At 36.3% G+C, this 115307-nt stretch overlaps 1 protein-coding gene across 2 annotated transcripts; it reads left to right on the plus strand.

Annotated features, from left to right (window-relative positions):
- The first annotated feature begins 565 nt into the window (after positions 1–565).
- LOC144439675 (coatomer subunit alpha-like) lies at positions 566–83976 on the plus strand. 2 transcript variants are annotated; one of them, XM_078128908.1, is made up of 27 exons: positions 566–706; positions 2486–2599; positions 10315–10469; positions 16097–16173; positions 19136–19361; positions 22041–22140; positions 23701–23836; positions 28338–28420; positions 31278–31495; positions 37318–37393; positions 39009–39091; positions 40795–41020; positions 46030–46168; positions 46851–47160; positions 48549–48738; positions 50973–51068; positions 53903–53991; positions 58029–58236; positions 64106–64215; positions 65630–65710; positions 68122–68190; positions 69402–69538; positions 72964–73150; positions 73714–73824; positions 74113–74274; positions 76461–76573; positions 82957–83976. In XM_078128908.1, exons 1-27 carry the CDS (start codon positions 667–669, stop codon positions 83096–83098), a joined length of 3678 nt encoding a protein of 1225 aa, XP_077985034.1. In that variant the 5' UTR covers positions 566–666; the 3' UTR covers positions 83099–83976. The 2 variants fall into 2 exon arrangements, with proteins under 2 accessions (XP_077985034.1, XP_077985035.1); XM_078128909.1 differs by lacking the exons at positions 566–706; positions 2486–2599; positions 10315–10469; ... (1 more) ...; positions 19136–19361; positions 22041–22140 and adding an exon at positions 23575–23591.
- The last annotated feature ends 31331 nt before the right edge of the window (positions 83977–115307 follow it).

The following is a 115307-nucleotide window of genomic DNA, read 5'->3' on the forward strand; positions in this document are numbered from 1 at the left end:
TACCTTGTAAATCTTGGTAATTATTGTCTAAAAGTGTCTGTGAATAGCCAAAAATGGCTTTAAGAGTAAAAATCCTCCAGAGAAAGGCTTACGGCAGACAGAAATTCAAAGTTGGCAAAGGTAAGAAAGAAAAGTTCCAGTTACAAATAAAACCAATCTTGATTGGGGGTGTGGGTTATTCTTCGGGAGGAAAATACCACATGTGAAAGGGGGAAAAAAATCACATTAGCAGAGCATGGTTTCGATCCATGGACCTCTGGGTTATGGGCCCAGCACGCTTCCACTGCGCCACTCTGCTCCTGAAGCTTAGCTGCAAATATGCTATATATATCTATAGTAATTTAATTGTGTGTTTTTTTCAACTTCTATCTCTCAATCACATTTCTTTTTTTATTGTTTTCAGTTCATTATGAAACATACAAATTCTACAATTTGCTTACTATTACCCAAACCCTTCCATTTCGTTATATAGTTTGTCAGGAAGTGGCTCAGACGAGTCAGAGGTGGAAGCCGGCCAACACATGCAACATGTTATAGGGCATTATGGGTAGACGTGTCCGCTCATGACGTGGCAGCCATATTGGTTTCGTACAAGCCGGTTTCACTAAGAAGTTGGTGCTGAATATACACGGAACTGGTTGCTTTGCCACTTTGAGGAAATTCACGATGTTAACCAAGTTCGAGACCAAGTCAGCTAGGGTAAAAGGTACGTAATCGCCCCATCCCCCTTCCACAGCAAATAATGCTTATACATTATATCAATGATCGTACACATGATTCGTTACAATACTCTGGCAGTGGTACACTGGTACATACAGGTGTACTATACCCTCCAGTAGCTCCCTGTACAGGCTGAACTATTTTTGTAAATTGTCCGTACTATACAATTTTGTATTATCTTTGAATTGTAATACCATACCACACTCTCTGATATTGTGAGTTGAGTAATAAAAGAATTGAATTGTACAACGTCATGTACTTGTAACCACAGGCACTCGAATCAATCTGTATGATTTAAAAAACGATGTATAAATTAATGCACAGCAAATATTTACTACACATTTAAAAAAAATCATACAGATTGATTCGAGTGCCTGTGCGTGTACCGAAGCTTAGCTCGGGAGTTGTGCAGATTTAGTTACACGTTTATTTATGGAGGAGTGATTTAAAATCCTGACGAACATTCTGAAATGTAGGATATGTTGTAGAAGTGGTGATTGATAAAATTAAATCAATCACAAAGTGTGCCAAATTTGCTAAACTAACTGTCCAATGTCAAACTGTGGACAGTCAAAGGTTGTGCTGTACCAATGCCATAGGGGTATGTACATGTAGTATTTCTTGGCTTTTTGTTTTCCTTGTAACAATGTTTTAAGTCTAATTTCCTATCTGTCTGTGTGATAAGAGACTTACAGTATTTGTAGTATTTACATGTAGCAGGGTTTGTAGGAAAACAGTATTCTAAACAATGTGTGCCCCCCCCCCCCTCCCCTTTGGCCCTAGGGTTGTACTGCCAATTACATGCCCCTCTTGGCCCTAGGGTTGTACTGCCAATTGCGTGCCCCTCTTGGCCCTAGGGTTGTACTGCCAATTACGTGCCCCTCTTGGCCCTAAGGTTGTACTGCCAATTACATGCCCCCCTTGGCCCTAGGGTTGTACTGCCAATTACGTGCCCCTCTTGGCCCTAGGGTTGTACTGCCAATTACATGCCCCCCGTGGCCCTAGGGTTGTACTGCCAATTACATGCCCCTCTTGGCCCTAGGGTTGTACTGCCAATTACATGCCCCCCTTGGCCCTAGGTTCATACTGCCAATTACATTACATAGATTTTTTGAGTGAGTGAGGTTTTTTTCTGCAGTTTTTGTGCTTTTAGTCGTTCCAATGTTTAAATGGAAGCAAATGCTACAATTCCTGTAACGTAAACATAGATAGATGGAAGCGACTCAGATCTGAATCACGAAGTTGGATGATTTTTTTTGCTAAATTATGCAATACAAGTACCTGCCAAAAAATCGGTCATTACCTAAATCCAACATTAATTACAGAGCCTTCAAGACCCAAGAAATGTTCACAGGTACCCCAATCCAGTCAAAATTGACAACAGTAGCAACACATGCAGTATTTTGAAATTAGTAGAACGCTGACATATCTCGCTCATGTGGTGTACAGAAATTATAGCATTTGCTTCCAGTTAACCATTTCACTACCACTGGCCTTATGTGATTGTTTGTTCTCCACCAGCCCCCTCACTAACATAATGTGAGAGTGAGTGTTATGTAATCAAACTGATATAAAAATACTTAGTTGCTTATTTTTGAAAAATAAGGTGTCATTTGAATGGAAAATAAATTTTCTACATCATAGTTGCAAATACATACATTGAAATATCACATACACAACCAAATATGGATTAAAGTAACAAAATCTTAATAAAACAAACATAGTGTGCTTGTAAACTAATAGTGAAAATGTCTGTTTTATTTAGGATTATCCTTTCACCCTAAAAGACCCTGGATTCTGGCTAGTTTACATAATGGAATTATACAGTTATGGGATTATCGTATGTGTACACTACTGGACAAGTTTGATGAACATGATGGTAAGTCTTTACTCTACATTGTATACTATTATATGCAATAATCAGGGTGGGGAGGGGGTTGCATAGAGGGGGTTGCATGGAGGATAAAATGAAGGTTGGCTTGTAGGGCTGTAATTTCCTAATTCCCTTCCCATCTATAGTTAGTCCCCGCAGACAAAGTTCGGAACGGGGACTTATGGATTGGGTTCCGTCTGTCCGTCCGTCCGTCCGTCCGTCCGTCCGTCCGTCCGCAGCCGTTTCTTGGAGATGCCTGGACCGATTTTTTTCAAACTTGGTACAGGGGCAACATGCTATGGCATACATATGCACGTCAATTTGTTTTATGATACGATCCAATATGGCCGCCTAGCAACCATTTTGTTTGCGAATTTTCCCTGTCTAAAGCCATAACTCAGACATGCTTTAACAGATCTCATTCAAAGTTGGTATTAGGACAGTGTTCTATGACATACATATGCATATTCATTGTTGTCATGATACGATCCAATATGGCCGCCTAGCAGCCATTTTGTTTGTGAATTTTCATGTCCAAAGCCATAACTCAGACATGCTTGAACAGATCTCATTCAAAGTTGGTATTAGGACAGTGTTCTATGACATACATGTGCATATCCATTTTCATTGTGATACGATCCAATATGGCTGCCTGGTAGCCATTTTGTTTGCGAATTTTCATGTCCAAAGCCATAACTCAGACATGCTTGAACAGATCTCATTCAAAGTTGGTATTAGGACAGTGTTCTATGACATACATGTGCATATCTAAAGAGACTAGAGTATCGCTTTGGTATCATTGGTTCAGCACTAGCGTGGTTTACATCATATCTTAACAATCGCAGTCAGTATGTAAAAGTGAACTCTTTAAAATCATCTACGTCAGTCTTGAAATATGGTGTCCCCCAGGGATCTGTTCTCGGACCCGTCTTATTCACATTATAGACCGCTCCACTAGAAGACATCATTACGAAATATAACCTAAACTACACCATGTATGCAGATGACTCGGGAATTTACGTCATCTGTGATAGGCCAGCTGACATTTTATCGAATGTAGAACTGTGTGTTGATGATATCCGTTCCTGGATGAAAATGAATATGTTAGTCCTAAATGATGACAAGACAGAAGTTATACAGTTTTCGTCAAAGTTAAAAACTGACGTTGAACAACTGACAAGCCTGAAAATCGGTGGATCAGACATAGTTCCATCCCCTTCCGTAAGAAATCTTGGTGTCAATTTACGAAATGACGGCTCTATGTCTGATTATGTTAGTCAAATTTGCAAAAGTGGGTTCTTTTCCCTATATAGGATTGGCAAGATTCGCAAGCTGCTTGATAAAACCTGCACAGAGAGACTGATACACGCATTCGTGACATCACGACTCGACTACTGTAACAGTCTATTGAATGGAATACCTAAGTGTCAGTTAAGTCGCCTACAATCTCTTCAGAATGCCGCCGCTCGTCTTGTATGCTGTAAACGTAAATCGGACCACATCATTCCAGTACTGATTGACTTGCATTGGCTACCGGTTGATGCTAGAATTAAATTTAAAACTCTGCTGATAACTTTTAAGATAATTAATCACATGGCACCACTGTACTTATCAGAAATAATTAGTTCATATGTACCCACAAGAAATCTTCGTTCAGCGGAAAAGCTGCTCTTAGTCAGACCCACTGGTATTTTTAACAAAACTTACGGTCAGAGAGCGTTTTCAATCTGTGCACCCACTCTCTGGAATTCACTTCCACTAGGTATTAGAAATTCAAAGACCATCGACAATTTTAAATCCGCTCTCAAAACTTACCTTTTTAAACAACATTTTTATTGAATTTTGCAGATTTTCTTTTTACATCAACCTTAAATTTCGCCCTTTTTAAGTAAGCATTGTTTTTATTAGCATTATTTTCTTATTCAAACATTTATCTATTTTACTAGCGTATTAGTATATATTACACATATTTTGTATAGTTTCAAGTTACATCTGTATTTTAAAATTCCAGTCTGTGTATTGTTATGGAAAGCGCACTGAGACGCAGTGTAGTGCGCTCTTTTATAAGAAATAAATTATTATTTATTATTATTATATCCATTTTCATCGTGATACGATCCAATATGGCTGCCTGGCAGCCATTTTGTTTGTGAATTTTCCATGTCCGAAGCCATAACTCAGACATGCTTAAACAGATCTCATTCAAAGTTGGTATTAGGACAGTGTTCTATGACATACATGTACATGTGCATATCCATTTTCGTCGTGATACGATCCAATATGGCTGCCTGGCAGCCATTTTGTTTTGTGAATTTTCCTTGTCCAAAGCCATAACTCAGACTCCATTTTCATCGTGATATGATCCCCCATACCCAACCAATCCTTTATTGTTGGAGGCATATTCCATGTCCAACAAGCACACACAACATATCTAAGTCTGTTTGTTTTAGGTTCACAAATGTTGGGTGATCAGAGTACTGATAATTCCTTAAAACCCAAATAAAACCCATTCTCAATGACTTGTTATCAATGTCATCTAACACTTCCCTTCCCATCTATAGTTATCAATGTCATCTAACACTTACCTTCCCATCTATAGTTATCAATGTCATCTAACACTTCCCTTCCCATCTCCCTTCCCATCTATAGTTATCAATGTCATCTAACACTTCCCTTCCCATCCATAGTTATCAATGTCATCTAACACTTCCCTTACCATCCATAGTTATCAATGTCATCTAACACTTCCCTTACCATCCATAGTTATCAATGTCATCTAACACTTCCCTTACCATCCATAGTTATCAATGTCATCTAACACTTCCCTTACCATCCATAGTTATCAATGTCATCTAACACTTCCCTTACCATCCATAGTTATCAATGTCATCTAACACTTCCCTTACCATCCATAGTTATCAATGTCATCTAACACTTCCCTTACCATCCATAGTTATCAATGTCATCTAACACTTCCCTTACCATCCAGTTATCAATGTCATCTAACACTTCCCTTACCATCCATAGTTATCAATGTCATCTAACACTTCCCTTCCCATCTATAGTTATCAATGTCATCTAACACTTCCCTTCCCATCCATAGTTATCAATGTCATCTAACATTTCCCTTCCCATCCATAGTTATCAATGTCATCTAACACTTCCCTTCCCATCCATAGTTATCAATGTCATCTAACACTTCCCTTCCCATCCATAGTTATCAATGTCATCTAACACTTCCCTTCCCATCCATAGTTATCAATGTCATCTAACACTTCCCTTACCATCCATAGTTATCAATGTCATCTAACACCTCCCTTCCCATCCATAGTTATCAATGTCATCTAACACTTCCCTTACCATCCATAGTTATCAATGTCATCTAACACTTACCTTCCCATCTATAGTTATCAATGTAATCTAACACTTCCCTTCCCATCTATAGTTATCAATGTCATCTAACACTTCCCTTCCCATCTATAGTTATCAATGTCATCTAACACCTCCCTTCCCATCTATAGTTATCAATGTCATCTAACACTTACCTTCCCATCTATAGTTATCAATGTCATCTAACACTTCCCTTCCCATCTATAGTTATCAATGTCATCTAACACTTCCCTTCCCATCCATAGTTATCAATGTCATCTAACACTTCCCTTCTCATCTATAGTTATCAATGTCATCTAACACTTCCCTTACCATCTATAGTTATCAATGTCATCTAACACTTCCCTTCCCATCTATAGTTATCAATGTCATCTAACACTTCCCTTACCATCCATAGTTATCAATGTCATCTAACACTTCCCTTACCATCCATAGTTATCAATGTCATCTAACACTTCCCTTACCATCCATAGTTATCAATGTCATCTAACACTTCCCTTACCATCCATAGTTATCAATGTCATCTAACACTTCCCTTACCATCTATAGTTATCAATGTCATCTAACACTTCCCTTCCCATCCATAGTTATCAATGTCATCTAACACTTCCCTTACCATTCATAGTTATCAATGTCATCTAACACTTCCCTTACCATCCATAGTTATCAATGTCATCTAACACTTCCCTTACCATCCATAGTTATCAATGTCATCTAACACTTCCCTTACCATCCATAGTTATCAATTTCATCTAACACTTCCCTTCCCATCCACAGTTATCAATGTCATCTAACACTTCCCTTACCATCTATAGTTATCAATGTCATCTAACACTTCCCTTACCATTCATAGTTATCAATGTCATCTAACACTTCCCTTACCATCCATAGTTATCAATGTCATCTAACACTTCCCTTACCATCCATAGTTATCAATGTCATCTAACACTTCCCTTCCCATCCACAGTTATCAATGTCATCTAACACTTTCCTTACCATCTATAGTTATCAATGTCATCTAACACTTCCCTTACCATCCATAGTTATCAATGTCATCTAACACTTCCCTTCCCATCCATAGTTATCAATGTCATCTAACACTTCCCTTACCATCCATAGTTATCAATGTCATCTAACACTTCCCTTCCCATCCATAGTTATCAATGTCATCTAACACTTCCCTTCCCATCCATAGTTATCAATGTCATCTAACACTTCCCTTCCCATCCATAGTTATCAATGTCATCTAACACTTCCCTTCCCATCCATAGTTATCAATGTCATCTAACACTTACCTTCCCATCCATAGTTATCAATGTCATCTAACACTTCCCTTACCATCCATAGTTATCAATGTCATCTAACACTTCCCTTCCCATCCATAGTTATCAATGTCATCTAACACTTCCCTTCCCATCTATAGTTATCAATGTCATCTAACACTTCCCTTCCCATCTATAGTTATCAATGTCATCTAACACTTCCCTTCCCATCCATAGTTATCAATGTCATCTAACACTTCCCTTACCATCCATAGTTATCAATGTCATCTAACACTTCCCTTCCCATCCATAGTTATCAATGTCATCTAACACTTCCCTTACCATCCATAGTTATCAATGTCATCTAACACTTCCCTTACCATCCATAGTTATCAATGTCATCTAACACTTACCTTCCCATCTATAGTTATCAATGTCATCTAACACTTCCCTTCCCATCCATAGTTATCAATGTCATCTAACACTTCCCTTCCCATCTATAGTTATCAATGTCATCTAACACTTACCTTCCCATCCATAGTTATCAATGTCATCTAACACTTCCCTTCCCATCTATAGTTATCAATGTCATCTAACACTTCCCTTCCCATCCATAGTTATCAATGTCATCTAACACTTCCCTTACCATCCATAGTTATCAATGTCATCTAACACTTCCCTTACCATCCATAGTTATCAATGTCATCTAACACTTCCCTTCCCATCTATAGTTATCAATGTCATCTAACACTTCCCTTCCCATCCATAGTTATCAATGTCATCTAACACTTCCCTTCCCATCCATAGTTATCAATGTCATCTAACACTTCCCTTACCATCCATAGTTATCAATGTCATCTAACACTTCCCTTACCATCCATAGTTATCAATGTCATCTAACACTTCCCTTCCCATCTATAGTTATCAATGTCATCTAACACTTCCCTTCCCATCCATAGTTATCAATGTCATCTAACACTTCCCTTCCCATCTATAGTTATCAATGTCATCTAACACTTCCCTTCCCATCTATAGTTATCAATGTCATCTAACACTTCCCTTCCCATCCATAGTTATCAATGTCATCTAACACTTCCCTTACCATCTATAGTTATCAATGTCATCTAACACTTCCCTTCCCATCTATAGTTATCAATGTCATCTAACACTTCCCTTCCCATCTATAGTTATCAATGTCATCTAACACTTCCCTTCCCATCTATAGTTATCAATGTCATCTAACACTTCCCTTCCCATCTATAGTTATCAATGTCATCTAACACTTCCCTTACCATCTATAGTTATCAATGTCATCTAACACTTCCCTTCCCATCTATAGTTATCAATGTCATCTAACACTTCCCTTCCCATCCATAGTTATCAATGTCATCTAACACTTCCCTTACCATCTATAGTTATCAATGTCATCTAACACTTCCCTTCCCATCTATAGTTATCAATGTCATCTAACACTTCCCTTCCCATCCATAGTTATCAATGTCATCTAACACTTCCCTTCCCATCTATAGTTATCAATGTCATCTAACACTTCCCTTACCATCTATAGTTATCAATGTCATCTAACACTTCCCTTCCCATCTATAGTTATCAATGTCATCTAACACTTCCCTTCCCATCCATAGTTATCAATGTCATCTAACACTTCCCTTACCATCTATAGTTATCAATGTCATCTAACACTTCCCTTCCCATCTATAGTTATCAATGTCATCTAACACTTCCCTTCCCATCCATAGTTATCAATGTCATCTAACACTTCCCTTCCCATCTATAGTTATCAATGTCATCTAACACTTCCCTTACCATCTATAGTTATCAATGTCATCTAACACTTCCCTTCCCATCTATAGTTATCAATGTCATCTAACACTTCCCTTCCCATCCATAGTTATCAATGTCATCTAACACTTCCCTTCCCATCCATAGTTATCAATGTCATCTGACACTTCCCTTCCCATCTATAGTTATCAATGTCATCTAACACTTCCCTTCCCATCTATAGTTATCAATGTCGTCTAACACTTCCCTTCCCATCTATAGTTATCAATGTCATCTAACACTTCCCTTCCCATCTATAGTTATCAATGTCATCTAACATTTCCCTTCCCATCCATAGTTATCAATGTCATCTAACACTTCCCTTACCATCCACAGTTATCAACTTGGTACAGGGGCAACATGCTATGGCATACATATACATGTCAATTTGTTTTATGATACAATCCAATATGGCCGCCTAGCAGCCATTTTGTTTACGAATTTTTACCTGTCCAAAGCCATATCTCAGACGTGCTTGAACAGATCTCATTCAAAGTTGGTATTATGTTCATTGTTGTCATGATATGATCTAATATGGCTGCCTGGCAGCCATTTTGTTTGCGAATTTTCCATGTACAAAGCCATAACTCAGACATGCTTGAACAGATTTCATTCAAAGCTGGTCATAGGATAGTGTTCTATGACATACATATGCATATTCATTGTTGTTGTGATACGATTCAATATGGCTGCCTGGTAGCCATTTTGTTTGCGAATTTTCCATGTCCAAAGCCATAACTCAGACATGCTTGAATAGATCTCATTCAAAGTTCGTATTAGCACAGTGTTCGATGACATACATGTGCACATTCATTTTCATCGTGATACAAATCCGATATGACTGCCTGGCAGCCATTTTGTTGGTGCAGTTTTCATGTCCAAAGCCATAAACTCAGACATGCTTGAACAGAGTAGTGATATCAAAAACAACCATATAAGGCCAAACAACATAAACCAGGTTTGAAAATGACAACATAAACTGCCAGTTCCTTAAAACCCAATCATAGCGGGACTATGTCATTTTCAATGACTTGTTATATATCAGTTTGATTATGTAACACTCACTCATACTTTTATCATGTGTGTGCTAATGAGGGGCCTAGTGGATAGCATACATGTACATGTACTGTACAGTCTAGTGGATAGCATACAGTGCCATGTGGAGATTAGTGGTGAAAGAGTTAATGTCATAGAATATTATATATATAAGTTTTTTTTATTTGATTACAGGTCCAGTACGTGGTATATGTTTTCATAATCAGCAGCCATTGTTTGTGTCTGGTGGTGATGATTATAAAATCAAAGTTTGGAATTACAAACTAAAACGTTGTCTTTTTACTCTACTTGGCCATTTGGATTACATCAGAACTACAGTATTTCACCATGTAAGTCAAATAAAAACTCTCACTCTCAAAGTGTCACCATGTAAGTCAAATAAAAACTCACTGTCAAAGTTTTTGGACAAGTTCATGTTATTCAATGATTACTATTGTATAAATATGACAAAAATGCAACAGTCATTGTTGTTTAGACAACAGTCCTTATTGTTGTTTAGACAACAGTCCTTATTTTTGTTTAGACAACAGTCCTTATTGTTGTTTAGACAAGTTCTTATTGTTGTTTAGACAACAGTCCTTATTGTTGTTTAGACAACAGTCCTTATTGTTATTTAGACAACAGTCCTTATTGTTGTTTAGACAACAGTCCTTATTGTTATTTAGACAACAGTCCTTATTGTTGTTTAGACAACAGTCCTTATTGTTATTTAGACAACATTTGTTATTGTTGTTTAGACAACATTTGTTATTGTTGTTTAGACAACACTCCTTATTGTTGTTTAGACAACAGTCCTTATTGTTGTTTAGACAACAGTCATTATTGTTGTTTAGACAACAGTCCTTATTGTTGTTTAGAAAACAGTCCTTATTGTTGTTTAGACAACACTCCTTATTGTTGTTTAGACAACACTCCTTATTGTTGTTTAGACAACAGTCCTTATTGTTGTTTAGACAACAGTCATTATTGTTGTTTAGACAACAGTCCTTATTGTTGTTTAGAAAACAGTCCTTATTGTTGTTTAGACAACACTCCTTATTGTTGTTTAGACAACACTCCTTATTGTTGTTTAGACAACACTCCTTATTGTTGTTTAGACAACAGTCCTTATTGTTGTTTAGACAACATTTGTTATTGTTGTTTAGACAACATTTGTTATTGTTGTTTAGACAATGTTTGTTATTGTTGTTTAGACAACATTTGTTATTGTTGTTTAGACAATGTTTGTTATTGTTGTTTAGACAATGTTTGTTATTGTTGTTTAGACAACACTCCATATTGTTGTGTAGACAACAGTCCTTATTGTTGTTTAGACAACAGTCCTTATTGTTGTTTAGACAATGTTATTGTTGTTTCGATAAGTCGTTATTGTTGTTTAGACAACAGTTGTTATTGTTTCCACAAGTTGTAATTGTTGTCTACACAACAGTAGTTATTGTTGTTTAGACATTTTCTTATGGTCTTTTTGAAAAAGATCGAATGTCAGATGTAGTTTTGTGTATGATGTACATGTAGTCCCGTAGTTTGTATCCCTACATCGATGTCATACATGTAGTCTTGTAGTTTGTATCCCTACATCGATGACATACATGTAGTCTTGTAGTTTGTATCCCTACATCGATGTCATACATGTAGTCCCGTAGTTTGTATCCCTACATCGATGTCATACATGTAGTCTTGTAGTTTGTATCCCTACATCGATGTCATACATGTAGTCTTGTAGTTTGTATCCCTACATCGATGACATACATGTAGTCTTGTAGTTTGTATCCCTACATCGATGACATACATGTAGTCTTGTAGTTTGTATCCCTACATCGATGACATACATGTAGTCTTGTAGTTTGTATCCCTACATCGATGTCATACATGTAGTCCCGTAGTTTGTATCCCTACATCGATGACATACATGTAGTCCCGTAGTTTGTATCCCTACATCGATGTCATACATGTAGTCCCGTAGTTTGTATCCCTACATCGATGACATACATGTAGTCCAGTAGTTTGTATCCCTACATCGATGACATACATGTAGTCCCGTAGTTTGTATCCCTACATCGATGTCATACATGTAGTCCCGTAGTTTGTATCCCTACATCGATGACATACATGTAGTCTTGTAGTTTGTATCCCTACATCGATGTCATACATGTAGTCTTGTAGTTTGTATCCCTACATCGATGACATACATGTAGTCCCGTAGTTTGTATCCCTACATCGATGTCATACATGTAGTCCAGTAGTTTGTATCCCTACATCGATGACATACATGTAGTCCCGTAGTTTGTATCCCTACATCGATGTCATACATGTAGTCCAGTAGTTTGTATCCCTACATCGATGACATACATGTAGTCCCGTAGTTTGTATCCCTACATCGATGTCATACATGTAGTCCAGTAGTTTGTATCCCTACATCGATGTCATACATGTAGTCTTGTAGTTTGTATCCCTACATCGATGTCATACATGTAGTCTTGTAGTTTGTATCCCTACATCGATGTCATACATGTAGTCTTGTAGTTTGTATCCCTACATCGATGACATACATGTAGTCTTGTAGTTTGTATCCCTACATCGATGTCATACATGTAGTCTTGTAGTTTGTATCCCTACATCGATGTCATACATGTAGTCTTGTAGTTTGTATCCCTACATCGATGACATACATGTAGTCTTGTAGTTTGTATCCCTACATCGATGTCATACATGTAGTCTTGTAGTTTGTATCCCTACATCGATGTCATACATGTAGTCTTGTAGTTTGTATCCCTACATCGATGTCATACATGTAGTCTTGTAGTTTGTATCCCTACATCGATGACATACATGTAGTCTTGTAGTTTGTATCCCTACATCGATGTCATACATGTAGTCTTGTAGTTTGTATCCCTACATCGATGTCATACATGTAGTCTTGTAGTTTGTATCCCTACATCGATGTCATACATGTAGTCTTGTACATTTTGTAGTTTGTATCCCTACATCGATGTCATACATGTAGTCTTGTAGTTTGTATCCCTACATCGATGACATACATGTAGTCTTGTAGTTTGTATCCCTACATCGGTCATACATGTAGTCCCGTAGTTTGTATCCCTACATCGATGTCATACATGTAGTCTTGTAGTTTGTATCCCTACATCGATGTCATACATGTAGTCTTGTAGTTTGTATCCCTACATCGATGTCATACATGTAGTCCCGTAGTTTGTATCCCTACATCGATGTCATACATGTAGTCTTGTAGTTTGTATCCCTACATCGATGTCATACATGTAGTCTTGTAGTTTGTATCCCTACATCGATGACATACATGTAGTCTTGTAGTTTGTATCCCTACATCGATGTCATACATGTAGTCCCGTAGTTTGTATCCCTACATCGATGTCATACATGTAGTCTTGTAGTTTGTATCCCTACATCGATGTCATACATGTAGTCTTGTAGTTTGTATCCCTACATCGATGACATACATGTAGTCTTGTAGTTTGTATCCCTACATCGATGTCATACATGTAGTCTTGTAGTTTGTATCCCTACATCGATGACATACATGTAGTCCCGTAGTTTGTATCCCTACATCGATGTCATACATGTAGTCCCGTAGTTTGTATCCCTACATCGATGTCATACATGTAGTCTTGTAGTTTGTATCCCTACATCGATGACATACATGTAGTCTTGTAGTTTGTATCCCTACATCGATGACATACATGTAGTCTTGTAGTTTGTATCCCTACATCGATGACATACATGTAGTCTTGTAGTTTGTATCCCTACATCGATGTCATACATGTAGTCCAGTAGTTTGTATCCCTACATCGATGTCATACATGTAGTCCCGTAGTTTGTATCCCTACATCGATGTCATACATGTAGTCTTGTAGTTTGTATCCCTACATCGATGTCATACATGTAGTCTTGTAGTTTGTATCCCTACATCGATGTCATACATGTAGTCCAGTAGTTTGTATCCCTACATCGATGACATACATGTAGTCCCGTAGTTTGTATCCCTACATCGATGACATACATGTAGTCTTGTAGTTTGTATCCCTACATCGATGTCATACATGTAGTCTTGTAGTTTGTATCCCTACATCGATGTCATACATGTAGTCTTGTAGTTTGTATCCCTACATCGATGACATACATGTAGTCTTGTAGTTTGTATCCCTACATCGATGTCATACATGTAGTCTTGTAGTTTGTATCCCTACATCGATGACATACATGTAGTCTTGTAGTTTGTATCCCTACATCGATGTCATACATGTAGTCTTGTAGTTTGTATCCCTACATCGATGACATACATGTAGTCTTGTAGTTTGTATCCCTACATCGATGTTGTACATGTAGTCCCGTAGTTTGTATCCCTACATCGATGTCATACATGTAGTCTTGTAGTTTGTATCCCTACATCGATGTCATACATGTAGTCCCGTAGTTTGTATCCCTACATCGATGTCATACATGTAGTCTTGTAGTTTGTATCCCTACATCGATGTCATACATGTAGTCCTGTAGTTTGTATCCCTACATCGATGTCATACATGTAGTCTTGTAGTTTGTATCCCTACATCGATGTCATACATGTAGTCTTGTAGTTTGTATCCCTACATCGATGTTGTACATGTAGTCTTGTAGTTTGTATCCCTACATCGATGTTGTACATGTAGTCCTGTAATTTATATCCCAAGGAATTTGTTGAAAGACTAAGGTATTCAGCAGTGTCATAGCATTGTTTCTTAAAAATAGCATTTTACCTTCCTATGCTGGTAGGTGGCACACTTCTCATCACATAAGTAGGCTAAATGTACATCAGTACCTTTCTTCATGCTGTGTCAATAACAGCATTAAACACTGTTGTCCAGCATACTTCAGTATGTCAGACACTAAAAAGTTGAAGTCAAAGTCCAGCAAGTCTAAGTCTTCTGCAACTGTAACTCAGTCAGGAAACCAGTGCAAGACTTCTAACAGTTTTGGTTGTTGTTGTTTCGTGTGACATGGACGAACCTTTAAATGATGTCAACATTGGCCATACATCAGATATTTCCAAAACAAGTAATACAGCCAACTAGCAGCACAACTGGCAAGTCAATTGGCTCAGGTATTCTTGCAAACACAATTGGTCCAGCAGGAATGAGGTGTGCCGGCTGCTGGTACATTGTACTTTGTTCAACCCATGCCACCTGCATGGGTGCAGTCATCTTTGTCATCATGGTAGGACATGCCGCCAACTCAGCAAGCACATGGTATGAGGAGAGGTATTTCAATGGTTAGTTCTCCTGTTCTCAGTAAGTGTTCTTGCTTTTGAGAACTTGGAACTGACGAGGGAAACCTAAATTATTTTGATTCTGACTTGTAAGCTTATTCTGAGAGTTTGACTTCAATTTCACTAACATTGTCATTTATGAACAAGTTGGTTTACAACAAGTGTGACACCCAATATAGCAACCTACCTAACAATACCAAAAGTTCAGCGGGATGGAAAATGAAGGGTTTTTAGCACAACTTAATTTGATTTCATTCAGATTTGCACAATAACTTTTATGTAGTGTTCTATCTAGAAAAACCATTCAGATTTGCACAATAACTTTTATGTAGTGTGGCTTATAATATGACTTTAACGGGTATTTATGTTATGAGAAGTGTGCCACCTATCAGCATAGTGAGAATGGCTCTACCTATAAGCATAGGAATTGAAATGCTATTGTTACAAACAATGGCAAATTTTAAAATTCTATGCCGTATGAGTTATTTCATCACCATGGCAATATTTGGAAAGAAAATAAAACATATCTAAAGTATTAAGTGAGTAGAAATTTTGAATAGAAGTATAAACTCATGAGTTCATGCACATCCACTCTTGCATTTCTAAAATAGTGGACTGTGACAGTGTACTAAAATTAAGTTTGATATTATTAACTGTATGCTGTTATTTCTTGTGTAGGAGTATCCATGGATACTGAGTGCTTCTGATGATCAAACAATTCGCATTTGGAATTGGCAGAGTAGGAATTGTGTCTGGTAAGATTATATTTCTATGTTTAGATATAATGTTGGCTGTAATCATAGTGTAAATCTTAGTGTTTATTAACATGTGTCTATTCTACACCAAGACTGTAATCATAGTGTAAATCTTAGTGTTTATTAACATGTGTCTATTCTACACCAAGACTATAATCATAGTGTAAATCTTAGTGTTTATTAACATGTGTCTATTCTACACCAAGACTATAATCATAGTGTAAATCTTAGTGTTCATTAACATGTGTCTATTCTACACCAAGACTGTAATCATAGTGTAAATCTTAGTGTTTATTAACATGTGTCTATTCTACACCAAGACTGTAATCATAGTGTAAATCTTAGTGTTCATTAACATGTGTCTATTCTACACCAAGACTGTAATCATAGTGTAAATCTTAGTGTTTATTAACATGTGTCTATTCTACACCAAGACTATAATCATAGTGTAAATCTTAGTGTTTATTAACATGTGTCTATTCTACACCAAGACTATAATCATAGTGTAAATCTTAGTGTTCATTAACATGTGTCTATTCTACACCAAGACTATAATCATAGTGTAAATCTTAGTGTTCATTAACATGTGTCTATTCTACACCAAGACTGTAATCATAGTGTAAATCTTAGTGTTTATTAACATATGTCTATTCTACACCAAGACTGTAATCATAGTGTAAATCTTAGTGTTTATTAACATGTGTCTATTCTACACCAAGACTGTAATCATAGTGTAAATCTTAGTGTTTATTAACATGTGTCTATTCTACACCAAGACTATAATCATAGTGTAAATCTTAGTGTTGAATATCATAACTAGGCAAAGCCCATAAGCTCACGCAGGGTAGATTCATTTGTGACCGGCTGCCTGGGCCAGGGTTGATACACTTGATTTGGGTCATTTTCCAGGGGTATTGACCATCAAAATTTATTTTATTAAATGACATCTAAATCTCTGACATGGACGAGAAGTAAAGAAAGTCAACACTCTATGCAGTTCTTGGTTTCAAATACCATCATAGCCATTAGATTAAAATATTGTTCATTTATAATCAGCCAACTTATATTATATTATGTTTTGACTTTTGTTGACATGTTGCCAAATATCACAATTTCTCAATTCAACTCAATGATTTAGGAATGTTACTGTACCAACAAACATACGAAAGTAGTTATTCTTTTTTGAACATGTAAAAAAATCAATATTAATTAATTATATAAATAGAACCCGCTATGTCATCATATCAGTGGTCCGTATCGCGTACCGCCTTGCATCAAACTTCCAAATAGTCTAACAATTTCTCCTTGAGGTACAGTGATGCCTCGATACTCGTTACAATGTTACGATAATCGTGCCAACAGGCCTACTGTTACAATATTGCAATGCATGATGTCGCCTATTCTATATGACGATACGGTTGCGCGTGGAGAATACACGTAGTACATGTACATGTATATGGAAGGCGCATGCGTAGTCACTGTGTGCCGCAATGCATTCTTGGGAGAACCACCAATTTTTTTCCGCATAGTATATACGACGTGCATGCGTACTAGTCATTGAGCTGCTACGCGAGCTATTAACATGTGTCTATTCTACACCAAGACTGTAATCATGGTGTAAATCTTGGTGTATTCACTGATATCGTACTGTTTATGTTACAGGATATCTGCCTTGTCATGTATTCACTGATATCATACATGTTCAAACTTTGAACGGTTTGAAACACTCAACAATCTCAACTACATGTAGTTGCCCATTGATAAACACCTGCTCCAGTTAATCAGGGTTATCTGCTATCACTAGCAACTTGGTTTTACTGACATTCATTTCTAGCATGTTTGGTTGACACCAGTTCTGAAAAATAATGATATTTTCGAAGTAAATCTGCTCACAGCGAGCTTGCCCTTTTGGATGCCAAGGTCTCATGATACATTTGCCAGCATCTTGGAAAATGCATGCATTCCCTGTAGTTCAGAAACTTTGTGATGTATGATGTCCAACTAGTAATTAAAAGTATTTTTTAGAGTAAACGTGAACATGAAACTAATGATCAGATTTAACATTGCCACTTTGTCCAACGGTACATTAAAGGCACTGTCATCTTGGTGGGTCCAATGGTACATTAAAGGCACTGTCATCTTGGTGGGTCCAACGGTACATTAAAGGCACTGTCATCTTGGTGGGTCCAATGGTACATTAAAGGCACTGTCATCTTGGTGGGTCCAACGGTACATTAAAGGCACTGTCATCTTGGTGGGTCCAATGGTACATTAAAGGCACTGTCATCTTGGTGGGTCCAACGGTACATTAAAGGCACTGTCATCTTGGTGGGTCCAACGGTACATTAAAGGCACTGTCATCTTGGTGGGTCCAACGGTACATTAAAGGCACTGTCATCTTGGTGGGTCCAACGGTACATTAAAGGCACTGTCATCTTGGTGGGTCCAACGGTACATTAAAGGCAATGTCATCTTGGTGGGTCCAACGGTACATTAAAGGCACTGTCATCTTGGTGGGTCCAACGGTACATTAAAGGCACTGTCATCTTGGTGGGTCCAACGGTACATTAAAGGCACTGTCATCTTGGTGGGTCCAACGGTACATTAAAGGCAATGTCATCTTGGTGGGTCCAATGGTACATTAAAGGCACTGTCATCTTGGTGGGTCCAACGGTACATTAAAGGCAATGTCATCTTGGTGGGTCCAACGGTACATTAAAGGCACTGTCATCTTGGTGGGTCCAACGGTACATTAAAGGCACTGTCATCTTGGTGGGTCCAACGGTACATTAAAGGCAATGTCATCTTGGTGGGTCCAACGGTACATTAAAGGCACTGTCATCTTGGTGGGTCCCAGGGTGAAATTTGAAATGGGTCCCATCAAAATGTATTGCATCCCTGATATGAAATAACACATTAACATGAACCCTGTTATGTATAAATGTTTTCATTTTATCATCAGTGTGTTAACTGGTCATAACCACTATGTGATGTGTGCTAATTTTCATCCATCTGAAGACCTAGTAGTGTCTGCATCTCTTGATCAAACAGTCCGTGTGTGGGACATCTCTGGACTAAGAAAAAAAAATGTAGCACCAGGTCCTGGTGGTCTTGAGGAACACCTTAAGGCTCCCGGACAGATGGACTTATTTGGTACATCAGATGCAGTGGTGAAACATGTCTTAGAGGTTAGTACATCAAATGAACTTCTTAGGTTCAGTAGTGCTATAGGCATGGAAAAGTGTCTGTCTGTCTGTCTGTGTCTGATTGATTGTGTGTGTGTGTGTGTGTGTGTGTGTGTGTGTGTGTGTGTGTGTGTGTGTGTGTGTGTGTGTGTGTGTGTGTGCGTGCGTGCGTGCGTGCGTGCGTGCGTGCGTGCGTGCGTGTGAGTGAACAACTTAAAGTCAAAAACCGCTGGACCGATTGCCATGATATTTGGTGAGTACATTACCTTGGGTGTCTAGTTGGGAAATTCTTCAAATCAAAATGATCTTACCAGCGTTGTGATTTGGTTAAAAAAATGTCATTTTTGGTCAAAAACTTTAAATTCAAAAACTTTTTTTCTGAAATGTGGTGGGAACATTCCTCCGAGTGGTTAGATTTAGAATTGTTCATAACACGATAATCTCATCAGTGATATGCAAATTAGGTCTGAAAATGTGTGTTTTTGGTGAAAATTCTATTATTCCAAATTACAGATTGAGCAGAAATTAATGGGGATGCTTCTGGGGATGTGTAGATGAAGGTGTATTCACAACATGATGATTTCCATTGACAATATGCAAATTAAATCTGAAAATCTCAGTATTGGTCAAAAAAGTTATATCTTGATGAAAACTGCATGGGGGGGGGGGGGGACTTGTTTGGGATGCAGGGATTACACTAGACTTTGAAACCAGTGAGTCCCAGGGACCCATCACTAGACTTTGAAACCAGTGAGTCCCGAGTCCCAGGGACCCATCACTAGACTTTGAAAGCAGTGAGTCCCAGGGACCCATCACTAGACTTTGAAACCAGTGAGTCCCAGGGACCCATCACTAGACTTTGAAACCAGTGAGTCCCAGGGACCCATCACTAGACTTTGAAACCAGTGAGTCCCAGGGACCCATCACTGCTGAAAATATGGGGTCCCTTTAAAAGAAAAGGGTCCTATTTTACTATCATTTATTATCACTCATATCCACACAAATGTCTTCATAAACATTCATTCTTAATAAATCCACACATACACATCGCCAAGTACACTATGTTAATAAATACCTTTTATTTTGAATGCATGTGTTGTTATATGTGTTCATCAGTACAATGATGCACACTAAAATTAAATACTTTCCAGTACACTTTCCAGTACATAATATGTTACATATTTAGTTATCAACTTGAGGTAAGTACTTCACACATGGAAGTTCCAATCGACATTTCACTATGTGGTCATGGAGGTGGCCATATTTGTTTACATTCTCACTACTGTTAAAAACCTTGTGTCAGCACATTGGGAACTTTACATCTGTCTTACAAAACATATAAATATTCATAAAAATGCACTTACTAAAGTTGATTTGTGTTGATCATGCGTGTAAAAGAAAAATTACTGATCGCATGGGTGATCGATGTTCTTAGTAGAGATGTTTCAGAGAAACTCATGCGAGGTATTTGAGTAAAGAAACCCTTCATGGTTGCAATCGATATGATGCAGATTGAAGTTCTGTCTGCCTCTGATAGCTACAAATTCCATTGTCAAACGAATCAAAGTCTTTTGTGGATGAACAGAAGTGGAGATCGTCGCATGAAAATGCTCCACAAGTGTCAAAATGTATGCAAATTGCGACATTTTTCCCACACTTGCTACAATGTTTGATGACATCACCGACAATGGAAAACCCCAGCATGCATTATTACTACGTACATGTGTCGGTGTGAAAGATACCGACATCATAGTCGATGTCGCATCAGGCGTCAACGTCATGTACGATCAGTTCACACATTCTTTACTCATAAATTACACTTTCATACATCTGGTGTGAGATCGGTCTTTTTCTTTTCCTTGTTTGACCAGACTTTTTATTGTCTTTATAAAGACTTTCTCATTTGAACGAAATACATTGTCACTGCATTGAACATAGATAGTGATGGCAACTGCTGGTGAAAATTGAAGTCAAATGCATTTCGTCCCGGTTGGGGTGTAACCCGTTAACGTGTACCCTGGGGATGGTTTTGTGTGTGTGTGTGTGTTTTTTTTTCCATTTTTTTTCCATTTTTTTTTTTTTGGGGGGGGGGGGTTGGTTATTCTGCAATTATTGTTCAAACGTATTGAGAAAACAGGCCCTAGCAACCATGACCATGCCCTTAGCAACAGTAAAATGTTGATGCATATTACAAAGATAACAAGGATGGGTAGGTAAGTGAATAAAGACTTTAAATGTATGCAAATATGCCCAGCAACAAGACCATGCCCATAGCAACAGCCAAATGATGGTTTATATTGGAAAGATGAAAACTGGGAAGGGTAGGCAAATGAATAAAAATTCAAAAAAATATGCAAATATGCATAGCAACAAGACTACACCCATAGCAACAGTCAAACAGTGATGTTTATTACAAAGATAACAATAGAGATGGTTAGGCAAGTGCATAAACATCAAAAAAGTGAAATGCAAATATGGCTAACATCAAGACTTTGCCATGGCAGCAGTCAAATGATAGCATATATAGTAAAGATAACAACAGGGCTGGATAGACAACCAGATAAACATAAACTAAAAATGTACAGTTGCGCTACATTGCCATTGGCACTTTTTATGTACTAGCAACCTCTACCCCATCCCCCGAGGAATACTGTAATTATTGTGTGTTTTTATTGTGTACAGGGTCATGATAGGGGAGTCAACTGGGTGTCATTTCATCCAACTATGCCATTGATAGTGTCAGGTGCTGATGATAGATACATCAAACTATGGAGAATGAATGGTAAGTGTCAGGTGCTGATGATAGATACATCAAACTATGGAGAATGAATGGTAAGTGTCAGGTGCTGATGATAGATACATCAAACTATGGAGAATGAATGGTAAGTGTCAGGTGCTGATGATAGATACATCAAACTATGGAGAATGAATGGTAAGTGTCAGGTGCTGATGATAGATACATCAAACTATGGAGAATGAATGGTAAGTGTCAGGTGCTGATGATAGATACATCAAACTATGGAGAATGAATGGTAAGTGTCTGGTGCTGATGATAGATACATCAAACTGTGGAGAATGAATGAATGGTAAGTGTCAGGTGCTGATGATAGATACATCAAACTATGGAGAATGAATGGTAAGTGTCAGGTGCTGATGATAGATATATCACACTATGGAGAATGAATGGTAAGTGTCTGGTGCTGATGATAGATACATCAAACTATGGAGAATGATAGGTAAGTGTCAGGTGCTGATGATAGATACATCAAACTATGGAGAATGAATGGTAAGTGTCTGGTGCTGATGATAGATACATCAAACTATGGAGAATGAATGGTAAGTGTCTGGTGCTGATGATAGATACATCAAACTATGGAGAATGAATGGTAAGTGTCTGGTGCTGATGATAGATACATCAAACTATGGAGAATGAATGGTAAGTGTCAGGTGCTGATGATAGATACATCAAACTATGGAGAATGAATGGTAAGTGTCTGGTGCTGATGATAGATACATCAAACTATGGAGAATGAATGGTAAGTGTCTGGTGCTGATGATAGATACATCAAACTATGGAGAATGAATGGTAAGTGTCTGGTGCTGTTGATAGATACATCAAACTATGGAGAATGAATGGTAAGTGTCAGGTGCTGATGATAGATACATCAAACTATGGAGAATGAATGGTATGTGTCTGGTGCTGATGATAGATACATGAAACTATGGAGAATGAATGGTAAGTGTCTGGTGCTGATGATAGATACATCAAACTATGGAGAATGAATGGTAAGTGTCAGGTGCTGATGATAGATACATCAAACTATGGAGAATGAATGGTAAGTGTCAGGTGCTGATAGATACATCAAACTATGGAGAATGAATGGTAAGTGTCTGGTGCTGATGATAGATACATCAAACTATGGAGAATGAATGGTAAGTGTCTGGTGCTGATGATAGATACATCAAACTATGGAGAATGAATGGTAAGTGTCTGGTGCTGATGATAGATACATCAAACTATGGAGAATGAATGGTAAGTGTCTGGTGCTGATGATAGATACATCAAACTATGGAGAATGAATGGTAAGTGTCTGGTGCTGATGATAGATACATCAAACTATGGAGAATGAATGGTAAGTGTCTGGTGCTGATGATAGATACATCAAACTATGGAGAATGAATGGTAAGTGTCTGGTGCTGATGATAGATACATCAAACTATGGAGAATGAATGGTAAGTACCTCTATGAATGATACGTCTCTTTCAGACTTTACCCCTCCCTTGCAATGAATGGTAATGAATGATAAATCCCTTTCTGACCAACATGTACGTTTGTTTGTAGATGCCAAGGCATGGGAAGTGGATACATGTCGTGGACATTACAACAATGTATCCTGTGTAATATTTCATCCAAGACAAGAATTAATTGTTAGTAACTCAGAAGATAAAAGTATCAGAGTTTGGGATATGTCCAAAAGGTGAGTTAACAGTTAACTGTGTTTTTAGTCCCCGCTGGACGAAGTCCGGGACGGGGACTTATGGATTGGGTTCTGTCTGTCCGCAGCCATTTCTTGGAGATGCCTGGACCGATTTTTTTCAAACTTGGTACAGGGGCAACATACAATAGCATACATATGCACGTCAATTTGTTTCATGATACGATCCAATATGGCCGCCTAGCAGCCATTTTGTTTGCAAATTTTCCCTGTCTAAAGCCATAACTCAGACATGCTTGAACAGATCTCATTCAAAGTTGGTATTAGGACATGTGCATATCCATTTTCGTCGTGATACAATCCCCCATACCCGACCTATCATTTATTGTTGTAGGCATGTTCCATGTCCAACAAGCAGACACAACATATCTAAGTCTGTTTGATTTAGGTTCACAAGTGTTGTTGCGTGATCAGAGTAGTGATAATTCCTTAAAACCCAATCATAGCGGGGACTATGTCATTCTCAATGGCTTGTTAACTCATAAACTACCATGGCAAATATACACTGTACATGCTAAGTCAGTAGTTAACTCATCTCTACAGTGTTACGAACCGAAAATTTAGAGAAGCCAAATAGCGCACAATTAAATACTTTCCCCACAACTTCCAGTCGAAACAACATACGGTCAAACACAGGACACTACACAGCATTACACTTAACAACTATCTTATTTAATTCCGTTGTAATGAAACAAAATATACTATAATAATAAGGCTTGAAAGTGTACATGTATTACAGGGTTTACAAACTTATAAACTAAAAGGGTTCCAAATGTTCTATATATATCAAAATGTCCGGTTATCAAACTTAACTGGTGACTTGACTCGCGACTTTTAGTCTTACTGGTGGTGCACACAAACTGTTACCGAGTACCGAGCCGAGGACGGCGAGTTGAGTGTTGAAGGCGGCTACGTGGGGCAAACTTCTACTCACGGTTCCTCCGTTGTACAGGTCCTCGAAGTATTTCTCCAGACTTTGACGTCAATGTCCGCACCATTTATACCATACGTCAGGGTCCGCTTACTCTAAGCAATGTCCAACTTTACAGGAGAACGACACTTCTCCGGACAGCTACAGTGAAGACGGGCCTCCCTTGATGAAACCACTGAGAAAACTTCAGGAACGAGCCGTGGACTGCCTCAACTCCCACCAATTGTAGAACAGCCGACGTGGCACTGTATTCCTCGCTATTTAAAGACTATGTTAATTAACAGTAGGTGAATACACCTGGTCATTAAAATAATGCATAACAAATAAGACAGGTGGTTTAGGAACCAACCAATAAATACTCTTTATCGTCACACCTCCACCCCCCTAGAAAAAAAAGAAATTTTACGAAAAGTAAAGTTTTCTTTTTTACACAAATTACAAATACCAGGGGGTCTTTGTGAAATCATACATTCCTCCTAGGGTTAACTGTAAAGATGTGTACAATACATACAATACATGTTTAAGTTATTCTTAACTACACCCTAGACAGAGCATCGGCAATTACATTTTCTAACAAACATGTACACAATAACAACTTTTCCAGTCAATTTGCAAATAGTACCCAAGAATGAAGCACATCAAAGATCAACCTGATGTAAATCTTGTGTAGTGAATATGTCGTGATTTCCTTATTTACCACTATATACCTCATCCACTGTCATTCATTTTTTGATTTTGTTATTCTGAGAATGTCTTCTTCTAACATCTGACACAATAGCATAGCATAGTATAGCATAGCATAGCATAGCGTAGCATAGCGTAGCATAGCGTAGCATAGCATAGCATTTCTATCTTTCTCTTAACTCCATTTCTCTATCTCTTTGCTCTCTTTCGATATCTCTTTCTCTTGCTAGAAACCTCAACTTTTCCTTTTCCAACTCTATTTTCGCTAACGCCAATGTTTGACCGTACACACAATACAATTATACAATCCAGGATACTGAATGGCTATGTTTAGTTCGTTCCCGGACAAGCCCCCATTTTGTTACGAACCGAAAATTTAGAGAAGCCAAATAGCGCACAATTAAATACTTTCCCCACAACTTCCAGTCGAAACAACATACGGTCAAACACAGGACACTACACAGCATTACACTTAACAACTATCTTATTTAATTCCGTTGTAATGAAACAAAATATACTATAATAATAAGTCTTGAAAGTGTACATGTATTACAGGGTTTACAAACTTATAAACTTAAAGGGTTCCAAATGTTCTATATATCAAAATGTTCGGTTATCAAACTTGACTGGCGACTTGACTCGCGACTTTTAGTCTTACCGGTGGTGCACACAAACTGTTACCGAGTACCGAGCCGAGGACGGCGAGTTGAGTGTTGAAGACGGCTACGTGGGACAAACTTCTACTCACAGTTCCTCCGTTGTACCGAACGGCCCTCTAAGTATTTATCTCCAAACTTTGACATCAATGTCCGCACCATTTATACCATACGTCAGGGTCCGCTTACTCTCAGCAATGTCCAACTTTACAGGAGAACGACACTTCTCCGGACAGCTACAGTGAAGACTGGCCTCCCTTGACGAAACCACTGAGAAAACTTCAGGAACGAACCGTGGACTGCCTCAACTCCCACCAATTGTAGAACAGCCGACGTGGCACTGTATTCCTCGCTATTTAAAGACTATGTTAATTAACAGTAGGTGAATACACCTGGTCATTAAAATAATGCATAACAAATAAGACAGGTGGTTTAGGAACCAACCAATAAATACTCTTATCGTCACAACAGAGTTAGTTCATATCTATACAGAGTTAGTTCATATCTGTACTGAGTTAGTTCATATCTATACAGAGTTAGTTCATATCTATACGGAGTTAGTTCATATCTATACAGAGTTAGTTCATATCTATACTGAGTTAGTTCATATCTATACGGAGTTAGTTCATATCTATACAGAGTTAGTTCATATCTATACTGAGTTAGTTCATATCTATACTGAGTTAGTTCATATCTGTACTGAGTTAGTTCATATCTGTATAGAGTTAGATCATATCTAGCAGCCATTTTGTTTGCAAATTTTCCCTGTCTAAAGCCATAACTCAGACATGCTTTAACAGATCTCATTCAAAGTTGGTATTAGGACAGTGTTCTATGACATACATGTGCATATTCATTGTTATCATGATACGATCCAATATGGCTGCCTAGCAGCCATTTTGTTTGCGAATTTTCCATGTCCAAAGCCATAACTCAGACATGCTTGAACAGATCTCATTCAAAGTTGGTATTAGGACAGTGTTCTATGACATACATGTGCATATCCATTTTCATTGTGATACGATCCAATATGGCTGACTGGCAGCCATTTTGTTTGCAAATTTTCCATGTCCAAAGCCATAACTCAGACATGCTGAACAGATCTCATTCAAAGTTGGTGTTAGGACAGTGTTCTATGACATACATGTGCATATTCATTGTTGTCATGATATGATCCAATATGGCCACCTGGCAGCCATTTTATTTGCAAATTTTCCATGTCCAAAGCCATAACTCAGACATGCTTGAACAGGTCCCCCCCACCCCCATACCCAACCCATCCTTTATTGTTGAATGGTTTATTCCATCATGTCATCTTGAAGAGTAGGCATGTTCCATGTCCAACGAGCAGACACAACATATCTAAGTCTGTTTGATTTAGGTTCATAAGTGTTGTTGCGTGATCAGAGTAGTGATATCAAGAAAATGACAACATAAACTGCCAGTTCCTTAAAACCCAAACATAGTGGGGACTCTGTCATTCTCAGTGACTTGTTTCATATCTGTACTGAGTTAGATCATATCTGTACTGAGTTAGTTCATATCTTTACTGACTTATTTCATATCTGTACTGAGTTAGATCATATCTGTACTGAGTTAGATCATATCTGTACTGAGTTAGTTCATATCTGTACTGAGTTAGATCATATCTATACTGAGTTAGTTCATATCTGTACTGAGTTAGTTCATATCTGTACTGAGTTAGTTCATATCTGTACTGAGTTAGTTCATATCTGTACTGAGTTAGATCATATCTGTACTGAGTTAGTTCATATCTGTACTGAGTTAGATCATATCTATACTGAGTTAGTTCATATCTGTACTGAGTTAGTTCATATCTTTACTGATTTATTTCATATCTGTACTGAGTTAGTTCATATCTATACTGAGTTAGTTCATATCTATACTGAGTTAGTTCATATCTATACTGAGTTAGTTCATATCTATACTGAGTTAGTTCATATCTGTACTGAGTTAGTTCATATCTATACTGAGCTAGTTTATATCTATACTGAGCTAGTTTATATCTATACAGAGTTAGTTCATATCTATACAGAGTTAGTTCATATCTATACTGAGTTAGTTCATATCTGTACTGAGTTAGTTCATATCTATACTGAGCTAGTTTATATCTATACTGAGCTAGTTTATATCTATACTGAGCTAGTTTATATCTATACTGAGTTCATGTCTATTTTGTTGTTGTTTCCAGGACTGGAGTGCAGACTTTCCGTCGTGAACATGACAGATTCTGGATTATTACTGCCCATCCTTCTCTCAATCTCTTTGCTGCTGGTAAGCAACTCTAATATTTCACTGTATTATTAATAACAACCATGTCCCATAAGTCACCAGTTCAACTTAGTTATGTAATTGTAATAATGTGTCTTCAAAAATCAATATTGTGATTGCTGTGATGTAAAATTATTTTCATCTTGTACAACAGTTCTTTGTAACTTCAACTCCCATTGAAGCATGCAATCCATTACAGCCTCTGAAAGCAGATAGCAGTCTTTGTGGTACCAGGTCCCCAAATACTGAAAAGCAGATAGCAGTCTTTGTGGTACCAGGTCCCCAAATACTGAAAGCAGATAGCAGTCTTTGTGGTACCAGGTCCCCAAATACTGAAAGCAGATAGCAGTCTTTGTGGTACCAGGTCCCCAAATACTGAAAGCAGATAGCAGTCTTTGTGGTACCAGGTCCCCAAATACTGAAAGCAGATAGCAGTCTTTGTGGTACCAGGTCCCCAAATACTGAAAGCAGATAGCAGTCTTTGTGGTACCAGGTCCCCAAATACTGAAAAGCAGATAGCAGTCTTTGTGGTACCAGGTCCCCAAATACTGAAAAGCAGATAGCAGTCTTTGTGGTACCAGTTCCCCAAATACTGAAAAGCAGATAGCAGTCTTTGTGGTACCAGGTCCCCAAATACTGAAAAGCAGATAGCAGTCTTTGTGGTACCAGGTCCCCAAATACTGAAAAGCAGATAGCAGTCTTTGTGGTACCAGGTCCCCAAATACTGAAAAGCAGATAGCAGTCTTTGTGGTACCAGGTCCCCAAATACTGAAAAGCAGATAGCAGTCTTTGTGGTACCAGGTCCCCAAATACTGAAAAGCAGATAGCAGTCTTTGTGGTACCAGTTCCCCAAATACTGAAAAGCAGATAGCAGTCTTTGTGGTACCAGGTCCCCAAATACTGAAAAGCAGATAGCAGTCTTTGTGGTACCAGGTCCCCAAATACTGAAAGCAGATAGCAGTCTTTGTGGTACCAGGTCCCCAAATACTGAAAAGCAGATAGCAGTCTTTGTGGTACCAGGTCCCCAAATACTGAAAAGCAGATAGCAGTCTTTGTGGTACCAGGTCCCCAAATACTGAAAAGCAGATAGCAGTCTTTGTGGTACCAGGTCCCCAAATACTGAAAAGCAGATAGCAGTCTTTGTGGTACCAGGTCCCCAAATACTGAAAAGCAGATAGCAGTCTTTGTGGTACCAGGTCCCCAAATACTGAAAAGCAGATAGCAGTCTTTGTGGTACCAGGTCCCCAAATACTGAAAAGCAGATAGCAGTCTTTGTGGTACCAGGTCCCCAAATACTGAAAAGCAGATAGCAGTCTTTGTGGTACCAGGTCCCCAAATACTGAAAGCAGATAGCAGTCTTTGTGGTACCAGGTCCCCAAATACTGAAAAGCAGATAGCAGTCTTTGTGGTACCAGGTCCCCAAATACTGAAAAGCAGATAGCAGTCTTTGTGGTACCAGGTCCCCAAATACTGAAAAGCAGATAGCAGTCTTTGTGGTACCAGGTCCCCAAATACTGAAAAGCAGATAGCAGTCTTTGTGGTACCAGGTCCCCAAATACTGAAAGCAGATAGCAGTCTTTGTGGTACCAGGTCCCCAAATACTGAAAAGCAGATAGCAGTCTTTGTGGTACCAGGTCCCCAAATACTGAAAAGCAGATAGCAGTCTTTGTGGTACCAGGTCCCCAAATACTGAAAAGCAGATAGCAGTCTTTGTGGTACCAGGTCCCCAAATACTGAAAAGCAGATAGCAGTCTTTGTGGTACCAGGTCCCCAAATACTGAAAGCAGATAGCAGTCTTTGTGGTACCAGGTCCCCAAATACTGAAAAGCAGATAGCAGTCTTTGTGGTACCAGGTCCCCAAATACTGAAAAGCAGATAGCAGTCTTTGTGGTACCAGGTCCCCAAATACTGAAAAGCAGATAGCAGTCTTTGTGGTACCAGGTCCCCAAATACTGAAAAGCAGATAGCAGTCTTTGTGGTACCAGGTCCCCAAATACTGAAAAGCAGATAGCAGTCTTTGTGGTACCAGATCCCCAAATACTGAAAAGCAGATAGCAGTCTTTGTGGTACCAGGTCCCCAAATACTGAAAAGCAGATAGCAGTCTTTGTGGTACCAGGTCCCCAAATACTGAAAAGCAGATAGCAGTCTTTGTGGTACCAGGTCCCCAAATACTGAAAGCAGATAGCAGTCTTTGTGGTACCAGGTCCCCAAATACTGAAAAGCAGATAGCAGTCTTTGTGGTACCAGGTCCCCAAATACTGAAAAGCAGATAGCAGTCTTTGTGGTACCAGGTCCCCAAATACTGAAAAGCAGATAGCAGTCTTTGTGGTACCAGGTCCCCAAATACTGAAAAGCAGATAGCAGTCTTTGTGGTACCAGGTCCCCAAATACTGAAAAGCAGATAGCAGTCTTTGTGGTACCAGATCCCCAAATACTGAAAAGCAGATAGCAGTCTTTGTGGTACCAGGTCCCCAAATACTGAAAAGCAGATAGCAGTCTTTGTGGTACCAGGTCCCCAAATACTGAAAAGCAGATAGCAGTCTTTGTGGTACCAGGTCCCCAAATACTGAAAAGCAGATAGCAGTCTTTGTGGTACCAGGTCCCCAAATACTGAAAAGCAGATAGCAGTCTTTGTGGTACCAGGTCCCCAAATACTGAAAAGCAGATAGCAGTCTTTGTGGTACCAGGTCCCAGCCTGCAGCTAGGTTGACAATCATAATTGAAATCTTACCTTGCCTAAGGACTTTAGTCTTTCAGAAACTAATGGTTGTGGCAAGACTTGAACCTATAGCTTGATTCTAAGTTGGTCATTGTAACCATTCAACCATCCTGACATTTGTAACTGTGTTTTATGTACAGGTCATGACAGTGGAATGATCATATTTAAGTTAGAACGTGAGAGACCCGCCTATGCTGTATATGGTAATATCTTGTATTATGTCAAAGACAGATACCTTAGAAAACTAGACTTTACTACATCTAAAGATGTGCCAGCAATGCAGTTAAGAGGTGGTACTAAAACTGCACCTTACAGTATGTCTTACAACCCAGCTGAAAATGCTGTTATTCTGTGTAATGTAAGTATTCTAGTATTAGGTCACTAGTTTTCAATCTTAGACAGAAGACAACTACAGTACCTCATTCTTATTAAATGTTTGACATCTACAGTACCTCACTCTTATTAAATGTTTGATATCTACAGTACCTCATTCTTATCAAATGTTTGACAACTACAGTACCTCACTCTTATTAAATGTTTGACATCTACAGTACCTCACTCTTATCAAATGTTTGACATCTACAGTACCTCATTCTTATCAAATGTTTGACAACTACAGTACCTCACTCTTATTAAATGTTTGACATCTACAGTACCTCATTCTTATTAAATGTTTGACATCTACAGTACCTCACTCTTATCAAATGTTTGACAACTACAGTACCTCACTCTTATCAAATGTTTGACATCTACAGTACCTCACTCTTATCAAATGTTTGACATCTACAGTACCTCATTCTTATTAAATGTTTGACATCTACAGTACCTCATTCTTATTAAATGTTTGACATCTACAGTACCTCACTCTTATCAAATGTTTGACATCTACAGTACCTCATTCTTATCAAATGTTTGACATCTACAGTACCTCATTCTTATTAAATATTTGACATCTACAGTACCTCACTCTTATCAAATGTTTGACAACTACAGTACCTCACTCTTATCAAATGTTTGACATCTACAGTACCTCATTCTTATTAAATGTTTGACATCTACAGTACCTCACTCTTATCAAATGTTTGACATCTACAGTACCTCATTCTTATTAAATGTTTGACATCTACAGTACCTCACTCTTATCAAATGTTTGACATCTACAGTACCTCACTCTTATTAAATGTTTGACATCTACAGTACCTCATTCTTATTAAATGTTTGACATCTACAGTACCTCACTCTTATCAAATGTTTGACATCTACAGTACCTCACTCTTATCAAATGTTTGACAACTACAGTACCTCATTCTTATCAAATGTTTGACATCTACAGTACCTCACTCTTATTAAATGTTTGACATCTACAGTACCTCATTCTTATTAAATGTTTGACATCTACAGTACCTCACTCTTATCAAATGTTTGACATCTACAGTACCTCACTCTTATCAAATGTTTGACATCTACAGTACCTCACTCTTATTAAATGTTTGACATCTACAGTACCTCACTCTTATCAAATGTTTGACATCTACAGTACCTCACTCTTATCAAATGTTTGACAACTACAGTACCTCACTCTTATCAAATGTTTGACATCTACAGTACCTCACTCTTATCAAATGTTTGACATCTACAGTACCTCACTCTTATTAAATGTTTGACATCTACAGTACCTCACTCTTATTAAATGTTTGACATCTACAGTACCTCACTCTTATCAAATGTTTGACATCTACAGTACCTCACTCTTATCAAATGTTTGACATCTACAGTACCTCACTCTTATTAAATGTTTGACATCTACAGTACCTCACTCTTATCAAATGTTTGACAACTACAGTACCTCATTCTTATCAAATGTTTGACATCTATAGTACCTCTCTTATCAAATGTTTGACATCTATAGTACCTCACTCTTATTAAATGTTTGACAACTACAGTACCTCACTCTTATCAAATGTTTGACATCTACAGTACCTCACTCTTATTAAATGTTTGACATCTACAGTACCTCACTCTTATCAAATGTTTGACATCTACAGTACCTCACTCTTATTAAGTGTTTGACATCTACAGTACCTCACTCTTATCAAATGTTTGACATCTACAGTACCTCACTCTTATTAAATGTTTGATATCTACAGTACCTCATTCTTATTAAATGTTTGACATCTACAGTACCTCATTCTTATTAAATGTTTGACATCTACAGTACCTCATTCTTATTAAATGTTTGACATCTACAGTACCTCATTCTTATTAAATGTTTGACATCTACAGTACCTCATTCTTATTAAATGTTTGACATCTATAGTACCTCACTCTTATTGAATGTTTGACAACTACAGTACCTCACTCTTATCAAATGTTTGACAACTATAGTACCTCACTCTTATCAAATTTTTGACATCTACAGTACCTCATTCTTATTAAATGTTTGACATCTATAGTACCTCACTCTTATTAAATGTTTGACAACTACAGTACCTCACTCTTATCAAATGTTTGACAACTACAGTACCTCACTCTTATTAAATGTTTGACATCTACAGTACCTCACTCTTATTAAATGTTTGACATCTACAGTACCTCACTCTTATCAAATGTTTGACATCTATAGTACCTCACTCTTATTAAATGTTTGATATCTACAGTACCTCATTCTTATCAAATGTTTGACATCTATAGTACCTCACTCTTATCAAATGTTTGACATCTACAGTACCTCACTCTTATTGAATGTTTGACATCTACAGTACCTCACTCTTATCAAATGTTTGACATCTACAGTACCGCACTCTTATCAAATGTTTGACATCTACAGTACCTCACTCTTATCAAATGTTTGACATCTACAGTACCTCACTCTTATTAAATGTTTGACATCTACAGTACCTCACTCTTATCAAATGTTTGACATCTACAGTACCTCACTCTTATTAAATGTTTGACAACTACAGTACCTCATTCTTATCAAATGTTTGACAACTACAGTACCTCACTCTTATCAAATGTTTGACATCTACAGTACCTCACTCTTATTAAATGTTTGACATCTACAGTACCTCACTCTTATTAAATGTTTGACAACTACAGTACCTCACTCTTATTAAATGTTTGACATCTACAGTACCTCACTCTTATCAAATGTTTGACATCTACAGTACCTCACTCTTATCAAATGTTTGACATCTACAGTACCTCACTCTTATCAAATGTTTGACATCTACAGTACCTCACTCTTATTAAATGTTTGACATCTATAGTACCTCACTCTTATAAAATGTTTGACATCTACAGTACCTCATTCTTATCAAATGTTTGACATCTACAGTACCTCACTCTTATCAAATGTTTGACATCTATAGTACCTCACTCTTATTGAATGTTTGACATCTACAGTACCTCACTCTTATTAAATGTTTGACAACTACAGTACCTCACTCTTATTAAGTGTTAGACATCTACAGTACCTCACTCTTATTAAATGTTTGACATCTACAGTACCTCACTCTTATCAAATGTTTGACATCTACAGTACCTCACTCTTATTAAATATTTGACATCTATAGTACCTCACTCTTATCAAATGTTTGACATCTACAGTACCTCACTCTTATTAAATGTTTGACATCTACAGTACCTCACTCTTATTAAATGTTTGACATCTACAGTACCTCACTCTTATCAAATGTTTGACATCTACAGTACCTCACTCTTATCAAATGTTTGACATCTACAGTACCTCACTCTTATTAAATGTTTGACATCTACAGTACCTCACTCTTATCAAATGTTTGACATCTACAGTACCTCACTCTTATCAAATGTTTGACATCTACAGTACCTCACTCTTATTAAATGTTTGACATCTACAGTACCTCACTCTTATCAAATGTTTGACATCTACAGTACCTCACTCTTATTAAGTGTTTGACATCTACAGTACCTCATTCTTATCAAATGTTTGACATCCACAGTACCTCACTCTTATCAAATGTTTGACATCTACAGTACCTCACTCTTATCAAATGTTTGACATCTACAGTACCTCACTCTTATTAAATGTTTGACATCTACAGTACCTCACTCTTATTAAATGTTTGACATCTATAGTACCTCACTCTTATCAAATGTTTGACATCCACAGTACCTCACTCTTATTAAATGTTTGACATCTACAGTACCTCACTCTTATTAAGTGTTTGACATCTACAGTACCTCATTCTTATCAAATGTTTGACATCCACAGTACCTCACTCTTATCAAATGTTTGACATCTACAGTACCTCACTCTTATCAAATGTTTGACATCCACAGTACCTCACTCTTATTAAATGTTTGACATCTACAGTACCTCACTCTTATTAAGTGTTTGACATCTACAGTACCTCATTCTTATCAAATGTTTGACATCCACAGTACCTCACTCTTATTAAATGTTTGACATCTACAGTACCTCACTCTTATCAAATGTTTGACATCTACAGTACCTCATTCTTATTAAATGTTTGACATCTACAGTACCTCATTCTTATCAAATGTTTGACATCTACAGTACCTCACTCTTATCAAATGTTTGACATCTACAGTACCTCACTCTTATTAAATGTTTGACATCTATAGTACCTCATTCTTATTAAATGTTTGACATCTATAGTACCTCACTCTTATCAAATGTTTGACATCTACAGTACCTCACTCTTATCAAATGTTTGACATCTACAGTACCTCACTCTTATCAAATGTTTGACATCCACAGTACCTCACTCTTATTGAATGTTTGACATCCACAGTACCTCACTCTTATTGAATGTTTGACATCTACAGTACCTCACTCTTATTAAATGTTTGACATCTACAGTACCTCACTCTTATTAAATGTTTGACATCTACAGTACCTCACTCTTATCAAATGTTTGACATCTATAGTACCTCACTCTTATCAAATGTTTGACATCTATAGTACCTCACTCTTACCAAATGTTTGACATCTATAGTACCTCATTCTTATCAAATGTTTGACATCTACAGTACCTCACTCTTATTAAATGTTTGACATCTACAGTACCTCACTCTTATCAAATGTTTGACATCTACAGTACCTCATTCTTATCAAATGTTTGACAACTACAGTACCTCACTCTTATCAAATGTTTGACATCTACAGTACCTCATTCTTATTGAATGTTTTTTAACTTTTAACTATATTTAGACACTACCAAGTTTACGACGTGTGTGTGTGTGTGTGTGTGTGTGTGTGTGTGTGTGTGTGTGTGTGTGCGTGTATGCGTGCGTGTGTGTGTACTTTTAGGTAAAGTAAAGTGGAATTGTGGGATACTTTAAGTTTGGGATTTAGAAGGGGAGCCTATATGTTCCTAGAAGGAAGTACAGTAGACCCTCGCTAACTCACGGGTGTCCGGGTCCATCAAGAAACCCGCGACTTAGCGAGGGCCGCGACTTAGCGAGGTGCTCATTAAACAACAACTATTTTTTTATGTTTCTCAGTCCAGTAACATTCCTAAATGATGGGGTTGAGTTGAGAAATCGCAAGGTTCGGCAACACGTGGCATGATGCATGATGTCGGTAGATAAACATAGAGACGCAAGTGATGAACGTATTCAGTTATTCGTAGCCCGAAATTTCGTTATATAAATGACGTTTTTCCTCAAAATTTTGAAGAAACAAAACGTTTTTAGTTGACTTCTAAATCAATCAAATCAAACGATATATTAATGCGAGAAAGCTTTAGTTATTAATTTGTTTTTGTGGACAATGTTCGAATTCGACTGACGAATCCTGCGAGTCGAATCGATCAATGCACCGTTCACCAGTCAGACGAAAATGGTCGACATGTTTGTTGACTAGCCGAGAAGTGCATACTGAACTTATGAGGCAGTCCGAATAAATAGAAGGCGATTGCTAATTAACATCAAAGTCAAACCGCGACACCTCTTCATCGAAACACCAACGATTTTGAAATTGGCAGGCGTGCCATTTGTTTAAAAAAATACACAAAGAGGAGTTCCGAAAACAATAGGAAAACTAAAGAAAAAATGGGATCCAAGGTGACACCCGCGACTTAGCCGAATCCGCGACTTACGGAGGCGCGAGTTAGCGAGGGCCCACTGTATTTATATTTTGCCTTGTAACGTTGATATATTAATTATTTACAGAGAGCCAGCAACATTGACAACAGTACATATGACTTATATACCATTCCTAAAGATACAGACTCACAGAATCCCGATGGTAAGTCAGTCATAGCGTTAACATTGCCACATAATACACTGGGTATTGCCAAGATATTGACTTAGATAATACACTGGGTATTACCAAGATATTGACTTAGATAATACACTGGGTATTACCAAGATATTGACTCAGATAATACACTAGGTATTGCCAAGATATTGACTTAGATAACACACTGGGTATTACCAAGATATTGACTTAGATAATACACTGGGTATTACCAAGATATTGACTTAGATAATACACTGCGTATTACCAAGATATTGACTTAGATAACACACTGGGTATTACCAAGATATTGACTTAGATAACACACTGGGTATTACCAAGATATTGACTTAGATAACACACTGGGTATTACCAAGATATTGACTTAGATAATACACTGGGTATTACCAAGATATTGACTTAGATAATACACTGGGTATTACCAAGATATTGACTTAGATAATACACTGGGTATTACCAAGATATTGACTTAGATAACACACTGGGTATTACCAAGATATTGACTTAGATAATACACTGGGTATTACCAAGATATTGACTTAGATAACACACTGGGTATTACCAAGATATTGACTTAGATAACACACTGGGTATTACCAAGATATTGACTTAGATAATACACTGGGTATTACCAAGATATTGACTTAGATAATACACTGGGTATTACCAAGATATTGACTTAGATAATACACTGGGTATTACCAAGATATTGACTTAGATAACACACTGGGTATTACCAAGATATTGACTTAGATAATACACTGGGTATTACCAAGATATTGACTTAGATAATACACTGGGTATTACCAAGATATTGACTTAGATAATACACTGGGTATTACCAAGATATTGACTTAGATAACACACTGGGTATTACCAAGATATTGACTTAGATAACACACTGGGTATTACCAAGATAATACACTGGGTATTACCAAGATATTGACTTAGATAACACACTGGGTATTACCAAGATATTGACTTAGATAACACACTGGGTATTACCAAGATATTGACTTAGATAATACACTGGGTATTACCAAGATATTGACTTAGATAACACACTGGGTATTACCAAGATATTGACTTAGATAACACACTGGGTATTACCAAGATATTGACTTAGATAATACACTGGGTATTACCAAGATATTGACTTAGATAATACACTGGGTATTACCAAGATATTGACTTAGATAATACACTGGGTATTACCAAGATATTGACTTAGATAATACACTGGGTATTACCAAGATATTGACTTAGATAACACACTGGGTATTACCAAGATATTGACTTAGATAACACACTGGGTATTACCAAGATATTGACTTAGATAACACACTGGGTATTACCAAGATATTGACTTAGATAACACAGTGGTTATTACCAAGATATTGACTTAGATAATACACTGGGTATTACCAAGATATTGACTTAGATAATAACAACAAAATATCACTATCTATAAATATGATCTCAATAAAAGTTATAGATAATACTACTCATGCATTGTCAAATATTTAGTTAGTGAAAGAAGCATTAACCAATGTAGGTCTGTGGGTATGAATGTCAGATGTATGTTAATTAAATGCTTTTACAGCTCCAGAAGGAAAGCGTTCATCTGGTCTGACGGCTGTATGGGTCGCTAGAAACAGATTTGCTGTCTTGGATAGAACACATACAGTAAGTAGAATAGAAATTTACTGTCTTAGAACACAGTAAGTAGAATAGATTTACTGTCTTAGAACACAGTAAGTAGAATAGAATTACTGTCTTAGAACACAGTAAGTAGAATAGATTTACTGTCTTAGAACACACAGTAAGTAGAATAGAATTACTGTCTTAGAACACAGTAAGTAGAATAGAATTACTGTCTTAGAACACAGTAAGTAGAATAGAATTACTGTCTTAGAACACAGTAAGTAGAATAGATTTACTGTCTTAGAACACAGTAAGTAGAATAGAATTACTGTCTTAGAACACAGTAAGTAGAATAGAATTACTGTCTTAGAACACAGTAAGTAGAATAGATTTACTGTCTTAGAACACAGTAAGTAGAATAGAATTACTGTCTTAGAACACAGTAAGTAGAATAGATTTACTGTCTTACAACACACAGTAAGTAGAATAGAATTACTGTCTTAGAACACAGTAAGTAGAATAGAATTACTGTCTTAGAACACAGTAAGTAGAATAGAATTACTGTCTTAGAACACAGTAAGTAGAATAGATTTACTGTCTTAGAACACACAGTAAGTAGAATAGATTTACTGTCTTAGAACACAGTAAGTAGAATAGATTTACTGTCTTAGAACACAGTAAGTAGAATAGATTTACTGTCTTAGAACACAGTAAGTAGAATAGATTTACTGTCTTAGAACACAGTAAGTAGAATAGATTTACTGTCTTAGAACACAGTAAGTAGAATAGATTTACTGTCTTAGAGCACAGTAAGTAGAATAGAATTACTGTCTTAGAACACAGTAAGTAGAATAGATTTACTGTCTTAGAGCACAGTAAGTAGAATAGATTTACTGTCTTAGAACACACAGTAAGTAGAATAGAATTACTGTCTTAGAACACAGTAAGTAGAATAGATTTACTGTCTTAGAACACAGTAAGTAGAATAGATTTACTGTCTTAGAACACAGTAAGTAGAATAGATTTACTGTCTTAGAGCACAGTAAGTAGAATAGAATTACTGTCTTAGAACACAGTAAGTAGAATAGATTTACTGTCTTAGAGCACAGTAAGTAGAATAGATTTACTGTCTTAGAACACACAGTAAGTAGAATAGAATTACTGTCTTAGAACACAGTAAGTAGAATAGATTTACTGTCTTAGAACACAGTAAGTAGAATAGATTTACTGTCTTAGAACACAGTAAGTAGAATAGATTTACTGTCTTAGAACACAGTAAGTAGAATAGAAATACTGTCTTAGAACACAGTAAGTAGAATAGAAATACTGTCTTAGAACACAGTAAGTAGAATAGAAATACTGTCTTAGAACACAGTAAGTAGAATAGAAATACTGTCTTAGAACACAGTAAGTAGAATAGAAATACTGTCTTAGAACACAGTAAGTAGAATAGAAATACTGTCTTAGAACACAGTAAGTAGAATAGATTTACTGTCTTAGAACACAGTAAGTAGAATAGAAATACTGTCTTAGAACACAGTAAGTAGAATAGATTAAAGTGGACTGCCACTCATGGAAATAGAGACATTTTCATAAAATAAAATAAAATGGGTTCTGGAGAGTGATTTCATTATTTTACATAACTTTTTTTTTGTGATTTCAGAGAAACATCAAGGTAGTTTTATGCCTTTCATGAAACATGCATGCAAACTTATTGTGAACACTTCTGTTTCTTTGTCTGACAGCTACTGATCAAAAACATGAAGAATGAAGTAACCAAGAAGATTCAAGCACCCTCATGTGATGAGATCTTCTATGCTGGTACAGGAATGTTGCTGCTGCGAGATAGTGACTCTGTTACATTGTTTGATGTACAACAAAAGAGAACATTGGGGTCAATTAAAATTTCAAAGGTCAAGTACGCTGTCTGGTCACCTGACATGTCACATGTTGCTCTCCTTAGCAAACACAGTAAGTGTAATTTAGATTTGATTTCTAATAAGTCATTCAAACTATTCTTGTTTTGTGTACTGGGTAAAACCAGTTTCTATTAGTTATTCAGTCTTCACGTTGTGTTGTGGTATAGTCTTGTCAGCTGGATATAACCAGATGATACTGATCTAATTCAGTCTTCACTTTGCATTCTAACCGGTATAGTCTTGTCAACTGGATATAACCAGTTTATACCGATCTAATTCAGTCTTCGCTTTGCATTCTAACTGGTATAGTCATGTCAACTGGATATAACCAGTTTATACCGGTCTAATTCAGTCTTCACTTTGCATTCTAACTGGTACAGTCTTGTCAACTGGATATAACCAGTTTATACCGGTCTAATTCAGTCTTCGCTTTGCATTCTAAGTGGTATAGTCATGTCAACTGGATATATCCAGATTATACTGGTCTAATTCAGTCTTCATTTTGTATTCTAACTGGTAGTCTTATCAACTCGATATAACCAGTTTATACCAGTCTAGAAAGGGCTTTACGTCTCATGGCAGATCTCATGAGATTTGCAAATATGCCTAGCAATGGTTGTCAAGCTTTCATCGTGACCATGTCTGTTTACATGAAAACCAACATATACGTATGAAGAGATAACTACGTTTGGTGACCGTATCCAACTGTAAATCATCATGGAAAGCATTGAAAATTTGAAAGTACCAGAACTAAAGAGCATGTTATGAAAATTTAGCGTGACAAGTTATCAGAAAAATATGCTTGTTTCCTTCGCTAAGGTAGTACACGTTTTCCACACAAGAGAACAATACATGGACTCAATACGTAGTGTTTGCTTATCTCAACCATGATTGAGTAAAAAAAAGTAGCAGAAAACTCAGTCACAAGTCGATTTAAAATACATAGGAACAACTGAAACATTTATAGACGGTCAAATCATTTCTTCTTTTTTTCAAATACAGCCTAAAATGAACGTGAGGGACCAGTCTTGCCTCAAACAATTAATATCATAGTCTCATGTGATCAACTCAACAGTGAAATCATACAAGTACGTTACACTGACGAATTATTCTGTGACCGAAAAACGGCAATCGGGACCACAAATTAATCTACTTTAGGTTGATATATAGTGTTTATGATCATAACACAGTGTAGTGGAACCCAGTACCATATTCTCCCAGGCAGTTATTAGTACCGTATTCTCCAAGGCAGTTATTAGTACCGTATTCTCCCAGGCAGTTATTAGTACCGTATTCTCCCAGACCGTTATTAGTACCGTATTCTCCCAGGCCATTATTAGTACCGTATTCTCCCAGGCAGTTATTAGTACCGTATTCTCCCAGGCCGTTATTAGTACCGTATTCTCCCAGGCAGTTATTAGTGCCGTATACTCCCAGGCAGTTATTAGTACCGTATTCTCCCAGGCCGTTATTAGTACCGTATTCTCCAAGGGCGTTATTAGTACCGTATTCTCCAAGGCAGGTATTAGTACCGTATTCTCCCATGCCATTATTAGTACCGTATTCTCCCAGGCAGTTATTAGTACCGTATTCTCCAAGGCAGTTATTAGTACCGTATTCTCCCAGACCGTTATTAGTACCATATTCTCCCAGGCAATTATTAGTGCCGTATTCTCCCAGGCCGTTATTAGTACTGTATTCTCCAAGGCAGTTATTAGTGCCGTATTCTCCCAGGCAGTTATTAGTACCGTATTCTCCCAGGCAGTTATTAGTACCGTATTCTCCCAGACCGTTATTAGTACCGTATTCTCCCAGGCAGTTATTAGTGCCGTATTCTCCCAGGCAGTTATTAGTACCGTATTCTCCCAGGCAGTTATTAGTACCGTATTCTCCCATGCTATTATTAGTACCGTATTCTCCCAGGCCATTATTAGTACCGTATTCTCCAAGGCAGGTATTAGTGCCGTATTCTCCCAGGCAGTTATTAGTACCGTATTCTCCCAGACCGTTATTAGTACCGTATTCTCCCAGGCCATTATTAGTACCGTATTCTCCCAGGCTGTTATTAGTACCGTATTCTCCCAGACCGTTATTAGTACCGTATTCTCCCAGGCCATTATTAGTACCGTATTCTCCAAGGCAGGTATTAGTGCCGTATTCTCCCAGGCAGTTATTAGTACCGTATTCTCCCAGACCGTTATTATTACCGTAACCTCCCAGGCCATTATTAGTACCGTATTCTCCCAGGCTGTTATTAGTACCGTATTCTCCCAGACCGTTATTAGTACCGTATTCTCCCAGGCCATTATTAGTACCGTATTCTCCAAGGCAGGTATTAGTGCCGTATTCTCCCAGGCAGTTATTAGTGCCGTATTCTCCCAGACAGTTATTAGTGTCGTATTCTCCCAGGCAGTTATTAGTACAGTATTCTCCAAGGCCGTTATTAGTACCGTATTCTCCCAGGCCGTTATTAGTACCGTATTCTCCCAGGCTGTTATTAGTACCGTATTCTCCCAGACCGTTATTAGTATCGTATTCTCCCAGGCCATTATTAGTACCGTATTCTCCCAGACCGTTATTAGTACCGTATTCTCCCAGGCAGTTATTAGCACCGTATTCTCCCAGGCTGTTATTAGTACCGTATTCTCCCAGGCAGTTATTAGTACCGTATTCTCCCAGGCAGTTATTAGCACCGTATTCTCCCAGGCAGTTATTAGTACCGTATTCTCCCAGGCAGTTATTAGTACCGTATTCTCCCAGACCGTTATTAGTACCGTATTCTCCCAGGCAGTTATTAGTACCGTATTCTCCCAGACCGTTATTAGTACCATATTCTCCCAGGCCATTATTAGTATCGTATTCTCCCAGGCTGTTATTAGTACCGTATTCTCCCAGACCGTTATTAGTACCGTATTCTCCCAGGCAGTTATTAGTACCGTATTCTCCCAGGCAGTTATTAGTACCGTATTCTCCCAGGCTGTTATTAGTACCGTATTCTCCAAGGCAGTTATTAGTACCGTATTCTCCCAGGCAGTTATTAGTACCGTATTCTCCCAGACCGTTATTAGTACCGTATTCTCCCAGACCGTTATTAGTACCGTATTCTCCCAGGCTGTTATTAGTACCGTATTCTCCCAGGCAGTTATTAGTACCGTATTCTCCCAGACCGTTATTAGTACCGTATTCTCCCAGACCGTTATTAGTACCGTATTCTCCCAGGCTGTTATTAGTACTGTATTTCTCCCAGGCAGTTATTAGTGCCATATTTTTTGCTCATTATGCACCTTCATGGTATGTTCAATCATGTAGTTAAAATATTTTTTGAAAATCATTTATTTTTTCCACAAATAAATTTGAAAGGAAAAAAATGAGATGAACTCTAATGCGATGTGAGTGTGTATTATATGGTTTCATTCCTGAATGTTTATGTACAAGGATTTGCATACTTAAAGAAGATTGACAGGTATGTTGATTACAGAAGAGTGTCTTTACATATGCAAATGAGCCATAGGCCTCTGTGCAATGACTGTAAATTGTAAGTTTCACAAAACGTGGTCTCAGCCTAGCTTGGAACTTTCTGTAAGTTTCACACAACGTGGCTTTAGCCTAGCTTGGAACTTTCTGGAAGTTTCACACAACGTGGCCTTAGCCTAGCTTGGAACTTTCTGTAAGTTTCACACAACGTGGCTTTAGCCTAGCTTGGAACTTTCTGGAAGTTTCACACAACGTGGCCTTAGCCTAGCTTGGAACTTTCTGTAAGTTTCACAAAACGTGGTCTTAGCCTAGCTTGGAACTTTTTGTTAGTTTCACAAAATGTGGCCTTAGCCTAGCTTGGAACTTTTGCATTGATGGATTTTGACAACTTTATCTTCACTTAGTCTATTATAATCAATTAGGGTGAAGGTCATAAGGTCATAAGGTCATATAAATTGTGGCAACTACTCATTAACGATCGGTTTATCAGAGCTCCCTTTATGAACTTTGAGAGTCACTGAGTCACATGTACCAGTATTAACATAGTGTTCTGTGTATGATGACTTTGATTGTGTCTAAACAGTAAAGCCTCGTCAACAATTTGGCATCAGTCGATCCTCAAGGCTATTTAAGTTATAAAACCTAGATTTTGAAGGTACAAGTATTTTTAGTAAATGAGGTAATGTGTACTATGACTCTTACAAGTGTCACGATGTCACACAGTCAATGAGTCAGGTATGACTGTGCCTTCAATGAAAATGGTTGATATGAGTTCATCAAGGAGTACCATTATATTTATAGTTTTGTAACACACTCGTTTACAATTCTTGACGTCCTAGAGTGCCGTGATGTGGAAATTCAAATTCAGGGAAAATGTTCACTTTTTTATTACGTGTCCACCAACACCAACTGTCTAGCAATGCCTAATACATGAGTACAAATATGACTTCACATCAAATTATAACCCATATAGAGAATGGCATGTGTACCATAATTAAAAGATTATCTAAAGTCTCCACTCCATTGATGACTAATTAATATGGTGACACCTTTATTGGGGGGAAACAAACACGTCTCTATCTGTTGACAGTGTATAACTTTCATCACGTTCCATGGCCATCCCAAAATACCACATTTTCTCTGTGTCTGTAGCAAAGGAGTTATACACAACCAAATGGCAATGTTAAACAAAGGGATTGCAAGTCACAAGAAACAGCTGTTGAAATGTCTGTCGAATTTGAGAGGTTTTGTCAAGAGGAAGAGGTTAAATCATGCAAATTTCCCATTTTCTTGGCTCTTTATTTAGCACACGTTAAGAAGTTACATTGGCATTGGACCGCCCTAGGCATGGCACGTCAGATTACCTAAAATGCAGTATGATTGTATGCAAAGAGATCAAAGACACCAACATACTTTGTTGTTGGTTCTACACATGCATTACATTGTATGCCGTATATGTCACTTTTGAAGAAAATATCTGACGGCTGTTGTCCCTGCTGTCCCAAAGTAATCATTAAAAAGAAGTAAAATTTACTCAGTCATAAATTTATTTGTCTCTTTCTTTTTGCTCTCTTTTTTCTATTTCAGTTATATCTGTATGTAATCGTAAACTAGAGAATTTGTGCACTGTTCATGAGAATATTCGTATAAAGAGTGGTGCTTGGGATGAAAGTGGTGTATTTATCTATACAACCAGTAATCATATCAAATATGCTATTACCAATGGGTAAGTGTATTTATCTATACAACCTGTAAACATATCAAATATGCTATTACCAATGGGTAGGATTGTGACTGATAACTATGAACACCTATACCTCGTATTGCAAAGATAACAACAAGGTTGGACTGGCAACTGGATAGTCATTCAACAAATGAACACCTATACCTAGTATTGCAAAGATAACAACAGGGTTGGATTGGCAACTGGATGGTCATTCAGCAAATGAACACCTATACCTAGTATTGCAAAGATAACAATAGGGTTGGACTGGCAACTGGATAGTCATTCAACAAATGAACACCTATACCTAGTATTGCAAAGATAACAACAGGGTTGGATTGGCAACTGGGTAGTCATTCAGCAAATGAACACCTATACCTAGTATTGCAAAGATAACAACAGGGTTGGATTGGCAACTGGATAGTCATTCAACAAATGAACACCTATACCTAGTATGGATCAGCATGTGGATAAACATGGTTAAAATTGTATAGTTGTGCTATAATGCCATTGGCAGTATTTTTATTAAGTTTATTAAGTTTATTTTAAAAAGACTCTCACTTTTGCTTAAGTCTATACAATTTATGATGTATATGGAACACATGCACTATCAAATGTAAACTTTATGAAATAACTTATTTTTGAAAAGAAGTTAGTACTAGTTTGTGTTTTCTCTTTCTTACAGTGATCATGGTATCATTAGAACATTGGACTTGCCCATCTACATCACAAGGGTTAAAGGTCAAAGTGTCTACTGTCTTGACCGTGAATGTCGTCCTCGTGTGTTGGGCATTGACCCAACTGAATTCCGCTTTAAGTTGGCATTGATCAATCGGAAGTATGATGAAGTGTTACACATGGTACGTAATGCTAAGTTGGTTGGACAGTCTATTATAGCATATCTACAGAAGAAGGGTTATCCTGAAGTGGCACTACACTTTGTTAAAGATGAAAAAACAAGATTTGCTTTGGCATTGGAATGCGGCAATATTGAGGTAAGTAAATATGTCTTGTGTCATAGTTAACACAAAACTTGTCTTTTTGTGTTTTTTCTTTGAGTTGAAATGTGATGGTATCATTTGACATAATCACTATAACTTTGCCATGATTATACAACACAGCACAACACAACACAACACAACACAACACAACACAACACCACACAGCACAACATCACACAACACAACACCTCACAACACAACACCACACAGCACAACACCACACAGCACAACACAGCACAACACAGCACAACACAGCACAACACCACACAGCACAACATCACACAACACAACACCTCACAGCACAACAACACAACACCACACAGCACAACACCACACAGCACAACACCACACAACACAACACCACACAACACCACACAACACAACACCACACAGCACAACACCACACAGCACACCACCACACAGCACAACACAACACAACACAACACAACACCACACAACACAACACCACACAGCACAACACAACACCACACAGCACAACACCACACAGCACAACACAACACAACACAGCACAACACAACACCACACAGCACAACACCACACAACATAACAACATCATACAACACCACACAACACAACACCACACAACACAACACAACACAACACAACACAACACAAGGACCAAATTGCATATTTAGAAAGCCACTCCCTGTCCTTCAGATACAGGGAATCCACTGTCACAATAGTCTTACCATTCAATCTATCATTAGCGTGACTGAACTGATAAGGTTCAGTAGTTTTATAGGCTTGGAGTGGTGTCTGTCTGTCCATCTGACTGTCTGTCTGTCTGTATGTCTGTGCACCTTGCGCGATATTGTGCATATAACAGATGAGAACACCCCTATAAAAATATCCATTGCGCACCAAGTCGCACACTAGATTATTCTAAGTCAAAATACCTGACATTAGAAAGGCAAGAAAATTAGAATTTAAAATTATACAATGTAGGAATTTATAAAGCCTTGTCCTCTCAGACAAGCACAGCTGTCTTTCAAAACACAATAGTATTTACCCAGTCCCATGATGATATAAATTGCAATACTAACTAGTGTTGACAGCCTAGCCTGCAATGTAAGGTCAGTAAATAACCATGCCAGTATAATACACCCAATGTGACTGGGTGACATTACACACTGTTATGTAAGCAATGATCCTATTGGTCATATATGACGTAGTGACCAAATTACATTAATTATTTCACAACATGGCCACTTTATTTTATGAATCAAATGGCCATGTATATGTTGTATTTTATTACAATTGCACACACACAAAAAAACTCTTTATTTTTATGGATGCTTTGCTATGAATAAATTAATGAATAAATAAATAATTACATGAACAAATACATACAAATTTGACAGGTTGCCTTGGAGGCTGCTAGAGCACTTGATGATAAAAACTGCTGGGAGAAGTTAGGAGAAGTAGCATTACTGCAAGGTAACCATCAAATTGTAGAAATGGCATACCAGAGAACAAAGAACTTTGATAAATTGTCATTCCTATACCTTATCACTGGTAATCTGGAGAAGATGAGAAAAATGATGAAAATTGGTAAGTTAGACTATAGTATACTCTAGTATTTGTAAGTTAGCCTATAGTATACTCTAGTATTGGTAAGTTAGACTTTAGTATACTCTGGTATTTGTAAGTTTGACTATAGTATACTCTAGTATTGGTAAGTTAGACTATAGTATACTCTAGTATTAGTAAGTTAGCCTATAGTATACTTTAGTATTGGTAAGTTAGACTGTAGTATACTTTAGTATTGGTAAGTTAGCCTATAGTATACTCTAGTATTGGTAAGTTAGACTATAGTATACTCTGGTATTTGTAAGTTAGACTATAGTATACTCTAGTATTGGTAAGTTAGCCTATAGTATACTCTAGTATTGGTAAGTTAGACTATAGTATACTTTAGTATTGGTAAGTTAGCCTATAGTATACTTTAGTATTGGTAAGTTAGACTATAGTATACTCTAGTATTAGTAAGTTTGACTATAGTATACTCTAGTATTGGTAAGTTAGACTATAGTATACTCTAGTATTGGTAAGTTAGACTTTAGTATACTCTGGTATTTGTAAGTTAGACTATAGTATACTTTAGTATTGGTAAGTTAGACTATAGTATACTCTGGTATTTGTAAGTTAGACTTTAGTATACTCTAGTATTGGTAAGTTAGACTGTAGTATACTCTAGTATTGGTAAGTTAGCCTATAGTATACTCTAGTGTTAGTAAGTTAGCCTATAGTATACTCTAGTATTGGTAAGTTAGACTATAGTATACTCTAGTATTGGTAAGTTAGACTATAGTATACTCTAGTATTGGTAAGTTAGACTATAGTATACTCTAGTATTGGTAAGTTAGACTATAGTATACTCTAGTATTGGTAAGTGAGACTGTAGTATACTCTAGTATTGGTAAGTTAGACTATAGTATACTCTAGTATTGGTAAGTTAGACTATAGTATACTCTAGTATTGGTAAGTTGGACTATAGTATACTCTAGTATTGGTAAGTTAGACTTTAGTATACTCTAGTATTGGTAAGTTAGGCTATAGTATACTCTAGTATTGGTAAGTTAGACTATAGTATACTCTGGTATTGGTAAGTTAGACTATAGTATACTCTAGTATTGGTAAGTTAGACTATAGTATACTCTAGTATTGGTAAGTTAGACTATAGTATACTCTAGTATTGGTAAGTTAGACTATAGTATACTCTAGTATTTGTAAGTTAGCCTATAGTATACTCTAGTATTGGTAAGTTAGACTATAGTATACTCTAGTATTGGTAAGTTAGACTGTAGTATACTCAAGTATTGGTAAGTTAGACTATAGTATACTCTAGTATTGGTAAGTTAGACTTTAGTATACTCTAGTATTGGTAAGTTAGACTATAGTATACTCTAGTATTGGTAAGTAAGACTGTAGTATACTGCAGTATTGGTAAGTTAGCCTATAGTATACTCTAGTATTGGTAAGTTAGACTATAGTATACTCTAGTATTGGTAAGTTAGGCTATAGTATACTCTAGTATTAGTAAGTTAGCCTATAGTATACTCTAGTATTGGTAACTTAGGCTATAGTATACTCTAGTATTGGTAAGTTAGCCTATAGTATACTCTAGTATTGGTAAGTTAGACTATAGTATACTCAAGTATTGGTAAGTTAGACTGTAGTATACTCAAGTATTGGTAAGTTAGACTGTAGTATACTCAAGTATTGGTAAGTTAGACTGTAGTATACTCTAGTATTGGTAAGTTAGACTGTAGTATACTCTAGTATTGGTAAGTTAGGCTATAGTATACTCTAGTATTGGTAACTTAGCCTATAGTATACTCTAGTATTGGTAAGTTAGGCTATAGTATACTCAAGTATTGGTAAGTTAGACTATAGTATACTCAAGTATTGGTAAGTTAGACTGTAGTATACTCAAGTATTGGTAAGTTAGACTGTAGTATACTCAAGTATTGGTAAGTTAGACTGTAGTATACTCTAGTATTGGTAAGTTAGACTGTAGTATACTCTAGTATTGGTAAGTTAGGCTATAGTATACTCTAGTATTGGTAAGTTAGCCTATAGTATACTCTAGTATTGGTAAGTTAGACTATAGTATACTCAAGTATTGGTAAGTTAGACTGTAGTATACTCTAGTATTAGTAAGTTAGCCTATAGTATACTCTAGTATTGGTAAGTTAGGCTATAGTATACTCTAGTGTTACTCTGGTAATATGTATCTATCCATCACCATGGTAACAGTTCTATCCACACATTGTTATTTTCAGCTGAGATTCGTAAAGACACCAGTGGTCATTATCAGAATGCGCTTTATCTTGGTGATGTCAGTGAAAGAGTCAAAATTCTGAAGAATTGTGGACAGAGTAAGTGAACTTATTTGATTAGTTTAGATATCTAGGGTACAAAACAGACCAGACATAGATGAATGGACAGAGTAAGTGAACTTATTTGATTAGTTTAGATATCTAGGGTACAAAACAGACCAGACATAGATGAATGGACAGAGTAAGTGAACTTATTTGATTAGTTTAGACATCTTGGGTACAAAACAGACAAGACATAGATGGATGGATAGAGAAAGTGAACTTATTTGATTAGTTTAGACATCTAGGGTACAAAACAGACAAGACATAGATGGATGGACAGAGTAAGTGAACTTATTTGATTAGTTTAGACATCTAGGGTACAAAACAGACAAGACATAGATGAATGGACAGAGTAAGTGAACTTATTTGATTAGTTTAGATATCTAGGGTACAAAACAGACCAGACATAGATGAATGGACAGAGTAAGTGAACTTATTTGATTAGTTTAGATATCTAGGGTACAAAACAGACCAGACATAGATGAATGGACAGAGTAAGTGAACTTATTTGATTAGTTTAGACATCTTGGGTACAAAACAGACAAGACATAGATGGATGGATAGAGAAAGTGAACTTATTTGATTAGTTTAGACATCTAGGGTACAAAACAGACAAGACATAGATGGATGGACAGAGTAAGTGAACTTATTTGATTAGTTTAGAGATATAGGGTACAAAACAGACCAGACATAGATGGATGGACAGAGTAAGTGAACTTATTTGATTAGTTTAGATATCTAGGGTACAAAACAGACCAGACATAGATGAATGGACAGAGTAAGTGAACTTATTTGATTAGTTTAGATATATAGGGTACAAAACAGACAAGACATAGATGAATGGACAGAGTAAGTGAACTTATTTGATTAGTTTAGACATCTAGGGTACAAAACAGACAAGACATAGATGGATGGACAGAGAAAGTGAACTTATTTGATTAGTTTAGACATCTAGGGTACAAAACAGACAAGACATAGATGAATGGATAGAGAAAGTGAACTTATTTGATTAGTTTAGATATCTAGGGTACAAAACAGACAAGACATAGATGGATGGACAGAGAAAGTGAACTTATTTGATTAGTTTAGACATCTAGGGTACAAAACAGACCAGACATAGATGAATGGACAGAGTAAGTGAACTTATTTGATTAGTTTAGATATCTAGGGTACAAAACAGACAAGACATAGATGGATGGACAGAGTAAGTGAACTTATTTGATTAGTTTAGATATCTAGGGTACAAAACAGACAAGACATAGATGAATGGACAGAGTAAGTGAACTTATTTGATTAGTTTAGATATCTAGGGTACAAAACAGACAAGACATAGATGAATGGACAGAGTAAGTGAACTTATTTGATTAGTTTAGACATCTAGGGTACAAAACAGACAAGACATAGATGAATGGACAGAGTAAGTGAACTTATTTGATTAGTTTAGATATCTAGGGTACAAAACAGACAAGACATAGATGAATGGACAGAGTAAGTGAACTTATTTGATTAGTTTAGATATCTAGGGTACAAAACAGACAAGACATAGATGAATGGACAGAGTAAGTGAACTTATTTGATTAGTTTAGATATCTAGGGTACAAAACAGACAAGACATAGATGGATGGACAGAGAAAGTGAACTTATTTGATTAGTTTAGACATCTAGGGTACAAAACAGACCAGACATAGATGAATGGACAGAGTAAGTGAACTTATTTGATTAGTTTAGATATATAGGGTACAAAACAGACAAGACATAGATGAATGGACAGAGTAAGTGAACTTATTTGATTAGTTTAGATATCTAGGGTACAAAACAGACAAGACATAGATGAATGGACAGAGTAAGTGAACTTATTTGATTAGTTTAGATATCTAGGGTACAAAACAGACAAGACATAGATGGATGGACAGAGTAAGTGAACTTATTTGATTAGTTTAGATATATAGGGTACAAAACAGACAAGACATAGATGAATGGACAGAGTAAGTGAACTTATTTGATTAGTTTAGATATCTAGGGTACAAAACAGACAAGACATAGATGAATGGACAGAGTAAGTGAACTTATTTGATTAGTTTAGATATCTAGGGTACAAAACAGACAAGACATAGATGAATGGACAGAGTAAGTGAACTTATTTGATTAGTTTAGATATCTAGGGTACAAAACAGACAAGACATAGATGAATGGACAGAGTAAGTGAACTTATTTGATTAGTTTAGATATCTAGGGTACAAAACAGACAAGACATAGATGAATGGACAGAGTAAGTGAACTTATTTGATTAGTTTAGATATCTAGGGTACAAAACAGACCAGACATAGATGAATGGACAGAGAAAGTGAACTTATTTGATTAGTTTAGATATCTAGGGTACAAAACAGACAAGACATAGATGAATGGACAGAGTAAGTGAACTTATTTGATTAGTTTAGATATCTAGGGTACAAAACAGACAAGACATAGATGAATGGACAGAGTAAGTGAACTTATTTGATTAGTTTAGATATATAGGGTACAAAACAGACAAGACATAGATGAATGGACAGAGAAAGTGAACTTATTTGATTAGTTTAGATATATAGGGTACAAAACAGACAAGACATAGATGAATGGATAGAGAAAGTGAACTTATTTGATTAGTTTAGAGATATAGGGTACAAAACAGACCAGACATAGATGAATGGATAGAGAAAGTGAACTTATTTGATTAGTTTAGATATCTATGGTACAAAACAGACAAGACATAGATGAATGGACAGAGAAAGTGACATTGATAACTCTCAGTGTTATTTAACACTCATCTATGTGTAACCTTTGACCTATAGAATCGCTAGCCTACATGACAGCAGCAACACATGGTTTACAGGAAGAGGCTGCTGTATTGAAAGAGCAGTTTGACCCAGAGAAAGAAAAGGTCAGTATTTGAGTCTAAGTTTTGTAATGGTAAATGACCCAGGTCAATGAGGGTCAGTACAGATAGTGTAATTATGTAGTAGTGAGTGACCCAGGTCAGTGAGGGTCAGTACAGATAGTGTAATTATGTAGTAGTGAGTGACCCAGGTCAGTGAGGGTGAGTACAGATAGTGTAATTATGTAGTAGTGAGTGACCCAGGTCAGTGAGGGTCAGTACAGATAGTGTAGTTATGTAGTAGTGAGTGACCCAGGTCAGTGAGGGTCATTACAGATAGTGTAATTATGTAGTAGTGAGTGACCCAGGTCAGTGAGGGTCAGTACAGATAGTGTAATTATGTAGTAGTGAGTGACCCAGGTCAGTGAGGGTCAGTACAGATAGTGTAATTATGTAGTAGTGAGTGACCCAGGTCAGTGAGGGTCAGTACAGATAGTGTAATTATGTAGTAGTGAGTGACCCAGGTCAGTGAGGGTCAGTACAGATAGTGTAATTATGTAGTAGTGAGTGACCCAGGTCAGTGAGGGTCAGTACAGATAGTGTAGTTATGTAGTAGTGAGTGACCCAGGTCAGTGAGGGTCAGTACAGATAGTGTAGTTATGTAGTAGTGAGTGACCCAGGTCAGTGAGGGTCATTACAGATAGTGTAGTTATGTAGTAGTGAGTGACCCAGGTCAGTGAGGGTCAGTACAGATAGTGTAATTATGTAGTAGTGAGTGACCCAGGTCAGTGAGGGTCAGTACAGATAGTGTACTTATGTAGTAGTGAGTGACCCAGGTCAGTGAGGGTCAGTACAGATAGTGTAATTATGTAGTAGTGAGTGACCCAGGTCAGTGAGGGTCAGTACAGATAGTGTAATTATGTAGTAGTGAGTGACCCAGGTCAGTGAGGGTCAGTACAAATAGTGTAATTATGTAGTAGTGAGTGACCCAGGTCAGTGAGGGTCAGTACAGATAGTGTAATTATGTAGTAGTGAGTGACCCAGGTCAGTGAGGGTCAGTACAGATAGTGTAATTATGTAGTAGTGAGTGACCCAGGTCAGTGAGGGTCAGTACAGATAGTGTAATTATGTAGTAGTGAGTGACCCAGGTCAGTAAGGGTCAGTACAGATAGTGTAATTATGTAGTAGTGAGTGACCCAGGTCAGTGAGGGTCAGTACAGATAGTGTAATTATGTAGTAGTGAGTGACCCAGGTCAGTGAGGGTCAGTACAGATAGTGTAGTTATGTAGTAGTGAGTGACCCAGGTCAGTGAGGGTCAGTACAGATAGTGTAGTTATGTAGTAGTGAGTGACCCAGGTCAGTAAGGGTCAGTACAGATAGTGTAATTATGTAGTAGTGAGTGACCCAGGTCAATGAGGGTCAGTACAGATAGTGTAATTATGTAGTAGTGAGTGACCCAGGTCAGTGAGGGTCAGTACAAATAGTGTAATTATGTAGTAGTGAGTGACCCAGGTCAGTGAGGGTCAGTACAGATAGTGTAATTATGTAGTAGTGAGTGACCCAGGTCAGTGAGGGTCAGTACAGATAGTGTACTTATGTAGTAGTGAGTGACCCAGGTCAGTGAGGGTCAGTACAGATAGTGTAATTATGTAGTAGTGAGTGACCCAGGTCAGTGAGGGTCAGTACAGATAGTGTAATTATGTAGTAGTGAGTGACCCAGGTCAGTGAGGGTCAGTACAGATAGTGTAATTATGTAGTAGTGAGTGACCCAGGTCAGTGAGGGTCAGTACAAATAGTGTAATTATGTAGTAGTGAGTGACCCAGGTCAGTGAGGGTCAGTACAGATAGTGTAATTATGTAGTAGTGAGTGACCCAGGTCAGTGAGGGTCAGTACAGATAGTGTAATTATGTAGTAGTGAGTGACCCAGGTCAGTGAGGGTCAGTACAGATAGTGTAATTATGTAGTAGTGAGTGACCCAGGTCAGTGAGGGTCAGTACAGATAGTGTAATTATGTAGTAGTGAGTGACCCAGGTCAGTGAGGGTCAGTACAGATAGTGTAATTATGTAGTAGTGAGTGACCCAGGTCAGTGAGGGTCAGTACAGATAGTGTAATTATGTAGTAGTGAGTGACCCAGGTCAGTGAGGGTCAGTACAGATAGTGTAATTATGTAGTAGTGAGTGACCCAGGTCAGTGAGGGTCAGTACAGATAGTGTAGTTATGTAGTAGTGAGTGACCCAGGTCAGTGAGGGTCAGTACAGATAGTGTAGTTATGTAGTAGTGAGTGACCCAGGTCAGTAAGGGTCAGTACAGATAGTGTAATTATGTAGTAGTGAGTGACCCAGGTCAGTGAGGGTCAGTACAGATAGTGTAATTATGTAATAGTGAGTGACCCAGGTCAGTGAGGGTCAGTACAGATAGTGTAATATTATGTAGTAGTGAGTGACCCAGGTCAGTGAGGGTCATTACAGATAGTGTAGTTATGTAGTAGTGAGTGACCCAGGTCAGTGAGGGTCATTACAGATAGTGTAGTTATGTAGTAGTGAGTGACCCAGGTCAGTGAGGGTCAGTACAGATAGTGTAATTATGTAGTAGTGAGTGACCCAGGTCAGTAAGGGTCAGTACAGATAGTGTAATTATGTAGTAGTGAGTGACCCAGGTCAGTGAGGGTCAGTACAAATAGTGTAATTATGTAGTAGTGAGTGACCCAGGTCAGTGAGGGTCAGTACAGATAGTGTAATTATGTAGTAGTGAGTGACCCAGGTCAATGAGGGTCAGTACAGATAGTGTAATTATGTAGTAGTGAGTGACCCAGGTCAGTGAGGGTCAGTACAAATAGTGTAATTATGTAGTAGTGAGTGACCCAGGTCAGTGAGGGTCAGTACAGATAGTGTAATTATGTAGTAGTGAGTGACCCAGGTCAGTGAGGGTCAGTACAGATAGTGTAATTATGTAGTAGTGAGTGACCCAGGTCAGTAAGGGTCAGTACAGATAGTGTAATTATGTAGTAGTGAGTGACCCAAGTCAGTGAGGGTCATTACAGATAGTGTAGTTATGTAGTAGTGAGTGACCCAGGTCAGTGAGGGTCAGTACAGATAGTGTAGTTATGTAGTAGTGAGTGACCCAGGTCAGTGAGGGTCAGTACAGATAGTGTAATTATGTAGTAGTGAGTGACCCAGGTCAGTGAGGGTCAGTACAGATAGTGTAATTATGTAGTAGTGAGTGACCCAGGTCAGTAAGGGTCAGTACAGATAGTGTAATTATGTAGTAGTGAGTGACCCAGGTCAGTGAGGGTCAGTACAGATAGTGTAATTATGTAGTAGTGAGTGACCCAGTAGTGAGTGAGGGTCAAAGGTCAATTTGGTTGAGAATATGATTTCTTATTGTTATATTTAATTTGTGAAAGGTTTATTCACACAGGACTTAGAGAAAGACTTAGAAAAGGACTAGGTGAAATTAGAAATTAGTATGCCATGATTACTAACTGACTTACTGATTGGTGGGAACATTCTTGGGGGTGTGTAGATTAAGAATTGTTCATGACATGGTGATTCCATCAGTAATATGCAAATTAGGTCTAAAATGTGTCTTTTTGTTCAAAAATCTGTTATACCAAAACTACAGAGCCCATTGGCCTTCAATTTAAAGGGGCTGCCTATGGCGATATATACATGAAGGTGAATTTACAACATGGTGGTCATATTGTTGATATGCAAATTAGGTCTAAAAATGTCAATTTTGGTCAAAAACTTATATCTTGAAAACTACACAATGAATGGGGCTGAAACTTAAGAGGGTATGTTTCTGGAGGTGTTATTCTGCAGTTGATGTTCAAAACATTTTGACACAATGCCCTAGCAACCATAGCCACACCCTTAGCAACAGTGAAATGATGCATATTACAAAGATAACATGCCCACGCCCATTGCAACCACTAAATGATGATTTATATTGCAAAGATAAAAACTGGGAAGGGTAGGCAAGTTAAATAAACATTCAAAACATGTTAGTAAATATGCCTAGCAACAAGACCATGCCCTTAGCAACAGCCAAATATAGTTTTGCTACAATGCCATTGTTGCTATTTTTGATCTGTTTTGGTAGATTCCAGAAATCAACCCGAATGCCATGTTGCTGCAGCCACCACCTCCCATCATGCAATCAGAGGAGAACTGGCCACTGTTGACTGTAACCAAGGGATTCTTTGAAGGTGCTATGCAACGTGGCAAAACAACATCTAGTATGGCAGCTGATATCAATATGGATGATGGTGGTGAGGGTTGGGGAGATGATGCTGAGTTAGTCTTAGATGGTGAGTTGTATTGTCACTTTTATATGTATGGTGGTGAGGGTTGGGGAGATGATGCTGAGTTAGTCTTAGATGGTGAGTTGTATTGTTGCTAAAATGAAATAGGCTCGGGACTCACCATCACTCACTCATGACTCGATACGTTTTTGACGGATAGACAAATTTAATATTTTAACTGTAGACTAACAATAAGTTGAATAAGAGAAACACAGCACAGCAGGATCCTTCCTCATTACACATTGAACACTGTTAAGTATTGGTATTTGTTGACAGTACAGTCAAAATAGGCTTCTGTTAAGTATTGGTATTTGTTGACAGTACAGTCAAAATAAGCTTCTGTTAAGGTAGCGGTAAAGGCTAGGACGTCAGTTGAATTTGCATATAAACACTTCATAAAAAACTTGAAGCAGTCACTAAAAACTATTTTTCACACGCAAAAAAAAATCCACTCATAGTTAGAGGCACTACACACGAATTAAATATCCCAACATTGGAAAGTTTTCTGTGTAGCTGCATAATACTAACGTGTCACGTTGCACAATTACTACTATACTAGCCCAAAGCTTGAAGTCCAAAGGTTACATGTTTACACATTCAATGATTCATATTTTGGTTGCTTTGATCGTAACACAAATTTGAAAAAGCGAGAATTGTTTTTAACGGATGGCAAAATATTTCATCATGTGGGACACAGTATTAGGTAAATTGACTGCAAACTAAATTCACAATTGCAATTAAAGTCAAAACTACATGTACGGGAGTCACTCAAAGTACGGTACTTCCGGTGACCTTGCACTGTACAAGTACGCGATTTCTTGTGTTCAAGATCTTTCAATGATTTTCTATCCACACCCCTTGAATGTATGAATGGCTAAAGCTCTTTGATGATGAATATCAAACTTGTCCTATTTACGAAATCCATCTGTATTTACCAAAAACAATTGGCATAGACTCGCCAACATACAATCACATTACATGTGCTTCCACGTGTACTCCTCCCTGATCGGGCTGGCCTTCGAGTACAGCGACTTGCTCCGAAGTCGAGCGTACTCTACTACTACGTGGTAGCGATATACCAATCAAGTCTAGTTTTTGTCTAGCGACAAATTTGTTTGTCAATGACGTCTGTCGATATCAATATTATTTAAACTATCGTGAACAATTCAAGACGTTTTTATCGTGTTATTCTGAGTGAAATGAATGTCTAAACTAAATTCACAATTGCAAGTCAAAACTACATGTGCGAGAGTCACTCAAAGTATGGTACTTCCGGTGACCTTGCACTGTACAAGTACGCGATTACCAAAAACTAACTAATTTCACAGAAGACATGTTTATTCGTACAAAACTGTCGAATCAAAATCATGCTTTTACTATGTGTATTGAACTGAGTTTGATGTCACACATACTGGGTGTTTAGAGTTTCTCTTTCGCTTCAAGTTCCAGAGCTTGTTGTTGGTACATGGTGTTGCACGTAGCTCTCTGACGGAGGTATCAGTCCTCGATGAGTTTTCCTTATTTTTCTCAGATGCTAAAATTCAGACAGAGCCTTCATGCTTGTTCTTACCTTCTCTATCTTACTTACTGAGCAAACCATTTTGATATTGAATGGCGAATCTCGGTAAAATAACGATTTCTTTGAGCATTTAGTGTAAGCATGGTGTAAGCGTAGCATGTGGTATACGTTACTAAAGAACTCGCTAGTGAAAGGACTCTACGCATGCGCAGTGTAGTGTCTATTGTTTACGACCCCTTAGCCTAGTTACATAGTATCACATTCTGGTAGACGTTTGACATGTGTCTTGCTTGAGTGCTTTTCTACACCATACAATCAAGGACACGCCATATTGATAATCTTTACGTTTACTAGAGGGTCTTAACATGTCAGAATGCCAAACACACCAGCGAATTAGAGCAAAAGAGGTACTGTAAAAAATGCTAAAAATACACGAAAAACATCATTTTTCACCCTTTGTATCTCTTTTTCAAAGCTTTCGATCTACGTTGTTACTCATGGCAATGGAATGAAACCTTTTTTGGTCGATAAAACGTGATTATATAAAAATTCTCTCGGTGGTTTTTCGACGTAGCAGGTATACTTCGACAACAAGGTGTCGCCAAAGTAGCACTCATTTTTTACCGAAATTTACAGTTTTAAAAATTCATTAAAAAAAACGATAATAGATATCGACAAAAACCACCGAGAGATGTTAGAAAATTTTATAAGGAATATATAAATGCAAAGAAATGATTAAAAGATCATGTAGTTTCAAAGATCGAAATGAAAATATTAAAAAATATTTATTTTTCATATTTACTAGTGTCATATTTCATTAATCATAAAGAAACGCAAAATAATAATACTCCTAAAACAATCATATCAAGAAGGATGTTTGCTGCGAGTTTGGTTGCAATATCTTTATTCTGACATTTTTAGCACAACTGAACCGCTGAACCGATTGCCATGATATTTGGTGGGTCCATTACCTTGGGTGTCTAGTTGGGAAATTGTTCAAATCAAAATGATCGCATCACAGATGTGTGATTTGGGTCAAAAAATGTGATTTTTGGTCAAAAAACTTAAACTCAGAAACTACTGGGCAGATTGGTGCGAAATTTGGTGGGAACATTCTTAAGGGGATGTAAAGTAAGATTTGTCCATGACGGGATGATTCCATCAGTGATATGCAAATTAGGGCTAAAAATGTGTCTTTTTGGTTAAAAATCTATAATTCCAAAACTACTGAGCAGATTGGGCTGAAATTTAATGGGAATGTATCTAGGGATGTATGGACAAAGAAATATTAAGCATACCATGATTCCATGAGTGATATGCAAATTAGGTGTAAAAATGTTCATTTTTGGTCAAAAACTTATATCTCAAAAAGTACTAAGTGAATGAGTTTGAAACTTGGTGAGATGTTTCTAGAAGTGTTATTCTATATCATTGCTTTTCCTCAAAAATCTACAACTCTGAAATTACCCAGTAGATTGAGCTTAACTTTGTTGAGAATGTGTAGATTTGTCCTCATTAATAGCTGACACAGTGAGAACAGTACATTGTTAATTAACTATAATGTTTACTTTACTATTTCCTCTGGTGGTAAAGCCTGTAGCATGGCCAGTTTGGTTTATGACTTGATTATGTAATATGTTGTAAGACAGCTGTTTCATCACCTACCCATATAAACTGAATGTAGCTTGTGTTTAAAATATTACAATAAGACAACCAAGAAAGTTAAACATGTTACATTGGTATGACTTGGTTCCAAATTGATTTTAAAAAATAAAGAAGTACAAAACCTTGTAGACACATCCCTTTAAAGTTTGATTAGGATGTTGCTATACTTGTCTTGTACACTTCCAACATACGATGGCTGGATTATGATGATGGAAATAAGTATGAAAATTTTGTTTTGGTTACAACTTTAAATCTTCAAAAAATTATATATCTATCATTGCCCTGAACATGAAGTTGTGCGGCAACGCAATATTTGCGCTATTTTTTATGATTTTTTTTACACAACAAAGAAATGGGAGAAAAATAGCCTTTACTGCTACCTTAAGTATTGGTATTTGTTGACAGTACAGTCAAAATAGGCTTCTAATGATATTACACATTGTTTGTTTTCTAACTGATAATCAACTTTACTACTTCTACGTCCCCACTGTGCACATCACCCAATCATGTATTTGTTTGTTTTGCATTAGAAGCATCTGAAGGTGTGTATCAAATCTCCTGTTACATGAGTGAAACATCAAGCCTACATCATTTTAGCTGTAATGTTACACCAAGCCTACATCATTTTAGCTGTAATGTTACATGAGTGAAACACCAAGCCTACATCATTTTAGCTGTAATGTTACATAAGTGAAACACCAAGCCTACATCATTTTAGCTGTAATGTTACATGAGTGAAACACCAAGCCTACATCATTTTAGCTGTAATGTTACATGAGTGAAACACCAAGCCTACATCATTTTAGCTGTAATGTTACATAAGTGAAACATCAAGCCTACATCATTTTAGCTGTAATGTTACATGAGTGAAACACCAAGCCTACATCATTTTAGCTGTAATGTTACATGAGTGAAACACCAAGCCTCCATCATTTTAGCTGTAATGTCCCATGAGTGAAACACCAAGCCTACATCATTTTAGCTCTAATGTCCCATGAGTGAAACACAAAGCCTACATCATTTTAGCTGTAATGTTACATAAGTGAAACACTAAGCCTACATCATTTTAGCTGTAATGTTACATAAGTGAAACACCAAGTCTACATCATTTTAGCTGTAATGTTACATGAGTGAAACACCAAGCCTACATCATTTTAGCTGTAATGTTACATGAGTGAAACACCAAGCCTACATCATTTTAGCTGTAATGTCCCATGAGTGAAACACCAAGCCTACATCATTTTAGCTGTAATGTCCCATGAGTGAAACACCAAACCTACATCATTTTAGCTGTAATGTTACATAAGTGAAACACTAAGCCTACATCATTTTAGCTGTAATGTTACATAAGTGAAACACTAAACCTACATCATTTTAGCTGTAATGTCCCATAAGTGAAACACCAAGCCTACATCATTTTAGCTGTAATGTTACATAAGTGAAACACTAAGCCTACATCATTTTAGCTGTAATGTTACATGAGTGAAACACCAAGCCTACATCATTTTAGCTGTAATGTTACATAAGTGAAACACCAAGCCTACATCATTTTAGCTGTAATGTTACATAAGTGAAACACTAAGCCTACATCATTTTAGCTGTAATGTCCCATAAGTGAAACACCAAGCCTATATCATTTTAGCTGTAATGTCCCATAAGTGAAACACCAAGCCTACATCATTTTAGCTGTAATGTTACATAAGTGAAACATCAAGCCTACATCATTTTAGCTGTAATGTTACATAAGTGAAACACTAAGCCTACATTATTCCATACAACATGATGATCCTATAGTTGATATGCAAACCATGTCTTAAAATCTAAATTTTGGTCAAAAACTTATAATTTTGAAAACTACACAATGAGTACAACTAAAACTTTGTAGGGATATTTCTGCAGGTGTTATTCTGCAGTTATTGTTCAAAACATTTTGTCTCTTACAACCATGGCCACACCCTTAGCAACAGTGAAATGATTATTCATGTTACAAAGATAAAGAATAAAAAAATGTATGTAAATATACCTAGCAACATGCCCACACCCATAGCAACAGCCAAATACACTTCTGCTACAATGCCATTGGCGTTATTTTTTGTGTTATGTGAAATGGAAAGTATGACATTATGTTTGTATTTGATATTACAGAAAGTTAATATGACATTATGTTTGTATTTGATATTACAGAAAGTTAATATGACATTAAGTTTGTATTTGATATTACAGAAAGTTAATATGACATTAAGTTTGTATTTGATATTACAGAAAGTTAATATGACATTAAGTTTGTATTTGATATTACAGAAAGTTAATATGACATTAAGTTTGTATTTGATATTGCAGAAAGTTAATATGACATTAAGTTTGTATTTGATATTACAGAAAGTTAATATGACATTAAGTTTGTATTTGATATTACAGAAAGTTAATATGACATTAAGTTTGTATTTGATATTACAGAAAGTTAATATGACATTAAGTTTGTATTTGATATTACAGAAAGTTAATATGACATTAAGTTTGTATTTGATATTACAGAAAGTTAATATGACATTAAGTTTGTATTTGATATTACAGAAAGTTAATATGACATTAAGTTTGTATTTGATATTACAGAACGTTAATATGACATTAAGTTTGTATTTGATATTACAGAAAGTTAATATGACATTAAGTTTGTATTTGATATTACAGAGGGTGGTTTTGATGATGAAGGTATGATAGGCATAGATGATGAAGACAAAGATGAGGAAGGAGGTGGATGGGATGTTGGTGATGATGATTTAGAGTTACCAGCTGATCTGGTAAGTCACACCATCTTTGTTGCAACATGGTATGCCCATCACCTTACTATGAGTATGACATGTGACAACCACCATGCTGCTGTAACATGTGACACCAAGTACACTGCTGTAACATGTGACAACCACCACACTGGTGTAACATGTGACACCCATCACACTGCTGTAACATGTGACAACCACCACACTGCTATAACATGCGACAACCACCACACTGCTGTAACATGTGACACCCACCACACTGCTGTAACATGTGACAACCACCACACTGCTGTAACATGTGACAACCACCACACTGGTGTAACATGTGACACCCATCACACTGCTGTAACATGTGACAACCACCACACTGCTGTAACATGCGACAACCACCACACTGCTGTAACATGTGACACCCACCACACTGCTGTAACATGTGACAACCACCAAACTGCTGTAACATGTGACAACCACCACACTGCTGTAACATGTGACAACCACCACACTGCTGTAACATGTGACAACCACCACACTGCTGTAACATGTGACAACCACCACACTGCAGCGACATGTTGTATTCACTACCCGTGACATGTTGTACTCACTACCCAAGTGACATGTTGTACTCACTACCCCAGTGATATGTTGTACTCACTACCCCAGTGACATGTTGTACTCACTACCCCAGTGACATGTTGTACTCACTACCCCAGTGACATGTTGTACTCACTACCCAAGTGACATGTTGTACTCACTACCCCAGTGACATGTTGTACTCACTACCCCAGTGACATGTTGTACTCACTACCCCAGTGACATGTTGTACTCACTACCCAAGTGACATGTTGTACTCACTACCCCAGTGACATATTGTACTCACTACCCCAGTGACATGTTGTACTCACTACCCCAGTGACATGTTGACATGTTGTACTCACTACCCCAGTGACATATTGTACTCACTACCCCAGTGACATATTGTACTCACTACCCCAGTGACATGTTGTACTCACTACCCCAGTGACATGTTGTATTCACTACCCCAGTGACATGTTGTACTCACTACCCCAGTGACATGTTGTACTCACTACCCCGGTGACATATTGTATTCACTACCCCGGTGACATGTTGTACTCACTACCCCAGTGACATGTTGTACTCACTACCCCAGTGACATGTTGTACTCACTACCCCAGTGACATGTTGTACTCACTACCCCAGTGACATGTTGTACTCACTACCCCAGTGACATGTTGTACTCACTACCCCAGTGACATGTTGTACTCACTACCCCAGTGACATGTTGTACTCACTACCCCAGTGACATGTTGTACTCACTATCCACTATCCAGCTATGGCATGTTAGTTAAATTGTCTCGCAATTAATAATGCAGTCATCATAGTACATTCTACTAACCATATTTATTTGTTGTTACAGGACATTGGGCCATTGCCTACTGGTGGTAGTGGTGAGGACGGCTACTTTGTACCGCCAACTAAAGGCACAAGTCAAGCACAGGTCAGTTATTTTATTATATTATAACATGTGTTTTTGCAAGAAGCTATGTTTGTGATTGAGAATACCAACTAGTATACCAAGCCCAAGAGAAGCCTTTATTAAATGACCAATGACTACCAGTTAAACAATATGTGTCCCGGCCTTTATTAGTCCTGCCGGACGAAGTCCAGGACGGGGACTTATGGATTAGGTTCCATCTGTCCGTGTGTCCGTGTATCCGTGTATCCGTGCATTCGTCTGTCTGTCCGTCCTTCCGCAGCCGTTTCTAGGAGATGCCTGGACTGATTTTTTTCAAACTTGGTACAGGGGGAACATAAAATAGCATACATATGCACGTCAATTTGTTTCATGATACGATCCAATATGGCCGCCGAGCAGCCATTTTGTTTGCAAATTTTCCCTGTCTAAAGCCATAACTCAGACATGCTTGAACAGATCTCATTCAAAGTTGGTATTAGGACAGTGTTCTATGACATACATGTGCATATCCATTTTCTTCGTGATACGATCCCCCATACCCGACCCATCCTTTATTGTTGTAGGCATGTTCCATGTCCAACAAGCAGACACAACATATCTAAGTCCGTTTGATTTAGGTTTTAAGTGATCAGAGTGTGATCAGAGTAGTGATAATTCCTTAACCTTTTCACCACCAATTGCCCCCTGGGAATGTTTGTTCTCCACCACCCCCCTCACTGACCACCAGGTGAAAGTGAGTGTTATGTAATCAAATTGATATAAAAATACTTAGAGTTGCTCATTTTAAAAAAAATGAGGTATCATTTCATTGGAAAATAAATTCTCTACATCACACTTGCAAATACATGCATTCAAATTCCACAAACACAACCGAAATATGAATTAAAGTAATAAAATATGAATAAAACTGACACAAGTCGTTTATTTATTGACATATCACAAATACACAAAATATTTATATTACAAATAAAATTCAAAATACCAACATTTATGTTCCTACAAAACTTCTCTTTACTGGTTAAATTGTCAAAATTGGCGAAAATTTGGCAGAAAATGACATTTTGAGTCGTAAAAATTTGAACGAAATTAATTAACGGCTCACTAATCCGATTATGACGCAACAGACGGTGCCGCACCGGCAATGAAAGTGTCTTAAAATATCTAAAGTTGTCACCTTGATACCTTTTGAAAAGTTGGTTTTTTGTAAATATAATTCATTATTTAGCAGAACAACAAAAAATTATTATGCCAGAAATCGGCAAAAAATGACCGTAAGTCAGTAGCATCGGCGCCAAAATCGGATGGGCAAAATGGCTTTATTTGCCGACGCACATACCGACCAACGGAAATATGCAGCCTGTAATTTGAACCCACGTCGCGGTAATGTTTTCGTCACATTGAGTACATTGAGTTCACACAGCCATCTCCTTTCATTCCTAAATGCCATCAAAGTCAAAATTAAACAGAATTTTTCATGAACAGAGCCGTTATTTACATCTCAAACGATGTTAGGGGAGACAATTTTCGGTGTGGCCATGTTGAAATTTGAATTTTACCGTTAAAAAACGCATTCAAAAATGTGATCGGAAAATCTTCAGATTGTGTGTAATCTACCGCCCACATTGTAGCACTGACCAGTATAAATTGAACTTGTATGAGTATTATTCATTATTGAACATTACCACAAAGAAATATGACCAAAATAATTACTTTTGGAGCTAAATACTGGCCCCAAGGCCATAGTATGAGCGAATACTACGGGTCAACAAGTTACGCAATTTGCCAACTTTCACTACGGCAACGGTGAATTCCCCGCCGGTAGATCACTCGGCCCTCGTGGTAGTTCTGAAGCCTATACCGTTCCCACAACTGACCTGATGTATTCAACAATGTTTTTGAGTAAAAATTCAGTGGAAATTTCTCAGGACAGTTGTCAAAATGACATCGTAGGAGATGCTACGTGAGCTGTTAATTGCTTCCGCGTTGTTGAAATTCGATCTTTCTGGTGAAAAACGCACACAAAATTTACGATCGCTCGTCTTTCCAATCGTGCTAGAAAACCATCCACTAACATGTGTTCCAAATGGCAGGCAATATAAACAAGGCTAATACGCATGTGTGGAACTAGTTATGGCAGCAAGTTTTGCAGCAATAGCTGCCGTTAAACGGTTTGAACGTCGTAGTAGTTGAATGACCTTTGACGTTCCCGCTGTAGAGGGAATCGGTGGGCGCCCTAGAGCGTTCCCGCTGTAGCGGGAATCGGTGGTGAAAGGGTTAAAACCCAATCATAGCTGGGACTATGTCATTCTCAATGACTTGTTAAATGACCAATGATCACCAGTTAGATAACTTATGTCATCGCTGTTAATGATTTACTAGTGACTAATGGTTTGTCATGACAACACTGGTTACTGATCTTCTTCTCATTCTAGGTATGGTGTAACAACTCACAATTGCCAGTAGACCATATCTTAGCTGGATCTTTTGAGACTGCTACAAGGGTAAGATACAATTTTGTGAATCAATACCACACCTCATATCAATACCACACCTCATATCAATACAACACCATATCAATACAACACCTCATATCAATACAACACCTCATATCAATACAACACCTCATATCAATACAACACCTCATATCAATATAACACCTCATATCAATACAACACCTCATATCAATACCACACCATATCAATACCACACCTCATATCAATACCACACCTCATATCAATACAACACCATATCAATACAACACCATATCAATACCACACCTCATATCAATACCACACCTCATATCAATACCACACCTCATATCAATACAACACCTCATATCAATACAACACCTCATATCAATACAACACCTCATATCAATACCACACCTCATATCAATACCACACCTCATATCAATACAACACCTCATATCAATACAACACCTCATATCAATACAACACCTCATATCAATACCACACCTCATATCAATACCACACCTCATATCAATACAACACCTCATATCAATACAACACCATATCAATACAACACCATATCAATACAACACCTCATATCAATACAACACCATATCAATACAACACCTCATATCAATACAACACCTCATATCAATACCACACCTCATATCAATACAACACCTCATATCAATACAACACCTCATATCAATACAACACCTCATATCAATACAACACCATATCAATACAACACCTCATATCAATACAACACCTCATATCAATACCACACCTCATATCAATACCACACCTCATATCAATACCACACCATATCAATACAACACCTCATATCAATACCACACCTCATATCAATACAACACCTCATATCAATACAACACCTCATATCAATACCACACCATATCAATACAACACCATATCAATACAACACCTCATATCAATACAACACCTCATATCAATACAACACCTCATATCAATACAACACCTCAAATCACCTCACCTTTGGCCCTAGCAACCATGACCCTTTGGCCCCTAGCAACAACCAAATGGCAGTATATTTGGTTAAATAACAACATCTTCTGGTAGGCAAGTGAGTTAACATTTAAAAAATGTATGCAAATATCCCTAGCATCCATGACCATGCCCATAGTAACAGCCAAAACGTACAAGTTGGAACTATGTCTTCGATTGAAGGCTTGTTTTATCAAATGTTTCTTCTTTATTTATCCTAGTTACTTCATGACCAAGTTGGTGTGGTAGATTTTACTCCGTATAAACAATTATTTATGTCAACCTACAGCAGAGCAAGGACAACATATGTAGCATTACCAGCCATCCCCAGTATGTTTGGTTATCCACATAGAAACTGGTAAGTACATAGACCCACATAGAAACTGGTAAGTACATAGACCCACATAGAAACTGGTAAGTACATAGACCCACATAGAAACTGGTAAGTACATAGACCCACATAGAAACTGGTAAGTACATAGACCCACATGGAAACTGGTAAGTACATAGACCCACATAGAAACTGGTAAGTACATAGACCCACATGGAAACTGGTAAGTACATAGACCCACATAGAAACTGGTAAGTACATAGACCCACATAGAAACTGGTAAGTACATAGACCCACATAGAAACTGGTAAGTACATAGACCCACATAGAAACTGGTAAGTACATAGACCCACATAGAAACTGGTAAGTACATAGACCCACATAGAAACTGGTAAGTACATAGACCCACATAGAAACTGGTAAGTACATAGACAACATACCAATCATTGTCAGTATGTTAGGATAGACAGTGCTAGGAATGATGTAGTGTCTTCATGTCATCATCAATTAATTTAATGTTGAAATAGCCATATGGATGAGAATATGGTATTTGTTTTAGGTTTATAGCCTCCAAGGGAGGGGGAAGGGCTATTACAATGGCAGTGTTCTGCCAAGGTTTCCAACTAGTGGGGACAATGGCCCCCTGGTTGCAAAAAGAGGGGTCATTTGACAGGGAGTGGGGTCAATTATTTATTGTCTATGAAATTATATATATTACCTCGGACCACTATAGAGATACCGTGGTCTGAGATATTCCATTACACATAGACTATTACCCAACTACATAAAAAAATTCCATTCATAATAACAGTTCCCAGTAAGCTATTTTTTGAAAATTGTGTACTACACATTACACCTTAGAAAAAGAAGGCAACTACAATTATGTAATTTAAAGTCATTTCTACAGAGTATATTATATATTGTTTAGAAAGATTGGACAGCCAGGTAGTCACAATTTTTAATCTGACTATCAATGAATAGCAGTACTCAAATTTATGATTCCTTTTCTCAGACAAGGACAAAGAACAACTTCAAAATTAGTGAACATATGCTTGAATAAAAAATTTGAGAAATCCTAATCTTGTAACCACTTGGCACTTGTTTCATTTTTACAACTGTTACACTCTGCTGTGTTTATCATTCCCTCTTCAAATTCATGACAAGAGTTTTTAAAAAAAAAACATTTTGAGGAAAATAAACTCCCTGACTTTAAAAAGTACCAAATGTGAACGAAAAACTTACAAATAATAGTCAAACAAACTTTCAACATGATTTGGTCCTGCTATATCAAATGACAGCATTAGTTACATACATGTATTGTAAACTTGATACGGAAAGCTGACATTAGGTGTCCTTGAAACTCAGAGATCTTGAACTAAAACTATCAACAACGTCAAAGTTAGGATGCTTTGTAAATACAACTGTAATTATTTTCTGATTTCATCTCTGAGTTCATTCTTCATGTCTGACCGGGCGCACATGCATCGGCCGTCTCGAGTGGTTATGCCAGTGATCACTCATTGATTCAGTGCCAAACATTCACATGTGTCACTGTCAACATCACGCAACACGATCCCCTAACACAGCTTTGTCAGAATCAAAATACACATGTACTCATTTTTGTTTCCATTAATTTAACCCATCAACAAATGAAAATCACAACCTGTCCCATAAAATTTGGTTTCCTAAGGCTTATGTGGCAGAGAGATGTTCCGATTTCCCGTAGCAAGTTCAGTGTTTCACACACGTCAGTGAGTAGGTCAGAGGTCGAGACAGTGATGCGTCGGTAGACAAAACATGTGAAGAGAGACGTCCATTTCGGCGTCTCATCTACTCCCTCTAATGTTTCAATTGAAGATTATGTTTTATCAAAGTTGTATCTTTTTGTTGCATATTAATCCATTTGTTTGCATGTTAACAATAGAACTGCGCGTTGTCACTGTATCTTATATGATGTCAACAAAACTATCGCTTACGGAGTCAGTATACTTTTTGTGGTATTGACGCCGGCCAGGGCAGGGGCTTGCCCTGGACTTAGGTGTCTGCCGTAAAATGAATGCGCCAAATTGACGCAAGGTGGGAAAATTATTGCGCCATTTGTAATTTTAGGGGGCCAATGTCGCAAGGCCGCGGCCTCGGCAGAACACTGCAATGGGCTATGTGTGTCTGTCCATAATGTCATTTAACTTACATGCAATATTCAATTTCTTTCAAAACTGATACACAGGTAACATATCATGTAACACAAAGGGGACATCATGTGACACATGTGACATATACATGATAACTTAACTGATGATAAGGCCCAATGGTGTATAAGCATGAAAAAATCTCTCTCTCTCTCTCTCTCTCTCTCTCTCTCTCTCTCTCTCTCTCTCTCTCTCTCTCTCTCTCTCTCTCTCTCTCTCTCTCTCTCTCTCTCTCTCTCTCTCTCTCTCTCTCTCTCTCTCTCTCTCTCTCTCTCTCTCTCTCTCTCTCTCTCTCTCTCTCTCTCTCTCTCTCTCTCTCTCTCTCTCTCTCTCTCTCTCTCTCTCTCTCTCTCTCTCTCTCTCTCTCTCTCTCTCTCTCTCTCTCTCTCTCTCTCTCTCTCTCTCTCTCTCTCTCTCTCTGCGTGGTGGTGGGTTCATTACCATTCGGAAATGTTCAAATAACAACTTATCGTACCAAATTTAAACTACAACAACTACTTGGCAGACCATTCTGAAATTTAATTGGAACATTCTTAGATGTGTTCAGATTAAGAATTATTCATGACATGATGATTCCATCAGTGATATGCAAATTAGGTAAAAAAAAAGTGTCTATAATTCCAAAATTGCTGAGCAGAACATTAATGGGGATGCTTCTGAGAATGTGTAGATGAAGGTATATTCACAACATGATCCCATTTGGATGTGCAAATTAGGCCAAAAAATCTCAATTTGGTGCAAAAACCCATATCTCGAAAACTGCAAGGGGAATGGGGCTGAAACTTGCTGGGGATGTTTGTAGAGGTGTTACCCTGCAATTATTGTTCAAAACATATTGACACAACTGGCCCTAGCAACCATGACCATGCCCTTAGCAACAGTGCAATGATGATGATGATGATGATGATGCACATTGCAAAGATAACAGGAATTGATAGACAAGTGATTAAACTTTTGAAAGATTTATGCAAATATTGCTAGCAACGAGACCATGCCCATAGCAACAGCCAAAAGCTGGCGTATGTGGTAAATGTAACAACAGGGCTGGATAGGCAACCAGATAACATAAGCAAAAGAAACCCTGTTATGCTATAGTGTCGTTGGTCCTATTCTTCCAGTAGGAAGCATGATAAAAATAGTTTTATAAATTAAATAAATGCTCATCCATATGGCCACTTGAATGTTTTAGGTGAGTATGTCTTTGAATGTACAAGACTTGTAACAAGTTGTAATGTAATGTCATTTATGTGTTTACCCATCTAGGAGAGAAGCTGGTGCCCGTGGTGGTGTTCCATCAGTCGGTATGAAACTAAACAACCTAGTTCAAAGGTTACAGGCAGCCTATCAAATGACAACACAAGGCAAATTTGGAGATGCTGCAGAGCGGATGAGAGGAATTTTATTGAGTGTACCACTGCTTGTAGTAGATACTAAACAAGAAATAGCTGAGGTGAGTTATGTCAGTGAGAGTGTGTATGTATGTGTGTGTGTGTGTGTGTGCATGCATACATGTATGTGTGCATGTGTGTGTGTGCATGTGTGTGCGCACGTGTGTATGTGTTTGTGTGTGTGTGTGCATGCATGCATGTATGTGTGCATGTGTGTGTGCGTGCATGTGTGAGTGCATGCGTGTGCGCACATGTGTATGTGTATGTGTGTGAGCATGCATGCATGTGTGTGTGTGCGTGCGTGTGTGCGCACGTGTGTATGTGTGTGTGTTTGTGCATGCATGTATGTGTGTGTGCATGTGTGTGCTCATGTGTGTGTGCGTGCGTGTGCACACATGTGTATGTGTGTGTTTGTGTGTGTGTGCATGCATGTATGTGTGCATGTGTGTGTGCGTGCATGTGTGTGTGCATGTGAGTGCATGCGTGTGCGCACGTGTGTATGTGTATGTGTGTGTGTTTGTATGTGTGTGTGTGTGTGTGTGTGTGTGTGTGTGTGTGTGTGTGTGTGTGTGTGTGTGTGTGTAGTACATTGTTGTAATCTAGCCATTGTTCTCTCTGTCACCAGGCACAGCAATTGATTGGCATTTGTAGAGAATACATTGTGGGCCTAACCATGGAAATAAAACGAAAAGAGCTACCTAAGAGTTCACTAGAGGATCAAAAAAGAAACTGTGAGGTCAGTATATATAATTTTGTTGAATAGTTGTGATTTGTTGGTCATTTAGTGTATGTCACTTGATATTATTCATCGATAGATATCCTACTCAGCCAAAAGAAAGTGACACGAGTGAGGCTTGTCACTGTAAATCTGAGTTAAGGAATTATTGAGGGGAAAAAATATTACGAATGGCATATTTTATCCAACAGAGAGTTCCCACTTTACACACTGTACTTTACAGACATATGTTTGTTGGTTGCCATGGTAACCACATTAACTTTATAATATTGATATTTTATGCAACAGATGGCTGCCTACTTCACACATTGTAATCTACAGCCAGTTCATCAGATTCTGACACTACGCACTGCCCTCAATCTCTTCTTTAAGCTAAAGAACTACAAGACAGCAGCTTCATTTGCCCGTAGACTTTTGGAATTAGGACCTAAACCAGAGGTCGGCCAACAGGTGAGATACACAGCCATTCTTGTATTCCTTACACTTTTACAGTAAGACTACTTATTGTACCAAGTCATTTATCTCCTAATACAGTGCTAAGACTGTACAAGTCATTTATCTGCTAATACAGTGCTAAGACTATGAACAGTACCAAGTCATCTATCTCCTAATACAGTGCTAAGACTATGTACAGTACCAAGTCATCTATCTCCTAATACAGTGCTAAGACTATGTACAGTACCAAGTCATCTATCTCCTAATAGAGTGCTAAAACTATGTACAGTACCAAGTCATCTATCTCCTAATACAGTGCTAAGACTATGTACAGTACCAAGTCATCTATATCCTAATAGAGTGCTAAGACTGTACAATACTAAGTCATTTATCTGCTAATACAGTGCTAAGACTATGAACAGTACCAAGTCATCTATCTCCTAATACAGTGCTAAGACTATGTACAGTACCAAGTCATCTATCTCCTAATAGAGTGCTAAGACTATGTACAATACCAAGTCACCTATCTGCTAATACAGTGCTAAGACTATGTACAGTACCAAGTCATCTATCTGCTAATACAGTGCTAAGACTATGTACAATACTAAGTCATCTATCTCCTAATAGAGTGCTAAAACTATGTACAGTACCAAGTCATTTATCTGCTAATATAGTGCTAAGACCATGTACAATACTAAGTCATCTATCTCCTAATACAGTGCTAAGACTATGAACAATACTAAGTCATCTATCTCCTAATACAGTGCTAAGACTATGAACAATACTAAGTCATCTATCTCCTAATACAGTGCTAAGACTATGTACAATACTAAGTCATTTATCTGCTAATACAGTGCTAAGACTATGTACAGTACCAAGTCATCTATCTCCTAATACAGTGCTAAGACCATGTACAATACTAAGTCATCTATCTCCTAATACAGTGCTAAGACTATGAACAATACTAAGTCATCTATCTCCTAATACAGTGCTAAGACTATGTACAATACTAAGTCATCTATCTGCTAATACAGTGCTAAGACTATGTACAGTACCAAGTCATCTATCTCCTAATACAGTGCTAAGACTATGTACAGTATCAAGTCATCTATCTCCTAATAGAGTGCTAAGACTATGTACAGTATCAAGTCATCTATCTCCTAATACAGTGCTAAGACTATGTACAATACCAAGTCATTTATCTCCTAATACAGTGCTAAGACTATGTACAGTACCAAGTCATCTATCTCCTAATACATTATATGAAACCACTAACTACTTAATTACTTTGCTAAAACAAAACTGCATAGTGGGAGAGTTGAACAGTAGAACCACTTCTATATGTTACAAAAAGAATACAGCAGAGCTATTCTGACTGAATATGGTGGCCATTGTTCTCTTTTGGGGATTATGACGTCATAGAGGGGAGTGCTTTGTCTCAGTTAGTATAGGAAGCAAGGGTGGACAGTAGTAATTCTGACTTTGTTACTCGTCAGAATTAATCTCAGCATGATAAATCCTCTTTCAATGACGATTCTACCATTTTTCAATAGATTAATTTGGCTTTTCATGTAAGTGTCATGCCCTACAATATTAACAATAGTGAAAATGCCAGTGTATTAGTGAGAGTATATTGTGTTAGTGAAAAATGCCAGTGTATTAGTGAGAGTATATTGTGTTAGTGAAAAATGCCAGTGTATTATTGAGAGTATATTGTGTTAGTGAAAAATACTAGTGTATTAGTGAGTATATTGTGTTAGTGAAAAATGCTAGTGTATTAGTGAGAGTATATTGTGTTAGTAAAAAATGCTAGTGTATAGTGAGAGTATATTTTGTTAGTAAAAACTGCTAGTGTATTAGTGAGTATATTGTGTAAGTGAAAAATGCTAGTGTATAGTGAGTATATTGTGTAAGTGAAAAATGCTAGTGTATTAGTGAGTATATTTTGTTCAAGTTGATCATCCATTGCTATTGCTACTTCAGACTATTACAAGTCAATATCAAAATTTCTATTATGATAACTAGAATGTATTGACTCAAAAAAATTAGAATTCACAAAAGCATAATATTCCGATTGCCAATTTGTTTTCCCCATCCCAGAAGTTAATGACTACTGTATGGTTAGGTTTGTGATACCAAGCTATGACAAAAGTGTACATTTGATAGTAACGTTGTTGTTGTTTATTAATTACTCATTTCAGACACGTAAAGTGTTACAGGCCTGTGAAAAGAACCCAACCGATGCACATAAACTAAACTATGATGAACACAATCCATTTGATGTATGTGCTGCTTCATACAAACCAATCTACAGGTAAATTAAGTACTTCTTGTAATTGATAAGTTACTACAGGTAATTAAGTACTTCTTGTAATTGATAAGTTACTACAGGTAAATCAAGTAATTCTTGTAATTGATAAGTTACTACAGGTAAATTAAGTACTTCTTGTAATTGATAAGTTACTACAGGTAAATTAAGTACTTCTTGTAATTGATAAGTTACTACAGGTAAATTAAGTACTTCTTGTAATTGATAAGTTACTACAGGTAAATTAAGTACTTCTTGTAATTGATAAGTTACTACAGGTAAATTAAGTACTTCTTGTAATTGATAAGTTACTACAGGTAAATCAAGTACTTCTTGTAATTGATAAGTTACTACAGGTAAATTAAGTACTTCTTGTAATTGATAAGTTACTACAGGTAAATTAAGTACTTGTAATTAATAAGTTACTACAGGTAAATTAAGTACTTCTTGTAATTAATAAGTTACTACAGGTAAATTAAGTACTTCTTGTAATTAATAAGTTACTACAGGTAAATCAAGTACTTCTTGTAATTGATAAGTTACTACAGGTAAATTAAGTAATTCTTGTAATTGATAAGTTACTACAGGTAAATTAAGTAATTCTTGTAATTGATAAGTTACTACAGGTAAATTAAGTACTTCTTGTAATTAATAAGTTACTACAGGTAAATTAAGTAATTCTTGTAATTGATAAGTTACTACAGGTAAATTAAGTACTTCTTGTAATTAATAAGTTACTACAGGTAAATTAAGTATTTCTTGTAATTGATAAGTTACTACAGGTAAATTAAGTACTTCTTGTAATTAATAAGTTACTACAGGTAAATCAAGTACTTCTTGTAATTGATAAGTTACTACAGGTAAATTAAGTACTTCTTGTAATTGATAAGTTACTACAGGTAAATTAAGTACTTCTTGTAATTAATAAGTTACTACAGGTAAATTAAGTACTTCTTGTAATTGATAAGTTACTACAGGTAAATTAAGTAATTCTTGTAATTAATAAGTTACTACAGGTAAATTAAGTACTTCTTGTAATTGATAAGTTACTACAGGTAAATTAAGTACTTCTTGTAATTGATAAGTTACTACAGGTAAATTAAGTACTTCTTGTAATTGATAAGTTACTACAGGTAAATTAAGTACTTCTTGTAATTGATAAGTTACTACAGGTAAATTAAGTACTTCTTGTAATTGATAAGTTACTACAGGTAAATTAAGTACTTCTTGTAATTGATAAGTTACTACAGGTAAATTAAGTACTTCTTGTAATTGATAAGTTACTACAGGTAAATTAAGTACTTCTTGTAATTGATAAGTTACTACAGGTAAATTAAGTACTTCTTGTAATTGATAAGTTACTACAGGTAAATTAAGTACTTCTTGTAATTGATAAGTTACTACAGGTAAATTAAGTACTTCTTGTAATTGATAAGTTACTACAGGTAAATTAAGTACTTCTTGTAATTAATAAGTTACTACAGGTAAATTAAGTACTTCTTGTAATTGATAAGTTACTACAGGTAAATTAAGTAATTCTTGTAATTAATAAGTTACTACAGGTAAATTAAGTACTTCTTGTAATTGATAAGTTACTACAGGTAAATTAAGTACTTCTTGTAATTGATAAGTTACTACAGGTAAATTAAGTAATTCTTGTAATTAATAAGTTACTACAGGTAAATTAAGTACTTCTTGTAATTAATAAGTTACTACAGGTAAATCAAGTACTTCTTGTAATTGATAAGTTACTACAGGTAAATCAAGTACTTCTTGTAATTGATAAGTTACTACAGGTAAATTAAGTATTTCTTGTAATTGATAAGTTACTACAGGTAAATTAAGTACTTCTTGTAATTGATAAGTTACTACAGGTAAATTAAGTACTTCTTGTAATTGATAAGTTACTACAGGTAAATTAAGTACTTCTTGCAATTGATAAGTTACTACAGGTAAATTAAGTAATTCTTGTAATTGATAAGTTACTACAGGTAAATCAAGTACTTCTTGTAATTGATAAGTTACTACAGGTAAATTAAGTAATTCTTGTAATTGATAAGTTACTACAGGTAAATTAAGTACTTCTTGTAATTAATAAGTTACTACAGGTAAATTAAGTACTTCTTGTAATTGATAAGTTACTACAGGTAAATTAAGTACTTCTTGTAATTGATAAGTTACTACAGGTAAATTAAGTACTTGTAATTGATAAGTTACTACAGGTAAATCAAGTACTTCTTGTAATTGATAAGTTACTACAGGTAAATTAAGTAATTCTTGTAATTGATAAGTTACTACAGGTAAATTAAGTACTTCTTGTAATTAATAAGTTACTACAGGTAAATTAAGTACTTGTAATTAATAAGTTACTACAGGTAAATTAAGTACTTCTTGTAATTGATAAGTTACTACAGGTAAATTAAGTACTTGTAATTGATAAGTTACTACAGGTAAATCAAGTACTTCTTGTAATTAATAAGTTACTACAGGTAAATTAAGTACTTCTTGTAATTGATAAGTTACTACAGGTAAATTAAGTACTTGTAATTGATAAGTTACTACAGGTAAATCAAGTACTTCTTGTAATTGATAAGTTACTACAGGTAAATCAAGTACTTCTTGTAATTGATAAGTTACTACAGGTAAATTAAGTACTTCTTGTAATTGATAAGTTACTACAGGTAAATTAAGTAATTCTTGTAATTGATAAGTTACTACAGGTAAATCAAGTACTTCTTGTAATTGATAAGTTACTACAGGTAAATCAAGTACTTCTTGTAATTGATAAGTTACTACAGGTAAATTAAGTACTTCTTGTAATTGATAAGTTACTACAGGTAAATTAAGTACTTCTTGTAATTGATAAGTTACTACAGGTAAATCAAGTACTTCTTGTAATTAATAAGTTACTACAGGTAAATCAAGTACTTCTTGTAATTGATAAGTTACTACAGGTAAATTAAGTACTTCTTGTAATTGATAAGTTACTACAGGTAAATTAAGTAATTCTTGTAATTGATAAGTTACTACAGGTAAATCAAGTACTTCTTGTAATTGATAAGTTACTACAGGTAAATTAAGTACTTCTTGTAATTAATAAGTTACTACAGGTAAATCAAGTACTTCTTGTAATTGATAAGTTACTACAGGTAAATTAAGTAATTCTTGTAATTGATAAGTTACTACAGGTAAATTAAGTAATTCTTGTAATTGATAAGTTACTACAGGTAAATTAAGTACTTCTTGTAATTAATAAGTTACTACAGGTAAATCAAGTAATTCTTGTAATTGATAAGTTACTACAGGTAAATTAAGTACTTCTTGTAATTAATAAGTTACTACAGGTAAATCAAGTAATTCTTGTAATTGATAAGTTACTACAGGTAAATTAAGTAATTCTTGTAATTGATAAGTTACTACAGGTAAATTAAGTACTTCTTGCAATTGATAAGTTACTACAGGTAAATTAAGTACTTCTTGTAATTGATAAGTTACTACAGGTAAATTAAGTACTTCTTGTAATTGATAAGTTACTACAGGTAAATCAAGTACTTCTTGTAATTAATAAGTTACTACAGGTAAATCAAGTAATTCTTGTAATTGATAAGTTACTACAGGTAAATCAAGTAATTCTTGTAATTGATAAGTTACTACAGGTAAATCAAGTAATTCTTGTAATTGATAAGTTACTACAGGTAAATCAAGTAATTCTTGTAATTGATAAGTTACTACAGGTAAATCAAGTACTTCTTGTAATTGATAAGTTACTACAGGTAAATCAAGTACTTCTTGTAATTGATAAGTTACTACAGGTAAATTAAGTACTTCTTGTAATTGATAAGTTACTACAGGTAAATTAAGTACTTCTTGTAATTGATAAGTTACTACAGGTAAATCAAGTACTTCTTGTAATTGATAAGTTACTACAGGTAAATCAAGTACTTCTTGTAATTAATAAGTTACTACAGGTAAATTAAGTACTTCTTGTAATTGATAAGTTACTACAGGTAAATCAAGTACTTCTTGTAATTGATAAGTTACTACAGGTAAATCAAGTACTTCTTGTAATTGATAAGTTACTACAGGTAAATTAAGTACTTGTAATTGATAAGTTACTACAGGTAAATTAAGTACTTCTTGTAATTGATAAGTTACTACAGGTAAATTAAGTACTTCTTGTAATTGATAAGTTACTACAGGTAAATTAAGTACTTCTTGTAATTGATAAGTTACTACAGGTAAATTAAGTACTTCTTGTAATTGATAAGTTACTACAGGTAAATTAAGTACTTCTTGTAATTAATAAGTTACTACAGGTAAATTAAGTACTTCTTGTAATTGATAAGTTACTACAGGTAAATTAAGTACTTCTTGTAATTGATAAGTTACTACAGGTAAATCAAGTACTTCTTGTAATTGATAAGTTACTACAGGTAAATTAAGTACTTGTAATTGATAAGTTACTACAGGTAAATTAAGTACTTCTTGTAATTGATAAGTTACTACAGGTAAATTAAGTACTTCTTGTAATTGATAAGTTACTACAGGTAAATTAAGTACTTCTTGTAATTAATAAGTTACTACAGGTAAATTAAGTACTTCTTGTAATTAATAAGTTACTACAGGTAAATTAAGTACTTCTTGTAATTGATAAGTTACTACAGGTAAATCAAGTACTTCTTGTAATTGATAAGTTACTACAGGTAAATGAAGTACTTCTTGTAATTGATAAGTTACTACAGGTAAATTAAGTACTTCTTGTAATTGATAAGTTACTACAGGTAAATTAAGTACTTCTTGTAATTGATAAGTTACTACAGGTAAATTAAGTAATTCTTGTAATTGATAAGTTACTACAGGTAAATTAAGTACTTCTTGTAATTGATAAGTTACTACAGGTAAATTAAGTACTTCTTGTAATTGATAAGTTACTACAGGTAAATTAAGTACTTCTTGTAATTGATAAGTTACTACAGGTAAATTAAGTAATTCTTGTAATTGATAAGTTACTACAGGTAAATTAAGTACTTCTTGTAATTGATAAGTTACTACAGGTAAATTAAGTATTTCTTGTAATTGATAAGTTACTACAGGTAAATTAAGTACTTCTTGTAATTGATAAGTTACTACAGGTAAATTAAGTACTTCTTGTAATTGATAAGTTACTACAGGTAAATTAAGTACTTCTTGTAATTGATAAGTTACTACAGGTAAATTAAGTACTTCTTGTAATTGATAAGTTACTACAGGTAAATTAAGTACTTCTTGTAATTAATAAGTTACTACAGGTAAATTAAGTACTTCTTGTAATTAATAAGTTACTACAGGTAAATCAAGTACTTCTTGTAATTAATAAGTTACTACAGGTAAATTAAGTACTTCTTGTAATTAATAAGTTACTACAGGTAAATTAAGTACTTCTTGTAATTAATAAGTTACTACAGGTAAATTAAGTACTTCTTGTAATTAATAAGTTACTACAGGTAAATTAAGTACTTCTTGTATTATATCATAACACACTTACTATAGTACACCCTGGCTGATAATGGACATTACTAGACGACTATAGTACACCCTGGCTGATAATAGACATGACTATAGACCACTATAGTACACCCTTGCTGATAATAGACATGACTATAAACCACTATAGTACACCCTGGCTGATAATAGACATGACTATAGACCACTATAGTACACCCTGGCTGATAATAGACATTACTATAGACCACTATAGTACACCCTCACTGATAATAGACCTGACTGTAGACCACTATAGTACACCCCGGCTGATAACAGACATTACTATAGACCACTATAGTACACCCTCACTGATAATAGACATGACTATAGACCACTATAGTACACCCTGGCTGATAATAGACATGACTATAGACCACTATAGTACACCCTGGCTGATAATAGACATGACTATAGACCACTATAGTACACCCCGGCTGATACTAGACTTGACTATAGACCACTATAGTACACCCTCACTGATAATAGACATGACTGTAGACCACTATAGTACACCCTGGCTGATAATAGACATGACTATAGACCACAGTAGTACACCCCAGCTGATAATAGACATGACTGTAGACCACTATAGTACACCCCAGCTGATAATAGACATGACTATAGACCACTGTAGTATACCCTGGCTGATAATAGACATGACTATAGACCACTGTAGTACACCCTAGCTGATAATAGACATGACTATAGACCACTACAGTACACCCTCGCTGATAATAGACATTACTAGACCACTATAGTACACCCTGGCTGACAATAGACATGACTGCATATACATGTACCTTTATTTTATGTTGTCATGGTGATTTGTCAACTGACTGACTTTGTCTTTTTTGTTTGTTTGACAGGGGAAAGCCAGTAGAGAAATGTCCACTCAGTGGTACTTGTTACTTACCAGAGTTCAAAGGTGAAGTCTGTCGAGTGACTCGCTGTACAGAAATCGGCAAAGATACCATAGGACTTCGGATAAGTCCACTGCAATTCAGATAAATGATGTCAAATGTGATTCACTTTGTACCATTTAAAGGTCAAAGGTCAACTGAATGTATAGTTGCCATGGTGATTGCAATTAAGATGAATATTCTCAAACTTGATTCATTTGTTATCACTTTGTATCATTTAGAAGATTTGAATGAGTTACCATGGGGACTGAATAGTTCAGATATTTAGACACTATTTTAGCATACTTTGTTACCATGGTAACAATAATACATATGTTTAGACACCATTACAGTATACTTTGGACAGTTCTTCATCTAATACAGTAGTAGTACTACTGTTGAACCAGAAACAGAAATTGATGTAAAAGTCATTGAGGAAGCTAAGTGTGTAATGACAATGTTTTCATTCCTACATGTTAAAGTGATTTTCATCTTCATTGATAAAATGTTGCAATAACAGTGTTGTAATTACAGGAATAACATTGCTGTAAAACTACAGGAATTAACAATTCAGTGCTGTAAAAATACAGGAATAACAGTTCAGTGCTGTAAAAATACAGGAATAACAGTTCAGTGCTGTAAAAATACAGGAATAACAGTTCAGTGCTGTAAAAATACAGGAATTAACAGTTCAGTGCTGTAAAAATACAGGAATTTCAGTTCAGTGCTGTAAAAATACAGGAATTAACAGTTCAGTGCTTTAAAGATAGAGGAATGACAGTGCTGTAAATAACAGTAATAACAGTGCTGTAAAAATAAACATACAGAAAGGTGTTAGTACAACTATGTGGTGGATTTATATCTTAGCTTTGTAGTACTGCTAGGTAAACTGAATTTCATTCAAAGGATCATTGTCAATTTTGCATTCTACCTTTAATTTCTTGTAGAAATGTGAAATGTTTGGTGGTACCATGGTAAGAGAGAAATGAGAATTAATAAAATATACTGTATTGTAATTGTTTAATACTGCGTGTTGTGATTTTTTAAAACACAATTGAATTGTAGCTGTGGTTAAATGTGTGTGTTTGTGTGTGTGTGTGTGTGTGTGTGCACATGAAAATGATCGCATCAGAGATGTGCATTTTTGGGTCAAAACATGATTTGTGGTGTTAAAAAATGCCAGTTCTTGTTTTATTGATGCAATGAAACCATCTTTTATGGGCTACTTCACATCTCAATGTCAATGGCATCAAGATTAACCTCTGAGGTTGCTTGGAAACACTGTTTTTAGCACAGCTGAATTAAATCATAGACACTGTCTGTGATTACAACAGGTTCATTCATGCTACAGACATGATAAAGAGTCTTGTCCATCTCTATAAATGTATCTGTCTGTCTGTCTGCCAATCTGAGGGTGACTAAAAAAAGACATCTTTAAAGTCAAAAACCACTGGGAAGAATATTTTGATTTTTAGTACAACTGAACTGAAGGTTCAGTAGTGCTATAGGCATGGGAAAGTGTGTGTGTGTGTGTGTGTGTGTGTGTAAACAACTTAACTTAAAGTCAAAAACTGCTGGACTGATTGCTTTGATATTTGGGTGGTCATGTTACTTCTGGTGTCTAGTTGGGAAATTGTTCAAATGAAAATGATTGCATCAGGGATTCATAGTCAATTGAATAGGTATTCAAAAATGTAGGTGTAAAAATGTGAATTTTGGTAAAAAAATTTATCTCAAAATGTACCTGGTCAATGAGACTGAAACTTGGTGAGATGTTTCTAGAAGTGGTATTCTGCAGATTGTTTTCAAAATATTTTGACACAATTGGCCCTAGCAACCATGACCACGTGCTTAGCAACAACCGAATGGCAGTATATTTTGCTCAAATAATAACATCATCTGGTAGGCGAGTAAACATTCAAAAAATGTATGCAAATATCCCTAGCAACCATGACCACACCCATAGCAACAGCCAAATGAACACATTTTTTGAATGTTTATTCAATTGTCTATTAATTCCTGTTGTTATCTTCACAATATATGTGATCATTTGGTTGTTGCTATGGGCGTGGTCTTGTTGCTTGGTAATTTACATACTTTTTTGAATGTTTACTCAATTATCTATTAACCCCTGTTGTTATCTTTGCAATATATGTATGTAAATGTGCCTAGCAACAAGACCACGCCCATAGCAAAAGTCAAATAATCACGTATATTGCAAAGATAACAGTAATTGAAAGAAATGAATAGCATATGGATAAACATTTTTAAAAACTGTACAATTGCGCTACTCAGCAGATTGGGCTGAAATTTAAGCGGTATTTTTTTGGACATTCATTGACCGATTTCTTCCAAACTTGGTAAATGGATAATGAACCATGTCTTACATATGCATGTCAATTTACTTTGAGATATGCTGCAATTTAGCCGACTTAGAGCCATTTTGATTTGTTAATTTGTCATGAGCCATTATTCAGTCATATGTGAACTGACTTGGTTCAGTTATAAGACAAGACTAATGAACTACCACATATATCTGATTGCCTTGATATATGGTGTGGACATTACTTTGGGGTGTGTAGATGAGAAATTGTTCAAATGAAAATGATTACATCAGAGATGTGCGTTTTGGGTCAAGAAACTTGATTTGTGGTGTGTGAAAATGCTTTAACTCAGCTGAGAGGTTCTTGTTTTATTGATGCAATAAAATGATTCAATTCAAAAAATGTATGCAAATGTACCTAGTAACAAGACCACACCCATAGCAACAGCCATATGATCACGCATATCACAAAGATAACAACAGTGATTAATAGACAATTGAATAAATATTCAAGAAATGTATGTAAATGTGCACGCCCACGCCCATAGCAACAGCCAAATAGCCACATATATTGTAAAGATAACAACATGGATTATTAGACAAATAAATAAACATTCAAAAATGTATGCAATTATTATCAGGGACTGAGTCATCTCTGATGACTTCTTGTTTTAGTAGTTAAACCTTTGCATGGGTCTTTTGAATCGCCTGTTCACATTCACTCAGTGCACGCATCCGTCAACACTTGTTGTTCACACTATGTCTGCCTGTTGTACTCACTTGATACAGTTAGAAAATACTATTGTTTCAAGTGAATGGCCCTACAGAGAGGCATATTAGTCACATTGACATTCATTCATTCACAGTAACAAGTCAGGTACAAGTGAAGTCAGAGTACTAGCATAATTAGTTGCTGATCAGCATTATGGTGAACATGCTTGCACTCTATGAGTATATGGTTCGTCATCACATCATTACTTTAATATGAATATTTATTACTAATCTGAAATAAACATCCATTCATTGTAAGAAACCAGATTTCGTTATTTTGCTATGTCGCAAAAGAAATAACAGCTCTGGTTTGTGAGTTCATTATTCTGCGGTGTCCTGGAAGAAATAACAGCTCTGGTTTGCGAGTTTGTTAAAACTGGGAAGGGTAAGCAAGTGAATAAAGATTCCAAACATTTATGCAAACATTCCTTGCAACAAGACCACACCTGTAGCAACAGCCAAATGGTTGTGTACATTTCAAAGATAACAGGTTTGGGTAGGCATGTGAACAAAGATTCCAAAATCATAAGCAAATATGGCTAGCAACAAGACCATAGCAACAACCATTACCTGCTGTATATCGTCCTTGATAAAGAATTTTAATTTGAAATGTTGGATTGTATCATTTATTTGGACTGTATAATTCATACCTTATGCATTTCTTTTAATAGCCAAATACACACTTGTGCTACAATGCCATTGGCGCTATTAAAAATTAAAACAAAAAAATTCTTTGTCTTCTTGACCTTCATGCACGTTTGTTTTCTTTCTCCAGTCATGTCTCTACATATTTCATCAAACTATCACAGAAGGGGCATATTTTTTTTCAAAATTATAAACAATCAAAGAGATTAAAATGAAATAAAATAAAATCCCAAATTATCTACTCTATTCTCTGAGGCCATGTCATCAGAAACACAATTATTTGTTTGCTTTAGTATATCAATATTTAGTATATCAATATTTAGTATATCAATTTTTAGTATATCAATATTTAGTATATCAATATTTAGTATATCAATATTTAGTTTATCAATATTTAGTTTATCAATATTTAGTATATCAATATTTAGTATATCAATATTTTGTATATCAATATTTAGTATATCAATATTTAGTTTATCAATATTTTGTATATCAATATTTTGTATATCAATATTTAGTTTATCAATATTTAGTATATCAATATTTAGTATATCAATATTTAGTTTATCAATATTTTGTATATCAATATTTTGTATATCAATATTTAGTTTATCAATATTTAGTATATCAATATTTAGTATATCAATATTTTGTATATCAATATTTTGTATATCAATATTTTGTATATCAATATTTAGTTTATCAATATTTTGTATATCAATATTTAGTTTATCAATATTTAGTATATCAATATTTTGTATATCAATATTTTGTATATCAATATTTAGTTTATCAATATTTTGTATATCAATATTTAGTTTATCAATATTTAGTATATCAATATTTAGTATATCAATATTTAGTATATCAATATTTAGTATATCAATATTTTGTATATCAATATTTAGTATATCAATATTTAGTATATCAATATTTAGTTTATAAATATTTAGTTTATCAATATTTAGTATATCAATATTTAGTATATCAATATTTTGTATATCAATATTTAGTATATCAATATTTAGTATATCAATATTTAGTATATCAATATTTAGTATATCAATATTTTGTATATCAATATTTAGTATATCAATATTTTGTATATCAATATTTAGTATATCAATATTTTGTATATCAATATTTATATATATATCAATATTTAGTATATCAATATTTAGTATATCAATATTTTGTATATCAATATTTTGTATATCAATATTTAGTTTTTAGAACAACTCAACTGATAAGGTTCAGTAGTGTTATGGGCATCACAAAGTATCAGTCTGTCTGTCTGTCTGTCTGTCTGTCTGTCTGTAAATAACTTCAAGACCGATTGCTATGATATTTGGTGTATATATTTCCTTGGGTGTCTTGTTGGGAAATTGTTCAAATCAAAATGATCTTACCACTGTGTGGGATTTGGGTAAAAAAAAATGTGATTTTTGATTTTAAAAAATTGAACTCCAAAACTACTGGGCAGATCGGTCCGAAATTTGATGAGAACGTTCTTATAGGTGTGTAGATTAAGAATTGTTCATGACATGATGACTCCATCAGTAATATGCAAATTAGGGAAAAAATGTGTCTTTTGGCTAACAATCCGTAATTCCAAAAAGACTTTGCTGTTTTGGCTGAAATTTCACAGGGATGTTTCTGGGGATGTACAAAGCAAGTGGTACTAATTACATGATGATCCCGTTAGTGATATGCAAATTAGGGCTAAGAAACCATGATTTTGGGGTGAAATATCTATCAGGAATAATTAGGCAGATAGGAATGTACAGACAATATTGTTGTATTGATCTGATTAAACTATTAAAGATTTTACGGGTTACTTAACAAAATATAACACGTGTGTGTTAATAGCACTGGAATTAATCTCTCCTTGAGGTTGTTTGGAAACAATGTCTACCTAACTTTAACACTGAACTACAGGTTGGTTCAAGGTAAAATGCCTGTCTGTCTGTCTGTCTGTCTGTCTGTCTGTCTGTCTGTCATCTTTCTTGTAGATGATGCAAGCGATTTTCATATTGAACTTTACCTCTCAAACTACTGGGGATGAAATTTGGTTATGATTCTAGAATTGTGAATGTGTCATACTTATGTAATTGGCCCTGGCAACTATAACCACGCCCTTAGCAACAGTCAAAGTTTTTTTACAATAATAATAACAGGAATGGGTAGGAAATTGAATAAACATTAGTTTAAAAAATGTAAATACCCTTACCAACAAGACCACGCCCATAGAAACAGGTAAACAATGACGTAAATGCCAAAATAACACCAATGACAGGAAATTTAATGAATAAACATTGCAAAATTGTATGTAGATGCCTAGCAACAAGACCATGCCCATAGTAACATTAAATGGTTGTGTATATTGCAGATATAAAACGATGGATGGAAGGGCGTGGGAATAAGGCTTCAAAGAATGTATGAAAATATGCCTAGCAACAAACCCACATAATCATTACAGAAAATTAAAGTGTACTGTCAATAGGTGTGCTACAATGCCATTGACATTTGATATAGTCTGCATAAATTAATAGTTAAACAATTTTTCCACATTCTTATTAACTTTTTAAAACTTTGTAAAATTGATTTTATTATTTATCACTAGTATTGTAAATGGCCATAACCCTAACCCCACCCATCTGAGCTATGTGTTTTAATCTTCAGTGGTCCACTTCCATTTTGTAGATGGCTTGTATTCTGTTCCCACGTGTTTTAATTGTAAACATTAGTGATATCTGTATAATTTCATTGTCGTATTGAGTTTCACATACTTGGTTCTATAGGCCATAAATGGTACAATATTATCATGTGATATTTGTAAATCACAACTGTTTTACCTGTTAGCCAGCTCTAATAGGCCAGCTCTGATTAGCCAGCTCTGATAGACCAGCTCTGATAGGCTCGGTCTGATTAGCCAGCTCTGATAGGCTAGGTCTGATTAGCCAGCTCTGATAGGCCAGCTCTGATAGGCCAGGTCTGATTAGCCAGCTCTGATAGGCCAGGTCTGATAGGCCAGGTCTGATTAGCCAGGTCTGATAGGCCAGGTCTGATAGGCCAGGTCTGATTAACCAGCTCTGATAGGCCAGGTCTGATTAGCCAGCTCTGATAGGCCAGGTCTGATTAGTCATCTCTGATAGGCCAGGTCTGGTTAGCCAGCTCTGATAGGCCAGGTCTGATAGGCCAGCTCTGATAGGCCAGGTCTGATTAGCCAGCTCTGATTAGCCAGGTCTGATTAGCCAGGTCTGATAGGCCAGGTCTGATAGACCAGGTCTGATAGGCCAGGTCTGATTAGCTAGGTCTGATAGGACAGGTCTGATTAGCCAGGTCTGATTAGCCAGGTCTGATTAATCAGCTCTGATAGGCCAGCTCTGATTAGCCAGCTCTGATAGGCCAGGTCTGATTAGCCAGGTCTGATTAGCCAGGTCTGATTAGCTAGGTCTGATTAGCCAGGTCTGATTAACCAGCTCTGATAGGCCAGGTCTGATTAGCCAGCTCTGATTAGCCAGCTCTGATAGGCCAGCTCTGATTAGCCAGCTCTGATAGGCCAGGTCTAATTAGCCAGCTCTGATAGGCCAGGTCTGGTTGCCAGGTCTGATAGGCCAGGTCTGATTAGCCAGCTCTGATAGGCCAGGTCTGGTTAGCCAGGTCTGATAGGCCAGCTCTGATAGGCCAGGTCTGGTTAGCCATCCCTGATAGGCCAGCTCTGATAGGCCCGGTCTGGTTAGCCAGCTCTGATAGGCCAGCTCTGATTAGTCAGCTCTGATTAGCCAGCTCTGATAGGCCAGGTCTGATTAACCAGCTCTGATAGGCCAGGTCTGATTAGCCAGCTCTGATTAGCCAGGTCTGGTTAGCTAGGTCTGATAGGCCAGGTCTGATAGGCTAGGTCTGATTAGCCAGGTCTGATTAACCAGCTCTGATAGGCCAGGTCTGATTAGCCAGCTCTGATTAGCCAGGTCTGATTAATCAGGTCTGATAGGCCAGGTCTGATTAATCAGCTCTGGTAGGCCAGCTGTGATTAGCCAGCTCTGATAGGCCAGGTCTGCTTAGCCAGGTCTGATAGGCCAGGTCTGATTAGTGAGCTCTGATAGGCCATGTCTGATTAGCCAGCTCTGATAGGCCAGCTCTGATTAGCCAGCTCTGATTAGCCAGCTCTGATATGCCAGGTCTGATTAGCCAGCTCTGATATGCCAGCTCTGATTAGCCAACTCTGATAGGCCAGCTCTGATATGCCAGGTCTGATTAGCCAGCTCTGGTTAGCCAGGTCTGATTAGCCAGCTCTGATAGGCCAGATCTGGTTAGCCAGCTCTGCTTAGCCAGGTCTGGTTAGCCAGGTCTGATAGGCCAGGTCTGGTTAGCCAGCTCTGCTTAGCCAGGTCTGGTTAGCCAGGTCTGATAGTCCTACTGTAGACATTTAGGGATCTACATGTACCTATGTACGAATCGTTGTTTTCAATTCAAATATATGGTGACGTCATTCCCAATATGTTTACTGCAACATATCCACATGTATAATGTTGTTCTCAATTCAAATATATGGTGACTTCTAGGATGTTTACTACAACCAATTCCTGGTCCCCTTCTCACACATTCTTTATACTAGAGAAAACATTCTCTATATCTTTCCCCAAACATTGCCTTGTGTATATGGCATACATTGACAAATGACTCTGGTCGTTTTCTGCTACCAATGCAGCTTCAGGTCGTGCCACACAACATTTGAATAGAATAATAAATGTCCCCATGCATGGAAAGGTCATTGGTATCACATTTAAATCTCTGTACGAGACATAACGTTATGTGAACAATGTAAAGATTGGAAAATATGGCTAAATTTTTACATACATTAATGAATAGTCAAAATTATTTGTTATTCTCTCCACAATTTAGTTTAGTTGTGCTAAAGACAAGATCGCACACACAAAAACTGAACTAATTTACTGAGAGACCAATTACTTAGTGGACAGTCCATAGACACATATGTAGATTGATGTATAGAGTAGGTCAACGAGAGGTCATTGGCTACACATATAGACAGTGTACTAGTGTAAGGTAATCCCTAATACATTCTTGTGTGCCATCAACTGACGAGTATTCCAGGAATGTTCCATTGGAATTTTTACAGACCAAACGTCATAGACGTGGTCTGACGTTTCGCACCACTCAACTTAGTCTATTAAAAGAGACAAATCCAGTGGTGGTCAAAATGATGTCGAGTAAGCTGTACGACTATAAACACTAACAAACAAACAAACAAACAAACAAACAAACAAACAAACAAACAAAATAACACCGAAATGTGAGCTCTTTATCTGACGTGTCACTTTCCTGATGATTATTGCATTTTAATTAATGAAACGTATTTGACGATCACTTGTAATTATCAGAACTCCAAGCCTGATAGGCTGGAGTCAAAGGGGGGTGGGGGGGGGGGCATGAAAATTCTGATAGTCTGAAAGGGGGGGGGGTCTAAAATATTTTGCTCAGGATTTGAACCAAATTAAACCTCAGGAGAGATCGTTTACTGAGTAAATTAAAAAATTTCTGGCGTCTTCACCGCAATACCTTCTAAAATATATATTCAGTGATCTAACAGTTGGATGACAGCCATGCGAATGTGTTTGTGTATGCCTTCCCCTGTCCTACTGTCTGTCTGTCTGTCTGTCTGTCTGTCTGTCTGTCTCTGTATCTCTCTCATCTATGTCTGTCTGTCTGTCTGTCTGTCTGTCTGTCTGTCTGTCTGTCTGTCTGTCTGTCTGTCTGTCTGTCTGTATGTATGTATGTATGTATGTATGTATGTATGTATGCATGCATGCATGCATGCATGCATGCATGCATGCATGCATGCATGTATGTATGTATGTATGTATGTATGTATGTATGTATGTATGTATGTATGTATGTATGTATGTATACAAGTAATAAATGCCGTCCGGGTAAATACACGCCGACGTAGGAGGCGTGTATTGCCAGGATGGCATTTATCTTGTACCCCGGCAAATAATTCAATGGTGTCATATTCTTCCCAGGAAAAAATTCATACACCCAATGTTTATGTTTTGATTTTCGACAAGACACCCTGACGCCAACGTGACTTCCAATCGAAGCTGACAAGTGTCAACAAACTGAATACACTCCTGTGTCAACATTCAATGTCACACACGTTACTATATCGCTATGTTGCACGACAAAAATAGCAATTACATCCCAATGTACAGTGTATTTCATACCACTATGTATTTGCTTGATATTATTATGTAGGACATTCATATTACAAACTACTCAATACAATCACATCCATCATGTGTATGCAACTAGTGATATGAAATTTAATCGCCACTGATAAAACAAAACATGGCTACTGACATCAAAAATACAACTTTCAGCGAAATTGTTTATCTGTGTCTAGCGTACTGAAACAGCATATTAATTACATGCAAATGAAATACACCATTCAAACTTTTGAAATGTCGTGTATTACGAAGCAATAGTAGTACCGTCTACCTCTCGCAAGTTGTAGTAAAATACACCATTCAAACTACAGTGCAATATCGTCCACAATTATTGTGACTTTTTTGTCCATTCCGTCTTCATCCCTCTCCTCGGCCCAACTATTCCAAACTTGCATGATGAGCGGCTGGTATTTTTTTCTGTGTATTTCTGTGTATTTTTCAGTACACTTGTCTTCAGTTTCTGATCTATGTCCTCAAATGTCATAACAGCAAACCGTCGCTTTCTCCCTGCCATTATACCGTCTACCTTGCAAGTACAAGTTGTAGTATGTGTATTTTATTCACCTTCTAAATACACTCTGAGGTAATGTTTATTATTACGAAAATAGTGTTCAACTTGTGAACGGAAGTCTTATCTGTTCAGTCACAGTCAGTGGTCATGTTTTTGTTATGATTGTCTGCGTCTAATCACTCTTCCCTGAATGCCATTAATTGGATCTCATACACAGCAAATACACTCCCGCCGCCGACATTTGATAAATTTGCTACTCTGCTGATACACCGGTCTTCACGTTTTTCCCTGATTGGTGAATAGCCCTCATTTGTAACTGTCAGTCGAAATTTAACGCCCAGCCGAACTACAAGTATGTATGTATGTATGTATGTATGTATGTATGTATGTATGTATGTATGTATGTATGTATGTATGTATGTATGTATGTATGTATGTATGTCTCTCTCTCTCTCTCTCTGTGGAGGCTTTTTTGAACAATCAAACCTCAGGAGCAATCGTTTACCTTGTATTTTGGAAAACTGTACACTTCATTTACCTACCATACATTTCATTATGAGGCAGTCAATACCCAAGCAATTGTTTGTGTCTGCCAAAATATCTCTGAATAGGTAAGTTAAAGTGTAGGTAATATAGCCATACAGTTGTATAATAATGTATTGATTTGAGTAAAATTGGGATATTGAAGACAATTTTCAAGTTTCGATAATGTGTATGGTTTGAAATGTTATGCCATGTAATTGTCGGAACTGCAAGCCTGTTATTTCGGAATTGCGTTCGTCCACTTGTAATTGTCGTTGTCACACATCAACAAGTTTTTAAAGTACATATTGGCTTTGTTATGTGTGATTTATGATATACCAAAATTGCATTTTAAAGATATGGTCTAGGTAATCATTATAGAATTAACGTATTTAGTATCAAAAACAACAAACATGTGCACCTTGTTATCATCAATGAATACACCAAATTTAAAATCTGAAGATTGCATTCTTGAGATATACTAGATTACAAAAAAATCATTAATTATGCAAATTACTCATTAAAATAAAAGCTATGTTAACAAACTTCATAGGGCATGTGTGCGTTGTTATGGTTGATATATAAACCAAATGATATGACATTTGAAGGTTGCATTCTTATGATATAGTCTAATTACCTAAGATCATTAATTATGCAAATGACACATTAAAAGCTTATGGAGTGGAAATCTGTCACCCTAACTCAGAGGGTAAACCTCTGAAAAGGTTAAAGGTTATTGAGTTGGCGATATAACATGTATAGTAATAGTCATTAGAATTTAACAATTGAAACATTGTGTGTAGTAATAAGAATATTTCAAAGTTACTCTTATGTCCAATCTATTTTATATGAATGTTCAAAATTAAGCTTTAATATATATTGATACCTATAAGTTGCTGTTGAGGCAATATCAAGAATCTGGGTAACCGAAATTAAAATATATGTTGCTAGGCAATATCAAGAGTCTGGGTAACCGAAATTAACATATACGTTGCTAGGCAATATCAAGAGTCTGGGTAACCGAAATTAACATATACGTTGCTAGGCAATATCAAGAGTCTGGGTAACCGAAATTAACATATACGTTGCTAGGCAATATCAAGAGTCTGGGTAACCGAAATTAACATATACGTTGCTAGGCAATATCAAGAGTCTGGGTAACCGAAATTAACATATACGTTGCTAGGCAATATCAAGAGTCTGGGTAACCGAAATTAACATATACGTTGCTAGGCAATATCAAGAGTCTGGGTAACCGAAATTAACATATACGTTGCTCCAAACTTCAATGAAAGTTGGCACAAAAAAGGTTATGTGTACATTCTATGCTTTGTAATTGTGGATTCCCATCATTGGGTGTGCATCTACCATTGATACTCACTTCTTTTGTATGCAATGTAACAAATAGGCTTTGATTTCTACTTGTCTACTACACACTATGACACATCAAAATGCACATGCTCCGTGAGCAGTAATTAAAATTTGTAATTAATGGCTGTCAAGAGAAATATCGTTTGGGCGGTTCGGAGTATTTATAGACGTTTTTAACAGAATGTGAACATACTGGAGTACTTACATTGTTGAATTAGCATAAAAGAACAAGTGAAATTTGTCGATAGCCAAGAAACGTATCTCTTTTAATGATTACAATATATGCAATATGTATGTAGCACACTATACTAAATTGTCCTGAGAGTGAAATGCGGTATTGGAGACCATATTCAAGTACTTTATGGCTTTTAGTAATGTGGATAATTTGACATTTTACGCCTCGAAACGGCCTCCTACAGTTCTTATTTTCACCAGGAAATGCTCACCATGTGGAGTGCCATGTGGGCGGGACACACCCTCCTCAGCAGCGATCATGGTGATGCTGCTTCACCCCCAGATCAAGATTAAAGGGGATGACCTGCTGGCGCATGGCTAATAGTCCGGGCTGCAGCCCAATATGAGATTTCTCCTTGCAAAGCCCACAACTATCATAGTAGAGCCATCTCACATATGGATGCTGTACTCGATTGCCACTGTGATTTTAATGTAGTGTACTATATAATTGTACATCTCCAAAATGTGTGTGTGTGTGAGGGGGGGGGGGGCATATAACTGCACATATAAAATCTCTTCGTAACCTGGAAAGCCACGAAAAGTTTAACGTTCAATTAGAGGGGGCCATGAAATTTGTTGAGATTGCAAAGGGCAGGGGGGGGGGGGAGAAATATTTTAAAAACAAAATATTGCTCCTCAGGCCGTCCCCTGCAGTAAACATTCCCCCAACCCACTATATTTCCATTATCTAACCAAGGCGAATTTCCAAGAGAGTTACGGTGTAACGTTGGATAGTATTGTACAAAGTAACACAACGAAGGGACATACTCCAAGGTGATCTGGTTATTATGCTACTGGCATACACACAACAAGTCACTAAAATATACATCTTCTCAGCAATTGAAAGTTACTGTACTAAATACGCAATTTCCTAATCCTCCTACTTAGCTTTCAGTTAGTCCAAACATAAACAAAAAAAATGGTCCGGCTTGCTTTTAACTTGTCTTACAAAGGATGTCCAAAAAGCCAAGGCTATCCTAACAGCCATATATACACACTCCTTTTTGTGCCGTCATCTTTGGGCGTGACGGGAACTAATACCAAGCTTCAGATTGTTAACTAAATACTTAATGACGTCATTGCTGTGAAAGACACAGACGATTGGATGAATGTTGTGGATGAAGATACACAGCTACTTATATCCTAAATTATAAAGTTTACATAGCAGTTTCTTAACCATGTCAAATGAAGTGACGGTAATGAAATATGTATTCACCATTTTTTGGATACATATATTATTTTGCTTAGGGAGCCTTCAGTACTTTACGTGCCAAAATACAAAAATAAAAATATATATATTGTAAGAAAATTGTTTTATAAAAAACATTTTGTTGAGTGTACCATATCTCACCTTATCACTCACACTGTCCGTGAATGTTGTTGTTAAAATATGATGGTGATGACGGTGATATCGATGGTGATGATGATGATGATGATGATTTAGTTTTGAATGTCATAGAGAACACGGACAGTGATACATGTACTGACTCAAGTAGTACCAGTGAGTCAGATTAGAGTGACACTGATAATGGCAATACTAAAGGTGAACGTGATGATGATGACAATGATATCAGGGAACTTTTGCAAGTGATCAGATCAGACAGAGTATGCACAACATGGAAAGCACGTTTTAGATACTAACTAGATTGTGTATGATTATAAGAGAAATGTAACTAGCCAGTCTTTTACTGTTTGTCACTTTATATGTACAAATATTGCTTTCTAATAGAGTCAAAATGATATAATTTGTATGTATACATACATATAATGGGAATATTGATTAACGTTCAGTTTATGCAATTGTCATGACTAGTGTGATAAGGTAATGGTGATAAAATGACTAGTGTGATAAGATAATTGTGTTAGAGTGATTAGTGTGATAAGGTAATGGTGATAGAATGACTAGTGTGATAAGATAATGGTGATAGAATGACAAGTGTGATAAGATAATTGTGTTAGAGTGATTAGTGTGATAAGGTAATGGTGATAGAATGACAAGTGTGATAAGATAATGGTGATAGAGGGACTAGTGTGATAAGATAATGGTGATACAATGACTAGTGTGATAAGATAATGGTGATACAATGACTAGTGTGATAAGATAATAGTGATACAATGACTGTTGTGACAAGGTAATTGTGATACAATGACAAGTGTGATAAGATAATGGTGATAGAATGACTAGTGTGATAAGATAATGGTGATAGAATGACTAGTGTGATAAGATAATGGTGATAGAATGACTAGTGTGATAAGATAATGGTGATAGAATGACTAGTGTGATAAGATAATGGTGATACAATGACTGGTGTGACAAGGTAATAGTGATAGAATGACTAGTGTGATAAGATAATGGTGATACAATGACTGGTGTGACAAGGTAATAGTGATAGAATGATTAGTGTGATAAGATAATGGTGATAGAGGGACTAGTGTGATGCGATAATGGTGATAGAATGACTAGTGTGATAAGATAATTGTGATAGAAAGACTAGTGTGATAAGATAATGGTGATAGAATGACTAGTGTGATAAGATAATGGTGATACAATGACTGGTGTGACAAGGTAATTGTGATAGAATGACTGGTGTGACAAGGTAATGGTGATAGAATGACTGGTGTGATAAGATAATAGTGATAGAATGACTGGTGTGATAAGATAATGGTGATAGAATGACTAGTGTGATAAGATAATGGTGATACAATGACTAGTGTGATAAGATAATGGTGATACAATGACTAGTGTGATAAGATAATGGTGATACAATGACTGGTGTGACAAGGTAATTGTGATAGAATGACTGGTGTGATAAGATAATGGTGATACAATGACTAGTGTGATAAGATAATGGTGATATAATTACTAGTGTGATAAGATAATGGTGATACAATGACTAGTGTGATACGATAATGGTGATACAATGACTGGTGTGACAAGGTAATTGTGATAGAATGACTGGTGTGACAAGGTAATGGTGATAGAATGACTAGTGTGACAAGGTAATGATGATACAATGACTGGTGTGATAAGATAATGGTGATAGAATGACTAGTGTGATATGATAATGGTGATAGAATGACTAGTGTGATAAGATAATGGTGATAGAATGACTAGTGTGATAAGATAATGGTGATAGAATGACTAGTGTGATAAGATAATGGTGATACAATGACTGGTGTGATAAGATAATGGTGATAGAATGACTAGTGTGATAAGATAATGGTGATACAATGACTGGTGTGACAAGGTAATTGTGATACAATGACTAGTGTGACAAGGTAATGGTGATAGAATGACTGGTGTGACAAGGTAATGGTGATACAATGACTGGTGTGACAAGGTAATTGTGATAGAATGACTGGTGTGATAAGATAATGGTGATAGAATGACTAGTGTGATAAGATAATGGTGATACAATGACTGGTGTGACAAGGTAATTGTGATAGAATGACTGGTGTGACAAGGTAATGGTGATAGAATGACTAGTGTGATAAGATAATGGTGATAGAGTGATTAGTGTGATACGATAATGGTGATGGAGTGACTAGTGTGATAAGATAATGGTGATAGAATGTCAAGTGTGATAAGATAATGGTGATACAATGACTGGTGTGACAAGGTAATAGTGATAGAATGACTGGTGTGACAAGGTAATGGTGATAGAATCACTAGTGTGATAAGATAATGGTGATAGAATGACTAGTGTGATAAGATAATGGTGATAGAATGACTAGTGTGATAATGTAATGGTGATAGAATGACTAATGTGCTAAGGTAATGGTGATAGAATGACTAGTGTGATACGATAATGGTGATAGGGTGACTAGTGTGATACGATAATGGTGATAGAATGACTAGCGTGATAAGATAATGGTGATAGAATGACTAGTGTGATAAGATAATGGTGATAGAATGACTGGTGTAATAAGATAATTGTGATAGAATGACTAGTGTGATGCGATAATGGTGATAGAATGACTAGTGTGATAAGATAATGGTGATAGAGGGACTAGTGTGATACGATAATGGTGATACAATGACTAGTGTGATAAGATAATGGTGATAGAATGACTAGTGTGATAAGATAATGGTGATAGAATGACTAGTGTGATAACATAATGGTGATAGAATGACTAATGTGATAAGGTAATGGTGATAGAATGACTAGTGTGATAAGATAATGGTGATAGAGGGACTAGTGTGATACGATAATGGTGATACAATGACTAGCGTCATAAGATAATGGTGATAGAATGACTAGTGTGATAAGATAATGGTGATAGAATGACTAGTGTGATAACATAATGGTGATAGAATGACTAATGTGATAAGGTAATGGTGATAGAATGACTAGTGTGATAAGATAATGGTGATAGAATGACTAGTGTGATAAGATAATGGTGATACAATGACTGGTGTGACAAGGTAATAGTGATAGAATGACTAATGTGATAAGATAATGGTGATAGGGTGACTAGTGTGATACGATAATGGTGATAGAATGACAAGTGTGATAAAATAATGGTGATAGAATGACAAGTGTGATAAAATAATGGTGATAGAGTGACTAGTGTGACACGATAATGGTGATAGGGTGACTAGTATGATAAGATAATGGTTATAGATTGTCTAGTGTGATAAGATAATGGTGATACAATGACTGGTGTGACAAGGTAATAGTGATAGAATGACTGGTGTGACAAGGTAATGGTGATAGAATCACTAGTGTGATAAGATAATGGTGATAGAGTGATTAGTGTGATACGATAATGGTGATAGAATGACTAGTGCGATAAGATAATGGTGATAGAATGACTAGTGTGATAAGGTAATGGTGATAGAATGACTAGTGTGATAAGATAATGGTGATAGAATGACTACTGTGATAAGATAATTGTGATAGAAAGACTAGTGTGATGCGATAATGGTGATAGAATGACTAGTGTGATAAGATAATGGTGATAGAATGACTAGTGTGATAAGATAATGGTGATAGAGTAACTAGTGTGGTAAGATAATGGTGATAGAATGACTAGTGTGATAACATAATGGTGATAGAATGACTAATGTGATAAGAAAATGGTGATAGAGTGACTAGTGTGATACGATAATGGTGATACAATGACTAATGTGATAAGATAATAGTGATAGAATGACTAGTGTGATAAGATAATGGTGATAGAATGACTAGTGTGATAAGATAATGGTGATAGAATGACTAGTGTGATAAGATAATGGTGATACAATGACTAATGTGATAAGATAATAGTGATAGAATGACTAGTGTGATAAGGTAATGGTGATAGAATGACTAATGTGATAAGATAATGGTGATAGAATGACTAGTGTGATACGATAATGGTGATAGAATGACTAGTGTGATACGATAATGGTGATACAATGATTAGTGTGATAACATAATGGTGATAGAGGGACTAGTGTGATAAGATAATGGTGATAGAATGACTAGTGTGATAAGATAATGGTGATAGAATGACTGGTGTGACAAGGTAATAGTGATAGAATGACTGGTGTGACAAGGTAATGGTGATACAATGACTAGTGTGATAACATAATGGTGATATAATGACTAGTGTGATAAGATAATGGTGATAGAATGACTAGTGTGATAAGATAATGGTGATAGAATGACTAGTGTGATAAGATAATGGTGATACAATGACTAGTGTGATAACATAATGGTGATAGAGGGACTAGTGTGATAAGATAATGGTGATACAATGACTAGTGTGATAAGATAATGGTGATAGAATGACTAGTGTGATAAGATAATGGTGATAGAGGGACTAGTGTGATAACATAATGGTGATAGAATGACTAATGTGATAAGATAATGGTGATAGAGTGACTAGTGTGATACGATAATGGTGATACAATGACTAATGTGATAAGATAATAGTGATAGAATGACTAGTGTGATAAGATAATGGTGATAGAATGACTAGTGTGATAAGATAATGGTGATACAATGACTAATGTGATAAGATAATAGTGATAGAATGACTAGTGTGATAAGGTAATGGTGATAGAATTGACTAATGTGATAAGATAATGGTGATAGAATGACTAGTGTGATACGATAATGGTGATAGAATGACTAGTGTGATACGATAATGGTGATACAATGACTAGTGTGATAACATAACGGTGATAGAGGGACTAGTGTGATAAGATAATGGTGATAGAATGACTAGTGTGATAAGATAATGGTGATAGAATGACTGGTGTGACAAGGTAATAGTGATAGAATGACTGGTGTGACAAGGTAATGGTGATAGAATGACTAGTGTGATAACATAATGGTGATAGAATGACTAGTGTGATAAGATAATGGTGATAGAATGACTAGTGTGATAAGATAATGGTGATAGAATGACTAGTGTGATAAGATAATGGTGTTACAATGACTAGTGTGATAACATAATGGTGATAGAGGGACTAGTGTGATAAGATAATGGTGATAGAATGACTAGTGTGATAAGATAATGGTGATAGAATGACTAGTGTGATAACATAATGGTGATAGAGGGACTAGTGTGATAACATAATGGTGATACAATGACTAGTGTGATAAGATAATGGTGATACAATGACTAGTGTGATAAGATAATGGTGATAGAATGACTAGTGTGATAAGATAATGGTGATAGAGGGACTAGTGTGATAAGATAATGGTGATAGAATGACTAGTGTGATAAGATAATGGTGATAGAATGACTAGTGTGATAACATAATGGTGATAGAGGGACTAGTGTGATAAGATAATGGTGATAGAATGACAAGTGTGATAAGATAATGGTGATACAATGACTAGTGTGATAAGATAATGGTGATAGAATGACTAGTGTGATAAGATAATGGTGGTACAATGACTAGTGTGATAAGATAATGGTGATAGAATGACTAGTGTGATAAGATAATGGTGATACAATGACTAGTGTGATAAGATAATGGTGATAGAATGACTAGTGTGATAAGATAATGGTGATACAATGACTAGTGTGATAAGATAATTGTGTTAGAGTGATTAGTGTGATACGATAATGGTGATACAATGACTGGTGTGATAAGATAATGGTGATAGAATGACTAGTGTGATAAGATAATGGTGATAGAATGACTAGTGTGATAAGATAATGGTGATAGAGGGACTAGTGTGATAAGATAATGGTGATAGAATGACTAGTGTGATAAGATAATAGTGATACAATGACTGGTGTGACAAGGTAATTGTGATACAATGACTAGTGTGATAAGATAATGGTGATAGAATGACTAGTGTGATAAGATAATGGTGATAGAATGACTAGTGTGATAAGATAATGGTGATACAATGACTAGTGTGATAACATAATGGTGATAGAGGGACTAGTGTGATAAGATAATGGTGATAGAATGACTAGTGTGATAAGATAATGGTGATAGAATGACTAGTGTGATAAGATAATGGTGATAGAATGACTGGTGTGATAAGATAATGGTGATAGAATGACTGGTGTGATAAGATAATAGTGATAGAATGACTGGTGTGATAACATAATGGTGATAGAGGGACTAGTGTGATAAGATAATGGTGATACAATGACTAGTGTGATAAGATAATGGTGATACAATGACTAGTGTGATAAGATAATGGTGATAGAATGACAAGTGTGATAAGATAATGGTGATACAATGACTAGTGTGATAAGATAATGGTGATAGAATGACTAGTGTGATAAGATAATGGTGATACAATGACTAGTGTGATAAGATAATGGTGATAGAATGACTAGTGTGATAAGATAATGGTGATACAATGACTAGTGTGATAAGATAATGGTGATAGAATGACTAGTGTGATAAGATAATGGTGATACAATGACTAGTGTGATAAGATAATGGTGATAGAATGACTAGTGTGATAAGATAATGGTGATAGAATGACTAGTGTGATAAGATAATTGTGTTAGAGTGATTAGTGTGATACGATAATGGTGATACAATGACTGGTGTGATAAGATAATGGTGATAGAATGACTAGTGTGATAAGATAATGGTGATAGAATGACTAGTGTGATAAGATAATGGTGATAGAGGGACTAGTGTGATAAGATAATGGTGATAGAATGACTAGTGTGATAAGATAATAGTGATACAATGACTGGTGTTACAAGGTAATTGTGATACAATGACTAGTGTGATAAGATAATGGTGATAGAATGACTAGTGTGATAAGATAATGGTGATAGAATGACTGGTGTGATAAGATAATGGTGATAGAGGGACTAGTGTGATAAGATAATGGTGATAGAATGACTAGTGTGATAAGATAATGGTGATAGAGGGACTAGTGGGATAAGATAATGGTGATAGACACACACATTGACACCCCCCCCCCTCATCTGTTTACAAGAAACATTCTTTTTGTTCTTGCAAAAGACACTCTATTCTCAAAGCATAATACCGCACACTGCATAGTTAATTTTACATGTTACACTTTGAGTAATTTTGAGTACAAACGCCCCCGACAGGACTGTTGTTGTTGCCTACGAATAGAGATAAAAAATATCTAGATTTTGGGAAGTACACTTAAAATATGGTTTTTTATCACGTTTATTGTATAACGGACGAATAGACAAGATGTTCAAAAATTGTTGAATTCGACCAAATAGGGCATGATTTGGTTTTATCACTTTTATTGTATTATTACCAAAAGCGTGCTTATAAAGCTTATAAGGTGTGCTAATAAAGCTGCTAATGTGACCAAGAAAGGCGCATTTGGGGTGGCTTACTTAAAATACGCTCTTTATCACTTGTAAATTGTATTATTGATGAATGGACCGAAGATGTTTAATTCGACCAAGAAATGTGTGATTTCGGGTGGTGTACTTATGTTAAAAAATAACTCAAACACAATCACTGTTATATACACATACACACTTTATTTCGGGCATTAGATTGAAATTGTGATGACAGTGAGCACACAACGTGAGTTTAGGTTAGGATGGATATTGTTGAGCTGTTGTAGAAGATGTCGATAAGTTTCACCTTGTTTGTTCGGCAGCAGGACATACATACATGGTATAACATCCATCACACCCATCTTGGTCTTTTCATTCGTAAAACAATAGAAGTAATAAAACCATATTTAAGTACATTGCTCGAAATCACATCCTTCTTGATCTTTTCATTCGTAATACAATAGAAGTGATAAAAACCATTATTTTAAGTACACCGCCTGGAATCAAGTCTTTCAATCGTACTATACATGTAGTAGAAATGCTAAGTAACCCTAAAAAACATGACTTTCTTGGGTGAGTTGTGAGCCATAGTCCTACCGTAGGCATTTGTTCGGGGCCATTTGTCCAGGGGGCATTTGTCCGGGGGGGGGGGGGGCGTTTGTCCGGGGGGCGCTTGTCCTGCTACCATTCCAGGGGATATGTAAAATCTAATTTTCCACCTAAATTTGTACTGTGTCTGTGTACCATAGAAGTCCTGGCTACAGTAAGTAGACTCAGTAGATCATCATTATCATCAAACAAGTCTGTGTTTATAACTTTGTTTATCAGTCATTCACATAATATATTCTCCGAGAATCCGAGTAATAGTGTGTTCATCTTGGAATATATTTCATTCTTCGAAGTTTATGGAGTAAAATAATAGCAAGACAAAAGGGGGTTTCACATGTAGCCTGGTAACATGTATTAAACTTGGTGATGGTCACAGGTATCAGAGAAGAAGTGAAACACAAACACAGAAAGATTATTTTTGATAAGAAGACATATAGACCATACTATGGCTCTGCCAAGTAACAGTTCAGTAGTTTATACATATATGATAAATCAACACATCAAGAACGAGATCAATAGTTTTAAAAAAATCTTTAAGTAAGGCCTCAGAACCCCTTTCCCCACCCTCTTCTAACTAAATTGGTCAACATTTTAAATTGTTGCACACAGCACAATCAATTTCAAATCAGTATGTAGTAGTATGCAGTGCTATGAATACAAAGCCAGTATGTAGTAGTATGTAGTGCTATGAATACAAAGCCAGTATGTAGTAGTATGTAGTGCTATGAATACAAAGCCAGTATGTAGTAGTATGTAGTGCTATGAATACAAAGCCAGTATGTAGTAGTATGTAGTGCTATGAATATAAAGCCAGTGTGTAGTAGTATGTAGTGCTATGAATACAAAGCAAGTATGTAGTAGTATGTAGTGCTATGAATACAAAGCCAGTATGTAGTAGTATATAGTGCTATGAATACAAAGCCAGTATGTAGTAGTATGTAGTGCTATGAATACAAAGCCAGTATGTAGAAGTATGTAGTGCTATGGATACAAAGCCAGTATGTAGTAGTATGTAGTGTTATGAATACTAAGCCAGTATGTAGTAGTATGTAGTGCTATGAACACAAAGCCAGTATGTAGTAGTATGTAGTGCTATGAATATAAAGCCAGTATGTAGTAGTATGTAGTGCTATGAATACAAAGCCAGTATGTAGTAGTATGTAGTGCTATGAACACAAAGCCAGTATGTAGTAGTATGTAGTGCTATGAACACAAAGCCAGTATGTAGTAGTGTGTAGTGCTATGAATACAAAGCCAGTATGTAGTAGTATGTAGTGCTATGAATACAAAGCCAGTATGTAGTAGTATGTAGTGTTATGAATACAAAGCCAGTATGTAGTAGTATGTAGTGCTATGAACACAAAGCCAGTATGTAGTAGTATGTAGTGCTATGAATATAACGCCAGTATGTAGTAGTATGTAGTGCTATGAATACAAAGCCAGTATGTAGTAGTATGTAGTGCTATGAATACAAAGCCAGTATGTAGTAGTATGTAGTGCTATGAATACAAAGCCAGTATGTAGTAGTATGTAGTGCTATGAACACAAAGCCAGTATGTAGTAGTATGTAGTAGTATGTAGTGCTATGAACACAAAGTCAGTATGTAGTAGTATGTAGTGCTATGAATACAAAGCCAGTATGTAGTAGTATGTAGTGCTATGAATACAAAGCCAGTATGTAGTAGTATGTAGTGCTATGAATACAAAGCCAGTATGTAGTAGTATGTAGTGCTATGAATACAAAGCCAGTATGTAGTAGTATGTAGTGCTATGAACACAAAGCCAGTATGTAGTAGTATGTAGTGCTATGAATACAAAGCCAGTATGTAGTAGTATGTAGTGCTATGAATACAAAGCCAGTATGTAGTAGTATGTAGTGCTATGAATACAAAGCCAGTATGTAGTAGTATGTTGTGCTATGAATACAAAGCCAGTATGTAGTAGTATGTAGTGCTATGAACACAAAGCCAGTATGTAGTAGTATGTAGTGCTATGAACACAAAGCCAGTATGTAGTAGTATGTAGTGCTATGAACACAAAGCCAGTATGTAGTAGTATGTAGTGCTATGAACACAAAGCCAGTATGTAGTAGTATGTAGTGCTATGAACACAAAGCCAGTATGTAGTAGTATGTAGTGCTATGAACACAAAGCCAGTATGTAGTAGTATATAGTGCTATGAACACAAAGCCAGTATGTAGTAGTATGTAGTGCTATGAACACAAAGCCAGTATGTAGTAGTATGTAGTGCTATGAATACAAAGCCAGTATGTAGTAGTATGTAGTGCTATGAATACAAAGCCAGTATGTAGTAGTATGTAGTGCTATGAACACAAAGCCAGTATGTAGTAGTATGTAGTGTTATGAATACAAAGCCAGTATGTAGTAGTATGTAGTGCTATGAATACAAAGACAGTATGTAGTAGTATGTAGTGCTATGAATACAAAGCCAGTATGTAGTAGTATGTAGTGCTATGAATACAAAGCCAGTATGTAGTAGTATGTAGTGCTATGAATACAAAGCCAGTATGTAGTAGTATGTAGTGCTATGAACACAAAGCCAGTATGTAGTAGTATGTAGTGCTATGAATACAAAGCCAGTATGTAGCAGTATGTAGTGCTATGAACACAAAGCCAGTATGTAGTAGTATGTAGTTCTATGAATACAAAGCCAGTATGTAGTAGTATGTAGTGCTATGAATACAAAGCCAGTATGTAGTAGTATGTATACTGCTATGAATACAAAGCCAGTATGTAGTAGTATGTAGTGCTATGAATACAAAGCCAGTATGTAGTAGTATGTAGTTCTATGAATACAAAGCCAGTATGTAGTAGTATGTAGTGCTATGAATACAAAGCCAGTATGTAGTAGTATGTAGTGCTATGAATACAAAGCCAGTATGTAGTAGTATGTAGTTCTATGAATACAAAGCCAGTATGTAGTAGTATGTAGTGCTATGAACACAAAGCCAGTATGTAGTAGTTTATGTAGTGCTATGAACACAAAGCCAGTATGTAGTAGTATGTAGTGCTATGAATACAAAGCCAGTATGTAGTAGTATGTAGTTCTATGAACACAAAGCCAGTATGTAGTAGTATGTAGTGCTATGAATACAAAGCCAGTATGTAGTAGTATGTAGTGCTATGAATACAAAGCCAGTATGTAGTAGTATGTAGTGCTATGAATACAAAGCCAGTATGTAGTAGTATGTAGTGCTATGAATACAAAGCCAGTATGTAGTAGTATGTAGTTCTATGAATACAAAGCCAGTATGTAGTAGTATGTAGTGCTATGAATACAAAGCCAGTATGTAGTAGTATGTAGTTCTATGAATACAAAGCCAGTATGTAGTAGTATGTAGTGCTATGAATACAAAGCCAGTATGTAGTAGTATGTAGTGCTATGAATACAAAGCCAGTATGTAGTAGTATGTAGTGCTATGAATACAAAGCCAGTATGTAGTAGTATGTAGTTCTATGAATACAAAGCCAGTATGTAGTAGTATGTAGTGCTATGAACACAAAGCCAGTATGTAGTAGTATGTAGTTCTATGAATACAAAGCCAGTATGTAGTAGTATGTAGTTCTATGAATACAAAGCCAGTATGTAAAGAAGAAAAAAATAACTCTTTTATTGGCACTATAAATGTATTTTAGTACCATGCATAACAAACGTTTTCCATTTTTCCATTTGACATTTTAGAAATGTTTGTATTGAGGTACCAAACAAAGTTCATTATAAAAATAAAATCTTCTTCATACATGTAGGATGAGATCTCCACCCTCACCCCCACCCCACACTAAAAGAATTTAGTTTTTATCCTGTATTAAACTATCGAATCTCACCCCTAAATCAATTCGGCACTTCTAACAGAGATAATCGTAGTATCTATCTATCTATCTATCTATCTATCTATCTATCTATCTATCTATCTATCTATCTATCTATCTATCTATCTATCTACCTATCTATCTAATACATTTATGTAGCGCCAAATATCCAAAGAAAACAATGTTCAGTGGCGCTTAGAGTTAGAAAGGCGATGAAAAAGCTCTCTGAAATATGTTAGTTTTCAAGCGTCTTTTGAAAATGTTTACATTAGGAGAGGTTTTAATGTCCAGGGGTAGAGAGTTCCAAAGCTCAGGAGCTGCTGAAGAGAAGGAGCGGCGACCATAGGAAACCAGATTCCATTTGGGTGTATGCAGAAGGCATTTATCCGATGAACGAAGAGTGAGTAATGAAGAACGAGGTGTAATTAAGTTCTTGAGATATTGTGGAGAGATTCCATTTAGGGCTTTATAAGTGATGGGCAGAAGTTTGAAAACAATACGATGAGATACTGGTAGTAATGTTGTAACGCGTACGTACAAAAATGTATAGGAACTAGACTAACTATATACATGGCCATTGAATATCCAATATCTAGACACAGGCTGGGTCTGTCACAGTGTTTGTCACATATTATTTCAAAGTGTCCTAAAATGGTTATATTTGTGAGCAATTCAACACGTTCAGGTCAATGAAGGAACAGATTTTAGAGCCAGTAAATCTTAAGGTATTTCATTTCTTATGTGTTACATGTACAGCTACACAAGCAAGTTTTTCTACCACAAAATGACACAACTCATGGCATGCAATAGCGAGAAATCATTTCTAACAAATAACTGTTGCTTAAATGTGGCCATGGTGTAGTATTGTGACTCTATGTCATGTGTATTGGATATATAAACACACACAAATTAGTAAAAGCCCAGGTCCCGATAATATAAGTAAGCCTATCTTTAAATCATGTGCCAACCAGATTTGTGCCATTTTTCATTTTATTTTCCATCTGTCTCTTGACCTCCAAACAGTACCCAAGTCTTGCAAACAGGCTACTGCGATGCGATACCTATTGCGAAGAAAGCACATCCCAAGGTTTAGAATGATTTCAGACTTGTGGTTCTTACATCACTTGTAATGAAATCATTTGCAGGGCCGTAGTCTGACCAAATTGCCAGGGGGGGGGGGGGGCAGAACTTTGTCTTGGTACAATCGTCCATTTAAAATTTAGAAAAGTGCTAATTTACATAAATTCGCATGTAATTTACATAATATATATTTTAGCATACGCAATTAAATATCATATGTAAGGTCAGAAAAAATAAAAAATGCTTGTCAACGGGTAACCTAACCCATCACATTGGGTAAATAGGTCGATTTCATTTTTTTCACAATGCTTGACAAGGATAAAACAAACCATATATAATGATAGCAAAATATTTCAGGTCGAGTTTAGATAGAACATATTCAGTCATCTTGATACTATCTCATGCAATTTGTCTGCATAGCTACAGTTAGGAAATGTACACAATTTACGGTTAAACAAATGGTGTAGTTCCTCTCACCCTCTCTTCGCAAAAAAATGTTAAGCCCCGCCAATTGAAACTCAATCATTATTTTAGCCACCCCTTCTCATGCTTCTGTCACCTACACTAGAGTGGAGAGATATAAAATCATATGGTACAATGATGCATTGAAGGAGACAACTCCAAAGATGAAAAAATTGGAAATAAGACAGTGTAGGAGGCCATTTAGAAGCATAAAATATCAAACCATAGACATAATAAAATACCAGAATTGAAACAATTATGCTATGCACTACAAGCTGAAAGATATTATGCGGATGTGCACATGGTAAATGACGTCTCCTGAAGTTTAATTTCGTTCCAAAAAATCCCGAATAAAGAGCAAAACATTTCAAGACTTTCAAACTTTTGATGGCCCAATGGTCGTAAACTTTTGTTCAATTCTTTTTATTTAGTGCACTTTGGATATTTAATCTCAATTCATGCTTGTATGCAACATCAGAGCCAAGTAAACCACTGTATAAGATATTATATAATTTGGAATAGACTCAAATGTATATTGTTACATGTACTATTCAGAAAATATGAAGAAATATCATTAATTTTGAAAAAAATGCGAAGCCCGCATGAGGATATATTGCCCATCACCAGAAAACATATATGGGTAGGTTGAACAGCTTTTTCATTTTTTCTGGCCTAATGTCGTATCTTTCAAAGTAGTTGCCGAAAAGATGTCACATTCAAAGTAAAAAAATGGGATGGTACTTTACTTTACTTTCTTTCCCCAACTCTCAAAACTGTTATGGCCTCGTTTATGTCGGAACCCAAGGTGAACTCAGTGAATTCTCCTTGTCATTATCATTATAATGGAAATTAAAGTTTGGATTTTGATGTCGAAGGTACAGCTCTGTTTACAAATTCACGGCCATTCTTTCCATAGCAAATTGTCGCTTCAAAATGAATTGCGGAATAACGCTAGTGTCAGTGCAATGAGATAATTATATCAAACAACATTTTAACCAAAGACAACGTCGAACACAATTATTGAAAGAAATATCTTCAAATAGTGGATCTTAAACTGCGTACCTCGTTTAATAGTTTTTCAGGGCCACCAAATATTCCAAAAAGAGATCTGCCGTTTTTATCAGCATGAAATAGTTTAATATAAGGAACAAGATGTAAATGAGATCTTCGGAGTCACGAGTCACTGCATGCAGCATAGCAGGCAACCTCACGTGGAACGACTTTTTCCGTCTTTTTTTTTGTTAGTTTCACTCGCTGACATTATAATTGCGACTTGCTATCTTCAAATGAAGGAGACTTCAAGACTACTGTTACTTGCAGAAAATGCACAGTGCATGTGCGCACATCTTTTGTACTTTCCCGCGCAAAAAAAAATTAATTTGCTGCAAAATGTTACAATTTTTAACTGGACACATTTTAATTCAAAGTTAAGCCAGCGTACAATAGCGATATAAGATACATATTAGCCAGGAGTCAGTGTACAGTCACTTTAGTGAACTATCCATTGAAATCGCGCATGCTAGGAATCGTCACGTAAACAACGATTTTAATAGCATCGCTATGTATTCAAAAAGTAGCTTTTTTTCTTTCTTTTTTTCCAAAATCTCGGGGGGGGGGGGGGGGCAGCTGCCCCCCTTGTCCCCCCGTAGGCTACGGTACTGATTGAAAAGGTTATCAAGAGTCACGTTTTAGATAAAACCATTTTAGACCCATTACAGTTTGCTTATAAAGCGGATAGGGGTGGAGGATACATCATGACTGAAAAAACTGTTGTTTCGTTTTAATATTGTCGGATGGATTTTAGATTTTTTAACTAAGAGATCCCAACAAGTTTGAGTAAATGTAACTTTTGTCAGATGTGTGTATTTCATCCACAGGCTCCACCCCAAGGTACATGTAGGTTGTGTACTTTCACCTACTTGTTTATATTTTGTATACTGATGACTGTAGAAGTCAACATGATGATAGACAAGTTCGCAAATGATTCTGCCATTGGTTAGTTTGCTCCAAAATCATGACAGCCATCATGGACCTATAGTTGATGACTTTGTTAATTGGTGTAATACTTCCTTTCTCAAACCGAACATTGATAAGACCAAAGACATGTGCATAGATTTCAGGAGAGATGCATCACAACCTATATACATGTAAGGCAACAGTCATAAAAGGTAAAGAAGTGGAGGTAGTAGTGCTGTATAAATATTTGGGTTCATCGTTAGATAAAAAATTGAGATGGGAGAATAACACTGATATGATTTTATGTAAAGGTCAACAGCGCCTATTTTTCTTAATGAAATTGAATTTCTTCAAAGTTGACAAAACGATGTTAATTCTCTTTATAGCTCATTCATTGAGAGTATTTTAAGTTTTTCCTATAATTTGCTGGTTTGGAAATCTAAATGTACAAAATACAACAGACTAGCTTTGCCAATTTGTACGAAAAACAAGTTGTGAAAGCTGAGACCATACTAAGCAATAACCAGCACCCCCTTCACCAAGAATTTGAAGTTTTAGCATCCCATCAGCTATAGAGTTCTAAAGACAAAAACTAACAGAGAGAGAGCTAAATATTCATTCATTCAGACAGCAATTACTTTATTGACAATGTTAGGAATGATTAGTAACTCATTGTTCCATTGTTTTAATGTGTCTGCCTTTTGATTTGTGACAGTCATTATTTAAAGCTGTATTTATTGTATGCATTTTAATCTATATTGTGACCTCGTTTTAAATATTTTTTTTCATGTGTGGTTTTTATTTTTCGACTTGCACAAACAATTGCCCACGTTGGGATAATAAGGTTATGTTGTATTGTATTGTATTGTATTGTATTGTATTGTATTGTATTGTATTGTATTGTATTGTATTGTATTGTATTGCATTGTATTGTATTGTATTGTATTGTATTGTATTGTATTGTATTGTATTGTATTGCATTGCATTGTATTGCATTGTATTGCATTGTTGCATTGTATTGTATCAAGAGACAAAGAGTTTATGTTATATTTGAATGTACATTTATAGCTATTTGTTTATGGTTTATTTTATGCACATGTCACACATTGTTTGTTTAATAAAGGTATGGATATTTAAAATACTGGAGCGTGGCTCATGATTTTGTTGGGTTGTTGAAAACAAGGTGACCCCCTCTTTTATTCATTTCGTAAAAATTATGACCCCCCCTTCTTTGAGTCCCAAATCGAGGTGAACCCCCCCCCCCCCGAGCGGCCGTAAAAACTGATCGCCCCCTCAATACACAAATTCACTGTGGTTGCAGTTGTGGGAAATGATATCAGTTTGGACGAGGTCTATTGATTCTAGGACTCATTTCACCTTTTTCACTTTTGACAGCGTTTCAACAAAAGTTTTTGAAATATTTAATGAGAGGTCATGTTTTAGAGAAAGAAAATTGAGGGAGGGCCATATTATAGAAAAACGGAAATTGGGAGGATCACATTTTAGGCATCGGACAGGGTTTGATTTCTCCTGGCCCTCATCAGGTTTTGTCATCCCTCACACAACTGTGCAAATGATCGTTCTTAAATTGAAACCATTCAAGTATGGAGCAGCATTAGTTACTGTGAAAAAATGACAATTGTTGTCTACACATGAAAACCCAATTTTTAGAATGGTGATGAACAATACAATGAGATCACGTGTCAAGTACAAAATGATGTATCTGGACTACATTTTGTGTGGGTTAAATAAAATATGTGTACCCGACAGACAGACAGACAGACAGACAGACAGACAGACAGACAGACAGACACACACACACACACACACACACACACACACACACACACACACACACACACACACACACTACTGCAATAATTTTTTTCGTACTAAAAGCAAACCGTCGAAGATAACATGTCGTGAGTAGCATTCACAATCTGCCATATAGCCTACTTCACTAGTCGCCACCTTCCAATTCTTCTTTTTTCAGATCAGGAAATTATAAATTGTACGCTATATATTCAGTCATGACAAGGCGCAGGTCATCCACTTTTAAAATTAGGTGAAATGGATATGAAGTGTTCGTACGTTGAACAATATACATGATGAGGACAATTAATTAGAGATATGAGTTACAACAATAAATATATCTAATAAAGGTGACTGTCAATATATCTAATTCAACGCTTTTACTGATCACATTTCAAACGTGTTATATTTTTAGTTGAAGACTATATATGATATTGTATCATATAAGCTTCAACTTCTCCATTATGGTGTACCTGTATGGAACAATACCATTGTTAGAGTTGAAGACAATACCATTGTTAGAGTTGAAGACCAGATCTATACATGGCAGTATAACACTCAATTGATTATTAATGACTGACACGTCATATTTGGAGGGCGATATTTAGCGATATAATTAGCGATGTATAATATTACAGTAATTTATTCATAGAGTCCATTATGAATATTATACTGTGGTAGAACGACCCGGGTTATATATTGACTATTAAAGTGTGCACACGTAGAACGACCCGGGTTATATATTGACTATTAAAGTGTGCACACGTAGAACGACCCGGGTTATATATTGACTATTAAAGTGTTCACACGTAGAACGACCCGGGTTATACATTGACTATTAAAGTGTTCACACGTAGAACGACCCGGGTTATATATTGACTATTAAAGTGTGTACACGTAGTTATATATCGACTGTTATCATTGGTACTAAAGCTATAGCCTTCACAGTGAAATCGTGTTCACTCACCCGGATGATAATCAATGGAATTACAAAAATGAAATTACACCTCTAGCCTACTCAATATTTGTCATCAATTGTGCCGTTAATACTCTCATCTCATTGTGTACAAAATGTATTTGTACCAAGTGGCGTGCATTCTCTTGAAATGTTGCTGTTAGGGAACTCAATACAAACATTTTCACAGCTAATAGGTAGCCAGAAATATTGTAAAGTTCCTAATGACCTAGACTCTTTTGTT

The sequence above is a fragment of the Glandiceps talaboti genome, chromosome 9, assembly GCF_964340395.1.
Source record: "Glandiceps talaboti chromosome 9, keGlaTala1.1, whole genome shotgun sequence".
NCBI lineage: Eukaryota > Metazoa > Hemichordata > Enteropneusta > Spengelidae > Glandiceps > Glandiceps talaboti.

Excerpts from the sequence above, each read along its gene's own strand:
- LOC144439675 (XM_078128908.1), top strand. The coding sequence starts at position 667 with ATGTTAACCAAGTTCGAGACCAAGTCAGCTAGGGTAAAAG. Across the intron at positions 10,470-16,096 it reads GAACTACAGTATTTCACCAT|GAGTATCCATGGATACTGAG; the intron begins GTAAGTCAAATA and ends TTTCTTGTGTAG. Across the intron at positions 53,992-58,028 it reads TTGACCCAGAGAAAGAAAAG|ATTCCAGAAATCAACCCGAA; the intron begins GTCAGTATTTGA and ends CTGTTTTGGTAG.